This window comes from Lontra canadensis, unplaced genomic scaffold (genome assembly GCF_010015895.1).
Source record: "Lontra canadensis isolate GAN:19392208 unplaced genomic scaffold, GSC_riverotter_1.0 scaffold88, whole genome shotgun sequence".
In the NCBI taxonomy this organism is placed as follows: domain Eukaryota; kingdom Metazoa; phylum Chordata; class Mammalia; order Carnivora; family Mustelidae; genus Lontra; species Lontra canadensis.
In genome coordinates, this window is record NW_022631082.1 from 6,044,833 (window position 1) to 6,148,644 (window position 103,812).

General features: G+C 53.8%; 10 protein-coding genes across 28 annotated transcripts; 5 read left to right on the top strand and 5 right to left on the bottom strand.

The window, feature by feature from the left end:
• The first annotated feature begins 5,775 nt into the window (after positions 1–5,775).
• Positions 5,776–16,348, top strand: TSPAN16 (tetraspanin 16). The gene is given in 7 exon segments (XM_032883507.1): positions 5,776–5,924; positions 5,926–5,974; positions 9,003–9,204; positions 13,442–13,542; positions 14,627–14,689; positions 14,691–14,783; positions 16,174–16,348. Coding segments are annotated over 7 exon segments (639 nt in total). The 5' UTR covers positions 5,776–5,907; the 3' UTR covers positions 16,288–16,348.
• A 7,788-nt stretch (positions 16,349–24,136) lies between these two features.
• RAB3D (RAB3D, member RAS oncogene family) lies at positions 24,137–33,411 on the bottom strand. The gene is made up of 5 exons (XM_032884054.1): positions 33,292–33,411; positions 31,722–31,964; positions 30,937–31,055; positions 30,723–30,847; positions 24,137–26,159 (listed from the first exon to the last, which is right to left on the bottom strand). The coding sequence occupies exons 2-5, from the start codon at positions 31,947–31,949 to the stop codon at positions 25,972–25,974; spliced, it is 660 nt and encodes a 219-aa protein (XP_032739945.1). The 5' UTR covers positions 31,950–31,964; positions 33,292–33,411; the 3' UTR covers positions 24,137–25,971.
• Positions 33,412–34,868: 1,457 nt separating this feature from the next.
• Positions 34,869–37,375, bottom strand: TMEM205 (transmembrane protein 205). 3 transcript variants are annotated; one of them, XM_032884058.1, is made up of 4 exons: positions 37,089–37,375; positions 36,486–36,594; positions 36,218–36,381; positions 34,869–35,234 (listed from the first exon to the last, which is right to left on the bottom strand). In XM_032884058.1, the coding sequence occupies exons 2-4, from the start codon at positions 36,583–36,585 to the stop codon at positions 34,929–34,931; spliced, it is 570 nt and encodes a 189-aa protein (XP_032739949.1). In that variant the 5' UTR covers positions 36,586–36,594; positions 37,089–37,375; the 3' UTR covers positions 34,869–34,928. The 3 variants fall into 3 exon arrangements, with proteins under 3 accessions (XP_032739949.1, XP_032739947.1, XP_032739948.1); XM_032884056.1 differs by having other exon boundaries at positions 37,153–37,373; XM_032884057.1 differs by having other exon boundaries at positions 37,055–37,165.
• Positions 37,376–37,455: 80 nt separating this feature from the next.
• Positions 37,456–43,352, top strand: CCDC159 (coiled-coil domain containing 159). 8 transcript variants are annotated; one of them, XM_032884062.1, is made up of 13 exons: positions 37,456–37,563; positions 38,836–38,954; positions 39,068–39,294; positions 39,941–39,974; positions 40,256–40,344; positions 40,433–40,514; positions 40,718–40,913; positions 41,526–41,611; positions 41,688–41,764; positions 42,085–42,206; positions 42,425–42,504; positions 42,843–42,956; positions 43,118–43,352. In XM_032884062.1, the coding sequence occupies exons 1-13, from the start codon at positions 37,553–37,555 to the stop codon at positions 43,120–43,122; spliced, it is 1,242 nt and encodes a 413-aa protein (XP_032739953.1). In that variant the 5' UTR covers positions 37,456–37,552; the 3' UTR covers positions 43,123–43,352. The 8 variants fall into 8 exon arrangements, with proteins under 8 accessions (XP_032739953.1, XP_032739955.1, XP_032739951.1 ...); XM_032884064.1 differs by lacking the exon at positions 43,118–43,352 and having other exon boundaries at positions 37,456–37,571; positions 39,229–39,294; positions 42,843–43,069; XM_032884060.1 differs by lacking the exon at positions 43,118–43,352 and having other exon boundaries at positions 37,456–37,571; positions 38,836–38,946; positions 42,843–43,069.
• A 104-nt stretch (positions 43,353–43,456) lies between these two features.
• PLPPR2 (phospholipid phosphatase related 2) lies at positions 43,457–52,189 on the top strand. Of its 4 annotated transcripts, none has more exons than XM_032884069.1 (10): positions 43,457–43,809; positions 45,084–45,258; positions 45,995–46,114; positions 46,829–47,017; positions 47,129–47,264; positions 48,102–48,373; positions 49,299–49,475; positions 50,272–50,394; positions 50,691–50,742; positions 50,876–52,189. In XM_032884069.1, the coding sequence occupies exons 3-10, from the start codon at positions 46,049–46,051 to the stop codon at positions 51,217–51,219; spliced, it is 1,359 nt and encodes a 452-aa protein (XP_032739960.1). In that variant the 5' UTR covers positions 43,457–43,809; positions 45,084–45,258; positions 45,995–46,048; the 3' UTR covers positions 51,220–52,189. The 4 variants fall into 4 exon arrangements, with proteins under 4 accessions (XP_032739960.1, XP_032739962.1, XP_032739961.1 ...); XM_032884071.1 differs by having other exon boundaries at positions 46,035–46,114; positions 50,272–50,378; positions 50,876–51,031; XM_032884068.1 differs by having other exon boundaries at positions 43,458–43,809; positions 46,035–46,114.
• Positions 52,190–57,082: 4,893 nt separating this feature from the next.
• SWSAP1 (SWIM-type zinc finger 7 associated protein 1) lies at positions 57,083–58,805 on the top strand. Its single transcript, XM_032884072.1, has 2 exons — positions 57,083–57,340; positions 58,098–58,805. Exons 1-2 carry the CDS (start codon positions 57,083–57,085, stop codon positions 58,599–58,601), a joined length of 762 nt encoding a protein of 253 aa, XP_032739963.1. The 3' UTR covers positions 58,602–58,805.
• A 1,718-nt stretch (positions 58,806–60,523) lies between these two features.
• Positions 60,524–65,330, bottom strand: EPOR (erythropoietin receptor). The gene is made up of 8 exons (XM_032884074.1): positions 65,216–65,330; positions 64,271–64,406; positions 63,714–63,892; positions 63,478–63,635; positions 62,833–62,986; positions 62,661–62,748; positions 61,341–61,428; positions 60,524–61,247 (listed from the first exon to the last, which is right to left on the bottom strand). The coding sequence occupies exons 1-8, from the start codon at positions 65,328–65,330 to the stop codon at positions 60,636–60,638; spliced, it is 1,530 nt and encodes a 509-aa protein (XP_032739965.1). The 3' UTR covers positions 60,524–60,635.
• Positions 65,331–67,240: 1,910 nt separating this feature from the next.
• Positions 67,241–80,586, bottom strand: RGL3 (ral guanine nucleotide dissociation stimulator like 3). The gene is made up of 19 exons (XM_032884073.1): positions 80,397–80,586; positions 79,835–79,948; positions 79,028–79,251; positions 78,845–78,898; positions 78,510–78,727; positions 73,880–74,022; positions 73,560–73,775; positions 72,747–72,850; positions 72,517–72,601; positions 71,605–71,661; positions 71,420–71,506; positions 71,183–71,215; positions 70,975–71,096; positions 70,171–70,266; positions 70,002–70,070; positions 69,824–69,917; positions 69,027–69,179; positions 68,822–68,936; positions 67,241–67,803 (listed from the first exon to the last, which is right to left on the bottom strand). The coding sequence occupies exons 1-19, from the start codon at positions 80,427–80,429 to the stop codon at positions 67,685–67,687; spliced, it is 2,136 nt and encodes a 711-aa protein (XP_032739964.1). The 5' UTR covers positions 80,430–80,586; the 3' UTR covers positions 67,241–67,684.
• A 390-nt stretch (positions 80,587–80,976) lies between these two features.
• Positions 80,977–89,760, bottom strand: CCDC151 (coiled-coil domain containing 151). Its single transcript, XM_032884083.1, has 13 exons — positions 89,263–89,760; positions 87,916–88,037; positions 87,717–87,794; positions 85,549–85,719; positions 85,364–85,465; positions 85,138–85,263; positions 84,823–84,945; positions 84,135–84,287; positions 83,032–83,192; positions 82,788–82,944; positions 82,019–82,174; positions 81,520–81,604; positions 80,977–81,338 (listed from the first exon to the last, which is right to left on the bottom strand). The coding sequence occupies exons 1-13, from the start codon at positions 89,501–89,503 to the stop codon at positions 81,220–81,222; spliced, it is 1,794 nt and encodes a 597-aa protein (XP_032739974.1). The 5' UTR covers positions 89,504–89,760; the 3' UTR covers positions 80,977–81,219.
• Positions 89,761–90,179: 419 nt separating this feature from the next.
• PRKCSH (protein kinase C substrate 80K-H) lies at positions 90,180–100,781 on the top strand. 7 transcript variants are annotated; one of them, XM_032884076.1, is made up of 17 exons: positions 90,360–90,465; positions 90,854–91,006; positions 91,199–91,315; positions 91,891–91,986; positions 92,085–92,142; positions 93,047–93,164; positions 94,610–94,739; positions 97,037–97,121; positions 97,726–97,804; positions 98,460–98,546; positions 98,828–99,016; positions 99,088–99,187; positions 99,661–99,730; positions 99,998–100,087; positions 100,284–100,358; positions 100,451–100,550; positions 100,633–100,781. In XM_032884076.1, the coding sequence occupies exons 2-17, from the start codon at positions 90,931–90,933 to the stop codon at positions 100,777–100,779; spliced, it is 1,617 nt and encodes a 538-aa protein (XP_032739967.1). In that variant the 5' UTR covers positions 90,360–90,465; positions 90,854–90,930; the 3' UTR covers positions 100,780–100,781. The 7 variants fall into 7 exon arrangements, with proteins under 7 accessions (XP_032739972.1, XP_032739967.1, XP_032739969.1 ...); XM_032884078.1 differs by having other exon boundaries at positions 98,828–98,995; XM_032884080.1 differs by having other exon boundaries at positions 98,828–98,973; positions 99,081–99,187.
• Positions 100,782–103,812: the final 3,031 nt, after the last annotated feature.

The window sequence follows — 103,812 nt, forward strand, 5'->3', positions numbered from 1 at the left end:
CGTGCCCCCAGATTATTGACAGTAAAATGGAAGAAAGAGAGCACCTACCTCCAGAGACAGAAGAGTAAGGGCTCCAAGAATCAGACACACCAACTCCTCGGTTCTTTAAAGAGACAACGACAGAAAAATAGTTGGCGTGCGGCCCGCAGAGGGAATTCCAGTGCTGGGTTGGATTGTTTTCCAGGATCCTTGAGATCATAGTAGTTTTGGGCCAGAGCTGTTTTTTGTTTCTGCAAATTCTCTCTTACTTCTGTGGTCAAAGATTAGGTCGTGGTTTTCCGATATCACAAAACTCCCACCAGACAGCAAGGAGCATCCGCTGAGATGGCGAGAAAACCCTTCCAAGAATACAGTGGTCCTGGTTGAAGACAGCACCTGTCTTTCAGCCTGGGCACCTGTCCTTGGGTCCCCTGGGGTCTCCTTTTAAATCACAGCATTCTTCCATTTTCTTAAAAACAGTTTTTTCCTGGGACGCCTGGGTGGCATGGTCGGTAAGCGACCAGGTCTGTTTTGGCTCAGGACCTGACCTCAGGGAGGTGAGATTAAGCCTCCTGTCAGCTCCCCACTCAGCGTGGAGTCTGCTTGGGATTCTCTCCCTCCCTCCCTCTGGCCCTCCTCCCTGGCGTTCTTTATCTCTCTCAAATAAATAAACAAATCTTAAAAAAAAAAAAACACGATTTTTTCCTGTACACCAAAGGAATACATACTCATCATAGGCAATTTGAGAACATTTTCAGAAAAGACCACGTAAGAACAAAAAAAGTTGTTATTCAACCACTCACCAACGCTGATGCTTTTGTGGCTTTCATTCTGGTCGTTTTTCTCTACAGAACAGGTATCTGCTCTGCTCTTTTCAAAAGTTATGATTGGGGGGGGTGCCTGGGTGGCTCAGTGGGTTAAGCCTCTGCCTTCTGCTCGGGTCATGTTCTCAGGGTCCTGGGATTGGGCCCTGCATCGGGCTCTCTGCTCAGCGGGAAGCCTGCTTCCCCCTCTCTCTCTGCCTGCCTCTCATCTTACTTGTGATCTCTCTATCAAATAAATAAATAAAATTTTAAAAAATTTTTTAAAAAGTTATGATTGTTCTGAAAACCCAACTTTGGAATCTGCTGTGTTGGGATAGTTTTTCCACACCATTGAACTTCCAAGCTATGATAGATTCTACATTTTAACGTAAGAAAGAATGTGTATATCCTCATGGGCAGAGAGCTGGACAGGGGTCCTGCAACCACCAAAAGGTCTATGTCGTGGTTAAGATTGAGACCCTGGGATCAAAATCTGACTTTCACCACTTTCTATATGTGACAAAACCAAGGTGTTTAGACTTTCATACCTCAGTTTATCCATCTGTAAAATGGGGATTTATGATTTCATTTATCTCAAAACAACCCTGGGCCCCCAGTGAATAACTAGCAGAGAAGAGATTTCCATGTTCTTTCTTAGAGATTTTATTTATTTATTTGAGGGAGAGCGTTGAGCACCAGTGAGGGGAGGGGCAGAGGAAGAGGGAGAAGCAGACTCCCTGCTGAGCGTAGAGCCCCACATGGGGCTGGATCCCAGGACCCTGAGATCATGATGGGGGAGAGCGGAAGGAGAGGATCTCACGCAGACTCGACTGAGCACGGAGCCCAACACGGGGCTCCAACTCATGACCCTGATACCTGATCTGAGCTGAAATCAAGAGTCAGATGCTTAACCGACTGAGTCATTCAGGTGCCCCAAGATTTCCATTTTCTTTCTTTTTTTTTTTTAAGATTTTATTTGTTTATTTGACAGACAGAGATCACAAGTAGGCAGAGAGGCAGGTAGAGGGAGAGGGGGAAGCAGGCTCCCCACAGAGCAGAGGAACATACCACACTGCCTTCCCAGCAAGTTATAAAAAATCATTCCTACTGTACTATATTTTTTACACAAAGTTACAAAACATGCTTGCAATGTTGTCTGCTTTGTCATGATTCACTTGTCCCATTTAGAAGGCATATGTGTTTTATGGAGTTTTCTGCATTTGTGTTCCATTTCCTCATTTTAAAAAAGACTTTTAAAAAAAGTCAAATTACGCAAATGAGTTTGGAGCAAAAAACAAATGCCACCACCAGTGTTTTCTTTAAAAAAAAATTATTTATTTGTCGGGGGAGGAGCAGAGGGAGAAGGAGAGAAAGAATCCCAGTCAGACCCCCTGCTGAACACGCAACCAGGCACAGGGCTCGATCTCACGACCCATGAGATCATGAATGGAGCCAAAATCACAAGTGAGATGCTTGACTGAGCTACGCAGGCACCCCTTCTTCTTCTTTTTTTAATTAATAGAGTTTACTTTTTTAAAGTTTTAGGCTTGAATACTAATTGAATGTAAAGCACAGAGAGTTACTACGTGTCTCCCCTCTCCCCAACCTGCAGCTTGCCCTGTTATTAAAGTCTTGCATTAGTGATCAGTTACTTACAACCGATGGACCAGTATTGATAAATGAAGGTAAAACGATGTTCCTATGGATGGAACCTGATCCAATATGACTGGTGTCCTCATAGGAAGGATTAAGAGGCTGCCTGGGTGGCTCAGGCTATTAGGTGTCTGACTTTGGTACAGGTCATAATCTCAGAGTCCTGAGGTGTCCAAGCCCCAAGTCCTGTTCTCCGCTCAGCGGGGAGTTTGCTGGTCCCTCTGCTCCTCCCCCTGCCTATGTTCTCCCTCAAATAAATAAATAAAATTTTTTTTTCTTTTTTAAAAAATTTTTTATTAACATATAATGTATTATTAGGCCCAGGGGTACAGGTCTGTGAATCGCCAGGTTTACACACTTCACAGCACTCACCATAGCATATAACCTCCAAGTCTTTTTTTTTTTTTTTTTTAAAGACGAATATTAAGAGACAGATTCTCCCGGAGGGAAGACCACGTGAAGACCATAGAAAAGATGTCCATCAGCAAGCCAAGGAGAGAGACCTCAGAAAAAACCGACTTTTCTTTCCTGCTTTCTTTCCAGACTTTTCTGCTGGGTAGTATTTTCTGACTTCTCACCTCTGCCCCCAGTGATTATGACTAAAATAACTTAAGCCATAAAATGGCCCCTTGTGAGGGTCGGATCCAGGTTTTGTAGGACCTAAATGCACAAATATATCAATGCTGTTGATTTTACATGAACAATCAACCAGGTGAACCTATCCCCGGAGGCTCCTGTTGGTGGGCTCAACATAATGGCAGCATTTCCCATTATGGAAATGGGAGGGAGGGAGGGCAGGGCACCAACGTGTGTGTATTGTGTATTTAAGATGCTTGACTTTCTTGGTTACGGTGTTTTTGAAAAACATTTCCTAGGGACACCTTAGGTGGCTCAGTTGGTTAAGCATCTGCCTTTGGCTCAGGTCATCATCTCAGGGACTTGCGATGGAGCTCTGCATTGGGCTCCCTGCTCAGTGGGGAGTCAACTTTTCCCTCTCCCTCTGCCACTCCCCCAACTCATGCTCTTGCCCTCTCCCTCAAATAAATACATAAAATCTTTTTTTTTTTAAAAGATTTTATTTATTTATTTCACAGAGAGAGAGATCACAAGTAGACAGAGAGGCAGGCAGAGAGAGATAGAGGAGGAAGCAGGTTCTCTGCTGAGCAGAGAGCCCGATGCGGGACTCGATCCCAGGACCCTGAGATCATGACCTGAGCTGAAGGCAGAGGCTTAACCCACTGAGCCACCCAGGCGCCCCTAAATACATAAAATCTTAAAAAAAAAAAATCTCCTAAAATATAACGAAGGAGACCAGGTGGGGGAGAAACGAATTAGGACTATCTTAACACACCTTAAGCTCTATTATTAAGCAAATATTGGAGTAGTTCTATTTCTACAATAATGTTTAAATGTTTTCCTAAAGGCTCTGTAGCTTCCCTTCAAGAGAAGCTTTTCACGGTTTTCTAGAACCTCTGAACTATCACTGATAGATTGCACTAATTTTCTCTGTTTTTTTTTTTTGCCAAGCATCTGACATTTTACAATTCGCCAGATGCTTGCACAATTTGTAATTCGCCAGATGCCTGCACAATTCCGTTTCTTCGCACCAATTCAGTTGGTGTGGGTTAGGGGGACTTGCAGGGTGCGTCACAGACACACTCCATTTCATCCCGCTGACCCGGGTGGGTCTGGGGCACCAAGGCGCACTTAGCGGTGGCTTGGCTGGGAGACTCTAGTAGGGGCCCATGTACGGCCGCGCTTTCCGCTGATGGCCGCCAGGGGGCGCGAGAGGCCGAGACGCAGGCCTGTTCTTTGCTCGTAAGCCGAGGAGGGGCGGGGCGGGGGCGGGGCTTCCACGTGGGGCTGCCGCGGGGGCGGGGCTTGGGGGAGGTACCTCACTCCTCCATCTAAGGGTCCTGTATTCCTCTGGCCTTGGCAGGGTCAGCTCTCCTTCAGCCTCCAGTGGGCCTCCCATCCTCCCCGTCCTTTTTTTTTTTTTTTTTTTTTTTAATTATTACTTTTATTTATTTATTTATTTGTCAGACAGAGATCACAAGTAGGCAGAGAGGCAGGCAGAGAGAGAGGAGGAAGCAGGCTCCCTGCCAAGCAGAGAACCCGATGTGGGGCTCGATCCTAGTACCCTGGGATCAGGACCTGAGCCGAAGGCAGAGGCTTTAGCCCACTAAGCCACCCAGGTGCCCCCTCCCCGCCCTTATTTATCCTTCATTTTCCCGCCCTCTTTGAGCACCAACCCTTTCCTGTCCACTTTTGCCCACATTTTCAAGCCCTCATTTGCATCCCTGCATTTTCCCATACTCCCTTGCGCCTCCATTTTTCTCACCCTCCTGTGCATCCTCATTTTCGGGCCCTCTGCACCTGGCTCTTGGGCTCTTTATTTCAGTGACCTTTTAGAGAAAGTCGTGAAAGGACACCCTCCTAGATGGGAACGTGACCCGCAGTCGGGGAGTAGATGGTCACTCCTACGTGCAAATTTTTAGTTCCACATATTCCAAGAAGCAGATAATTTGACAAACATTCGTTAAATTAATTCAAATGTGTGTGCGGGGGGGGGTGTCTCGATGCCTACATGCACAATTTTTCCTCTGAAATGCCTGCTACGCACGTCTCATCAGGGCCCGCTGATCAATGGCACTTGGGCTCAAGGAAATTTTCTTCACCTGCTGTGGCTGAGCAGAGGGAGAAAGAAAAGGTTTTGGCGGGGAGTGGGGAGAGGGGCTGGAGTGGGGAGGGTGGAGCGCTGTCAGATGTTCCCACCTTCATGTCTCTCTTGGAGTTTCAAAGCCCAGCCTTGACCTTGATCCCTGGGTCGCCCTGAGCAGTTACCTTGTCCTCTGAGCCCCGTGAGAAGGGTGAGGATGAGTCAGGTGAGCGAATGCGGAGGCAGAAGCTTGGGGGACCTGATGGCTTTTAGCCAGATTCTGCTTCCTGGAGCTCCTTCATTCATTCATTCCATATTGGTTTCTCGAGCAACTACTGTGTGCCAAGCTTTGGGAACACAACCGTGACTAGGGCAGAGCTCAGGACCCTGTCCACTTGGAGCCCCCAGTCTAGTGGGGGCATTACCCACAAGAGTGGTCAGTGCTGAACGCTATGCCCACAGGGCCCAAGTGGCATCTAGGGGGTACCAGGGCAGCCCATCATGCCTTTTCTCCACCCCTGGTGCAGCCTGTTTGGAGGATGAGGAACCGGCAGGGGTAACTCAGGGTACCTGCTTCCTGGGCACTGGGAGCCTCACTCTGGCATCCAATTGTGACGTGATAGAGGCTTATGACTGCAGAGGGGTGGCTGCTGGGGCGCCTCGCTGGCAGACGATCGGACAGCCAGAAGAGAGAGGGACAAGTCAGCCTTGGTGCCCCTGGTCCTAGACCTATACCATCAGGGGAAACAGGAGCCCTGAGATTTATTCAGGAAGATGCTGACGTGAACGTCCGGAACCCCCAGTCTGGCCAACATGGATGAAATGCACACTCTATTCTACCCTGAAGAGACTGTTATCTTTCTTCAATGGCTTCAGAGTTGTAAGTATGTCACCACCCAGGCCCTGGGGCTTTGCAGCCCTTCCTCCGTAACTGGCTCCCTCAAAGACAGAAATAAGTTGATCCAAATTCACTGGCATCCAGATCGGTGGTCCCCGGGGAAGCAGGAAAGATGTAGGGCAGACTGACGAGGAGCAGGACACACTGGGAACAGGTGTAGGCTCTGTTTACCCAGAGTCAGTGAAATCAAGCACAGAGGCGTGTGATGGGGTTGGGGGGCTGGGCAGAAGGGGGGGGTTGGAGCTGGAATTGGTGACTCTAGGTCAAATCCTGTAGAACACTAAGTTGTTTGGGAAGGACAAGATGGGGTGACTGTTAGGCACTTGGATGGCTCAGTTGTTAAGTGTCTGCCCTCGGCTCAGGTCATGATTCCAGGGTCCTAGGATCAAGTTCCGCCATCAGGCTCCCTGCTTGGTGGGAAGCCTTCTTCTCCCTCTCCCACTCCCCTTGCTTGTGTTCTCTCTCTGTCAAATAAGTAAATAAAACCTTAAAAAAAAAAAAAAAGAGGTAATGGTTATTTTGGGCGGTCCTTTAAATTTTTCAAAACACTTTTTTTTCTTACTATAAAAGCAACTCAAAATGTTCATCGTTAACAAGGATTTGTTTTGGGGTGCCTGGGTGTCACAGTCAGTTAAGCAGCCAACTCTGGATTTTGGCTCAGGTCGTGATCTCCAGGTGGTGAGATCGAGCCCGACCCCGGACCATGGGCTCAGCACAGAGCCTGGTTGGAATTCTCTCTGTCTCCCCCTCTGGCCCTCCCCCACTCATATGTGCTTTCTCTCTCTTTCTCAAATAAATAAATAAATCATTAAAAGAAAAAAAAAAGACTCTCGGGTGCCTGGGTGGCTCAGTTGGTAAACGTCTGCCTTCCGCTCGGGGTGTGATCCCAAGGTTCTGAGATCTAGTCCCTTATTAGATCAATGGGGAGTCTGCTTCTCCCTCTGCCCTTCCCCCTGCTCATGCCCCCTCTTTCTCTCAAATAAGTAAATAAAATCTTTAACAAAAAACAAATCTCTTCCTCTGCCCCTCCCCTCTCGCAAAATAAATCTTTTTTCTTTTTTTAATTTTATTTGTTTATTAGATTTTTATTTTATTTGTTTGTTATTATTTGTTTATTAGAGCACTGGAGCAGAGTGGGGGAGGGGCCGAGGGAGAGGGAGAAGCAGGCTCCCCACTGAGCCAGGAGTCGTGGAGCTCAATTCCAGGACTGTGAGACCGTGACCTGAGCCAAGGGCAGATGCTGAACCAACTAAGCCACCCAGGCTCCCCTAAAATAAATCTTAAAAAAAAAAAAAAAGGCAATTGTTTTGATAGCAGAATGGCATTAAGGAAAGGTCACCAGGAAAAAGGAGGCTATTAAATATCACTCCTCATCTCGTTACTGGTGCTGTAACATTTTCATGGGAATTAAATGAGATAGAACATTTAAAGAGCTTATGCCTATCATGGGAACAGTGCTGAATAAATACCATCACCACTTTCACACCCTTCCAGATTTTTTTCTATATACCTTTTAAAAACAGTAAAATGAACACGGGAAAGCTATTGCTTTACAATCCACTTTTTCCCTTTAAAAAAATTTAACTTCCCCTCCTTTTGGATAGATTTCATTTTTAGGGCAGTTTTAGGGTCACAGCACAATTGAGCAGAAGGTACTGAGATTTCCCATATACCCCTGTTCCACACATGCACAGCCTCCCCCATCAGCAACACTCCCCCCGGAGCAGTAAATTTGCTACAAGTCAATCAATGAACTTCCATGGGCATTATCATCACCCAGAATGCATAATTTTCATTAGGGTTCACTCTTAGTGTTGTACATTCTATGGCTTTTGACAACGAATCCACCATTTTAGTATTTATGGAGTAGTTCACCATATAATGGTGCTCTGTGCTCCACCCGTCTTCCCTACCTCCCCACTCACCCCTGGTGACCACTGGTCCTCTACTGTCTCCATAGTTCTGCCTTTTCCAGAATGACCTATACTTGGGATCGTACACCGCGTAAGCTTTTCAGATGGGCTTCTCTCATTCAGCAATATGGTTGTGAGTTTCCTTCATATATTTTCATGGCTTGATGGCTCATTTCTTTTTAGTGCTAATAGTCCCTTGAATGTACCACAGTTTATCCATTCACCTGCTGAAGGCTGTCTTGGTTGCTTTCCAGTTTTGGCAATGATGAATAAAGCTTCTGGAAACTTCCATGCGAGGCTTTTGTGTAAACATTAGTTTTCAGCTCAGTTGCATAAATACCAAAGAGCATGACTGCCATATTGGTAAACATTCTCCTCCGACAATAAGGGTCAGACAACTACCTTGTAAATAGAGAGATAAATGGATAGATGGATATTATTTATTTGTAAATGAAATGTATTTGTTTATGAATTGTGCATGGCTGTCTTTAAGCTACACTGTCAGAGCTGAGTTGTTTCAACAGAGGCCTTATGGCATCCAAAACTCACAATATCTGGGGCTTTGCGCGCACCCGTGCGTACACACACACACACACACACACACACACACAGATTGCCAACCCTTGTCCTAGAGCATTGTTTGAAATAACTGTCTAGAGTCCCATTGCATGGTTGTGCCATGATTTACCTACCCAATCTGTATTATTGATTGCTTCAGGTAGTTTCCTCCCTGAGCATTCTAATGCTGAGGTATGTATGCATGTGTCTATGAGGATATCAGATATTATGCTGAATATCTACAAATGTAAATTCTAGGTAAAGAGTTTTATTGTAAAATCTTTAAGATTTTAAATATGAATTGCAAAGTGTCCTCCCGCATGCCCTCCCCCTTTAAAAAGCTTGTTTTCTGGCAACAGTATATAAGAATGTCTCTCCACATCCTCACTAGCTCTGGGTATTAATATTTTTTAATGTTTTTGCTGATTTTATTGGCCTTTGCTCTTCCCCTCCCACCCCAACCCCCTGCACACCCTGGGAGAGTTCTATTTGTATACAACTAACAGACTATCTTTTCCTGTCTGATTTCTGTCCTAAAGATGTCTGGTGTGATCCTCATTGGCCTGGGCATCTATGTCAAATTCAGAGAGGCTGTCCTGGCAAGGGTCCTTGGGCTATCCTCTACATATCTCCTTAACACTGGCTGTCTGTGCCCGGCAGTGGGCTGCCTCACGGTGCTGCTTGGCTTTGTTGGGTGGTATGGAGCAGCCAGATAAAATAGAGGCACTTTCTTGTTTATAAGTTGGATCTGCACCCATCCCCCCAAACTCCCACCCCACCCCCAGGTGAATCCTTCCTTGCACTAATTACAAACCCCTGCCATCAGCATCCCCTATTTTTCAGTGCTTGTGGCGTCTCATAGGATGGCATCAGATCCATCCATCTTTTCCTTCATAATATATCTTGCTTAGAACTCCTCCCCTACTCCAGGCCATAACATTATAGTCTCCCAGGTTTTCTTCCCATAATTGGAAGTCTTGATTTCTCACTTTGAGCTCTTTTGCTTTTGGGAGTTTCCTTATGTGTGTGTGGTGTGAGGTAGGGGTCAGTCCTCTCCTGCCTACACTAATTTCCATTATCCTTGGGTCTTTCCTGGGCACACTGCTCTGTTCAATTGGCTCATGTGTATGTGTTCCCACTAACACAACACTGTTGCTATCATCGTGTCTGCATTAGCACATGTTCAAGTACATGAGATATGAAAGTTTGGAGCATGAACAAGCAGACAGCATGTTGCCGATTTTATGCATCTTGCTTATTCTCACATATAGCCATGGCTAACTCCCCAAAGGCCAGCTCCCAACTTCCCCATTCCCATTTCCCTTAGAATTTTGTCTGAGTGGATTATCCCACTTTAGGTAAAATTTGTCTCCAGCATTTTTTGTTTTCCTTTCTTATTGTGTTACTGTAAAACTCTGGTTATTTCAATTTGAGGTTTCAGGGAGATCCTTAGTGGGGTCACCTTTCAGAGCATAAACAACCTTCACTGTTAAAAGCACCCTGCCCCCACCCTCCTTCTCCCTGAAGCTTTATCATCTCGTTTTCTTTCTTAATTACTCCACTCAGCAAATATTTATTGGACAGGTCCTGTGCCTGAAAAATTCCATTTCATTTTCAATAAGATGTGGAAGCTATTTTATCCATAGTTTAGCTTGGAGGAATCAAAGAGTCCTCACCCCCTACGTCCAGCCCACCAGAGAATCTGATCGATTTTACCCTTTACATCTGTCCCTCCAAAGTCTCTGAGAACTCATTCAGAAAAGCAAAATTGTTTTTTATGGTTTTGGGAGCCACAGAGGATTCTGAGCACAGGAGGTTCGCGCGGGGACTCAGGGGCTCACAAGCGCCCTCTGGTGGTCATTGGGGGGAACAGAGTGTGGGGGACGAGGGCCCGACTGAGAGACCAGGGTGGAGGGACTGTGCTGGTCTAGGTGGAAGACAGTGGGGGCTGGGCCGAGTGAGGCTGTGAAGCCGGGAAGAAGTGGGCAGGTTAGGGACAGATTCTGAAGACGAGACCTGTAGGCCATATGGACTCCTGGATATCTATCCAGCCATTTTGGTCACCTAGAGGCAGGGAGGTAGTAATATTAATATTAATCCCCACAATCTATTACATGAACCACTTGTCGGGGGTCCCACAACTGCTAAGCCCTGCACCCATGTTTGTCCTTGTGGGCCCTGGCGTCGCCAGGTGTGTATCCACGGCGTGTTCCTGCCTTTCCATATCAGGACTAGATAAGCCCAGCCATGGGATGGTCTGGCAACTCAGAGCCTCAATTAGCAAAGAGATTTTTTTTTTAAGAGTTTATTTTTATTTATTTGACAGAGAGATCACAAGTAGTCAGGGAGGCAGACAGAGGGCGGGGGGAAACAGGCTCTCTGCTCAGCAGAGAGCCCGATGCGGGGCTCGATCCCAGGACCCTGGGATCATGACCCGAGCCAAAGGCAGAGGCTTTAACCCACTGAGCCACCCAGGTGACCCAGCAAAGAGATTTTAATAATCATAATCAACTAGATGAAAGGAGAGCCAGGAGCTGACCTGCTTTGCCCCCATCTGGCCTCCAGACAATCTCCAGAACTTACTGATGCCCCTTGAGCTGGTCCCATGCTCACATTGTATCTACGGGGAAACTGAGGCCCAGACTGAGCAGCAGGTTCTTGATGGGTGACTTCAAGACATCCCCTCTGCTGGCTGTCTTTCTCATCGTTTACCATGGGGCTTGTGAATTTTGTCTGAAACATAGGTCAGCAAACGTAAGTTCCTTCTGCCTCCCCACCAACCCTGCAGCCACCGACCTCTCACCCAGCATCTTCCCTCCAGCACCTCCCCCCATTTGCAAGAGTTCTCACCTGCTTCTCCTCCTCTCCTCCTGTCTCCATTCTGTCCTTTCCACCGACCCTCCTGTATCACCACGGGTGCCGGCTGTCAATGCGCAGAGCCTTTACTGACCTGGAGGTCCCCTCCTAGGGTCTCCCTGGTGCCCAGAAAATGCAGGACATGAAATGGAGCTCCAGCTAGTGGCTCCAAGAACACCTCGGTGCCAGCATCCTGCACGACATGCAGGAAAACGCCCCATGAAAGAAAGCAGCTCCACATCACACTGGGGGCTGAATTCTTACAAACAGAAGAGGCCCAAGGCCTGGGGTTGGGGGAGGGACAGTCCCCACCCCTGCAGGGACACTGGCTGAGCAGGTTTCCAGCCTCCTCCAGCCCCTCTGTGTCTTCCAGTGTCTCCTGTCCACGGTTACCATTCTCATTGTTGACATCATAGTTGTCGCTGTGGTCCTTGCCCTATTCCACATTGTTCCACATTGGCCGCTGTTCCCACCCCACCATTAGAAAGAAATCCAATTGATAGAAGCACTTCACCTCCCCCCAGGAGCCATCCATGGGGTGATACCTGGCCCATGGGTCCCTGGGGCTGGAGATTGGGTCTCCAGACATGGGGCGAAGAACCAAAACACTCCGCCGTCCCCTCAAGAGGTCCAGGAAACGGGCCGAGTTAATTTCATTCACCATCTCCCTGGCGCTTGGTGGCGAAGCACTGGGCAAAGCTGTGAAAGCTGCTGGGGTTTTGAAAGGTGTCAGAAGCAGAGGGCTGTTGAGCCAAACCCGCCAAAATGACAAAGCACGGATGCTTTGACCCAGCTATCCCATCCCTAGAAATCATCCAAGGATTTGCTCGCTGGGGCCCAGAAGGAGGTATATACCAGGATAGGCAGAAGATTGTAAGCATCAGTAGAAGGGTGGTTCATTTATACTGATGTTCTTGGATTAGTTGAGAGGGGATCCCAAGAGGGACCTGGAGGGACGGGGGAAGTGAGGCAGGGAAGGGAACGCTGCCCATAAAGGACGACCCTGCAGGCAGTTGGGCTCAGCCCTGTGGGGGGAGGGGGGCATCTGGGAGCAGCACTGAACAGGGGGCTGTTTTCCCACTCGACTGGCGAGTGAGCTGCAGTACTGATTCATGGCCCATCAGTGTTGCTTGAGGGCACACGTGGGCTGAGAGGCCACAGGGAGCCCTTGGCTGCTGGCAGCGGGAAGCCAGACCCATGTGCCCAGAAATGACAAATCCCACTGGCACCAGGAGCCACTGCTAGTCTTGCTAACAATAGCCAGACGCGGAACCACGAGAATAGGATAAAGCAGGGAGAAGAATAATGAGACTACGCTTTGCTTTGACACACATCAAATATCTCTTTGGGGACACAGGAAACAGTCACCATCCCCGTAGTGGAGTGGGAGGAACTCGTTGGCTGGGAGAAAAAGGTGGGAGGGAGACTTTCCGCCGTCTACCCCTCTGTGCTTTGTGGATTTGGAACCCATGTGACTATTTACCTCATCCAGAAAACTTTTTAATTTAGACCTTGATTTAAAAAATAGAACATGAAATTTGCCCCTTTTGTGCAGTGATTGATTCAGTTGCTAAAGATGATCTGCAAATCTTTAATTGCGTTCCAGCCAAATGGGGGGGGCGGAGCAGGCATGTGGGTGATTCAGAAGAGCAGATGATTCAAGTTTGTGGTGGGTACGACCAGATGCACGGAGCTCGAGACCCACGCTCTTCCCCATGTCCCTCTCTCGGGGGTGATGGCAGCCAGAATTTGTCCTCCTCCAGTGCAGACTCATAGCTGGGGGCGGGAGAGGGGGATTGTGAAAGAAGTAAAAGAAAGCAGAAGGGAGGGCACCTGGGTGCTTCACTTGGTTAAGTGGTTAAGCATCTGCCTTGGGCTCAGGTCAGGATCTCAGGCTCCCGAGTTCGAGCCCCACATTGGGGAGTCTGCTGATCCTTCTCGCTCTGCCCCTCCCCCGACCCATTCTCTCTCTTTCTCTCTCTCTGATATAAATAAAGTCTTAAAAGAAAGAAAGCAGAAGGGGAACCCCACCCACCTGCTCTGTCCCCAGGAAACCTCCCCACAGGGGGCACCTTGCTGTTTTGTGGGACCATCACTTCCAGTTTCATCTATGAGGTTCAAGAAATGGCCTTGGAGCACATCTTCGCGACCCTGAGGAAGAATTACAGAGGTTACGATGAGCCAGATGACTGCTCCACAGAATGGGACTTGGTCACGGAGAAGGTGAGCTCCATCCACATCCCGGGTGTGTTATCATGATACAAGACCCCTCACATAAACTGGCATTCTTTTTTTTTTTTTTTAAGATTATTTATTTATTTGGGGCACCTGGGTGGCTCAGTGGGTTAAAGCCTCTGCCTTCGGCTCAGGTCATGATCTCAGGGTCCTGGGATCGAGCCCCGCGTCGGGCTCTCTGCTCAGCAGGGAGCCTGCTTCCTCCTCTCTCTCTGCCTGCCTCTCTGCCTGCTTGTGATCTCTGCCTGTCAAATAAACAAATAAAATCTTTTTAAAAAAAAGATTTATTCATTCATTTATTTGACAGAGAGGCAGAGGCTTAACCCACTGAGTCATGCAGGTGCCCCCCACTCTCTCTTTTTTTTTTAATAACCATCCCCCGGGGATGGAAGGCGGCAGCGTTTACTTCTTGAGTCTTGGTGTTTAAGGAGCAGGACCTGCCTGCCTATGTCATCGGAAGCTCCTGAGGCAGGTAGTTTAGAAGGGGCTCCTGGAGCCAGGGAGAGTTTGGAAGGAAAAAGCATTGTCTGTCTCTAGGATTGTTTCACCTCTGAGTTTTGGGTGCAGGAATGCTGCGGGGTCATGGGCAGGCTTGGGAGGCAGCCCACGATGGGTAGGGGGCTTCTGGCATCCCAGTTTTGGCCGCTGAGGCTTGAGATGGTGGAGAACATGTTTCATTCATTCTTACAGCCTTTCTGCTAATCTTTAGTGAGCACCTACTGTGTGCTGGGCACTATTCAGGGCTCTGGGGACAGAGTGAGGGAACCAGTGTGACTGGAGCTGAGTGAGTAAGAGGGAGGGTGGGGGCAGATGAAGGCCTAGGGGCGACTGGGCAGGCCGATCGTGCCGGGCCTTGGAGGCCATGGTGAGGCATTCTGCTTTTACCCCAAGTAAGATGACAGCCATGAAGGGTTCTGAGCCATGATGGGCTCGAGTAAGGGAGGCTTTCGGCACAAGCCCCAGAATAGCATGATTGCTCTAGACAGTAGCCATGGTGACCGTGATTTCTATTGTTTTTTATTATTTTGATATTTGAAAGGGAGTTTTCAAGTGATTATTCTCCTCTCTGCAGTGGAAGTGCCGTGGGGAGAAGAACTACACAGATCTTTCCGTCTTCTCCTTTGAAATGACAACTGGTTGGTTACTCCTGCCCCAGGAGCCGTGGTAAATCCATCAGGACCATAGCCTGTGACGGGCACAACGTGTCCACAGACATCACCCACGAGGAGGTAACTCGAGACTTTGTTGGGTATCATCTAGGTAGACCCCAAGGGCTGGTGACTTTTAGAAAAATTGCGTATTTGCCGGAACCCCAGCGAGAGGGGTCAAGAGCTAAAGAGAACAACCGTCATTGGGTGTTCACTTCATTCTGACTACACAGCCTTGGGGGCTCAGTGTTCCCGTCTTCATGTCTCCTAAGGGGAAACTGAGGTTCAGGGAGGGGACAGTTCAATGTCGGTTTAGGTGGCTTTGGCCTGAGTCTGTTCCCTGGGCTACACTGCCTGCCTTACAGAGGGCTTAAAATATAGTAATAATGATGAACAATGATCATTTTGGGAGAGTAATAGCTCCCACAGGGCCAGACGTTCACTTGGTGAATCCCGTCCCCTTTGCATATCATGAGGTGGGGAGTGCTTTTCTCCCATTTTATAGATGAGGAGACTGAGGCACAGAAAGTTTCCCAGCGCTTACTCACCACCTGACAGTGCTATTATCGCTGTTTTATTACCTGTGCTCACCACTCAAATGGTAGCCCCACCAAGGCAGGAATTGTATCTATTTTGTACATTGCTGGGTTCCTAGTGCTTAGCTCACAGGAGACACTTAATCAATGCATATTAAGTAAAGGGGGCATTGAACCCCGTCAAGCTCAAGGCAACTCAAGCTTCCAGAACCAAGAATTGCCAGGGGCCTAGAAAGGGGAGCATGTTTGTGACTGCAGGGGGGGAAGTGGAGGCCCCATCGCCCCACCCACTGTGTCTGGTCTCTTAATTTCTCTGAAACTGACTCTTCACCCACAAAACAGAAAAAGGAATAGTACCCACCTCATGAGGTTAGAGTGATAAATAAGTGAGAAAACACATGTAAATAGCTGAGAAGGTGCTAGATACATGTTAGCCTTTCTGTTCATATGTAAAGAGCACCCAGAAATAACTAACAGCCACTGAATACTGGCTCTCAGACCACTGTTATGTACTTCATGTAGATTTTTTTCTATTGATCCTCTCAAAAATCTTGGGTGGGAGATCCAGTGGGTCCCGTTTACAGTTGGGGAAACTGAGGCACAGAGTGATGTGTGACTTCTCCAGGGTCACATAGCTAGCAATAACTTGGGGCATCTGGTCATACTCTTATTCACCACACTTGGAGGTCACAACAGATAGATACTGGGGAGTAAGTGTATGTTCTGGGTGAGGCGAGGGAACAAGGAGGCCAGGGAAGATGCTGGGATAGGGGAAGCAGTCAAGTGAGAAGGAGCCAAGATCCTTGTGGCTTTGTCCCCTTCTCCTGCCTGAATCTGAGAGGAATTTCATTGGCCCAAGGGGTGGGGCTGATGGGAACTTGGGAGTCCAGAAGCCCTTAGCCAGGTCCTGCCTGCTTTGATATTTGTACCCTCAGGGCTGTTCCCTCAAGGTCTAGACAATAACCAAGACTCTGAGCTTCAGCTTGAGTGGGGGCTCACTGGAGGCAGCAGTGATACAGGTAAGGTCTAGGACCTTTGGAACACACTGAGCTCTTTTACTGAGCACCTACTATGTGCCAAGCACTGTTCTGGCCCCTGGGGATTTCTGCCATTCAAGTGGGCATGGGGGATGGATGATCGTTTCAGTTAAAGATTCCTTCTGGGAAGGGAGTAAAGCAGGGTGACACGATCGGGAAGGGAATCAGGGAGGACTTCCTTGAGGAGGTGACATTTGACCACTGACCTGAGGAGATGAAGGATAACCATGTGCATATCTGGGAGAACCTGGAGGAAACAGCTAGTGCAAAGGCCATGAGGTAGCAATACACTTGGCTTATTTTGGACCAGGGGGGAGGCCCCTGTAGCTGGGGCAGGGTAAGTGAGAAGAGGGGTAGGGGGAGATGAGGGCAGAGAACTGATAAGGTAGATCATAAAAGACCTTGTAGGGTGCAGAGAGGGGTTTGACATTTATTCTGAGTAGGATGGAAAACCATTAGAAGAGTTTTAACATTCACTTTTTCACTCCACAAACCTTACTGAGCACCTCCTTTCACAGGTGTTGTTGTAGGCAGAGCAGATACAACAATGAACTCCACAGGCAAAAATCTCTGCCCTCATGGGCATTCTAATCAGCAGCGAAAGGCAAGAAACATGATTTTTTCAATTGGGCAATTTACTGTATGGTAGTGATAAGTGGTTTTTGTTTTTTGGGTTTTTTTTTTTTTTTAACTTTTGAGAGAGTTAGAGAGCATGAGCAGGGGAAGGGGCAGAGGGAGAGGAAGAACCCCAAGAATCCACACTGAGCTCCGGAGCTCCATCCCAGGACTGAATTTCCTTTTCCTACTTCATTTAAAGATTTTTTTTTTATTTATTTGACAGAGAAAGAGATCACAAGTAGGCAGAGAGACAGGCAGAGAGAGGAAGAGGAGTAGGCTCCCTGCCCAGCAGATAGCCCGATGTGGGGCTCCATCCCAGGACCCTGGGATCATGACCTGAGCTGAAGGCGGAGGCTTTAACCCACTGAGCCACCCAGGTGCCCCTGATCTGTTATTTTAAAAATGGGTATTTTTTTTTTCACCGTACAAATTTATACTGAATATATGTTTGCAAACTATACCACACTCTCTTCCTCAAGGAGATCATAATAGTCAAGATCCCAGCAAGAAACAGAATGCAGCCCCCAGGTGGTCCTTTTAAGTTTTCAGGGGTTTCCTTGCCGAACTGTGAGGTGCCCAGAGGCTAGCAACACAGGGAGATTTTACTTCTCCTGGGCCTGAAGGTGGGGAAAGCAAGAGCCAAGGAAGAGAGGTCATATGCCCGCAGCTGCCCTCTCGAAGAGCTCTGGACGGACAGTAGAGAGAGGAAGCAGCCGGGAAGAAATACTCCAACTTTTCCTCCAATCTCATCTCCTGCAGGTGTTTACTATTGGGAAAACCTAACCGGAAGTGAATCGCAGGGGTTTCTGGGAAATGTAGTTCTCAGGACCCATGGTAGGGCCGAAGAGGGTGTTGATAAGATCTGTGGGAAACAAAGGGAAAATGAAAAAAGTCTGCTCACGACTGAGATTGATTGGGGAAACAGGTTCAAAGTGACTCTAGCCTGACTATGGGGGTGGGGGGAGTTTTGGCTCTCGGTAAAACCCTGCCTTTCACTTTCTGGAGAAGATGCTCCAGTCCCCCTCTCAGTCTATCCAAATTGCTTTGGGTTCGGGAGGTCCTTTGGGTTGGTTCAATATTTCTTTCTTCCATTTCAGCTGCCAGGAATTCTTGCCACGTCGATGCTATTTATCAAACAAGGCTGCCAGAGCTGGGGGGATGACGGGACACCTGACTTACCTGACTGCTAGAGATTCTGTCTCATTATTATTTCTCTGTGTCCCTCACTGCTTTTGGAAGGAAGATTGGTAATAAAAGATTCTGGAAAGCCCTGTTATCCGGACTCCTTTTTTTTTTTTTTTTTTTAGATTTTATTTATTTATTTGACAGAGATCACAAGTAGGCAGAGAGGCAGGCAGAGAGAGAGGGGGGAAGCAGGCTCCTCGCTGAGCAGAGAGCCCGATGTGGGGCTCGATCCCAGGACCCTGGGATCATGACCTGAGCCGAAGGCAGAGGCTTAACCCACTGAGCCACCCGGGTGCCCCTCCTGACTCCTTTTCCCTTCATTTTATTTTTTACGCCCCTAGTAATGGTTTTAGTCCTAAGTACCCAAATGGGATGATACGGCCTCCTTTCTCATGCAATTGTCTTGTTTTTGTAAATTTGTGGGGGAAAACACCCCAAAGCATTCACACCACAAAACAAAAACAAAAGAACTTGCCAAAGAAACTCCTATATACCCATCACCCAGATTCAACAATCACATAGCATCTGACATGTTTGTTTCATGATTGCCTTTTTCCCCTTGATGAAGTATTTACAGACCAATCCCAGACAATGTCATTTTGCCCCTCATACTTCAGTACACAGAGATCTCTAAAAATGTATACAACTGTGTCAACCCCAATACTATCATCACACCTTGACTATATGTTTGTGTCCCCCTGCCCCAAATTCCTATGTTGAAAACGAATCCCCAGTGTGATAGTCTTGGGAGGTGGGGCCTCTGGGAGGTGACTGGGTCATGAAGGCTGAGCCCTCACCAGTGGTTAGTATCTTATAAAAGAGACACCAGAGAGAGCTTCTTTGCTGCTGAGGACACTGCAGAAAAACCCAGCCATCTGTGACCCAGGACACTGGTCTTCACCAGACACTGAATTTGCTGGCGCCTTGATCTTGAACTTCCCAGCCTATGGAACTGAAAGAAGTGTCTGTTGTTTGTAAGTCACACAAATGAACCAAGGCAACACCTTAGAGAATTAACAACCGTTCCTTATTACCACGAAACACACATGCCACCATCAAGTTTTCCTGATGAGCTCAAAAATGTCTTTTTCCATTGATTACTTGGTATTTTGTTTGTTTATATCGAGACAGAATTGACATGAACATATTTGTTTCAGGTGTCCAACATGATCTGAACCACAGCCATTGCCCAACGATTGCACAATAAGTCTAATGAACATCACCATACATAGTTAATTTTTTTTCTTTTTCTGTTTTTTTTTTTAAAAGATTTTATTTATTTAACACACAGAGAGAGATCACAAGTAGGCAGAGGCAGGCAGAGAGAGAGGGGGAAGCAAGCTCCCCGCTGAGCAGAGAGCCTGATGCGGGGCTCGATCCCAGGGTCCTGGGATCATGACCTGAGCCAAAGGCAGAGGTTTAACTCACTGAGCCACCCAGGCACCCCTAAATTTCTTTTCTTTTGATGAGAACTTTTTTTTTTTTTATTTTTTTTATTTTTTTTAAAAAAAATTTTTTTTTTAAAGATTTTATTTATTTATTTGATAGAGAGATCACAAGCAGGCAGAGAGGCAGGCAGAGAGAGAGGAGGAAGCAGGCTCCCTGCTGAGCAGAGAGCCCGATGCGGGGCTCGATCCCAGGACTCCGAGATCATGACCCGAGCCGAAGGCAGCGGCTTAACCCACTGAGCCACCCAGGCGCCCCTGATGAGAACTTTTAATATCTGCTCTCTTGGTAACTTTCAAATATGTAATACAGTATTATTAACTATAGTCACCATGTTGTACGTTACATTCCCAGGACTTAACACATTTGGTTTCTTTGCATTGGATCCAAATAAAGTCCACAAATCATGTTTGCTTGTCATGTCTCCTAAATCCCTTTTATTCTAATCCAGTAGTTCTCAAATTAGAGCATGCATTAGAATCCTCTGAATGTTCTGTGAAAGCACAGATGCTGGGGGGGCTGCACCCCCAGGGCTTCTGACTGGAGATCTGGAGTGGGGCCTGGGAATCTGAATTCCAAATGACTGCTCAGGCAATGCTGCCAGAACTTGCTCAGAAAAACACTGCTCTGGGTTCTTCCTCTTCTCCAAGCCCACCAACCTTTGTTACAGAAGGAGACCCGCGCGCGCCTGGGTGGCTCAGTGGGTTAAAGCCTCTGCCTTGGCTCAGGTCATGGTCCCAGGATTGAGTCCCACATCAGGCTCCCGCTCAGCGGGGGGCCCGCTTCTCCTTCCTCTGCTGCTCCTCCTTTTTGTCCTCTCATTCTCTCTCAAATAAATAAATAAAACCTTAAAACAACAACAACAACAAAAGAGTGTGGATTTACTCCTTGCTTCTACTGTGAATCCTTTATCTTCTTCCTCCTTTCCCCATATTTCTTGTAAGTCACTGGTTCTCAGCCCTCTGGGAACTTTCACAAAATGGGTCTGGGGACTCTGACATTCACCCAGAAGATTCTAAGGGCGGGACGTGGCCGCTGCTGAGAAACAATCCAAGGGCTTCATCCAATGACCACAACCACCTGAATCAGTTCTTTCATTGGAGATTGCAAAATGGTGGTTTATCTAATCTATCCATCATTCTTAGGGGGGGCAGGGGGGATTTTGAGGAAGCTAAACTGAGCAGGGGCTGTGTTTGCTATTGCTGCAATCACCTCCCATTGCAGGAAAGAACACACAAATTTCCTCTGGAGCCAGCCCACCTCTCAGATTTCTGTCCCGAAACCAGATTCTGTCACGTGGTCTCAGCCAGCCAATCAGCACGTTCCATCACTTTGGCCCCGGGCAGGCCATGGATACTCGGTTTGGGGATTTGGGATGAAATGAACAGCTCCCTTGACGCTCACCTCACCTCGAGAGGGCAAGGCCACAGAGCAAAGGCACAGAGAACAGTTGAGAAGACTGGGACAGTATTGTGAGTCCGTGGGTCTAGCTCCCCTTTGAGCTCTGCAGTGCATACATTCACTCAACAAACATCAATTTCCATCATCAACTTCCAATCAATAGAGCGCCTGATCTAAGTCACGAATGAACTCTTTTTACTCAGATCACTTAAAAAAAAAAAAAAAGATTTTATTTAACAGACAGAGATCACTAGGCAGAGAGGCAGGCAGAGAGAGAGGAGGAAGCAGGCCCCTGCCGAGCAGAGAGCCCCATGTGGGGCTTGATTCCAGAACTCTGGGATCCTGACTTGAGCCGAAGGCAGAGGCTTTAACCCACTGAGCCACCCAGGCGCCACTCTCAGAACACTTCTGACACCAAATGTGTGTGCGTGTGGAGGGGTTTCACACCAAACCACTCTCTCGGGGCACCAATGGGATGTCCTAGAGTTCAGTTCTTACATTAACTACCCAGTATCTGAGGCAGATACACAAACTTTAGGGCTCAGTCTGATTAGACTGCCCCCTCTTCAGATGCGGTTTCAAGTATTGGGTCTCCGGGTGACCCATACTTCTGTCTGACTCGGCTCCAAAATCAGGGAGCTCCAACAATCCCCCCCTTCCCTGTCAGTCTCAGTAATTAAAATCTCACAGTGCTCCCTAAACACTTTAGTTACAATTTTTAGTTAATTATGAAAGGATGTAAATCAGGAACAGCCAAACGCATAGGGTACGGTATGGAGAAGGGGCGCAGAGCTTCCCTGTCCTCTCCCAGCATGCCTCCTTTCTAGCACCTTGATGGGTTTCTAATCTAGAAACTCTCTGAATCAAGCAGGGGGTGGGGGAGGGAAAGGGAAGGAGTTGGGGGAGAAGCAGGGCTGAAGAGGGAGCCAACCTGTGGCTCCGTCCCAGGACTCTGAGATCATGACCTGAGCCGAAAGCACTTAATGGACTGAGCCAGGCAGGCCCCTCGTTTTTAGGCTTTTTATGGAAATTTCATCATTTAGGTATGATGGATAAAATCACTGGCCATTGGTGATTAACTCAATCTGCAGCTTGTCTTCCCTCCATTTCCCAGTCAGGTGGCTGGGCTCATAGCTCCCACCCTCTAGTCTTGGCTTTGTTTTTGTTTTTGAATTTTTAAAATTTATTTGTCAGGGAGAGAGCTAGTGAGCTAGAGAGAGCACAAGCAAGGGTAGCAACAGACTCCCTGCCAGGGTGGGAGACCTATACCGGGCTCGATCTCAAAACCCTGGGATCATGACCTGAACTGAAAGCAGACGCTTAACCAACTGAGCCACCCAGGGGTCCCATGGCTTGGTCTTTCTGGAGAGCAGTCCCCATCCTGAAGCCACCTAGAGACTCCAGGCCTCTCATTAGCATACAAAAGACACTCTTATAGCTTGAGAAATTCCAAGGATCTAGGAGCCCTGTGCAAGGCCAGGGACAAAAACCAAGTTTTGTTTTTTTCTTTTTTAATTGTATCAAACAGGAACTGAGCTGGGTGTGGTAGTGAAAAATACACTTGAGGAACTGATATTATATTGAAAGACATACTTGTTAAGTTAAACAAGTAAATTATATAGTAGTTTCCATTCTAGAAACTATGGGGAGGAGGGCACAGGAAAAGGACACCAGAAATGCTGCAGAGAGGCTGCAGTATGAAACAGGGAGGGGACAGAGGGAAAGGGAGGGGGCAATGGGAGAGTAAGATTTGCACAAAGGCCTGAAAGAGGGGGTGAGTGAGAGGAGCCATTTGACTTCAGGCAGACAGAACAGTCGGTGCAAAGGCCCTGAGGCAGGGGCCTGGTGTGTTCAAATAGCAACAAGGCCAATGTGACTGCAGCAGAGCAAATGTGGGGGGCAAGTGGGAAGAACTGAGGGAAGTAACAGGTCAGATCATGCAGGACCTTGTGAGCTGAAGGGATAACCAAGGCTTTTACTCTGAGTGGAGGAGCAATGGACAGTTCTGGTATGGACAGGATCCCACCAGCTGCTAGGGGCGGGGGGCACAGATCATCTTACTAGAACTAGTTGGGGCAACATCACCCTCCCTACCACACAGTAAACTTTCCAGGGCCAAGCTGGTGGGCATGAGGCCTGGCCCCCGAAGCCCCAGACCTGAGCCTCCTCCCTAGCCTGATCCAGACTCTGCTGCGTTTCGCCTGCCCCTTGACCCAGCATCTCCTTGGCTGTAAGTCAACTACCCTCTTCCTGAAAACCACTTCTCACTAATGGAAATAAAAGAACAATTGTACAGGGACAGACGGCTTTATTTCCTCTTGTGGATAAACGTGCTTGTCTTTCCGAGTGGACATCAAAGAACTGCTTCCACGGGAGAACCATTCTGGTACAGAAATGACCCAAGTTGGGAGCTCACTCCGTAGTGTTTGGGGATGATAGGGGAGAAGCCAGTTCGTGGAATTACTGCTTCAACACCGAGTCCAAATTTTACCCCTTACTTGCCTTTTGGAATGGGTAGGAGAGAAAGACCCAAGAGGGTGATCTCTGGGAAGGCCAAAGAAAGAAAGAAAACGAAAAAGTAGAACCCTAAACCCCCAACTGTGGTCATGGCCATGGAAAAATGAGCTGCTTACAGCAAATGCTGAGAATGTAGGACCCAGTCTTGCATTCCCTCTCCAGACCCCAGTCCCCTTGGAGTTAAAAAGTGGTTTTCCTGCAGCCTCTGGCTTCATTTTTGTTTGTAAACTCAACAAATATCCATCCCTCCGACCAGCCACCGCTGCCACCCCTGTGCCCGTGGGATCTCCCAGGACAGTGGTTTTCATTCCCCAGAGACTGTCGTGAGTGAAGCCTCCCACCCAAAATTATAAAATAAAAACTTATATTTTTAGAAGAAACAAACAAAAAAACCCCTTTCCTACATTATTCCCAATTTTGAGAAGACCCAGGGGCAGCTAGCTGTCTCAGTTACTACTTAAAGCTCAACTGTCCAAAAATCATGTGTAAACATGAGGCTTATTTCACGTCAAGGGCAAGGCACAACCAGAGCTTTTTTTTTTTTTTTTTCTTATCATGCAGGCTATGACAAGTTGGCTTGTCCCTTTAGATAATGGCACTTTGGTCCACCATTTTTTTTTTTTTCTGGCAAGCAGCTTAAGGAAAATGGACTAGCCCACAGAATCTTGACAGCCCACAGTGCATCTTAACAGGCTTTTTTTTTTTTTTAATAGCTGCTTTAATTTCTCTTTTATGTTAAAGTAACCAACATTTTTGACTCCTGCCCCCAAACATCCCCCAAACTCACTGTATGTGTTTCCAGGAACTTGACCATTTCACCTGTCTTCTGGATTGTTGACTTACAGAGATGCCCTCACTTTGAAGATCTAAGGGCAGCCCTTGGTAAGGGACAAATGGGGCCCTCTAGAAATAAATTCAAAGCAGAGCTTCTAGAAAGAGCCAAGTTCCACTTGAACTAGATCTTCCTCGCTTGCAGGAGGAGGAGGCTGAGATTTTTAAGGCTGTATAGCAAGTGGTATTGGTGGCAGGGCCTGGGGGTGGAACTCAAACCATCTGTTTAGACCATCCTCCCAGGGTCTGTCAAATTCTGGGATGTTAACTGGTGTTCCGGGCCATAAACAGGAGCCAGGCCACTGGAGTCTGGACTTGGGTGGGCAGGAAGGCCACTGAGCTGGGGTGGAGGGGTTTGGAGATCAAGATGGAGATCCCCAGACTGCACATAAGCTCCCAGCAGGAGCCCTTGCCAGCTGGGGACCCCTGATCATGTGTCAACCAGGGACACTGATTCCCAGCCCATTGCCATCAGCCTGCCACTCCCAAGCGCATCTGTGAAGAGTGTGTAGCAACAGTAATTACCCAATCTTGCCTTCTCGCCCCTTCAGCCCAACCCTACAGCTTCCCTTAGGGGGAAACATCCTCCATTCCTCCATTAGTAGGAAACATCACCTCTCTGGTCCCCACCGATGATGTGGCTCAGGAAACAGGGCTCTGGGTCTTCAAGGGTCCTTGAGGGGGAGGAGCCCAAGTCCTTCCATCGGCAGGTCGCCAGCAAGGGCAGGCGATGGGAACATTGCTCAATTTCCTTCTCTAGCAGGATGTAAGATGTGGAAAGACCTTGCTTAAAACATCACCAGACAAACGGGGCCCGGGAGAGGCAGGTATGGGTGGGAGGGCCCAGGCTCCTGGCTCTGAGGTTAACTTCCGGCAAAAAGTCCCAAGTGGGAACTCCACGGGTTGGGCCATTCTCTGCCCAGCCTGATGGGGCCCAGAATTCCAGAATTCAATCCAGGGATTGGAGATGCTACAGTAGATAAGCCAAAACAGTGGCGGGAGTGTGGGTGACGCACAATCCTGGGGAAGCTCAGAAGGCACTTCTGGGGTCCCTGAAGCTGGGGTAAGGGGGCTCTGACTTCCTGTCCCTTTACAATGGGAAAGCTGCTCTAATTCAGCTTGCACAGGCAGAGGGTCTGCGGGCCAGCAGGGAAGGGTCTGCGAGGGCTAAAATCACCTCCCTGCCTTGGAAGCTTGAGGTCTGAGGAGTTTCACAGGCAGGCCTAGGACCACACCAGGGGCCCCCGAGAAAGGCATCGCCTTCCACGTCCCCAGGGATGAACTCCGAGGCCCCACCCTGCAGGAGGAAGACGATGAAGCATCTTCGACCGGCTGGTGAACACCAGGCAATGCCCCACACAGAGTGGATGAGGATGAGAGCTCTAACCCCAGAAGGCACTGTGGAGGCCCTCCCACCAGACGGGGTGGGACACACTGCCCACCCTCCCTCTGTTAGGATTCCTGAAAGGCAGCAAGCTCGTGCATGTCAGTGCCCCCAGACTCTGCCCGCCATGCGGAATCCCCAGGGCCTGGAGCTTGTGTTAAGGCTGCTCAGGCAAGTCGGAGGTCATGCGGGAGCCAGGGCAGCTGGCGGGAGGGAAGGGGGCACCCTGAGCTTGGAAACAGCCCTTGTGGCTCATGCCTCAGTCACAGTCCCTGCCAAGGCCGGAAGGGGTAGGCAGGGATTGGGGACCATCTCTAGCAGCTACAGCTGCTGGGCTCAGGGGGTGTGGTGTCCCCCAAGGCCGGGCCTTTCCCATTGCTCCCCGGGCTGGAGCTGGGGTCTAGGGACTCATTCATCTTCTCACAGATGACGTCCACCAGGCGCTCAAAGACCTGCTTCACATTGATGTTCTCCTTGGCGCTGGCCTCGAAGAACTCAAAACCTGGAAGGACACAACGTGGGAATAGCAGTGAGACCCCCGGAAGGCAGAGCCGGGGCTGTGACATCACCCAAACCTGGTCTCCAAGCCCAGGTCTGCCCTTCATGCGGTTGTGAGACCATGACCGAGTGCTTCGGTCTCTCGAAGCCTCAGTTGGCTCATCTGTAAAAAGGGAACAATGCTGATGCTGATAAAAGTCTGGTGGCAGCCCCTGCTGGGGCTGTGCCAACAATCTCTTTGTCACAAAGCAATGGCTAAGAGTCTAGCTAGTAATGTTCCAGGACCCAGCAGGCATGTAACAAATGGTGGGTTTCCCAGCATCCGCAGGGCGTCTGTCTTGACCCACAGAACATATTAAAAGTGGCAATAATGAGGAGCACCTGGGTGGCTCAGTCAGCTAAGCATCTGCCTTTGGCTCAGGTGATGATCCTGGAGCCTTGGGTTCAAGTCCTTGGGATGAATCCTGCTTCTTCCTTTTCCTCTGCCCCTCCCCTGCTTGTGCCCATGCTCAAGTGTGCTCTCACTCTCTCAAATAAATCAATAAAATCTTTTTTTTAAAAAAAGAAGTAGCAGGGCGCCTGGGTGGCTCAGTGGGTTAAAGCCTCTGTCTTCAGCTCAGGTTATGATTCTGGGGTTCTGGAATCGAGCCCCGCATTGGGCTCTCAGCTCAGCAGGGAGCCTGCTTCCTCTTCTCTCTCTGCCTACTTGTGATCTCTGTCTGTCAAATAAATAAATAAAATCTTTTTAAAAAATTAAAAAAAAAAGTGGTAGCAATAACGATAATAAATAAGCAGCAGCAGCAGCAAACACCTAGGCACACCTAACTTGTCTTTCATTTAAAAACAAAAAGCTGGGACGCCTGGGTGGCTCAGTTGGTTAAACGGCTGCCTTCAGCTCAGGTCATGATCCCAGCGTCCTGGGATCGAGTCCCACATCGGGCTCCTTGCTCAGCAGGGAGCCTGCTTCTCCCTCTGCCTCTGCCTACCACTCTGTCTGCCTGTGCTCTCTCTCTCCTCTCTCTAACAAATTAAAAAAAAAAAAAATTTAAAAAAAAAAAACAACTTGTCCTGGGTGCCTGGGTGGCTCAGTGGGTTAAGCATTGAATGATCAATTTTGCCTCATCTAAAGGCCTGGGATGGAACCCAGCTCCTTCTCCCTCTGCCTCTCCCCCACCACACACACTCTCTCTCTGTATCAAAAATAAAAAATAAACTTTTTTTTTGAATTTAAAAAAGTTTGTCCTCCAAAAGCTAGAAGGTAGTACAAAGGCTCTGGGGACTCGCCCATGGTCCCTCAGCTACAAAAAGTGGGCTGCGGACCTAACAATAAAGGTGTACATGACAATCCTTCTTGTACCCCTAAAAGCCTGGCTCAGGCTCTGCCTACAGGGGGTTACCGCCCGGATTGGCCTGAGATAACATCCACACCCACAACACCCACCCAGCTGGGCCAGAAATTCAAACACCTACCACATTACACAATGCAGGGTAAACACAGCCCTCTCCCAGCACTTGTCATGCTGTACTATAAAAATGCAATTACAATTAAAGAATTATGTGTGTGTAATTATCCATTTACTAGCCGTCTCTGTCACTAGAATGCCAGCTTGGGGAGGGCAGGAGCCTTGTCTTGTGCCTGGCACAGAGCAGGTGCTTGGAAACTATTCGCTGAATGATGGATTGAATGACGGAGGCAGACCATGAACTCAAATCTTTTACCCCTAGCCTAGTGATCATCACTGTCACGCCACTGTCTTCCTAAGCAAGCCTGGCATTTCCTTTTTTTTTTTTTTTTTAAGATTTTATTTAATTATTTATCAGAGAGAGAGAGAGAGAGAGAGAGTGTACAAGCATGGTGAGCGGCAGGCAGAGGGAGAAGCAGGGTCCCTGCCCAGCAGAGAGCCCAATGTGGGACTCGATCCCAGGACCCCAGGATCATGACCCAAGCCAAAGGCAGGTGCCCAACCGACTGAGCCACCCAGGCGTCCCATGCTTGGCATTTCCTTATCTGTGCATGGTTCTGCCTCAAACAATCTGAGTTCTTTTTGTAATGCTATTTTTTTTCTGATTATAAGTAGTGAAGAAATTAATTAAAGTTAGAAACTACCAAAAAATATCAAGATGAGTAGAAAAGCTATTTATCATCTCATGATCCAGAAACAATTACTACTGGTGTTTTGATTTTTGCTTTCCACTTTTTAAAAAAAATACAAGTACAGAATTATTGGGGTTGGGTTTGTAGGGGGTATTGCATGTACATGCGTGCATCAAATTCTGTCTCCTGCTCCGTACGCCAGTATTTTAAACTTTATGATGGAGTAGGGAGCCCCCTCACCCCTAGTCACTAGATGTTCTCTGCAAGGTGGGGGCAACATCTGTAAGTATCCAGCCCATGGATGGGAATTGTAGCTGATTTCACCAGCTCTATGGCAGACTGGGGATCTAGGCCCCAACTGTACAGGTTGACTCTCCATCATAGCTGGAAATGAGACCCAAGTTGGAGTGCCCAGAAAACCCACGGAAGAGGGGAGCAAGTTCAATCACACCACAAGGGAGCAGACAGCCAGATCTCAAGTGGGAGATATTCCCTCGAACAAAGACCCAGTCTGTCCAATACATAGTTGGTAAGAAAAAAAGAAGACTATGTATAGTCCAGGGTCCCTGAACTTTCTCCGTAAAGGGCCAGATAGTAAATATTTGAGGATCTGTGGGCCGTTATGGGGTGCCTAGAGCTTTGTGTGCAAGCATCAACAAGAGTTCACCATCATGGTGCCTGGGTGGCTCAGTGGGTTAAGCCTCTGCCTTCAGCTCAGGTCATGATCCCAGGGTCCTGGGATCGAGCCCTGCATTGGGCTCTCTGTTCAGCAGGGAGCCTGCTTCCCCCTCTCTCTCTGCCTGCTTCTCTGCCTACTTGTGATCTCTCTCTGTCAAATAAATAAATAAAATCTTAAAAAAATAAAATAAAATAAAATAATTAAAAAAAGAAGGAAGTCATCTGTTCTTCCATCAAAAAAAAAAAAAAATAGTTTACAATCATGCTAGCTAACACTCAGATACAACTGCCTGTGTGCCAGACAGACTGTGACACTGGCCTCATGTCATATTCGTTTTTGTCCCCACAACAGCTTGATGAACTGGGGCTCTCGTAACCTCCATTTCACACAAGTGGAAGCACAGGCCCAGACAGATGAAATTACCAAAAGCAAGATCACAAGGTGATGGAGAACGAATACGAGTTAATGTTCAATCAGGGCCCGTGTTGGCTTATTTCATCTTTCTAACAGCGCCCTGAAGGAAACGCGGTTTTCACTGTTTTCCAGATGGGGAAATGGAAGCACAGAGAGGGGAGGCGATGTGCCCAAGGTCGTACAGCTACTGGGTTGCAGAATGGGATTCAAGCTCCTGAGTCCAGGTTCTTACCAGCCCTCCCCTGTGGTGGTTACACTGCCTCCTGCAACAAAAGTTCTATGGAGGGCTTTGAATTCTAGAATACTCCAGGAAAGATTTCCTTTTAGCTTAGGGCCGCCTGGGTGGCTCAGTCCAGCATCTGCCTTCAGCTCAGGTCATGATCCTGAGGTCCTGGATGGAGCCCTGCTTCAGGCTCCCCGCTCAGTGGGGAGTCTGCTTCTCCCTCTGCCCCTCCTCCCAACTCACGCAATCTCTCTCTTAAATAAATAAAACCTTAAAAAAAAAGATTTCCTTTTAGCCTAAATTTCCATTTATGTACTTCAAAAAGGTAGCCTGAAATCTCCTCCTCCCATCCCAGTGCTCTGGTTCCCAGTTCTTGGATGCACACGGGCCGCCCCTGTTACTAGATGTTTCCATATCCTTCTGGAGTTTCTTTGGGCAAACCTAAGTGTATATTCTTATTCATATATATTTTTATACATTCCTGCAGGGGCCAGCAAACTCTGAGTCACAGGCCAGATCTGGCCCATCACCTACTTTTGTCAGCCAGGTCTTAATGACGGTCACATTCATCCCCGTAAGCTCGCTGGCTGCTTCCAGGTGGAGCTCAGGGCGCTGACAGTGACTCTGTGCCTGCAGATTACTTCCTGTCTGGCCCTTCAAGAAAACATTTGCTGAGCTTCGAACTACAGGAAGCAGCCAAGCCCACTTCTCTGCCATTCACTCTTCCCCCCCGGGCCCCGTATCCCAGAGATGTTGCCCCAGCAGAGCGTAAGGAACGCGTCCGTCCCTTCTCACAGCTGCACAGTGCTCTGCCACATGACTGTGCTCTGTTTCGAGACGTCCCCACCGTGAGATTTTCGGGTGGTTGCTAACAGTTCTTGTCCCTCCTGCCAACAGTGCTGTGATCTGAGATACTCGCCACTTCCCACATGAGTGGGATGTTTGGAGGATACATTTCCAGCAATGTTTTTGCCCACTCTGGGTTCCCAGGACAGTGGGGAATATCTGTCCCTGAATTCCCTGAAATTAAATGCAGAAGGTGGCATACCTGTGAGTATTTTTCTGAGCAGAGCCTCAAAGGGCGACCCTGTGGTTGGACCCGGGCCCGAAAGGTGGGGATTGGGGTTTGGTTCTGGGGCCCAGGTTGGGCACTAACCAAGGTCATCAGCAAGCCTCCGGCCATCCTCAGTAGGCACGACCCGCTCATCTTCCAGGTCACACTTGTTCCCCACCAGGATCACCTGAGCGTTGTCCCAGGAATAGGTCTTGATCTGCGTGGCCCTGTGGAGTTTGAGGGCCATGAGGCTAGAAATGGGAGAGTCAGGGGGATAGGGTGAAGGTCAGGGTGTCAATGGTCCGCAAGCACTCACCAGTCCTGCACGGCGGCGAAGGACTCCTGGTTGGCCACGTCATACATGAGCAGGAAGCCCATGGCTCCACGGTAGTAGGCTGTGGTGATGGTGCGGTAGCGCTCCTGGCCCGCCGTGTCCTAGACACACAGCAGGGTCAGGCCACCAGCAGCTACCCTGTTCCCCACGCCACCCCTGCAGGGCCCTAAGCGGGCCACCACCCTGTGCTCACAGCCCCAGCCTGACGGGAGGCATGGCCCTGCCTCTGTGGAGTTCCCAGTCTGAGGGGTCAGTGGCCTCTCACAGACTTGGACCTCATCTCGAACAGACTCCATGACCCCATACAAGCGCCACCTGGGCCAGAGAGTACGGTCTCCATGCTGACACCCCGGTGCGCAATACCATGCTCATCATCATCGGCGGCCATGTTGGGAGCAAGAGCATGTCTCTGAGGAGCACACAGGTCTGTGGGGGATCCTGCGATGGGACCCACACCTCTTCCCCACTGGTCACCAGGACTTCTAACCCGCCTTGGGTTAGCAGCTGTCTGCCCCTCAGACCCTATAGGGCAGAGCACAGTCTCCTCATCCTGATGAAGTCACCTCATAGATAATCCGCCCCTCCGCCACTCTTCACACCTACCCCAATCCCCCTCCCTGACTTTGGGCCACTCTCACTCCCCCAGGACCCCTCCCCACAGCCCTCCACCCTGTCAGGGATGTCTCTGGAAGAACCCCAGCCCCTCCTGGACCAGCACAAAGACCCCTGTCCCTTTGCCCCAGATCCACAACGGCCGCCTGGCCCACCCAGATCTGCAGCTTGATCCTCTTGTCATGGCGATAGACCGTCTTGACCTTGAAGTCGATGCCCACAGTGCTGACAAAGGCAGGTGTGAAGGAGTCGTCCGCGTAGCGGAACAGGAAGGACGTCTTGCCCACGCTGCTGTTGCCGATAAGCAGTAGCTTGAACATGTAGTCGAAGTTCTGGTCAGCTGCATCCCGCGGGCCTGTCGGGGGGTCTCCGGCTGATGCCATCTTGGCAGAGAGCCTTTGGAGGGGAGGGCGGGCAGGGCTGGAGCCCTGAAGAAAAATAAAACACGAGCGTACACGCCAGACCTGGATTCAAATCCTGACTCTGCTCCTTGGAAGCCAAGTGACCTCAGAACATCCCTTGATCTCTCTGGTCTTCAGGGTCCTCCTCTGGAAAATGGGGACGCTTATCCAATGCCAGGACCCAGGCTGTGGGGGGCACATGGGGTGCCTCCTCTGGCCACTGAGGAGCCAGACCCTGCAGAAGGTACAGGTGTGGACTTTGTCCTAGAGTGAGCAGCTGGCTTGGCCCAGGTGTGGGCTGGGGGGAGGGGGACCTGCCAGCTGGCTAGAGCCCCCCCCCAACGGCCTGGATGTTGACTTTGGCAGGGACACCTGCCCTGACCACCCCCCCACCGCAATGCTGAGTTTAACCCCATCCCTGGCCTCCATAGGGAAGGGGGTTTTAGCGGATAATGCCCGGGTTTAAAGCCCAGCTCTAGCCCCAAATGGGTCCTGCCACCTTCTATTTGTCAAAGGGGTGGGCCCCATCTCCCTCAGGGCAGGGCTGACTCACCCCAGCCCCAACCCACAGAGGCTGCAGTGACAGTCCTTAACTCTAAGGAAGCCGCACTCCCCTCTACCCCTGATCTTCCTTTCCTGTTAATCTGAAGAAGCTGGGCTGCTTCATCTGGGTCCTTAGCCCTCACCGCCTCCCTAGGCCTCAGTTTCCCCAGCTGTCTATGGCAACGCCTTGAGCTGCACAGGGAGCGTCCAGGAGGCCTGGGTGAACTGAGGGCACAGTGGCAGAGGAACCCTTAGCAAAGCTATTTCTCAACAGCCTGTGGGGCTTTTTTCCATTTTAAAAGAGGACCGAACCTGCCCGCTTTCCTGCCCAGCCCTCAGCCCCACCCGGTGTTCCGGGAGAACGAGTTCGAGGAGGGGAAGACAAGAGGCAGGAAACCTTTCCCCATGCTGGGCAGGGCTGCCAGACTGGGGCCCTTTCCCCAGACCCAGACCCAGCCCACCTGTCAGCCGGTCCCACCTCTTCCTGACCATCTGGCCACCGTCCCTCACGCCTGGCACTAGATAAGGGTCCCCGGAGGGCTCGGCCCTGTCCCCCTGCTGGATGTGGGGCGCCCCCGCAGTGCAGGGGGGCTCAGGAGCTTCCTCCCATCGCCATATGGTCCCATCTCCTGTTCCCAGCTGGGCTCTCTGCCCCGCCCGCGCCCCATTAACGCTCCCCGAGCAGCCCAGCTGGGTGGGGGCGAGGAAAGGAGGCGTTCCCCCACCGCCCGCCTTTGTTCCCCGGGCCCCGGGCCCACCCTCTAGCCCCCGGACCCCAGAACTGCTGGGACGCGGAGGTGCGGGGCGGGATGCGGTCCCTCGGAAGGGGTTACCTCGCGTCGGGGGGGCTCTGCCCGCGGGCGTTCCTTCTTCGAATTCGCTGCGGTCTGGTCCCAGCCGCGACGCCGACCCCGCAGCCGCCGCCGCCACCGCCGCCGCCCGCAGCCAGCCGGATCCCGCGCGGGTTCCGCCCAGGCCGGGGAGGAGGGGCGGCTCCCCGGAGAGGGCGGGGTGGGGCGGGGCCGGCCCGGGGCGGGGCTCGCGAACGCGGGTCGGGGGGATGGGGGAGGGGCTGGACGCTGCTCGGAGCTGGGAGCAGCCTAGGGCCCGGCCCCCAACAATAAACTTTTCACTTTTCCTAACTATGTGTAGAGCTCCTACTCTTTGCACTCAAATGAAGAGCGTGGATTCTGGAGTCAGGTTCGAATCCCAGCTCCCCCACTTTCTAGCGCGGTTTAACTTTGGACGTGCTATTTAACCTCGTGGGGCCTATTGCCCCCATCCCTCCAGCAGTCCCTAACAAGAATCCCTACCTCACAGGCCTGTGCGAGCTAGGCCCCTGCGGGCTAGGTCCCTAAAGCGGACTAGGTCCCTGCGAAATACTCCGCAGGTCCCTTAGAATTGAACCTTTTCCAGATAAGGAAATGGAGCCTCAGGGAAAGGCACCTCTTTGCCTGAGACCAGACAAACGAGGAAATTTGGCATCCGGCCTTACGTGAGGCCCCAGAATTTTCTTCAAGGCATGAGAAGATCGGCAGGCTTTGCTGGAGTCAAATCCCAATGACTACATCTGAAACCACTTGCTGAGCTTCTCTGGGTCCCCGTTGCTTCGTGGGAACAATAGTAGCTCCCCACAAGAGCCACACAGATGTATGGAGATGACATGCATCTGGAAGGGCCAGCATATGATCAGTAACAGGCAGCCCCACAGTCTCCATGGCACTCAACGGCAGAGGTGTGCTTCTCACTCACACCGGTCATCGTGGGGAAGGAAAAATGTAGCTCATCACACTCTGCCTTGCACACTTCTCTTTGAAAGTGACTCTTCAGGGGCACCTGGGTGGCTCAGTGGGTTAAAGCCTCTGCCTTCGGCTCAGGTCGTGATTCCAGAGTCCTAGGATTGAGACCCGCATCGGTCTCTCTGCTCAGCGGGGCGCCTGCTTCCCTTCCTCTCTCTCTGCCTGCCTCTCTGCCTACTTGTGATCTCTGTCTGTCAAAAAACTAAATAAAAAAAACAAAACAAAACAAAACAAAAAAACAAGTGACTCTTCACAATTCCTTGGCCACAGCGAGTCCTGTGGCCATCCCCAGTGTTGATGGGGTGGAAAACAGGATTGTCCTCTGGGGCTCAGAACTGGCTATTGTTACTGTAATATAGTAATGTGTCATGGTTAGTGCCCTGCCTGGCACACAGCAGGTGCTCAATAAAGGCGCACCGTTCGTTACAGGAAGAGCTTGGGGTGTGCAACAGCTAACACCCCAGATCATGCCGCATGTTTGTGGTAATGAAGGCCCTCAGCTCTACCTTTGCCCGCCCCTCTTGCCCACTTTCCAGCTGGAGAAAAATGACAGCAGCCCTTTCCAAACAAGTGTTTATTCACATCTGGGGCCTCAGCAGGGCCCGAGAGGAAGTGGGCATTAGAGGCTCCCAAGGCCCAGGGCAAGGCTTGCAAGGCAGAGCCCATTGCTCAGGAGACAGCCCAGATTGCAAATGGAGGACAGGCCATGGTAGCGGAAAAAGGTCTGGCGGAGGACACTGTACTTGGGGTCCTTCTCCCGCAGCTGGCGGTAGGGGTCGGGGCCCTGGTGGCTTCCAGGTACCTCCCCGCCCAGACCCCGCTCCTTCTCCACCCTGTGCAGGGCCCACATGGCAGCTGTGGTGCGGGGCTCCAGCCAGCGGGCGTTGATGGCGGCCAGTGAGAGGCTCAGGAGCATCAGGCAGAGCTGGCAGGGTGGTAGGAGGAGAACAGGGTGAGTCAGGCTGGGGAGGCAGGAAGGAAGGGTCCCAGGGAGGGTCCTCCCGCATCGTCAAAGCCCAGAGGGGGATGAGACAGCATTAGATTAGATTAAAGCTAGGCCTCCCTGTGCTTCCCCGACCCACTCTAGAGGCCCCAAACAGAGCTCCAGCTTTCAAACCAGCAGCTCCCAAGGAAAGGTTCCATCACCATCTCCTCTATTCACCCCCTCACCCAAAACCTTCTGAGCCTTTCCTCCTCTGATACCCAGACTGGAAGTTTCCAAACACAGCCTTGTCTCCACCCTGGGCGTATCTCTCTGGCCAGAACCTCTCTTCCCCAGATTGAGACAGAGCACCATAACTCTTTCCCCCCAAAAGAGCCTAAGACAGGGCCCATCTCCTCAATGGTCCCCGCCAGACTCCAGAAGCTGAGATTGGGCCCACAGGGAGTGAACAGAAAGTCCTCCAAGTTCTAGTTACCCCAAATCCTCTCTGTCTCTTTGGGATTATTCTTGAAACCCTTGTCAAGCCTTTCCTGCCCGCATCTGAGGAACATAATGAGGGTAGGGGAAAAGCAGGATAGAGAAATATGAGATGCAGAGATGGTTCCCTTCCTTGTGGCTGGGGAAATGTGTGGGGGACTGTAAATTCCCAGTCAGGCTGGTTTTTAAACAATGAGCTGGGGTCACTGCCCCAACCTAGCTGAGTCACCACAACTTGGCAGCAGGCCCAGCCAGGGGAAAGAGAGGGAGCAGCAGCCAGCAGGGAGACACTGGGGAATAGATAGGGCTGCTAGGGATAGTTGTGCAGGCTGTGCACTGCTCAAGGGTATCCAGAGCCCAGCTTTGTTTCCACCAGGAAGGTGAAGTTGCTTGTTTGTTTTTTAATTCTCACAAAGGTGTAGCCATAGGTACTCAGTGGGGTCCTGGGAACGGATGTCCAGAAGACAGTGGAGCCCAAGCCCGCATACCTGGCTGGCCTCCCAGAATGTGAGCTGAGTCCAGGCATGTTGTGAAGCCAAGATGCAGAGGTTGATGAAAGCACAGCCCATGGAGATGTTAAAGTAGAAAGGGAAGAGTTTGCTCTGCACAAGGCCAAAGGTATGTCGGGGAAGGCTTCGGAAAAGCAGGAAGCCTGTAGGGTATAGGGAACCACATGCCTGTTAGGACACTTCCAGGTCTCCTTTCATTCTTGTCTACACCCTGGGTACCCATGATGTTCAGGTGGAGGGTCCCTACCTGAGATGAAGGTCACCCACATTTGCATGCCCCAGGCCCCCGACAAGACTAGTAGATGGACCATCTTAGTCAGGCTTCCTGGATTCCCACCTTCCTCCATCTTGCAGGCCTGGAAAAGAGGCATCAGGTCTTTCAGAGTTTTACCTTTGCCCCATGGTCTTCAGCCTGTGACCCTGCTTAAGGGCAGGGTCACAGCTAACCCAGCAGAGATAAAGGGCTACCAGCCCGGGAATGCGGGTGGGGGAAGACCCAGAACAATCCTGAGACAACCTCCAACCCCACCTCTCCAAATGTTAGCCCTCAAGATCTCAGCCTCTCTGGACCCCAGCATCCACGCCGTCTCTGAGACCCTAAAATTTCAGTTAGCCCCAGCAGCTCAAACTCGCAGCTCTGGGTATTCAGATATCCCCCCATTGACTCCCAAAAACCAGCCCAGTGACCTAATTCTAACAGTAAAGACCCCTGGTCACATTTTAGGGTCCCAAATATCACCAGAAATATCCTCAAAACACCTCCGGACACCCCATCTAATCCCGGGAAACCCCAAATCTCATTCCGAGGACACCGACCCTGTCACTGCACCCAGACCTCAACCCTCAGCACCCTGGAGTCCGAGAACAGAAGTGCTGGGCCAGATCTCGGGGGCCGGGCGGGCTAGGCTCGCTACCTCACTCCTGTGCTCGAAGATGGGCCGCGGACTTCTTCAGTCCTCTCCCAAGCATTCATCCCGCCTCCCACTGAGCCCGAAGCCAATTGGATCGTAGAACTGCGGGCTCCCGTACCACCCTCTTAGATATTGACTAATCGATTAGCGGAAAACAGCCTGGAATCCCGCCCCCTAGCCTGACTTTTATCCAATTACGCCGCGGCTCCTAAGACCTGCGGAAGCAGGAAGGCGCCAATAAGGCCTTTGGCTGCATCGGCGGGGGCGGAGCTAAAGTGTCAGCCCCACCCCTCTCTGTGACTCTACCTTCAGTCTTCGCGCGTTTTAATGCGATGGTGTCCCCACGGGATCAAATTTCAGCGTCACAGCTGGGGACTGGCTTCGCGGTCCTTGAGGGGAGAGCATGAGCAGGTGGGTATGTGGTAGGTGGGGGTGGAAGGGGGTCTGGAGCCCGGCGGGCGCAGGATTCTCGCCCCGGGGGGCGGGGCTCAGATTAATGACCCCGCCCCCTTCCCTCCAATAATTCTCTTGGAGACAGCGGGAGAAAACACCTGACGCGGGAGGGGAAAGGGGAAGAGAAGGGGGCTCGACTGGGGACCTGCCTGCAGTTGGCGCTCAGAAATGCATCTTCTCTTTTCCCTTTCAAGCCTCCCAGGGCTCCTCTGGTCCCATTTCCCAGGTTCTCAGTGTGACGTTAGAGGACACTTTCCCACCACTGTATGTCAGGCGCTGGCATAGGTTAATTTACTTAATCACAACAACCCAGTAAAGTGGCTGGTGTGGCATTCCATTTATACAGCTGGGGACACTGAGGCATGGATAGGTTCGGTAAAATGCCGACATCACACAGACAGGAAGGGGCAGAGCAAAGATTCGAACCCAGGCCACTCAGCTGGAGAGTCCCCTGGCTTAATCATCATGTTGTACTGCCTCTGGAAGTGCAGGCTTCCTGAGACAGTGATTCTGGAAGGGGTAGCCCAGAACATTACGGGCAGAAGAAAGGCTCCCAAATCATAAGACGAGTGTGAAGTGAGTGCTTGGGATAATGCCCAGCACTCAGTGAGGTGCTCAGAAAATAAAAGCTTAAAAAATTGATTAAGGAAGATTTTATAGAGCTGAGTTTCCTCCGGTTCCCAGCCTCAGCTAGCACAGGGCTTAGACTCCAGTTCTCCTGACATTTACTAAATAGATATGCCTTGCCTCTCCTGCTCATACTCCATGGCTCCCACTTTACCTGGGGAGGCAGATCTAAATTCCCCAGTTTGGTTTTCAAGGCCTTGCTTGAGTTGACCTGCTAACCTCCTCCTGCTTCCTCTTGGACCCTACTACCTACCTTCGGCCATCCTGAATTTACCAGCACACAGCATGTGGTTCCACACCTCCAAGCTTTTGTCCATGCTGTTTCCTGCCAGGAATGCCTTTCCATTAGTGCCCAGTGTTAAGATCCTTTTTTGCTTTTAGGCTGTTCTGAGGCCTCACTTTCTCCTGTGGGGGTCTTCTGGATCCTTCTCACTACCCAGCCCAGTGCCTGGGGCTGGGATCATCTTTCATCCAGCTCCTGCTCCTGCCATAACTGGGAGGTCCTGTGTTCAGGGCTGAGGCCTCTCTGGGGTATTAGGGAAGGTCTGGGAGTGTCAGGACTTGGGGGCTGGTCTCAGTGCAGCCCCCTGTTTCCCCCTGTTGAAGCGACCCTCTTCTGGCTGGCCTACCCCAGGACCCTGACTACTCTGTGCCCTGCTACTGCTCATCTCCCTTGCCCTCCAACGGGTGTTTGCCTGCTAACGGGAAGTGTGACAAGTACTGGGGTTTGTTGAGCGGCTTCCCTGGGGCTGGGGAGCTGGGAGGGGCTGGAGTGGCTCTGGGTTGGTCCTCAGAAAGCCCTCACCCCTTCATTCCCCCAACCACCCACCCTGTTCAGGCTCTTCCTCAGACAAGACCTTGAATTATACAATTCACTGGTCCAGGACCCCAGAGCCAGAGATCGTGGGGCCAGCTTCTTCTGAGAACACAGTGCCAAGTATAGACTGGAGGCTAGAGAGGGACTTGGAGCCTCAGTTGTATGGGTCTCGCATCTTCCAGAACCCAGACTCGCGGGAGCAGTGTAATGATCAGGACCTTCTGAAGAGGCATCACAACACCACTAAGGTCACCCCCCACCCGGGAAACACCTCCCAGCCACATTCTACCGCTGTGGGGCTTAGGGAGGGGACCCCGGGGGGGGTCTTTCTCAGGAACCCTTATGATGTGTGACTTCAGCACCCAGAAGAGCACCCAACGCTCAGCCAGCCCACACTGAAAATGTCTTAAATGAATGGATGAAGGGATGAATGGAGCGGATGTGTGATTGTGTTTCTTAGTGAGTGATACTACCTGTGACAGTTTCTGGACATGACTGCCTGTGGGTCTGTGGTTATGGCTGTGTCTCTGAGTTGAGTGTGAGTGGATCCTCTGAGGTTCTTAACCACCTGGCGTGCATGGCTGTGTCTGAGCTTGCCTGGCCGTAGTTGTGTTTCAATGCTTATGTGCCGTTGTGCTTTACCTGAGCCCAGTCCAGACACAGGGCTCTGCAGATGTGTTTTGGGGGCAGCCTCCACGTCTGCACACACAGGGGACAAACCACAAGAGTATACTTCTGACCATGTGTGGGCTAGTGGGGGAGGGGTGCACTCGGGGTCTGGGACACCCAGGACTCAGCAGACCCAGCTCACACCCAACCCCACACAGTGGGTTGGGGTGTGCGAGGAGAAGCACAGGGATGAATTTCTACTACCCACATGTCCTCCTTTCCTAGAAGCCCTTGGAGACCAACTCTTCCAAAGTCAAAGGTGAGAACCTTCTCTCCCGACAAGACTATGTTTGGAAGACCCGCTGGTTTTACCCCCACCCTCTGTCCCAGCCTGGGAGGAGCCACACCACCATGCCCACTTAGCCCTCCCCCAGCCTCAGCTGAGTCTTGCCCCTGACCTTGGCCCGCACTCCTGTCTCTCCCTCAACCTCAACAGACCCCAACCCCTCACCCTCCCCTGAGCTTCTGCTGGTCTCTGACCTGAACTTGCCCCTGCCCCCACTCCTCCTAGCCTCAGCTGACCCTTACCTCTGCTCATAGTTAAGTCCACCATGATGATTCCTGACTCCCAGAAGCTCCTGCGCTGCGAACTGGAGTCACTCAAGGCCCAGCTACAGGCCCAGACCAAGGTGAGGCTCCTCTGCCCTGCCCTGGGCGACCTCTGGCCCTGTTCCCCCACACCTGCTCCTGCCCCCAAGCTTGACCTCTTCCCCACAGGCTTTTGAGTTTCTGAACCACTCAGTGACCATGCTGGAGAAGGAGAGCTGCCTGCAGCAAATCAAGATCCAACAGCTTGAAGGCGAGGACCGGCCAGGGATTAAAGTCAGGCTGGAGGCTGGTCCTGCTGGTGTCAGCTGGGTTAGCCCAAAGTGAAAGAAGTTGGGTGGGTCTCGGGTCAGGGTCAGGGTCAGGGTCAGGTTCTGGTCAGGGTTAGGGCCAGCTGCATTCAAAGGTGGGCTCATGTGTGGTTGGGGCTCAGTCATGATCCCATCTAATTTGCAGAGGTTCTGAGTCCTATGAGCCGCCAGACAGAGAAGGAGGGACACAAGTGGGGTGTGGAGCAGGGACGCCAGGAGCTGTATGGGGCCCTGGCTCAAGGCCTGCAGGGGCTACAGAAGACCCTGCGTGACAGCGAGGAGGTGCAGAGGACCCGCACCACTCACTGCCTGCAGCTGCTAGCTCAGGAGATCCGGGACAGGTGGGCGTCACCAGGAGGGCAGCCTGGAAGCTGTGGGAGAGAAGAGAGGCCAAGGAGAGGGAGCCAAAGGGGGGATGTGGGATGAGACAAATGGGAGAGGCCTGAGTAAGGAGACCTGGGGGCCATGGAAGGTTTGAGGGACAAGATGGGGGGATGAGGAGGCAGTGGGGAAGTGTGGGAAGCTGGGAGGCCAGATGGCAGGAGGAAGGGAGAGGGAGACTGGAAGCTGGAGATGAGGTGGGGAAGGAGGCCAGGAGATCAGGAAACTGGACGTGATATGGGAAGCTGGAGGGAGGAGAGACTGAGGTTGGCAGAGGCTGGGGAGTTTGGGAGGTCAGAGGGGCAAAAGGTGGGGAGACAGAGGCCAGACAATGAGAGGCTGAGAGAATGGGAGGCTGGAGGTCAGGAGGAGAGGACAAGGGGCTGGGAGATTGGAGGTGGGGAAGTAGAGGCAGGAGGGGCAAGGTAGACAGGCAGGTTGGGGGAGGGGACAGATCCTAGGGGGATGGGAACATGACAGTTGGAGGAGGCTTGAGGAGGCAGGTGGGCAAAAGGGAGACCAGAAGACCAGGAAATAGAAGGCCAAAGGCTGAGCAGGGAATGTGGGTCTAGGCTGCCCTGTCCCCTCAGCAAGAAGTTCCTGTGGGAGGAGCTGGAGCTGGTGCGGGAGGAGGTGACCTTCATCTATCAGAAGCTCCGTGAGTGCCTGGAGCCCACGGTCAGGAGGGGGGTCCTTCTGCTGCTCTGGCCCCCCTGAGTCCCCTCCCCCTACAGAGGCTCAGGAGGACGAGATCACAGAGAACCTGGTGAACATCCAGAAGATGCAAAAGACACAGGTGAAGTGCCGCAAGGTGAGTGGAGAGGGCGGGGACCCTATGTGGGTTGGGGACATGGGACTCTCTGCTGGCCTCCACTGTCATACTGGAGCCAGAAGGACTGGGTTCAAATCTCGGCTCTGCCACTTAGCAGCTGCGGGACTGTGGTCAAGTCACTTCACCTCTCTGGGCCTCAGTTTCCTCATCCGTATAGTGGGTATGAGCAGCTGCATGGACTCCGTGCAAAACACTTTGAGGGCCGCCTGACATATCATCAGTGCTAAATAAGGGTCGCTTTTCACCATTCTGGTTCTTACCACTGTTGTCTCACACACACTTCCCACCCCCGGCCTTAGGTCCTGACCAAGATGAAGCAGCAGGGGTATGAGACCTCCAACTGGCCAGAGACCGAGGAGGTGCCATCAGGAGGCAGTGGCTCCTGGAGGGATGACCTCCAAAAGGAGCTGAGTGACATATGGTGATGCCCCGCCCCCACTCTAACCTCTGACTCCTGACCTTCAACTGCCTTGCCTTCCCACCAATCAGATCCAGCGGTGACTACCAGAACTGGAACCCACCCAGTCCAGGCCTCCCTCTCCCCCTGGGACTCACCTCCACCACCACCACGCCCCCGCCCCTGGTCCCCGTCATGCCCCTCCCCCTGCCCAGGACCCCCAGCTCCCTGTCTCCCTGCAGGTCCGCTGTGCACATGCTGCAGAACTCCTTTGATGGCCTCATGTCCTCTGGGGGCTGCCCCAGGGCCTCGAACCTCAAGGGTGAGGGGGGATGAGGTGCACTCTGGGCTGTAGGGGGGTCATTCTCCAGTTTCACACATGGCGGTCATGTTCAGAGGCTATATTTGGGGGTCACATCTGTTGGGGTGTTTTGGGTCCCATTAAGATTTCCATCCCGGGGTAACTCAAGATCACTGGGATCTTTTTAAAGGATCTGTGCAGTAAAATGCAAGGGTCCCTTGAGGTCGTCATACTTTGGTATCACCTTGGGTCACATTCAAGTGATGTAAGGGACACAGGCCCCTGATCACGATGCCACTCAAGGGTCACATTCAGGGTCTGTGGGTGAAAGGCCAGAATTGCACCTGTTGCTCCCGCAGGCTACAGGGGGCACCAAGGCCTGAGCCCTCTGTTCCCCTCGTGGGACTCAGACTCAGACTCAGACCAGGACCATTCCCAGCCACTCTTCATCAAAAGCCACTCCTTCCCATCTGGTACGGAACCTCCCCTGCCCTCCCCCACCCTTTCTCTCCTGGCTTGCCCTCCAGTGCCACAGAAGGACACTTGAAGCTCCCAACCTGGGCATCTGCTCCCTGATTTCCAGCCCTCGGGTCCTCAGGACTAAGCTGGGCCCTGACCCACTCTCTCTCCACAGCCTGAGCAGCCGGGACTGCTCTCCCTGAAGACCCCTCCAGAGAGAAAATAAACTAGCCAAGACCCTCTTCCACCTGTGGACTGTTGCTCCTGCTGCTTCCTGTGCCTAAGAATGACCACCCTCACACCCAGTTTCCTTTCCAGTGTTGGGGAGGGTGTGGGGACCCCAGATGCTGTTCAGAATGTGTAGGCTTAGGGGACAGTGTGAGGCCAGATTTAATAATAACAAGGTCAGGGGTCAGATATGAGGATCCAGAGGGCCCTGGCGCTCTAGTCTACTGCCCCAAAGGGGAAACTGAGGCATAAGGAGGGGGGGTCGAGGTCCAGGGTCATGCTCGCACCCTGCCCTGATCCTCCCCTCTGCGCCCCCCACCGCCTAGTTCTCCCTCAACCTGCATCCTTCATTCCCTCCCAAATTTGTCCTAACACTTTTCGGCCCCACCAAGAGCAACAGAGGCCCCGCCCCGGACCATGCTAATGAGACACCGCGAGTCCCCGCCCGACTGGGTTATGCAAATGAAGAGCCAGGAGGCCCCGCCCCTCGCCCCTTCGCTGAGTCTGCGCGGCGCTGCCGGGCCGACGGCGTCTCCCATCACCGTGTCCGCCCGCGGGGCCTGCCGTCCGTCAGTTCGTCCTGTCGCCCGGGTGACGTCTAAGCGGAGCGGGGGCTCAGACTGTGACAGCCTCGACCCGGTGAGGGAGAGGGGCTTGGGGCGCTCCCGGCATCCCCTCTCGCGGGCTACCGACCCTCGGTCTGTATGGTTCGGCCAGGGTTCGGCTCCTGCGGGTCGGGTCCCTTGTGGGTCCGGCGCAGGGAGGGGGAAGGGAGGCAGTGAGCTGGGGCTTGAGAACCGGCCCGGGGAGGGGAGCGTGGAGATGGGGACCCCGGGCCGGTGAAGCCAAGCGGCAGGTGGTGAGGGTGACTGTGATTGTGTGCTTGTCATTTTGTGTCAGTGTGTGGTTGTGTAACTGTGATTGTGTGGCTCTGGGGATGCCTGTGTGGTAGATGGTCTGTGTGGTGGATGTGTGACTCTCCTGTGGCTGTGATTGTGTGGCTGTCATCACGGGTGTCACTCTGAGGGTGTGTGTGGCTGTGTTGTTGTGACTGCTATCCCTGTGAGTGTGTGAGGCTGTCTCTGTGTCTGTACAGTTGTGTGCATATGACTGCCATTGTGTGTTCCTTCTGATGGTGTGTGGGGGCCCATTTCTATGTCTCAGTGTGTGGCTGTGATCATGCGCCTTTCTTGTGTGGCTCGGTGTGCAAATCCGTGTCGCGGTCCACGTATGTGCCCTTGTGGTGGCCATGTGGCTGAGCTCGTGGATGACATCGTCTCTCCTGTGAGTGTCAGTGTGGCTGAGACACTGTGAATATGTGTGGCTGTCGCTGAGTGCCTGGTTGTTGGGGGTGTGACACCGTGACCGGTTTATGACCCCCATTGTGTGTGGTGACTCTTTTTGATGTAACTCTTCCGTGTGTTGGCAGCCCTGAGGCTCTGTCCCTGGTGACAGGGGGGTGAGCGCTGGTGTGGGGCTGTATGCGGGGCTGTGAAGTGTTTGAAGGACCTCCCCTTGTGTCCCTGTGACTGTGTGTGTGTGGGGGGGGTTGTTTGATCTGTGTGGGTGTCTGTGACAGGCCGTGTGCACATTGTGCCATGTGTGTGAGTGTACAGTTGTGTGTTGTGGGTGTTGGGCACCTGTCTGAATGAACAGGCCTGTCTTGTTCACCACCAGCAAAGTGCCTGTAACCCAGCAGGCACTGGCTCCTTGTTGGTGGGATGGACAAATTCTGTACTCTGTGTGTGTGTGTGTGTGTGTGTGTGTGGTGGTGGTTGGGATGGAGGCCGTGGCTGAGTTGTATACTCTAGGGATGCCGGCATGTGTGATTGTGTCTCTGGAAGGGTGAGGGGCCGTGGCCACGTGGGCGTCTGAGATCTCTGGTGACCCTCGCCCCGCATGTCACACTGCAGAGCAAGCTGCGTGGATGGGGCACTGGACCCAGAGTGCCTACCCTCACCTTCCTGGGCCTCAGTTTCCACATCTGTGCAATGGGGTTGACCATCCCTGCCCTGCTGGCCGCCAGGAGCGGCTGTGAGTCTGTGGGTGTGGCGGAGGCCTGTGGGAAGCCATAGGGCCCTTTCACAGGTGAGGTCAGCCTGGGAGAAGGGGTCGAGCAGGTGTGGCTCTGTTGGCCCCTCAGTGCTGGGGACTGAGGTTCGATTGCGGGAAGAGGAGGCTCGTGGGAAGATAGTCCCCTTGTGAGACGGCAAGGCCGACAGTCTGGGAGGAGGGGACGTAGGGGAGGCATCTGGGATAGGAGGGCCTGGCCATCAGCCCGAACCAGTCAGGCACAGCTCATGGGGACAGGAAAGAGAGGCCCCTGTGGGCCATGGGGAAAGGGACTCAGAGGAGGAATTTGGTGGGGGTGGGGGACACAGAGCATGGGGTCCCTTATAAAGTATTTGAGGAAAGAGGATGGGGTCCCCTAAAAACCCTTGGGGGTGGGAACCCTTCTAAGTGGGCCCTTCTCTGTGGGGGAGGGGTTCTGTTTAGCTGGAGAAGTCTCTTCCAAGGGCTGAGGGGAGGTGACCTGTGTGGTAAGGAGAGACCCTCCTAAAAGGCATGAGGTCTGAATCTCCTATGTGGGCTGTTGGGGGAGAAAACCACTGTAGAGCCTCTGGGATCTGGGCTGGGGCTGGGCTGAGCTGCTCGTGTCGGGAGGCCTCCAAAGGGCAGGATCCTAGACATTCAGAGTCATGGCCAGAAGGCGCAGTGGGCGGAACCAGGGCTCCTTTGTAGTAGTTCTGGGGCGGGGGTGGGGATGGGGATCATGATGTGTCCAGAGGACTCTACTCAGGCAGGTGACCGGAGCCTCCCCCAGGCCCCGCCCTGGCGGTCCCATTCCCTTCCCACGTCCACAGGCCCAGCCTTCACCATGGCAGGAGGGAGAACTCAATCGAAGAGGAGTTTCTCCATCATTCCCTGCTTTGTCTTCGTGGAGGTGAGGAACCCAGTAACTCTCTCCCCTCCCCCCCCGCCCATCTGCACCCCAGACTCGCTCCCAGACCCTCAGCGGGGAGGAGGCACGTTCACAAGTGACACTCCCAGGGTTCCAAGCCTGCTCTGTCCACCCTTAGCGCAGAACTCTGGGTACCTCCCATCCCCTCTTGAGTTCAGCTTCCTTGGCTGTCAAAAAGGTGTCATCAGAGTCCCTTTCTCCTAAGGCAGTTATGAAGGTAAGATGTATTAATTCATGGAAGGGGTTTAGTATGATGTCCTGCCCCCAGTAAGGATTGTACTTCTGGGAGCTGCCAGCACTTCTGCCAGTAGTAGTATCTTTTCCTCTGTTGGTCTGTGTTCTCCTCCCTACCCACTAGCCCCTCTCTTTGGTCTGAGCCCTGGCCCAGTCCCCACTCACTCTCCCCCATCCTATTTCCTCTCTCCTTTCCATTCTACTAGTCCCTTCTCTTTCTCTCCTCCTCCTTGCCCCTCCCCTGCCTTTTCTTTCTGTTCCTTTCTCTTTGTGTCTCCCAGGTCCAGACAACTCCCAGCTTCTCTCTGTCTCTCCCACCCTTTGTATCTCCCCCAGTCTTGATCTCTCTGTCTCTCCTCCCCATCTTGGTCTCTCTCCATCTCTGTGTCTATCGCCATGGCCCCAGCCTGGACCTGACCTTGTCTCTTCTCTCTCTGTCCCCCTGCCATGACTGGGTGGCAGTCAGTGCTTCTGGGCATCGTGGTCCTGCTTGCTTACCGCCTGGAGTTCACGGACACCTTCCCCGTACACACCCAGGGGTTCTTCTGCTATGACAGTACCTATGCCAAGCCTTACCCGGGGCCTGAGGCTGCAAGCCGAGTACCTCCTGCACTCATCTATGCCCTGGTCACTGCTGGGCCCACCCTCACGGTGAGACTGGGGGTAGCCTTGGTCAGACCCAGATGGCAGGAGGGCCAGGTGGAGGTGGGTGGAGGGTTGGCTTTGAAGGCCAGGAAGACCCCGCCTTGATCTTGCCCACAGATCCTGCTGGGGGAGCTGGCGCGTGCCTTTTTCCCCGCGCCACCCTCAGCCATCCCCATCATCGGGGAGAGCACCATCGTGTCGGGGGCCTGCTGCCGCTTCAGCCCCCCACTGCGGAGGCTGGTCCGCTTCCTGGGTGAGTGATGCAGCCAGGGGGTCAGCTATGCAAAAGAGGTGTGGGCTAGGTTCAGCCATAATAAGAATTTTACGGGGAAGAGGGCCTAGAACAGCCATGATGATGACCTCATGAGGCAAAGAGGGATGTCGGTAAGGCCAGGCACAATGGAGGTTCTAGGCACAATGGTAGGCCTAAGCCAACCATGGTGGCAAATGCCAGGGCCCCAGATTGCTACAAGGAGAGTATCAAGGCAGAAAATGGGGACACAGGCCCAGGCCAAAGACCAGCCCAACCTCTATCCCACCCCAAGCAGGAGAATGAGAACCCGGTGTGGGGTCCCAGCCACAATGAGTGGCCATGGTGTAGGAGAAGGGCAGAGCTCATCCAAAATGGTGGTCCCTGTGACAGAGGACTGGAGCTCTAGCTCTGGCTGATTGTTGATCCAGGGAAAAAGTGATCAATTCAATAACAGTGAGCCCAGGGCAGGTGTATAAAGAGGCCTAGAAATACCCACAGGATGGTCTTCAGAGATTTCAGGCATGAGCCCAGTCCTGATGTCATGCTGCTGAGGGGTCCTAGCCCAACTATATTGGGGCTCCAGGGGAGGACCCACTCCTGAGATGGTAGTAATCTAAGGCGGACAGAAGCAAGAGGCTCAGGGTGCCATCATGTTCGTCCCAAGGGGGGAGGACCTTGGCCCAGGGATAATGGGATATGGCTTTAGGGGGATTTGCGGCTGTGCTTTAATGATGGTCATAGGAACAAGGCGCCTGGATGAGCCATAGGGGCTCACAGGAGGAGGGCCCTGGGGTATCAGGGGCCCAGCACGAACTCCCTCTCCCACTTCACCCCCAGGGGTCTACTCCTTCGGCCTCTTCACCACGACCATCTTCGCCAACGCGGGGCAGGTGGTGACCGGCAACCCTACACCGCACTTCCTGTCGGTGTGCCGCCCCAACTACACGGCCCTGGGCTGCCCACCGCCCTCGCCGGACAGGCCAGGGCCTGACCGCTTTGTCACCGACCAGGGTGCCTGTGCCGGCAGCCCCAGCCTGGTGGCCGCTGCGCGCCGTGCCTTCCCCTGCAAGGATGCCGCCCTTTGCGCCTATGCAGTCACCTACACAGCGGTGAGCCCCAGAATAGGGGCACAAAAGTGGGAGGGGGGCGGCCAATGGGCAGGAGGCCACTCTGGACTGGAAACTCTGATTCCTTCCCAGGGTAAAGTCACACCTCAGTGCTGTGACACTGCCCTGAGGGTGGTCCCACTCTTGGGCAGGAAGGTCCCTCAGACTACCTCTTTTGAGTCTGGCCACGCCCCCTGGCCCGGAATGCCACACCCAAGGGAGGTTGTTGGCTCCGCCCGTGGGACCAAAACACTGTTCTGGAGCCCTGTACTCCATTCCCTGGAGCCTAGCCATACCCCTGATGCGACAGGTCCCTAAATTTTGGCTGGGAGACTGGGCAGTTGGGCTTTTAATTCGGTCCCCTGGAGCCTGGGAGGGAGGACCCTCCCCCAACCTCCCCATCCCGCTTCGTCCTTGCCCTTTCTAGATCTGGCCACGCCCCCGACTTGACCGACTGGGACTTCCTCTGTCCCCAGCCTTTCCTTGGTTCGCACCTCCTGTTGCTTTGCCTCCTTTTTCTGGTGTCCAGGACTAACTAGTTTCTATTCTTGTCAGTGGATCCCTGGGGCTTGGGGGTTCCACCTCCTGGAGTTCCTGGACCTGCCCCCCTGGGCCTTTACTCCACGCTCTGGTTCTGAAGCAGTGGGCTGACCTAGCAAGCATCTTTCTCCATCTGTGGCTGGTCCTGGGCAGTCCTGGGCCCCAGACTCTGTCCGCTGCTCTTTGGTGTCCAGACCACACCCCTATCCCTGAAAGGGCCCGCTGGGAGTTCACGTCTCCATCCACAAACTCCAGTCCCGCTGGCTCCGTAGCTCCTGGCCACAGCCTCCAGCCCCAGCGCCATTCCCAGGGATTCTGGCCACGCCCTCCAGCCCGGAAGGCGGTAGCCACCTGCCATGCGTCCCCCTGACTGGTCTGGCTCCCACAGATGTACGTGACCCTTGTGTTCCGCGTGAAGGGCTCCCGCCTGGTCAAACCCTCGCTCTGCCTGGCCCTGCTGTGCCCCGCCTTCCTGGTGGGCGTGGTCCGCGTGGCCGAGTACCGCAACCACTGGTCCGACGTGCTGGCCGGCTTCCTGACAGGCGCTGCCATCGCAACATTTCTGGTGAGCCACCTTGCCATCCCATCCATTCCAGTATGGGAGACCCTCTATGAGCTCTCTGACCCAAGAAGTTGGACCGAACGATAGTGAAGGGTGTGGACTCTGTGTGACCTTGGGCGAGACCCTTTATCTTACCCTGCCTGGATGTTTTCATCTGTGAAATGGGATGACAGGACCAGGGTATGTAGAGTGAGGTCCTTGCTTTGAGTGCAGAATTTGAAGGCCCACTGAAACACTGAGTAATCAAGATAAATAAGGTTTTAATGACATACTTTTAAAAAAACCAAAATAGGGACGCCTGGGTGGCTCAGTCGGCTAAGTCGCTGCCTTCAGCGCAGGTCATGATCCCAGAGTCCTGGGATCGAGTCCCACATCCGGCTCCTTGCTCAGCGTGGAGCCTGCTTCTCTCTTTGCCTCTGCCTGCCAGTGTGCGTGCACTCTCTCTCTCTGACAAATAAATAAATAAAATAAAATCTTAAAAGAAAACAAAACAAAAACCGAAATTAATGCAATAACACGTGATGTCCAAAATATCAAAAACTTAAAAGACAGAACCAGATCCTGCCTTTGCACCACTTGGCCTTACTTGCCTCACCCTGTCATGACCTGTGGAATAGATAATAATAGTACCTACCTCTTAGTAAGGTGGAAAGAACAGTGCTTGGCACATAAATGTATTGGAAAATGTTAACTGAAAACCTGAGCCTCGGTTTCCTTATCTGAAAAATGGGGATGATATTTATGCCACTCCTACATTATTGGCTTCAGGCCTCAACATGCCCCTCTCACTCTGTCCCAGGTCACATGTGTCGTACACAACTTCCAGAGCCGGCGGCCCTCTGGCCGAAGGCTCTCCCCCTGGGAGGACCTGGGCCAAGCCCCCACCATGGACAGCCCCCTCGAAAAGTTAAGTGTGGCCCAGGTAAGGGGGGCCGGGGTCTGATCCCGGCTGGAGAGGGTGGTAGGTGGAAGGGGACCAAGGAGGCAGGAAGTCAGGCAAGAGGTGGGGGTCTCCAGGCCTTGGGGAGGTAGAGGGATTACTCGTCTTTGTGAACCTTGGTCCTGGGGGACAGTCACACAAAATAGAAGGGTGTGTCTTGATTAATCCGGAAAACTCTAGGTCTTTTCCACAAGCTCTCTGTCTGATGAGCCCCTCATGGCTGTGGCCAGTGGGGCCCAGGGGGCCACTAGCCCCTTCCCTCTGCCTCTTTGTCTCAGGAACCCGAAGCCTGCAGGCCGCATTCGACACCGGCACGGCTCACCCCATCCAGTGAGTGTCGAGGGAGTGGGGGGATAACCGGGGGGACTTCCAGGTCGCAGTCACTGCCACAGAGGTCTCGCCTATGCTCTCGTGGCCCCCTCCCAAGTTTTCTGATCCCCTGACCTCTGACCCTGACCCCCAGAGTCGCAGAACTGTGCCCGCCGTGGCCACCTGATCCCCAGCTGCGTGTCCTCCAGGGCTCCAGCCATGTGTTCGTCGCCCCGTGTGCCCCGCCCTCGATTGAGGTCTGAGCCAACGCCCCTGCCCCTGCCCCTGCCCCTGCCAGCACCAACCCCCAGCCAGGGCCCCTCACCCTCCTCCCCCGGGCCTGGGGGGCCGGGTGGGGGTGGCGGACGTGGTCGGAAGTTGCTGCTGCCCACGCCCCTGCTTCGGGACCTGTACACCCTTAGCGGACTCTATCCCTCCCCCTTCCACCGGGACAACTTCAGCCCTTACCTGTTTGCCAGCCGTGACCACCTGTTGTGAGGCCCTGATGCCCTCCCAGAATCTTCCAGGCCCCCTTTCCTTCCCCGCCACACGTGTGGGTGCGTGTGCCATGTGAGTGCCAAAGCCCTCTGTGCACAAACCAGCCTGGTCGAGGCATTAGAGGCAGGCTGGAAGGACATTTGGGGGGCCCCCTGCCTCTCTTGCCCTCTGGGACACCCAAGAGGGCATTACTGGGAGGTGGGCCCTTGCCCCTAGAATTACTCTTTTAAGGGCCAAAACCTGACCCCATTGGCCATTGCTGAGCCAATGGGAGCCCCTGGTTCTAAAATTTCTACTTAAAAGTAGTTTACTCCAGCCAGTGGGAGCCTCCCCTCATGTCGTAGAATCCTCAGGCAAGAGGGTAACTCCAGTTAGTGTTCAGCGTCTGAACAACCAATAGGAGTCCTTGGTTTTCAGAATTTCTAGGATGGGTGGGTATGATTCCAGTCAATGGGGGACCGCCAATGTCTAAGGACAAGCAAAGAAGAGGGAGATGGGGTCATCCTTTGTCATCGGGTCCTCTCTCAGATTCAGAAGAGTCCAGCTGGAGCATGGGGGCAGGCTCCCCCATGGCAGGGTCCTTGGGGCACCCCTTCCTCTCTTAGCCTCTCCCCCATGTGCAAACTCTCACTCAGTCCCTCCTAACTCCCAACTTATGCAGGGCTTGCCCCAGTTCAGAGGTTTTGGGGTTCAGGGTGCTGTCTCCCCTTGTCTGTGCCCAGATCACCCCAAACCTTTCTGTTATTAGGGCTATGGGAGGAGACTTTTTTTGCCTTGGAATCTGCCCTTGTTCTTTCCACTGCCCCCCATCCCGGGCCCCAGCCTCCTGCAGATGTGCCATCATAGGGGGTATGGGTGGAGCATAGAGGGCTCCCCTGCCCCAGGCAGCCAAAGGCAGTGGGCAGAGGAGACACTGCCCCCCTTTCCTGCCCCCCTCCTTATCTTTAATAAAGACCTGTTTGTAACAGAAGTTTGGCCACCTGCCTTCCTCCTCCCCCAGGTGTTGGGGCATAGAAGAATTTAATCATTGGTATGTAGCCAAGGTGAGACTGGGAGTGTGTTTATTGTCACAGTGGATCTGAGAGTGATTATGGAAAAGCAGTGTGGGGTCATTGAGCCAGCGACTTTAAATCGTGGCTCAGCATTTCCTGGTTGCATGTTGCATGACCTCGGGAAAAGTTAATTAACCTCTCTGTTCTATTGTTTCCTTATCTGTCAAATGCAGACAGCACCACAAGCTACATATAAGGCACAAAAACACCTAGTGAGGGGCCTCACATGACTGTCTCCTCCAGGCACCTAGCCTGTTTCTGACTATGGCCTGGGTGCTGAGGACACGTGGAATAGGGTGAAGGCACTAGGAGCCCCCATGCCAACCCCCTAGCTGCATGGATGGGAGCAAGGGTTCTACTTGTGACATTGTGCTGAGACACAAGCCTTGAGGACCCAGTGGAAACCAGGAGTCATGAAGGCACAGACCTCCTCACAACTCCACCATGGCTCTGAAGGGCTTCCAACAGGCCATTTGGGGCATGGAGTCATTCAGGAACTGGGAAAGTGTTCTCTGCTTCCCTCCCCTCCATTCTATTCATTCATTCATTCATTCATTCATTCAGCAAACACTATGGATCACCTACTGTGTGCCAGGTGCTGCGTTGTTGGCACAGGGGCTGTAGCAATGAACAGAACGGACACAAATTTCTGCATCAGGGGCTAACACTAATACATGAGACAGACAACAAGATAAATAAACTAGATACAGAGTCACAATTCCAAATTCCAAAAACGTCTGAAAAGCAAAATTGTTTCATAACCCATTTGTGGCAAAACCTGGCCTCTACTGATATAAGGTTATTATAGCTTTTATTTATTGAAACTGATGTGAGTATTCTTATGTTTCATTCCAGATAAAGGAAAGTGTTTGATTTTGAGATGTTATCCCAGGCCCCACTAGTGATGCAATACAGATTATTATACCATAGTACCTTTTTAAAAAATCTGAAAAATTCTGAATTCCAAGCTCTAGGACCAGGGGTTTAGGTCAAGGTTTGGGATCTCTGATATATTAGATATTGATAAGTGATAGGAGAAAATTCAAGCTAGAGAAGACAATGGGACAACTTCGGGATGGGGGCACAGTTTGCAATTTAAAGAGGCATGAAGGAGGGAAGAAAGAGCCATGTAAATATGGCGGGGGAAGGAAAGTTTGAGGCAGAGGGAACAGCAAGCACAAAATCGCTGAGGTGGGAACCAGCCCTCTGTGTTCAGTGAAGAGGCCTAGGGAAGAGACAGGTAGAGGGAGAGGAGATGGGGTAGGTGTTGGGACTGATTGTTGGGCATGGGAAAGGAGATGGGAGCATGAGAGGGCTTAAGGCAGAGGAGGATAGAATCACAGAACTCCCTTCTTCACAAGACAGATCTCCTAATTTCAGGGATCCTACCCCTGAGGGCCATGTTTCCTTCTGTCCCACAGCTACCTCCCCGAGGGCAGGAAAGAAGCAAAACTTCAGCACAGCGGACAGCACTCCAGCCAACCCCCAGCTAGCGCTGTCCGCGGTCCTGAAATCAAGGGCTGGCCAAGAAAGGGTAAAGTGGGGACTGCCAGACACAAAGAAGCGTTCAGGTCTGCTAAAGAAGGTGGAGACAGCCGGCCTTGCCTTGTCCACACCCCCATCCCAGGATGGATAATTTTAGGTAGAAAGTCCAGACTAAGGTAGACGCACTTATTCAAAACAATTCTTTTTTTTTTTAAAGATTTTATTTATTTGAAACAGAGAGAGAGAGAGAGATCACAAGTATGCAGAGAGGCAGGCATAGAGAGAGAGGAGAAAGCAGGCTCCCCGCTGAGCAGAGAGCCCGATGCGGGCCTCGATCCCAGGACCCTGAGATCATGACCTGAGCCGAAGGCAGAGGCTTAACCCACTGAGCCACCCAGGGCCCTCAAAACACTTCTTGACATGCCCCTGTAGGTTCCATGGAATCTCTAACTCAATGCAACCAAAACCGAGTTCTGGTTTATAATGTAAGTCAGACCACAACCCTCCTCTGCTCAAACCCTCTTGTGGCTGGCTCCCCATGCATTCTGGTAAAAGCCAAAGTTCTCCCAGTGCCTCAGGGCCTTTGTGCTTAGAGGTGCTACCACTTGGAATGTTCTTCCCCCTCACATCGACATGGTTTGCTCCCTCAGCTCCTTCAAGCCTTTTCTCAAATGTCACCTTCTCAGTGAGGCCTGCCCCTACCACTCTATTCCAAATTGCAAAAACCAAACAACTGGTCCTTCCCGCTCTTTTTTACCCTGTACAAAATTTGTTTTGCATACACTTGTCATCCACTCCCAGACTATTTAAACTCCTCATTATGCTTAGTGGCCATTAGCTTCTCCCTCACTAGGATGTCAGCTCTACAAGAACAGAGACTTAGTTGTCTTCTTTTAAAAAAAAAAATATTTTTATTTATTTATTTATTTGAAAGAGCATGAGTGGGGGGAAGGGGCAGAGAGGGAGGGAGAAGCAGACTCCCTGCTGAGTAGGGAGCCTGATGCAGGGCTTGATCCCAAGACCCCAAGATCACAACCTGAGCCAAAGGCAGATGCTCAACAGACTGAGCCACCCAGGCGCCCTCTTAGTTGTCTTTTCAGTCCTGAAGCCCTGGTGCTTAGAACAGTGCCTGGCACACAGTAGGTGCTCAATAAAATTTTATTAAATGAATGAATTAGTCACTTGATGCTGAAAAACGAGGGAGAAACACAGACTGATTCTGAGCTGTTTACTCTCCCGTCCCCCCACACTTTGGCCCTCCATTCTCCTGGGAGCTTCTCTACAGCAAGGGTCCTTTCATAAGGACATGAAGACAGGCATCTGAGAAGGGAGAGAAAGAAGTGCTATGTGTACAAGAAATATGCCAAACATCTGCATCTCTGCCAACTTAGTCTACATTTATGAGCACCTGTCGTGTGCTGGGTGCTGTTCTAGGAGCTGGGGGTGGGGGGCTCAGCAATGAGCAAAAGAGAGAAATTCCCTGGTGGAGCTGGCATTCTAGTGATGAGAGAGGCAATAAGGACATAATATTGGAAATAAGTTGTTTGAAAAGAAATAAGGATGGATAAGAAGCTAAAGTGTGTAGGGCATGCACTTTTACACAGGTGATCAGGAGAAGGCTCTCCGAATAGGCTGTATTTGACCAAGACCTGAATGGAGTGGGAAAGTGAGCCACAGGGGTATTTGGGAGCTGAGTGTTCTCCGCAAGGGAATACCGAGTGCAGTGGGGCTGTGTTGGCCATGCTCCCGTGTATGTAACTGCACGACTATGTGATACTGGTGTCACTACTGGGTGCTTGTGCATTTGGAGTGTTGCAAAGTGGGGTGAATCATGGTTTGTGCATCTTTTGGGGGGGTTGAGATGGTGAGTTTGACAAGGAGTGTAACTGTGCTTCGTGTGTGTGCGTGTGTGTAGAGAGCGCTGCAGGAACATTAGCTGAAAGGAAAGGTATCTATGTGCGTGCGTGTGTGTGTGTGTGTGTAATAGCAATGGTATGGCTGTATCAGAGTGTGTTTTAATGTGTGTGCAATGGAAAGGGTGTGGGGACGTAAATGTGGGAGAAAGTGTGCATGGGATGCTTTGTGTCAAGGTAGGATAGGGCTGTGACCATGTGGGTTCTGGAAGTAGAATATATGCAGAGATGCCATGGTGTGTGCGTGTGTGTGTGTGCGCGCGCGCGCGCATGAGCGCGCACGTGTGCGTGTGTGGAGAGGGTTGTGGAGGCGCCTGGCTGTGTGGGTGGGTGTATTGGGGGATGCTGTGGAACTGTTTTCTGGCCCCAGAGAGAGAAAGACCAGGAAATATCAGTTCCGCCCCGCCCCCCCCCCGGGTCTCCTGGCAACAGCACCACTTTGAAGTTACCAGGAGACAGAGTTGCCAGGGCAACAGGGGTGAGTGGCAGCTCTGGAGCGAAGTCTGGGTGAGGAGACCCAGCCAGCCAGCCATCATTTAATCACTCACCTTGTTCCTCCTCCTTTCCCAGTTTCTCATCAATCCTACCTTCTTTTCTTCATTCATTCGTTTAACAAGCATATATTAAGAATGTACAATGATCTAGTCACTGTTCCGGGAGCTGGAGGCACCTAAGTGAACAAGACAAACAAGGTCTCTGCTTTGGCTGTCCCTTAGTCTTCCACCCTCTATGTGTGTCTTTGTCTCTCCTGGCACCTTTGGTCTATGGTCATGCCTGTTCCCCTCACTCCAAGTAAAACCCCGGGAGCCCCAGGCCAAAGAGGAAGCCAGCTGAGACTCCTCTTCTCACAGACCCTCAGAGGTTGCTCACGAATATTTCTGAGCCTGCAGCCTCCAACACAAGCTGTGCCAATACTAAGGTGCAGAGAAAGAAACACACAAGCTTCTCCATCACTCACTTTCTTAGTTGTCATTGGGTGACATCAGCAGAAACACACACAGACACATTCATCGCAGTATTTCTCTGAGATATCATGAGCTCCATTTTACAGGTGAGCAGACAGACTGAAGCTAGGAGACTTTAAGTAATGTGTCAGTGATTAGGGCCTGTTTCCTTCAACTCTTGACCCTTATATTTGTCTGATTAGCTGATTAGTTCACAATAATAATATTCGTGCTGCTTCCTCAGCCGACTTAGGCAAAGAAGGACCTTTTCTCCCTGAAACGCCTCCATTCCTGCTCCCTCAAACTAAGTTATTTGCCCCTTCATCGGGGGAGGAGCTAGTAAAGGCCAATCTAACTTTGACGGCAGACCCACGAACCAATGCAGAAGCTAAATTCATTGTAACCAATGAGACCTCGGTTTGGGCGGGATTAGGGGGGGGCAGGAACGGGCCGCTGATTGGGCGGAAGTATGTTGCGAATGGCGGAGGCGCTGAGGCGCGTGCTAAACCTTGGAAGCTCAGCAGACTCCGAGTCGGAGTACACAGCAGAGGCTGGATCGCCTTTGCTGCTGCTCGGCGGTCCAGGGTCTGGAAAGACGGCGCTGCTATTCGCGGCGGCCCTGGAAGCGGCAGGAGAGGGCCGAGGCCCGGTCCTCTTCCTGACCCGGAGGCCTCTTCAAAGCCTGCCCCGCGGGAGAGGAGCGGCGCTCGACCCCCTGCGGCTACAGGTAGCGGAGGGGTGGGGCCAAAGGCGGACTAGTTAGTACCTGAGCGTATTGAGTGTTGAATGACAGGTAGACAGACCAATGGAGGGGACGAAGGAAGAGCGAGCCGGAGCGGCCATTGTGGGGCGGAGTCATGAAATAACGGGGGAGTGGGGAGGATGGGGGCGGGACCACAGCTGCAATCTTTGTTAAGATTGGGAAACTGTCCCGTGAGGGGACGGAGTTACCGAAAGGAGACGCCCAAAAGGTAGAGTCAAGGGGGTGGGTAAGAGGTGCGGCTAAACCAGTGTCTTTTTTGGATGTGGGGTTTTCTTTCGGGGCCAATCTGGAGGTTCCACTAAGAACCTACCAGCGGGTTTTCCCTGGAAAGATTGCCTTAGTGACCTGGCAAAAAACCTTACCAGTTCTCAACTATTAGGGGTAATGGTAAATGCAGGATAAAAAAAGGGGGTGGGGGTGCCTGGCTGGCTCAGTTGGTAGGGCATGAGACTTTTGATCCCAGGTTTTTAAGTTCCATACTCACCCACCTTTGGTGTAGAGATTACTTAAAAATAAAATCTTTTTATATAAAAAAAAGGGGGGGAGGTGGGGGTGGGTACGAATAGAGTATTCAACCAGTCGGAGCTGCTTCACTCTAGAAACAGCTATCTGGGACCTGAGAGCTTAGCGCAGGAAAGTATACAGGGCAGTAGAGCAGCTATAGCTGGGAGCCTGGCTTCCTGGGCTGAATCTGGTCTTTTCCTTTGTTTCCTCCCTTTAGAAGATCCGCTTCCAGTACCCACCGTCAACCCATGAACTCCTTCAGCTTCTGTGCTCTGCCCATGAGGCCCGAGGCCCAGCCCCCTCCCTCCTGCTGCTGGATGGTCTGGAGGAGTACCTAGTGGAAGACTTGGGGCCCCAGGAAGCGGCCTACTTGGCTGCCCTGCTTCTAGACACAGCTGCCCACTTTAGCCACCGGATTGGGGCTGGCCAGGGCTGTGGGCTCATTGTGGCCCTCCAGATCCAGGAAGAGGGAGACAGTGGGGAAGCCCTGCAGCTGTCGCTGGTCCAGCGGTATTTCCCTGCCCAGTGCTGGCTGCATGTGGATGCCTCAGGGCCGGGACAGCGCTGCCTCCGAGCCTGCATGGATCCAGGCGGGCAGGGGCCCAGAGCAGAGTGGTGGTTGGCTTTCCGACCAGATGGAGAGATGACAGTCACCCCATGGCCTGGCCAGGCTGGTAAGCCCAGCTCAGACAAAGGTTCAAGTTCTGAAGGCCAGCCTTGAGTTTTGGTATGTGCCCAACCTCTCTATGCCTCAGTTTCCCATGGCGGGAATACTTAACTTCAGGGACATGTGCAGATTCAAAGACCTAAAGAATATAAAGTGCTTTTTCTCTTTTGAAAAATAGCATTATCATGTACTTATTTTGCCCAGTCAGCATATTGCTTTGCTTTTTGAATTTTATAAAAAGTTTCATGATTAATGTAATATTCTGAGACTTCCTTCTTCTCCCACTCAGCATTGTTATTAAGATCAGGCCAGGGGCACCTGGGAGGCTAAGTGGGTTAATGAAGTCTTTTTTTTTTTAAGACGTTATTTATTTATTTGACAGAGATCACAAGTAGGCAGAGAGGCAGGCAGGGGTGGGACTGGTTGGGGGGGGGAGCAGGCTCCCTGCTGAGCAGAGAGCCCAATGCGGGGCTTGATCCCAGAACCCTGGGATCATGACCTGAGCCAAAGGCAGAGGCTTTAACCCACTGAGCCACCCAGGCACCCCGGGTTAATGAAGTCTTGACTTCAACTCATGTCATGATCTCCAGGTCCTGGGATCAAGGCCCGAGTCAGGCTCCTGTGCTGAGTGGGAAGTCTGCTTGTCTGTCTCCCTCTGCCCACCCCCAACCCACGCCCTGGATCATGCTCTTTCTCTCAAATAACTAAATAAAATCTTAAAAAAAAAAAAAAAAGATTAGGCCATATTTTTTAGTTCAGTCCTTTTTCTGTACTGCATATAATGTCCTGGGTGACTGTACCCCATTTTGTTTCATCAGATTGACTTATTTACTGCTTATGAACATTCTTTTTTTTTTTTTTTAAAGATTTTATTCATTTATTTGAAAGAGAGAGATCACAAGTAGGCAGAGCAGCAGGCAGAGAGAGGGGGGGAAGCAGGCTCCCCGCTGAGCAGAGAGCCCGATGCGGGGCTCGATCCCAGGACCCTGAGACCATGACCCGAGCCAAAGGCAGAGGCTTAACCCACTGAGCCACCCAGGCACCCCACTTATGAACATTCTTGCACACATATACTGGCTCATGTCCATGAGGGCTTTTAAGGTATATACTAGAAGTGGAATTGGTAGAGTAGGTCTGCATATGTTCATCTTTCCTTGGTTATGTCAGACTTCTAAAAAGTGGTTGAACAGAACTCCCAGTGAGCCACCTGATAACATGGGTCCCATCAGAGCACTTTCTTAGAACAGGGCCTAATTCAAAATAAAACCTTATAAAATAGTGTCATTATTATTAGTGGCAGAGACTAGCTGGAGGCTCATTCAACAACCTTCCTCTCCTTGGGAGTACAGCTAAACTGTATTTTTCCCAGCTGTCTGTGGGATCATGTGATCCCACAGGGATCCTGTGAGATCCTGTGATCCCACAGGGATCCTGTGACTGTTTCTGGCCAATGGAATTTGTGAAGAAGAGATGATCACTACTTCTTAGGCTAACTCCCTAGAATGGCCCACCAAATCTTCTGCTCTTTGTTCTGCTTGTTGGTTGGCAAGACGCAGAGGACCCATCTAAAGAACCTCAGGGTGGCCCTGGGGGGATGGTGAAGCCAGAGATCAGAAGAGTCTGGGCTTCTCACTCATCCCAGATATGGCTGCCCATCTACAGGTTTGCACTGAAATAGGAGAGAGAAAGCATTCGATGTGTTAAGTCACTCATATGTAGGAGTTGTTTGTTATGGCAGCTAGTATAACATATACTGACTAATTCATTTTATTATAATTATTATTCAGGTTGCCAGATCCAAAATTTGAGTTGGAGCTCGAGGCCTTTTACTGCTGCCCCTATCGCCTGGGCCCAGGGAAAGATGGGGCTTACAGGATGTTTGTAGAATTCATGATAGAAAAGAAAAAAAAAAAAATACACACACATACATGCATACACACACACACAACTCTATACAATTTTAAAATACTGCAAGGATGGACTGGGCAGAAACCCAAGGGCGGCCTCACCAACCCTGCTCAATAAGTCTTAGGCCTGGACTAGCACTTGAGGTCATGCTGGGTCTCCAAGCATCTGAGGGCTGGAGTCCTAGGAGCAGGCCACGTAGCTGGGAGGTGAAGGCTCCAGGGCTGGGGAGAGGCTGTTCTCATAAGGATTTGAGAAGGGGCCATTCGATGAGTCACCCTGGGCTCCCTGGGAGCCCCCTGAGCTGTAGTCAGTTGAGATGCCAGAGTCGGACACCATGAGGTACAGGTACTTTATGTGGGGTGGGGTCGGGGGCAGCTCAGGGGGCAGTGCCCTTGGGCGCAAGAGCTGGGAGCTGGGATCCAGGATGGTATACTCAAAGCTGGTACCCAAGGCCCCCTCTGGCCCAGGCTTCAGGGACAAAGCAGATGAGTAGGAGGATGCTTCTGAGCCTTTATCCATGGCTACCATGTCCAAACCACCATCAGGCCGTGGCAGATCTTTAATGTGGGGGTTCCGGGGCAGCAACCACTTGTCCAGCACCAGGTAGGTGTCCTGGGTATGTTCACTGCCCACTGGCTCCAGCAGGGGTCCCTCATCCTCTGTCCCTGGCTCCACAGCCTGTGTTGCCCCCCAGCAGCGTTCAGAGAGGACTTCCAGGGGAGCGGGTGGGTCCTCTGCAAAGGGAGTGCAGGGGCTCCACCAAAGGCAGCCCTCATTCTGGTACAACCACAGCTGGGGAAACAGCACCAGCCTGCTCAGAGACCTGTGGTTCAGCCCTGGGAGCAGGGAAACTGCAGGCCCCAAGGGAACAACCCCGCCACCTACCTGGAAGTTACCCTTGTGGGTGGTGAAGAGGCCCTCAAACTCACTCTCAGGGCTTGGAATGCCAGGCCAGATCTTCTGTTTCAAAGCTCTGATGAAGCAAAAAGGACCAAGTGCATTGGTATGTGTCACTGAATACCCACCGGTACCCCCCTTAGGACCAGCCACAGGGGCACAGACAGTTCTAGCCCCTTGTGATCACAGTGGAGGTAGAGGAGTGCACAGGGGAGGAAGAACAGAGGCTCAAGCTTGTGCATGCAAGCCCTACAGGTGGGTGACTAGAACAGGGTTTTGAAGGATGCATAGGAGTTCAATATGCACTGATGTTACTTCCCTTCTCACTTCTTTCCATAATATCCCCCAGTGTACTTAGAATAAAATTCAAACTTCCTCCCCACAGCCCTGCAGATGGCCTAGCATGTTCTGTCCCCTGTTAACCTCCCTCACCTCCTCATTCAGCAATCTTTCCTAACGCATTCTGCTCTAGCCACAGAGCGCTTCTTGGTAGCTGCTTCAATGTTCTAAGCTCATTCCCACCTTAGGGCCTCTGCACTTGCTGTTTCTTTTCCATTTTCATGTGGCTGCCTTCTTCTAACCTTCAGGTTTCCATTCTGATATCACTTCCCAGAAGCCTTTTCTGATCAACCTGTCATGTCCCCATGCCCCATTTGTTGTGATATCACTTATCACAATGCATAATCAAATATCTGTTGGTTCCTTTGTTCTCAACCATGAGATCCACAAGGTGAGGACATATTTGTTTTCCACTTTCTCCACAGTGCCTAGCACACAGTTGGCTCTCATTAGGTATTTTCCAACCAAGTAAATAAACAAGGCCTTGAAAGACACCTAGGAGACCACCTGGCAGACAAAGCAGGAAGGGCATTCTGGGCAGAAGGAACAGCATAGGCTTGAGGGTGTGAAACCACCTGTTATGCTCTGGGAATTCCAAAAACCTCAGGATATCTGGTCCTACCATAAAGAATCTAAGGAGCTTGACAACAGGGCAGGAGGCACTCAGGGTGTTAAATCTTTCCATTAAGCCCATCCCGGGATTTTACAAAAGTTGACAAACTTGGGAAAAGGAAAAAGCAAAGGAATTCAAGAAGGAGCAGCCACTGAAGTCGAAGGAAAACCAGGTGAATGTTCCCAGGGAATTTTAACTAAGGGTCTGGGTCCGATCTGGCTCACACCCCAGCCCTGCCACTGACCCCTCACTGTGTCTCTCTGGGCAAATGTCTGCCTGTCTCTGAGCCTTCCTTTACACAGCAAAAGAATGGGGTGGGGAGGAGTCTGGGCTAGGTGCCTGAATGGGGCGCTCACCTGCGGTGGGAGAGCAGGGCGAGCACGGCCAGCAGCAGCAGGATGAGCACGAGGATGAGGGAGAGCGTCAGGATGAGGGGGTCCAAGTCTGGGGAGCACGAAGGAAGTCACGGTGGTGGGAATGCCCCATATTCCGCCCCTGCCCCTCCTACGCCCCCACCTGGGGCCTCACCACTAACTGTCAGCAGCGACGCAGGCTCGGACCAGGCGCTCCAGAAGCCACCGAAGCTCGGCTCGGCCATCCGCGCGCGTACCATGAAGGTGTAACGCGTTCCACCCCGAAGGTTGCTCAGCACACACTCAGTGCGACCATCCAGAATCTCCACCTGGGGGCGGGGCCTGGGTGAGAGGCGTGGCCAGTGGGGCGGGGCTAGCAGAGAAGCATGGGGGGCGGCACTGAGCCAATCAGAGAAAGGAAGGAGAGCTCCCCAGCGCAGCCGTGAGGGGGAAGGGCGAGGAAAGCAGGACGCCGCTTCCAGGAAGGCTTGGGGCCAAACAGGACGGGCCCCAGGGAGCAGAGGGCGGACTATTGAGGGGCAGGGCCAGAGCCTAGAGGGTCGGGACCTTGAAAGGGTCTAGTGTTTGGGACACTGGGGTAAGTGGGATTGGGTCCAGGTGCGCTGGTGGGGCACTGGGAAAGAAGACCTGTCACTGGGCGTGGAGGTGTCTCGGGCAAGGAGATGACAGGGGTCAGAGGCTGGGCCTGGAGGGGCGAGGCCAGGGGGCGGGGCCGTGGGGACCATCTGGGCGAGAGGGAGGGAGGAGGCGGGGCTGTCCACCTTGGAGCCTTTGGGGCTGGCGTTAGAGGAGGCCTCACCTTCTGTGCGCCGGCTGCGATGTTGCCGGAGGAGATGTTCACTTCGTAGCGGATGAGGCTGGCCACCGGGGCCCCAGGAGGCGGGAGCCAACGCAGTACCACGTGGCCGCCCTCGTCGGCCCGCCGCGCCAGCAGCCCCGTGGGGGGATCCAGGAGCACTGAGGAGACGGGTTGATCAGGTGGGCGGAGGGCGAGACTCCCTCACCAGACAAAGTCCCCATTCCCTGCTAACTTACCCACTTCGTTGATGTGGATGATACGGCGATAGCGTGGAGCGCCCGAGGATACCGCTGTGACTCGCAGCTCTAAGGGCACGAAGCTCGACGTGTCGGCCGTAGGCAGCGAGCACCAAAAACGCACCGCGCCGCGAGCCGTGGGCGCCTGGTGCAGGCTGCATGGCTTCCATGGCTCACCCCTGTGCGCCAAGGGGCCAGAGAGGGAAGGGAGCAAGTTGGAGCTAGGGGTGCGACAATTTGCCTGGACCGTGGGCGCATTTTGGGCAGGACCACCAAAGGGCATACAACCAGCCCCGACGCACGCGACACCTTAGTCCCATCGGAGGGGTGCTGTCCCCGGAATTGCTCTCCAACAGAGATCGCGGGAGTGTTCCAACCCCAGCCACTAGGGGCGCGTGTCAGTCCCGACCCCTCGGGCTTCCCACCCACTGGGAGGTGCCACCCCGCCCCGGACACCAGCAGATATCCCAAAGCGTGAGCTCCGGGGCGCGCTCAGTCCTGCCCACACGCCCCCTCCTCAGAGCGTGGGGGCGCTCTTCTTGCCCTGCTGCACTCACTCGAGCTGGTAGAAGAAACTGTAGTTGTCGGGGCCGACCCCGGCGCTTGCCGCTTCCTCCCAGAAACACACCAAGTCCTCCAACCGTTCGGTGAAGCACAGAAGCTCTTCGGGCTCGCGGGCAGCCAGCAGGGCCGCTGCGGGTGGGAACAAGGGGAGGGGGTCGGGGGAACCCAGTCTTTGGGTCTCCGCGTCCTCCCCCTCCCTCCTGCCGCCTGTGCGAACCGATAAGAAAAAGCCCCGCCTCGCTCTCTACCCCAAGCGGGGCCCCTCGAAGGGTCCCCAGAGGTGGTGCCCCCCGAACTCCCAGGCACAGGTTGCTTGCCTTACTTACCCACCCCACAACGCACTGAACCTGCCCGGCCTCCGCCTCCCGCTGCCGGCCCCGCCCCAGGCCAGGCGGATCCCTGGACGTGTGCGGAGGTGGCGGGCTCCCCTATCGGCCCCGGCAGGCTGCCGGGGACCAGATAACGCCAACCGTGACCCCCTCCCCCGCCCCTTCCCTCGACCCGGCAGGCCCGGGGATCTGGCGCCCGCATACAAACCATGTTTACAGTCGCCAGCGGCCCGGCCCCTCTGCCTCGATCCGGGCTTTGTCCTCATTCCCTCAGTGCAGGGTGGGCTAGGTCCCCTCTCCTCAGGGACTCTGGACGTCGAGACCTAGACCCAGCACCACCCCTGCCCCTTTAGGATATATCCTGTCCCAGGGCCCCCTGAAAAGATAAAATGGGAACTTAATGTCCCCCTCCAGACCCAGTCTGGAGTCTTAGACCCCGGCATGGTACACCGGGTCCTAGTCTAAGAGGCTCAAAGACCAGTTTGGCCCCCAGGATCTAAACTGGAGGTTCAGAACCCGATATGATCCCCAGGAGCCATGCTGGAAGTTCAGGCCTGAGCAATGCCCTCCGGGACCTAGGGCGGGGGTCCCACACCGATCTACCCTTACCTTTACTTTCAAACTTGGGGTCCAGGGATTTGGGTGGGGAAGCCCAGGCGGCCCCAGCGAGCAAGAAACAGAGAGAGCCGACACTGGGCCAGAGGTGGGCCCGAAGGTGATCCATGATGCAGTCCCTGGCGATGGGGGGCCCAGGGCCTCTGCCCCCTACCCCCCTTCCGCCCCTGGCACAATCCACAGCTGGGTCAGCAGCTGCCTCCGCCGGACACAGCTGACCAGGCCCTTCCCGGCCAGGCGCCTCCAAGTGGCAGCTCCCCCGAGGGGGCGGGACCACACGCAGCCTGGGCTGAGATAAGCGGGAGGAGGCTGCCCTGCTGGTCCCGCAGGAGGCGGCAGGGGCCCTGGGGGGCCCCCCCGCGGCCACTTGGGGGTCAGGAACAGTGCCGGTTTCTGGGTTTCTGAGGCAGGCAGACTTTCTTACTCTATGACCCTGGACAGGTGACTGATCTGAGCTTCAGCCTTCTCATCTGTAAAACCCGGCTTGGCACATAGCAAACATTCAAAAAATGTAAGATACTGTTATTATCGTGCTAATCAACATCTCTTCCCAGGCTGGGTAGGAATAAATAATCCTAATAGTGACCGGCGGTTGAATGCACGGTGTTAAGCAGTGTGGCCAAACAGTACGTACCATATGATCCTGTAATAAAATAACATATATTCTAGATTTGTGACTTTTTTTGGAAAACAGTTTTTTTTTAACTCTTGGGTGGGTTTTTTTTTTTTTTCCCCTGTTGGGGTCTTATTTTATTTTTAAAGATTTTATTTATTTATTTGAGAGAGAGGGTGAGAGAGCATGAGAGGGGAGAAGTTCAGAGGGAAAAGCAGACTGCCCACGGAGCCTGGAGCTCAATGACGGACTTGATTCCAGGACTCCAGGACCAAGACCCTGAGCTGAAGGTAGTCGCCCAACCAACCGAGTCTGGGGATTTTTATTTTATAAGGAATGTGCTGTTCTTTTAATAATCTGGAAAGTAATTATAGTTACACATGGTGAAAGCTATTTGCTTGAGCTGAGCTTCTCAAACTAGGGTAAATATCACCACGGTGGTACCTGCCTGGAGCAGGGCTTGATATTGGTGCCTGCCCTCCCTAGACTAGCCAGTCAGAACACTCCATTTCCTGGAGAACCGTGATTGGCTGGGGATGGGCATGTGACCCAAACGGATCCAATCAGCCTCTGTCCTGGGATTTTACCCAAAGTTACTGTGAGAAAAAGAATTTGCCTACATCCCATTGGTCAAGACTTAGTCACATGACTACATTTTGCCGCAAGGGAGACTGGAAACGTGTTTTCTACTTTGGATGACCAGCTAAAAATCAGGTTGTTCTGTTGCCACAGAGGGTGATTGGATTTGGTGGAGTACAGGGTGGGGGGTGGAGGGTGGACACAGTCTCATTCTCAGAGCAAATCAGGGCCCAGAGACAGCAACAAAATCCCCATAATAATTTTTGCCTCCCTGAATCCAATTGTGATTGAAGCTGGACCCACCGAACTTCTCATTTACACGAGCCATTAGTTTCCTTTTTTGCACATCTACTTGGACTGGATTTTTGAACACTTGAAGCACAAAGAACCCAAAGCCCCTAGTTGACGTTCGGCACAGAGGAGAAGTTCCTCAGTGAACACATTATTGTTAGGATGGTGGTTGTTGACAGTTACGACTGTGTCGCAGTTGACCCTATGGCTCCCTTTGTCTCTGCCTTCTCCGTTTCCTCTCCTTCCCCCAGTACAGGGAGACGGTGTACCGCTCTCCTTTCGTCCCCACATCCTGTTGGATGATGGGTGATGATGGTATTTGTCTCCGATCCCAATGGATTTTCATTTCTCCACTCATCCATACCCATATCTGCCGAAAAAAGGATAGTGGCCCCCAAATGCTGGGGAGTCCCAACCCCTGTGTGTGATAGGCAACCTCTGCGTGTGATAGCACCCCCCCCCACCCCCTCGCATCTGGTCGTGTCTCACCCAAACCCTTTCACAAGGCTCTTAGATTTTTTTGTTTTTGTTTTTGTTTTTTTAATTTCTGTCATGATAGAGAACACAAGGCCTAGGCTCAGAGCAAACAAGACAGACCTGTTTCATAACTTTGGTTACTATTTTCATCTACTTCTGTCAGTTCTGATGTGTCTCTGCCAGTTACAAGATTTCTCTAGGGAAGGGTCTGCCCCCCACCCCCAGCACCCTACCAGCCTTCTATGTTTATGGGATGAAACTTCTCACAGCCCACCTGTGAGCTGATGGCTCTGGAATAAGGATCTGGTGCCAAGAGTGTCAGAGAGAGGGTGTCCAAAGGGCTAAAATTGGAGGTGGGGGGTCATGGGGTACAGAACACAATGGGCTTTACTGGAGAATGGGACTTCTCTAGGAGAGGAACCCTCTCCCCACTTCCATGGTGAGGGAAGCTAATCCCCAACCTGCCCCTGGGGCCTGTGACCTAGAGGGAGAAGGGGGCCCCCTCAGGCTGAGGAGATTGTGGTTGTGGGCTGGGCCCCCTCCTTTCGCCGCAGCACAAAGTCTCCAGGGGCGGCTGGACTCATTGCATAGAAGACATTGGCATTGTCAGGAATCAGGAGCTCTGGCCAGGGCAGACATGATGGTCAAAAGCGGGCACAATCTCATACTTTCCCCACAAAAGACCTAGGTAATCTTCTGCCATTCACCAGTCTGCTCTGCAGAACAACCTTGGGTCCCTTCAGCCAGCACTAAGCCAACCTCATTCTCCTCTCATTCAGAACCTGGACAACCTCCCACACAAAGCCTGCACAACCTCATGTCTCTCCCTCCTCACGCCTGGGCAACCTCCTGCTATTTCCCTCTGGAGTCTAGACAAGCACACTGCAAGGTGGGACAAACTCGGGTCACTCATCCCAAATGACTTCCTGCTCATTCACCCTTCCCCCCACCAAATTCATGCTGCTCTCACCATGAACTTGGACAACTTGACTTTCTACATCCCCCTTGTAAAATCTGTGGCCCTCACTCTTGATAGCCAAAGCCAAGAGCCTTCTATGTTCCTTCCTAAAATCCAACCAACCCCATGTCATGTCCTTTAGCATGTCACTCTCTTGTCTCTCCTTCTTGAGAACTGGGCGACCTTCTACCTGTGTCTGTATTGAACAACGTGCTCCCCTACCCTGAATTTCAATACCATGTGGCCCTCCCCCGTGCCAAGTTCAGATAACTTCAGGATCCCCTTGCTGAGCTGGAGCAAGCTCATTTCCTCACAAATTCAAGCCTAGACCCTCTTTAGACTCCTACCCCACCAGGCTGAGCCTGAACCACCTCATGATCCTACAAATTGAAGCCAAGACAACCTCCTTTCCTCCCTCTCCCATTTGACCTTGAACAACTTCATTTCCCCACAAATCCTAAGAAGACACCTTTAGTGCTTCTCTCACTCACACAGCAAAGGCAACCTCAGGACCCTGCAAAATCGAGGCACCAATAACACTTCCTCTTACCCCCACCCTGTTTCATCTTACCCCTACTCTGTCAGAGCCACCTCCTGGCCCTGTTAGGCCAGGCTTGATTCTAGTCAGTCTGCTGCCCTTGGAGCTAACCCCCAGCCCAGCCTGCATGCAGTCGCTGCTCACCCCTGTCCCCAGGAAGGACTTGGAAGAGCTGGTAGTCCCGGGCCCAGGGCTGAGCCACATTGTGCTTTTCCAGGGCTCGCTGCACCACACTGGGGGCCTTGTCCTGACTAGTGAGCTGGGAAAAGATGGTGGGTGGTGAGGTGTGACAGCCAAGCCCCAGGGGGCAGGGCTGCCCAGCATGTTCCTGTCCCCATCCCTCCCTCACCAAGATGCTCCGATAGAGGTTCCCATGGTCATTGTCAATGCTGACGCGGATGACTCGAGCCTCCGATCCTGGCTGCCCCGGTACAGAGATGTGAGAGCTGCTCAGGGGCAAAGCCAAGAGCCGCAGGGCCGGCAGGTCCAGGCTCAAGGGCAGCTGTAGGCAGTGGGGGGGGGGTGAGTGGGGGAGAGTTTTATGTCCCCCTTCACAAGCGGAGCCTGGGGACAGGCAGTGAGGGTGCACTCACAAGCCCATATCCATGCAATCACATATGTGGTCTGTATGTGATCCATGCATCACATACAGACCTTTGTGCCCTGTGACGAAAACAAATTTACACGTGACCCATACACATGGCACAAAGCTGCGTTTATGCACAAGAAATCCCGCGTGCACAGACAGCAGCGAGTACACACACGCTTGTAATTGCTGTGCCTCCACAAGTCCGTGAACAACCCCATTCAGGGTCCCGTGGACACTGTGGATATTTATGCCCATGTGTCCCTTTAGACATGCCAATTCTTGGGGACACGCATATCCTTGCTGAAGTATAATCACACCCTGGAGTGCCTTGTGGGCGAGCTGAATTATCCAGATCAGAGCATAAGCCAGACTGAGGGATGGTCCCTCAGACAGAGCCATAAGATACACGTGGTCTCCTGGGCAGATACCCAGAGTGCTCAGCCAGACGTGTTCTTATGTAAATGCCTGGCTGTGACATCCCATGTACACACACAGACACACAAACACACACAGACAGATACACACAGCCCCGCAATGCACACAGGTAGGCCTAATACCTTGGTGTTGGGGCCCTGGGGCCCTGGAGAGGCCGGGGGACTGCCAGGAGGGTCTCTGGTTCTAGGACTAGATGGGGGGGACCCTGGGGACAGACTGCAGGAGACACAGAGTCTGAGGTCAAGTGGCTGCCCTGACCTCTGACCTTGCCATGTCTAGTCCCTTCACTGGGAGGCTCACCTAGAGGTGGGGGATGACGGGTCCCCAGGACTCCCAGCAGGGGATGACCGCCTCTCTCGGGACAGCTTTCTAAAGACAGACACAAGGGATGAGGATGAGCCTGGACTCGCGCCAGGAGCAGTCTCCCATCTCTGCCCACATCACTCCCCAGGTGCACCCCAAGACTCACACGCTGAGGCGCTTGGTGGGACTGATTCGCCGCCGGACATGTGGGGAGCTGGGACAGGAGGCAGCAGGTGGCTCAATGACACGGGAGACCCGATAGCTGAGGAGTCAAGGTTGGGGTGGGTTGGGGCCAGGAAGCAGCAAGGAATGAGGTGAAAGCTAGAAGCAGTTGGGAGCTGCATTATGGGTGTGTGTGTGTGGGGGAGCATCGGGGGTTGGGCACTGAATACTGGGGTCAGGATAGCAAATGGGGACATATTATGGCATCAGGGTCTTATTAGGGATGAGACATGATGGCTTGGTTGGCAGGTCATACAGGGATTTTCAGAGTGGGATTGAGGAGTAAGATTTGGTCATAGATAGAGTTCAAGGTCAAGTAATCACTGGGGGTCAATGATTAGGGTAATGGATTCAACAGAATGAAGAGAAACAAATGGGATAGTTGAGTTGGATGGTTGGTTATTCCAAACTGGGGGAAAATGATCAGGCTCAGAGATTCAGACTGGGGTTACCAGTGGGGTCATAGGTCAAAGAGGGTCAGAAGGTGGGGAAGAGAACAGATGGGACGGGGGAATGGAATGGCCCCTGTACATTAAAGACTGAAGTCAGAAAGTCAGATGGGGTCAGAATTTGAGGTCAGAGGTGAACTGGGGGCCTCCCTGGGCTGGAAAAAATGCAAGGTCATAGGATGGGAGTCAGGCTCAGGAGAGGGTCTAGGGAGTTGGAGAGGTACATGGGGTAAGTGGGTCAAGCATGCCGTCCAGAATCAGCCAGGGTGGGGGCTGGGCCAGGCCAGGGGTGGGGTCACCTCTGCTCCTCGCTGAGCTGGCACTGGGCACGCAGGGCGGCCAGGACTGGGGCGCGGGGACTCAGGCAGTAGCTCCCACACCGTTTCTGCAGCTGCTGGATGTGGGCCAGGATCTCCCACTCCTGAGGGGGTGGCTTCTCAGAACCAGCCCCTCCCCACCCCCAGCCTGTCCCCCACCCCCAGCCATACCCATCCCAGTGTCACTCACTTTCCTCCTCTTCTCAAAGTTGATGAGATCCCCCTGGGGGCAAACTTTGTCTGAACTGGAGCCTCCTGAATCAAGACCCTTGAGGGTCACGGTCAGGGGCTGGGATGTCAGGAGCCCCACTGCACTAAGGGGGCTGGGGTAGGGAACGTGGGCAGGGTCAAGGGTGGGTTATCAGGAGGCCCACTGTGCTGAGGGTAGGTGGTGCTAGGGTCAGGAGTCAAGGGTCAGGGGTCAGACCTCCAGCATGTCCGGCAGGGCTGTGTCCAGCATAACCAGGTCCGTGAGAAAGGTGCCAAGGTAGGGGACAGGGCCCGGGGGCAGTTTCTGTGGTCCCCAGAATTTCAGTCACTCTCAGCCCCATCACGTACCACCCCCTTCTGTGAGGATCCTGCTTGGCCCCCATCCCAAACCACCTCACTCACTGGGGGCAGGTTTCCTGGGAGGGTATCCTCCTCTTGGGGGCCCTCGGTGGCCTCCTCCTGGGGGAGAGGGAAGAACTGAGCAGTCCCGGGTTCTCTCCGACCCTGTCCTCAGGGAAGATGCCTCAAGACCCACCATATACGCCTATTTTGCTTTCAGCTACCACAGGCACAGCGCCTGGCACCCAGTAGCTGCTGAATTCAGAGCTTCCTGTTCCTTGACCTCTTATCCTAATCTGAGACATCAATTCACTCGCCGGTATATAACTGAGCAGCTACTCTGGGCCTGGCGCTGTTCCGAGTGCTGGGGAGGCAGCAGCGAGCAAGGGACAAAAATCCTGGCCTCCCAGAGCTGACTATTAGCCAGGGAGAGACAGCAACAACCAAGCTCCGCGTGTAACAGGTACAGGTAAGGGTAATCAAGGAGCAAGCAGGGCGAGACCTGCGGAAGGCAAATGTGAAGAATGTTCTGGGCCGAAGGAACAGGCTTCACATTCCACCTGTTGTGGATTCACCCTAACAACCAGCATTAATTGCGATTCAAATCTCAATCTTGCCTACAGCAAGTCAGACTTGTTGGCAGACAATTCTGTTTTGCTTATCAAAGTCAAGTCCTAGTGTGATTTTTTTTTTTGTTTGTTTGTTTTGTTTTTTTACGCTTTACTCTTTGCTGTGACTCTGGCCTCAAGTGACCTTTTCCGTGTAACTTCTGGTATTTGATGAATGAATAAATAAGGCAGTCACTGAGCGTGAGCCATATTGAGGGCAGCAGAGGCAGTAAAACAAGGGGAAGGTCATTGCTGAACAGTAGTGAAAGGACATTGAATTTTTGACAATGGCAAGTGGTGCCCGGCCCCAGGTCTCGGTTTTCCCTTTCTGGGCCTGGGATCCTCCTGGGTCCACACCCATCATTACCTGGGAAAGAATCTCTCTACTACTGAGGTGGTTGTTCTCATCGGAGAAAATCTGCGAAAGTTTTCTGAAAGTGGATAACCTTTCCCTGGGGGGTCAGGAGAGGGGTCAGGAGTCAGCGGCTGGGAAGGTCAGAGCTGCGCTGGGGAGGACATTCCGCCTCAGCGACAAGCCCCCTCCCCCACTCAACTGCTTACTGCGCCCGGGCTCCCCCCTGCCCCCCACCGCTTTACCTGCTGACGGCGCCCCAGCTGCGCTTGAGCCGGTATATGGGGTTAGACTGCAGGGCCGACAGTATAGCACGCAGCGAGGAGAAGTTCCGCAGTTCCCGGCAGCGCTGCGGGTGGGCGGGGAGCCGGTGACACCCCACGCCTGACCCCCAGCTATGATTCGCTTTTGATCCGAGACTTCTGACCCCAGGTCAGACCCCTAGGGACTGCCCAACAAGCTACCAGGGGTCAGCCTCTCCCCTCAGGACGCTCCCCCCTCCCCTACCTGCAGCCCCAGCCCCTCCCCCAGCTGCCCCCCCCATTCCCTACCTCCCACCTTGGCTTCCTTTGTCCCCGCTCCTTACTTCTCCTGGGCCCTAGACGTGCCCAAAGTATCTCTCCTAGACCCAGACCTCTCCTCCCCCGACCTATATTTCACCCTGGGTATCAGCCATCTACCCCCTTCCCTTCCTCCCTTGCCACTCCCCCACTCTCCTGGGCCCCCATTTCTTTCTCTTCGGCCTTGAGGCTGTTGACCTGCCCCCATCCAGTCTCTTTCTCGGACCCGCTGTCCCCTTCTCTGGGCATTGGGTCCTCCTCCAACCCAACCCCTCCTCCTTAACCCCCCCACCATCCCATCCTCTTATCCCTAGAACCACCCAGTGTCCCTCAGTAGCTCTGGCCCCCCGTTAGGTTTTCTGTTAGGGGCACCTCCTAACCCTAACCCTCCCCTCATTCCCAGACCCTGGTCTTCTGCCTCCTGTCCCCTGTCTCTCACCAGGCCTGGTCCCTACCTCCATATCCTTCCCCCCATGTCCCCTTTCCTCGGAGGCGCACCTGGGCCACACGGATCCACTTCTCCAGCCGCTGCGCCCTCTGTGGGGCGGCCAGGCCCTGCTCTCCCAGCACGGAGCCCAGCACGCAACCGATCACCATGTTGAACTGGGTCACAGTGGCGCGCACAGTGGGGGCGGTGCTCGCGGCCCCTGGACGGTCCCGCTGTGACCACACGGAGCCCAGGCACTCGCAGGCACGCACGCGTGAAAACAGCTTCTGAGTGGAGGTGGGGAGGGTGGGAGGGTGCGTGTGTGGGTAGGTATGTAGGATCTGTGCTCAACCGAATCTGCCCCACAACCGCGGCCCGCCTTGGTGCTCACCACGTCCAAGAGCGTGAGCTGTTCGGCCAATTCCTCTACACTAAAGTCTAGGAGCTCAGGGCCTTCCCGCGCCGGTCCTGCCTCCTCTACAGAGCAGTCATCGGGGGAGTCTGGGCGGGGGGTGTGGACAGCTCCAGGAGGTCCTGAGGGAGTATTAGAGAGGGTTAAAAACTCTCAGGTTTGAATCCAGGACTGGCTGTGTGATCTTGGACTAGTTCCTTAGTGTCTCTGAGTCTCACTTTCCTAATCTGCAGAAGGGAAACCTCTCTAGGTATTTTTAGGGGTGTCAGAGCAATGGTATTGTTCATTTAGCGCCTACGGTGGTAATCCACCCTAGGTAACTGGTAACTGAGTTACTCAGTTACCAGTTACTCAGTTACCCTAGGTAACTTAGCACACTAACCCAGTGAGGGAGGTACTATTATCCACCTCCCATGGAAGGGGAAACTGAGGCAGAAACAGTTTGCCCTAAGGTACACCTACAGGAAATAACAGGATGGGGATTTGAAGCCAGGTTCTTAAAGGCTAGAGTAGGAAAGAGTGGTGTTTTGGGTTTTGAACCTATACTATAGTTAAGATCTGTCTGCCCTATTCTTGTGGTGAGAGGTGGTATATAACTTTGTAGTTAAGGGAAGGCTATGGTATCAGTCCCAAGGTCAAATCCAAACTTGTCCCCCGGGGCTTGCTATGTGAACTAAAGCAAACTCTTTAACCAGTGTGTGCCTTGATTTCTTCATCTGGATTTTAAAAAATCAGAGATCATACATACTAGACAGCTATAAAGTACCCAATAAATAGAGATGATTTTTCTGTAGTGGGATTCTATATTGGTGTCCCCTAGGAGATATTTTGACGTGGAAATCTGCCACAAGGGGGCCGACCTGCACAGTGAATTTGTGTGCTCAGCCTCCAAGCGTCCCTCCGAGACGTTTGTGTCCTTGGAAAACCTGTTTATAATAATCTGCACCTAGAACAAAGCTGTCTTTCTCATAAACACCCATTAGTTTGGCTCCAGGAATGCAAAGACTGCCAGAGTCTGGGCTTTGTTTTATTTGGAATATATGAGTGTTATTCACCATTCTAGAAAGTGAGGTCACCAGTGTTTATGTTGCTACACCTGTGTGGCTGGTCCTCTCCCCTGCATTAGCTGGTGTTTGTGGCTGTTACACTGACCGTGATGCTGTAAGAGACAAAGGCTCTGGACGACTTCACCATGTATCCTAGTAAGACATGGCGACAAGTATAGTTTATTACTGTGTAAACTGCTTTTGCTTTATTTCTCCTTCATATTATAGTTACAGCACTATAGTATTATTTTTAAATTGTCCTTGTAAGACCACTTAATTATCTGTCTTTCATTTCAAATTAGGACAGATGGCGTTACAAAATACTAGCTTGAAAAAGTTGGCATTGGAAAAAAATCGCACTTAAGCTAATTGAATCTGCAGATCTTATGGCAAATAGGGGGATAGAAGAACATGCTTCATGTCACCATGAGACAGCAAACAGGTAAATGGAGAAGGTGAGACACTCCTCAGGACAAATGACCCATTTTTCCCCCCTTATGACATTAAACAAAAGGTAAAGGGAGATTGTCATAGAATAAAACAGACTTAAGAAATGAAAGATCAAGTGCCTACAATAGATGTTTGCATTTCAAAGAAATAACTGTAAAAAAAAAAAAAGAAGACAATTTAGGGCACCTGGGTGGCTCAGTTGTTAAGTGTCTGCCTTGGGCTTGGGTCATGATCCCGGGGTCCTGGGGTCAAGCCCCGCATTGGGCTCCCTGCTTGGCAGGGAGCCTGCTTCTCCTTCTCCCTCTGCCTGCTACTCCCCCTCTCACTGTGCCAAGTAAATAAATAAATAAATAAATAATCTTAAAAAAAAAAAGACAATTTAGGGACAATGGAGGGATTTGAATCTGGACTGGGTTTTTTGTTGTTGTTTGTTTGGTTTTGTTTGTTTTGTTTTTGAGAAATAGTAAGAAGGAGGGGGCAGAGAGAGAGATAATCTTTTTTTTTTAAAGATTTCATTTTCTTGAGAGAGAGAGAGAGAACATAAGAAGGGGGACGGTCAGAGGGAGAGGCCGACTCCCTGCCAAGCAGGGAGCCTGATGCAGGACTCCATCCCAGGACTCCAGGATCATGACCTGAGCTGAAGGCAGTCGCTTAACCATCTGAGCCACCCAGGGCCCGAGAGAGAGAGAGAGAGAGAGAGAGAGAGAGAGAGAGAGAATGAATGAATCTTAAGCAGGCTCCACACCCAGTGTGTGGAGCCTGACTCGGGACTCCGATCTCATTACCCTGAGATCATGACCTGAGCCAAAATCAAGAGTTGGACGCTTTAACTGACTGAGCCACCCAGGCCCTCCAGGACTGGGTAACTTTTGATATTAAGTAATTATTGCTGATTTTGTTAGAAATGATTGTACGCACGAGGTTATATTACAAAAAGAAAAGTCCTTCTCAGTTAAGGTGTATAACGAAATATTTACATGTGAAGTGACGTAAGTCAGGGATTTGTTTTCAAATCATCCTAAAAACACATTTTTGTGTCAGATTCATTGGTGTCTGAGTATTCTTTATATTATTCTCTCTACTTTTCTCTATGTCTGCAGTTTTTCATAGTAAAAAGTAATCCCAAAATAAAGATGTTAAAATAAAGTATATCCAGGGCACCTGGGTGAATCAGTGGGTTAAAGAACACTGCCTTTGGCTCAGGTCGTGATCCCAGGGTTCTGGGATCACGAGCCCCGAATCGGGCTCTCTGCTCAGTTGGGAGCCTGCTTCCCCCTCTCTCTCTGCCTGCCTCTCTGCCTGCTTGTGATCTCTGTCTGTCAAATAAATAAAATCTTAAAAAAATAAAAATAAAAAATAAAGTATATCCCAGCAGGGCACACAGTCGGTGTGAACACTAGAAATGTGGCTAGTGTGACCAAAGAACTGAAATTTTTATTTAAAATTCAATCTCAATAACGACATGTGGTGAGCAGCTACCCCCACTGGACTGTGTAGCTCTAGTGACTTGGAATCAGCTGGTGAAATCCCATAGGCAGAGGAAGATGACACTTAAAAACCAAGGGGGAAGACAGAGGGATAAAATATATATAAATAACGGATTTTGTCACCAGGGAAAAAGAAGTGGCTGCTACTTTGTAAAGCAGAGATGAATGCGGCCACTTTAATCTGAGGATTAAAGGATGGGGATTAGGGATTTAGATGCTTTTGAGATCGCAATCAGGTCCAACACAGATGGATGAAAGATGATACCTTATAAGCAGGATGCAATTATTCAATCAACAAATCTTGGTTGTTTCTGCCCCTGGGGACAGAGCCAGGGAAAAGGCCAGTGAGGGCTATGCATAAAAATAAGGCAGGCAGGGCGCCTGGGTGGCTCAGTGGGTTAAAGCCTCTGCCTTCAGCTCAGGTCATGATTCCAGGGTCCTGGGATCGAGCCCTGCATTGGGCTCTCTGCTTGGGGGGGGGGGGAGCCTGCTTCCTCCTCTCTCTCTGCCTGCCTCTCTGCCTACTTGTGATCTCTGTCTGTCAAATAAATAAATAAATAAAAATTAAAAAAAAATAAGGCAGGCAAGGAGGCAGAGTGGGAGGATATATTTGCTTGGAGATCAGAGAAAGGGACAAGTTGAACAAAGACCTGAATGAAGTATGTAGATCTTTTTTCCTCTCCCCAAAAGCTCTCTGCAACAGAGGTTGGCAAACTCTATGAAGGACTATATAGGGTGCCTGGGTGGTTCAGTTGTTAAGTGTCTGCCTTTGGCTCAGGTCATGATCCCTGTGGGATCCCATGTGGGATTGAGCCCCACATGGGGTTCCCCGCTCGGTTGGGAAGCCTGCTTCTCCCTCTCTCTCTCCCACTCCTCCTGCTTGTGTTCCCTTTCTCCCTGTCTCTCTCTCTCTGTCAAATAAAAAAAATTTAAAAATCCTGAAAAAAAAAAAAAAAAAGGACCAGATAGTTTGCTGATACCTTACTCTACAAGAAAATATCAGTATGGGTTCTTATGTCTTTTCACCTTAAGTGGTAGATTCTAATAAGTAACAATCAGTGATAACAACAATGATGAAAATAACACTATTGCCAAGCCCTCAATGTTTATTTATTTACTGGTTTACTGTTGCCTTCCCTAGGAACTGGGAACCCCCGTCCATTTATATGCCAAGAGCAAGTAGCTAACTATTTGTTGAATGAATAAAGAGGTCAATGAGGGAAATACTATTATCTCCCCCATTTCACAGATATGGAAACAGAGGCTCAGAGAGAGAAGGGACCTATCCAAGGTCACACAGTCAGCAACTGGCAGAACTGGGATTTGAACCCAGGTCTCTTGGCTCCTAAGGTAAGCAGCAATGGAATAAGTTGTAGCGAAAAACAAAGGGCACCGTGACCCAATGGCAGAGTATTTTTGTAGTTAGGATGGAGGTGTAGGGGGAAGTGTTAGACAAATGCTATTATGTTCCACAAAGGGTCAATACTCCCATTATACAGGTGGGGAAACTAAGGCTCAGACACGGTCAAGAATTTTGCCCAAGACTTGTCACTCTGTGAGGGCAGAAGGCCACTGGGGAGCAGGTGATGCAGGAAAAAGCCTGCTCGGGGACCCTATACCCCTCACCTGTCCATGCCTCAGGCTTCTTCTCCTCCTCTTCCTGCTTTTGCTCAGCCTCCTCCAGGAAATCTCCCAGCAGCTTCTCTGCCTCCTGGGCCTCGGGCCCTGCTGGGGCCGCCCAGCCCAGAAAGGTGCAGACACTGCCTAGGTCCGAGTGGTCAGGGGGATCCCGGAAATCCTGAGGGTGATCCCGAAGCCAGGAGCCCAGCACCGACACAACAGCCCTGGCCAGAGTGGGGGGCCTCAGAGAGGAGCCCGGAACTCTGGCTCTCGGAAGCTACTACGCTTCAGACATGACCTTGGACCTCTAGGACCCCCACCCTCACCTATGGGAGACCAACCTTAAATTCTTGTTGACACGCAGACCTCCTCCCTCTGTCTTCTTGATCTCTATCCTGGGAAAAGCAACTCCCCCATCAGGTGAAGAGGGAGGCTAGGGGGCGCTTAGGGGTAGGGAATGCCGGATCGAGTACCCTGGTGAGAGTCTGGGGGTGGGAACACTGAGGTTTCCCCTTGGTACTGACCCTGGAGGCAGGGGCGGTGGAGGTGGTGGCAGGAGAAGGCCCAGCACGCGGGCGGTGGACACAAAGGCTCTGTGGGTGGCCAAGAAGGTAGGCACGAAGCCCGGGTCCTGCTCGCGGTCCCCAGACACCAATTCCTGCACCAGCCGCTCCAACCTCGCCGCCCTCAGTGCCCGCACCTTGCTCGTACGGTAATGGAGGAAGGCATCCGCAGTGGGGTTGGAGGCCTGCGGGACAAGGGGGCGGCAAAGAGACACAAGGAGTGGCCCCCAGAGCACCCCTTTTTCCAATCACAACCATCGCTAAGTAGAGCTCTTGCATCTGACCTTGACCATTTCTCTGAACCCCGCCTCCTGGATTCACGATTCTGCTCCATATCCAAACGACCCTCGAAATCCGCGCGGCACACGGCTCTCCCCCCAGCCGCGCCCGGTGCCCTCACTCACTCTGCCTTCCTATGCTGTTCCCAGCTCTCCAGCCGCGCTTCGCTAGTCGCTCCCGGGACCGGGTCCCAGCCCTCCACCCCAGCCGGCTCTCACCCGGCTGCTTCTAAAGACCACCCCCCCACTCCAGCTCCGCCCCACTAAACCTGGCCCACCTAGGCCCTACGGTCGGGTTTAGTCCCAGGTCCCACACTCATCAACCCCATTCACCTGGCCGCCCGCAGGCCTTTTCCACCCTTACCTGGGCGCTTGTAAGCCCCGCCTTTCCCACCGGCCTCAGCTCCGCCCCGCGGCTGTGCCCTCGGGCGTCTTTACTTCCAGGCCCCTCCACACCGCCCGGCGCTCCACCCTCCAACCCCTGCCTCACCTGGCTGCCCCCGGGCCCTGCCCTCGGGCTCAAGCGCTGACTGAGCTGCCGACGCAGGGAGACGCTGTACACCGCTCCGTCCTCCGTCTCCTCGCCCCAGTCTTGCAGCGGCGCCTGCACGCGGAGTCGGGCTCAGGGCGCCGCGGGGGGACGGGCCCCGAGACCACGGCCCCCGCTCTCCCGCGCAGACTCAAGACGGGCCTTCTAGCACCATTCCCCCTTCCCGATCAGACTCAGCGAGGCTCGGGGCGGGATCCCGGGGCCGCAGGCAGCCTCCTCCCCGGCCCTGCATGGAATGGGATCTGGGGACGTCCCAGGGTCCAGCCTCACGGAGTCTGTCTCTGTCCCCACCCGTAGATGAGCTCAGAGACGCCAACCCCCCAACCTTAAGAGGTACCAGCCACTGCACTGGGACAGGGGCCGGGAGGCCCAAGGTTGGGATTCCTGGGCCGGTACGAAGGGTCCGATTTGCGGGGAGATAAGGTCCAAAAAGCAGGGACCTGGCGTTCCTGGACCTCAGGGTCGCCAGGGATGTGGGGTCCGAGACCCCTGGTCCCCTTACCAGGGCGAGCTCCTTGCCTGCTGTCCGATCCATGACCTGTGGCCGTCCGGCTCCGCGGCGCGGCTGAGTGAGGCGGAAAGGCCGATGGGCGTCGGGCAGTGGCTGGGCATTGGGGCCCGTGGGGCAGGGCGGGGCGACCCGGCGGTGCAGGGGCGGGGCTGGACCCGTGGCTCTCGGTTGCCCCCAGCTGGACCCCAGCGTCCAGCCCAGACCCACGGAGGTGAGGTCCCAGCTCTCCCTATAGGTGTGTATCAATCTGTGCCCAGGAGAAAGGACCCCTCTCTCTCCCAGGGAAGGAGAGCTGTGTCTCCAGGTGTGGGTGAGCTAGTGTGTGTAGCTAAGTAAGTTGGGGAGCTAGCCTGCTCCCCTGGGGAGAAGAGTACCCTGTCAAATGCGGAGGGCTGTTTCACTCCAGGTGTGAGAGTAGCTCCTACTATCCTGGAAGTGGGGTTGTTCAATCTGTGTCCCCAGCTGATGGGGAGTCCGTAGTCCCCAGGTCAGAGAAGGTGGAGTCTGGGTTCTGGATTTTAAGGGCAGCAGTCTTTGCAGCGGTGCAGGGTCAAGGAGAGGCAAATACCCAGGGGGTTGATTGGTGACCTTTATTGAGAGACTATGAGGCCAGCACAGGCTCGCCTAGTAGATTTACTGTGGGAACATCCGGTGGCCCGGCCCCCTTCTCTACTCCTGGGCGCCACCGGCCTGTTCTGCTCCCTTGCCTCAGCTGCGTTTAGCCCTTGAAGGGGCCCATGCGCCGGAGGCTGGACCCAGAGGGGTTGGGAGCTCCGCAGGGGCCCGGAAGCGCCAGGTGGACGCAAGGGTGAGTCTAGGTCTTCTTCGAGCGATTGCGTTTCTTGCTGCGGGATTCAATTAGTTTCTGGGAACGAATCTTGAGCTCCGCGCGGCTCACCACGTCGTTGTCCTCCTCCTCACTTTCCTCTTCGTCTGCGCAGGGCAGTGAGGGGATCCGGGTTCCCATTCTTGGCTCAGATTTCCCTTCCCAGCCTTTACCACCCTTTCCCAACTCGGCCCCGCCCCCCAACTTGGCCCCCCGCCAGGCCTCGCTCGGCTTTCCCTGGGTCGGCTTGGGCCCCCAGCCCCGCCTCTTTTCCCTGACCGTACTGACCGAAGAACTTGTCCTTGAGACTGGCAAGGGGCAGGGTGATGCGGGTGTTGTACATGGGCAGCTTTCCCTCTAGGGTGGAGTAGAACTGGGGGAGGAAGGGAGCGGGAGACGAGAGTGGGTGCGGTAGAGGCTGCAGGGGCGTTCTGTATCCCCCCCTCCTCACCCCATTCTAAGATATACCCTGATTCCACATGACACCTCTACCCACTCCTCCTCGAGTTTTTCTCGAGCCCAACCGACTGACTCGTTCTTCGAGCTCTCCGGATACCCAATCCCGCCCCTTTGACCGCCCCTGATCTCAGGGTTTTCGCCCCTTGATTCCCCCCTTCCCCGCGCACGTGCACACACTCCCCAGCCCTGCCCACTGGCCTCGCGGGCCCTCTGGAAGTTCTCCTGTCTCCTCAAACCTCACAGGTTGTCCCTAAAGGTCCTTTCCCACCCACAGGCTCCCCGGTTTTCTGCCCCTGCATCCTCAGCCCCGCTCTGGCTGTACTCGGACCTCCTGGTCGGTGAGATGGCGCAGCATCTCGGGCACGTCATGGCTCTCGAGCTGTGCCTGCAGCTTCAGAAGCTTTTCTTCCACGACGCCCAGCAGATCTGGCAGATAGTCACCCGCCTGGGGATCCAGCTCCTTTCCTGCGAAGGGGCCCTCCACCTGCGGCGGGGGCGGAGCCGACTCAGCCCAGAGGGGGCGGGCCTCGGGGGCGTGTTCCGCCATTTACCCCCCTAGAACTAGGCTTTCGAAGGCGAGGGACGACCAACAGGGGTGGGGCTAGCGCCTGTGGGGCTGGGCCTCTGAACTCCGGAGACCAACGACAATGGGTGAACGAAGTGTTTGAGTGGAGGAAGGGGGTAATAACGCACCAGAAGTCATTTCGGGGATGACTTTAGGGGGGAAAAATGGGCCTCTGCTGCGGGCAGTGTGGGGCGCCCCCCGTCGCAGGCTGCCCAAGTGTTGTAGTGGGCGTCTCTGAGGTATGGCGTGGGGAGGCAAAATGGGACCTTCCCGTGAAGATGCAACAGGCTCTGAAGTCCTGTGCCTCTTGAGAAGTAAGGCGGTTTCCCCGCAGGAACCGCAGGTGGGGTCTCTGAGGAGTGGGGCTGGGTGTCCCCTTTCGGCGGGCTTCTGACATCCTGGACAGGGCCCAGGGTCGGTCCCCTTTGAGTAGGGGCAGAAACCCCACCGTCTTGGGCTGCGGAAGGTTCTGCGCTGAGCTTCCTAGGCGAGGGGTAGGGGCTGGGGGAGGTGGGAGGGTGCGCAGGCCTACCAATGTGATGTGGTTCATCTTGCCCACCAGGTGTTCGAGGCCCTCCTTGATCATCTGTACCGCCCACATGGCGCGCTCCAGCTCATCCTGTGCCTCAGTGCGCCGCTGCTCTTCCGCCTTGAGGCGCTCCTGCAACTCAGCCTGCAGCTTCTGCTGACTACAGGCAGTGGGGAGGTCACCTCTGGAGAGTGCCTCCGAGCCTGGGGGGGCCCCCCAGACTCTCCCTTGGGCACCGGGGCCTCACCTCACAATCGTGGTCTCCCCGGAGTACTTGAGGTCTTCCAGCTCTCGCTGCAACCTCTGCTTCTCTTGCTTCAGCCTCACCAGGGACTGCTCGTTCTCGCTCTTGAGCGTCTCCAAATGTGTGAAGGTGTCGCCCTGTGCCAGGAACCGCCTCACCACCGCCTGTTGGCCACACACCCCCAGGTCAGAGGGAGGCCTGGGCAGGCCTGAGTACACCCCCTCTTCCTTTCCCCTGGGCACGCAGGACAGATGGCCTAAGCTGGTGGCTTCTGCACAGCGATGTTTAGGGACTCTGTGATTCAGACTCAGCGCTGCCTCAAGGATGTGCAGCCCCCCAACACATAATTTTTGCCGGGCCCTTGTCTATGTAAGGAATTTGAATCAGCCCAGATCGGTGTGTGGTGCCAGGTAGCAGTGAGCATCATTGCTTTCCAAAATCAACCCGCCATCCACACTGTGACTGCGAATCTTGCCCAATCCACCGAGGAAATAAGGCCAATCTCGGGAGCTAGCTGCCCACCAGGCCAATTTCTGGTAAGGTGCCAGGCCACACTGCCCCACATGACCCCACAGCCCAGATTCCGCAGAACTCATCAGGGGTTAGTTACCCTATGGGAGAAGTAGCAGTGGGAGAGTGCGCAAAGGGTAGAAACTGGACGGGGCCCAGTGGGATCAGCATCTGCCCACAGAAAACATAAGGGTCTTAGCAAATAGCAAGGAAAATGCTGCAAACCTCAGGGCCTAGCGCAGGGGCCTGGCTTGCCAGGGTCTGAAAGTGGCACCAGGCAGTCTACTGTGCCCCAGACCCTGTCACAGGGACTGGAGACACAGGAGAGACCAAAGTCGCAGTTCTCACAGAGCTGACATGCCCAAGAAGTTAGCACCCGCATAAGAGCAAGCAGGTAAGAGACTGATGGCCAGGGTAGATGGCTCCTGTGGGTTTTGCTGGGAGGAGCAGCAGCAAAACGGGGCAAAGGCTGGAGGAGGGAGGAGTGTCTTTGAGGCTGCACAAACGGGAGGCTGCGCTTGTTGGTCTCACGGGCCTGGGCTCAGTCTGAGCAGAACTAGAGGGTGGGGAGGTTGCCGGCCGCGGGCAGAACTCACGTGGGTTTCGGCCACGCCGGTGGCGTCCTTGACCTTGCCAAAAAGCATCTCTGTCTGATACATGCTCCAGCGCTGCCTCAGCTCCTCCTCTTGGGCGCGCAGGCTGTCCTGGGTTGAATCCTCGGACTGCAGCAGCACGTGCTCACGGTGGGTCTGCTCACAGGGCGGGAGTCAGCTTTCAGGCAAGGATTTGGGGTAGAGACTAGAGAGAGGGAGCCGGGAGAGGGCGGGGCCCAACTGGGGAGCCAGGGTAAAGGCTCGGGGCCAGGTCAGGGCACCCAGCCTGGGGTCAGGAGTGCAGTAAAGGGTTGGTCAGCGATGGGCAGCCTCAGAGGCAGGGCAAGGAGGCGGGGTCAAGGGAGCGGGGGCGGGACCTCGAGTCAGGGGCGGGCTAGAGGCGGGACCAGATTTAGGAGGGGGGCGCAGTGTAATCAGGTGGGGATGGATGGGAATGATCGGTGACTGAGGGGCGATGTGAAAGCTCCTCCAAACTGGGCAATCGGATGGAGGGAGGGCGGGGTCAGGGAAGTGGTAGGAGCCCTAGTCATCCGGTGGAGATGAGGGCGGAGTCCGGAGAAATGTTAAGAGCCCTGAAGGTCTAGGGATTGGCTCGACATAGAGGTGTGGCGGTACCCGCGGAGTCAGGTCCAGGCTGGGGCTGCACCCCGGGACCTATGGACACGCCCACCTTGCGCTCCATGCGTTCGTTCTGCAGCTTCCTGTCCTCCGCGCGCTTCTTGCACTCGGTTATGTAGCGCTCCCGCTTCTTGCGCTCCCGGAACACGGTCTCCTCCAGATACTGCAACTGGTTCTGGAGGCAGGGCCGGGGGACAGCAGGACCAGCTGGTACCTACCGAGGCTCAGGGCTGGGGGACACAGCTGGGCCAGGGTGCGGGGTCCTGGGAGATAGGCGGGAGGAGCTCGGGGACAGCTGGGATTCAGATTCTGGGGCCAAAAGACCAAGGCGTCTGGGCGGGAACCCCAGGGCCTGGCAGGCTGGCACCTTGGCGATGTCCCGGGCGTTGATCGCCTCCTGGTTCACCACTTGCAGCTCCTCTAGCTCGCGTTTTGCCCTCACCACCTCCGTCTCCATGAGGTCCAGCCGGTTTTCCAAGTGAAGGCTCTCCTCCTGGGGGTGGGGGTGGGGACAGGCCCGTGACCGCTGTCCCTCTGCAGTCTGGCCCTCCTACTTGCCTCCACCCCACCTCCCAAGTCGCCCTGGTCCCTACTTGGAGATAGGCCTTGAGCTGCAGGTACACATTGGTAATGTGTTCGGCTTCTTCCGCTTTCATCCGGGCCTTCTCCAGGCGGTTCTCCAGGTTCCGCATGGTCTAGATGGGAAGCAAGGCTGGGCGGAGTCCCCTCCCCTCTGCAGTTCTCCTCAGGATCTCCACCCCTCCTCAACGGGCCTCACCTTGGCCACCTCTGTGTTGCCATTTTGCGCTTCGGCCATCTCCAGCTGGCGGAGGCTGTGCCGCAGCTGGAGCTCTTCCAGCCACTTCTGCCGCACGCCCAGCTGGTGCCGCAGCGCGTTCAGCTGTTTCACCTTCTCGCTCAGCCGGTGGTCCAGGTGCTCCAGGGCCTGCTGGAGAGAGGCCAGCCCAAGCGGCAGCCTGAACCCTCCCACCTAAGCCTTCCTCCCAGCCTTCCTCCCTCCTTCTTTTCCCAGATCTTGTTTCTCCTCTCCCCGGGCTCAGCGGCATCAGACTCCAGACCCAGCTGACCCCATGCTCCTGCAGATCGTCTCCCCACTCCCCAGTTTGCCACCCTGGCTGCCCTTTTCCCCTTACTTAGCCCAAGGAGAGACAGCCTCTGAGGATTCTCACCTCTGTTCACACCCAGCCCCTCCATGGACCTATCCAGGCTCAGGGTCTGAAAACTCACCATAGCTGAGAACATCCACATTTAAGCACCCCTTCCCCACACCGGGAACTGCAGGCTCATATACCCATATCTACACTGCCATCCAGGCACCTCAAAACCATTGTGTCCAAAATTGAGTACATGATCTTTCCCCAAGTCCTTCCTGGACTCTTCTTCTCCATGTCAGCTCATGGCAGTTTCATCCTTCCAGGTATGCAAGTCCCCCAAACCCGATGTCCTCACCTTCTCTTCTTCCATCCCACCTACAGCCAGCTTGTTAGCAATGCTTTGTTCTATTTCAAAGGTTTTCCCAGAGCTACCTCGTTCTTCCTATTTCCACCACTTTTGTCGAAGTGCAGCCAACACCGTCTTCACCTGGAGGACCTCCCCGCAGCTTCCCTCTTCTTCCTCACACTCTACGTCATAAAATCTAAACTCTTAAGCCTGCTGGAAGGTTCAGCCCCTGCTGACCTTCTTTTTCTTTTCTTTTCTTTTTAATCTTTTTTTTTTAAGATTTATTTATATTTATTTGACAGAAATCACAAGGAGGCAGAGAGGCAGGCAGAGAGAAAGGAGGAAGCAGGCTCCCCGCTGAGCAGAGAGCCAGATGTGGGGCTTGATCCCAGGACCCTGAGATCATGACCTGAGCTGAAGGCAGAGGCTTTAACCCACTGAGCCATCCAGGCGCCCCATTCTTTTTTTTTTTTTTTAATTAAAGATTTTATTTATTACTTTGAGGAGAGAAAGAGCCTGAGCAGGAGGGACAGAGGGACAAGTGGACTCCAGGGCTTGATATGGAGCTCAGCTCCAGGACACTGAGAGCATGACCTGAGCTATAGTCAGAGGCTTAACGCACTGAGCCACCCAGCTGCCCCCTGACCCTCTTGACCTCATCTCCTACAGAGCCCTGCTCAAGCGCTCCCATCCAGCCACACTGGCCAGGCCTGTGTCTCCAATGCTCTACTCCCTTGCTTCTACTTCAGGGACTTTGCACTTGCTGTTCCCTCTGCCTGGATTGCTTTTCCCCAAATCATTTCCTGCCTGTCTCATTCTCAGCTCAGATATCAATGTCTTAGAGAGAGGTGGCTTTCCTGACCTCCCCAACCCAATCTAAAGTGCAACCCCCTTGGGGTGCCTGGGTGGCTCAGCTGGTTGTCCACCTTTGGCTCAGGTCATGATCTTGGGGTCCTGGGATCTAGTCCCGTGTTGGGTTCTGCGCTCAGCAGAGTGTCTGCTTCCCCTCTCCCTTTGCCCGTCCCACCCCCTGCTCATGCTTGTGCTAAGTTAATAAATCTTAAAAAAAAAAAAAAAAGGTGCAAATCTCTGCCCCTATCTATTTCTGTTTAGTTCATTTCTGGTCACTCCTGGAAATTACTTTATTTCTGCATTTGTTCTTGGTGTTTTTGTTTTGTTCTTGTTTTTATTTTGTTTTGTTTTCCTCCACTCTCTTTTCCCCACTAGGATATGAAGGTTTGGGAAGTGGAGATTGGTCTGGTGTTTTGTTTTGTTTTTTTTTACTGCATAGTCCCCAATACCGAATACCATGCCTACACGTGGTCGGTGTGTGATAAAGATTAATTGAGTGAATACATTAGCGCCAGCTAATGTGGAGAAAGGATTGGAGAAGGTGAGATGAGTCAGGGAGTCCAGTGGGGAGGAGACACAAGTTGGAAACGAAGGGAGAAGGGAGAGGGTCAGTGGAGTGGGGATGGCGCAAACCTGTCCTGTCCTGTTCTTCAAATACGGCTTCTCTGACTTGCACTCCCGAATCACCGCCTGGACCAATTTCTCATCTCCCTGCAAGGAGAGGAGCCCAGTCACTACTCACGCAGACCACCCCAACCTGAAGCAGTGCCCTGCCCCCCTGGGGACACTGCCCTCACTCTTCAGGACCCTTCGCCCATTTCAGCATCCTCACCTGCAGCAGGTCTGTCAGCTGAACTTGCAGGACCCTGGTCTCCTCCTGGAGCTGGTTGATGGTCTCCTGATTCTTCTTGATGTTCCACTGGGTGCTCTCATAGAAGGCCTTCCGGTCACCCTCTGAGGTCATACGAGGTACACAAGCGAAGTGTGTCATAGGGGGTCGGGGACTTCCCAGAGGAAAGCTGTTTTTGTTATCGTTGACTTAATATCACAACGATACTTCAGTGGGAACACTTGTCCTATACTCGATGCTGGACAAAGAACCTTCCAGCTGTCAAATACCATATGCCAACAGGTACATATCCATATCATACCCCTTTATAGATAAGAAGAATGAGGCTCAGGCTTATTAGATTGTTCAAGATCCCAAGAAGTCTGATTCCCGAGCCTGTACCTTCAACTACTGTGCAAGATTATACTTTCTAATAATAACAAAACAGTTACCATAATGGTTTACATCAGAATTCTCCAACCTTGGCATGACTGATATTTGAGGTGGATAATTATTTGTTTTGATCTGTCCCATGAGTTGTCAGATGTGGAGCAGAGTCCCTGGCCTCTGGCCACTGGATGACCCCCACCCCCAACAATGTGACCGCCAAAAATGTGTCCAGGCATTGTCAAGGACCCACTGCGGAGCAAAATAGCCCTCTTCCATTGAGAAACATCGGTTTACGCTTTATAGTGTTTTACCATGTGCCAGTCACTGTTCTCAGCACTTTATACATTTCAACCCCTTATGGGGTTGTACTCTTACTATCCCCATTTTTTTTTTTAAAGATTTTATTTATGTATTTGACAGACAGAGATCACAAGCAGGCAAAGAGGCAGGCAGACAGAGGGGGAAGCAGGCTCCCTGCTGAGCAGAGAGCCCGATGCGGGGATTGATCCCAGGATCCTGGGATCATGACCTGAGTGGAAGGCAGAGGCTTTAACCCACTGAGCCACCCAGGCTCTCCTTACTATCCCCATTTTACAAATAGAGAAATTGATAGTAATTAGGCTGCTCATCGTCCCCTAAGATCAAACACTCTTTGCAGAGCAGAGCCAAGATTTGAACCCAGAAAATCTGCCTTTAGAATGTGTTTTTTACCAACCCCCTCCCCTCAAAGTGCGTGGTAGAAGAAATTACACGAAACTATGAAACACAGTCTAGTTGGTTCTGAGCCTAGGAAAGATTTCATAAGAGATAAGGAAAACCATGAACAAGTATGAGTTTTTGCCTCCAATTTTTGCCACCTGGATGAAGACCGGTGGAAGGCCCTGTCACACAGTGCCTGGTCGCAGGGCTGGGAGGGCACTGTTAACTCCTGATTCTTTGTGCCCTTTCGAGCGGTCTTACCTAACAGTTGTATCTTCCTTTGTAACTCTGCCACCTGCGTGTGCACAGCTGACTTGCCCCGGAGGACATGGAGGGGTCCCGCCTTGGAATGCAGTGGAAGCCAGGCCTGGGGCACACCCTTCACTTGGGAGTGACTGTGCTGGGCCTTAGTCTGACTGTCCTGGACCTTGCGGGAGGTCGAAACCTGGTCCTGAGAAGGCGGGATGTTGGTGGAAGCCCCCCAGCACAGGGGAGACGTCATGACTGGGCTGGGGCCTAGGGTCCCTGGGGATTAGGGTGGCAAATAGCAATTGCCCCGGTCCTGGATCCGTCAGCACGGGTTCCCCGGGCTCTGGGAGAATGCACTTTCCGACCGCTTGGCGGGGCCTCTCAGCATTTCCCGGTTGCTGGGTAACTTCTGCCCCGCCCACTCCTTCCAACGCTCCCATGGAAACCGTCCGCGTTCCACACCACCGCTTTCATTGGCTAACGCTGTGCAGAGGGGCGGTCCAGTTGCGGACTGGCTAAGCCTCTCGGCTAGGTTATTAGGAGGGGAGTACTTTGGGGCCACCTGCTCATCTTTTTTTTTTTTTTTTTTTTTTTTTTTTGCGTTTTATTTTTGAGTAATCTCTACACCCAATGTGGGGCTGGAACCTGCAACCCTGAGATCAAGAGTCACACGGTCTATGTCGGAACCAGCCAGACAGCCCCTACTTTAAAAAAAAATTTTTTTTTTTTTTTAATTTTTGAGTAATCTCTACACCTAATATGGGGCTGGAACCCACATCCTCAAGATCAACAGTGGCGCTCCCGGACTGAGCCAGCCAGGAACCCCCTACTTTTTTTTTTTAAGCACCCCCCCCTACCCCCGCAACACCACTACCACCCCGCTGGGTTTCCAGGGCATTTTTCAGGAACCTTCTTTTCCCGGGGCAGAACCTGCCACTCCCAAGATGGAGGAACGGAACGCCGCCATTAAGCGCGAACCGTCAGAACGATCCCCTCTAGAGCTTCACAGTCCTATCCAAGATGGCCGTCTGGGTTCCAGCCCACCCCTCCCCCATTTGACACTCCCAACATGGCCCCCTTGGGTCGCCGCTCCGCACGAGCGGCTTGACGCCGGAAGTGACGCGTCCCACATATTTCCGCTTTCTTTTTTCTGGAGGGACAGTTGGCTGCTGGGCTGGGGGGCGCGGTGGATATTGACCTTTGCCCCGGCCTCGTGTAGGTGGTGAATTAACGCGCGGGGAGGGGTGGTGGGGGTCTCCCCAATTTCTTATTGGGGGCAGCTCGAGGGTGTTCGTCGGTAGAGTGGGAGACTGTTAACCCCTTTGGCCAATTAGCGGGAATTGGATAGCTCACCAACCCTACCCACCCGCGACCCTCCCCGGGCAGGGAGTGGAGGTTTTGAGCCTTCCCCCTTGATAAGAAAAAAATGAGACTCCCTCTGGGCAAGACTAGGGAGAGCCCCCCACGCCGCCCATATCGGAAGCAGAGTGAGCCCCCATTGCCCGGAAGCGATGGGGGAGTCCAGCTGGCTGGAGGAAGAGGAGACTTCCTTCGGCTGGAAGTAGCCCTCTTCCACTGACCGGCGGTCCCTTTCTTGCCGCAGCGTGGGTGCACAGCACATCTCCCCGCGGCCGGCTTCCTCCCCCCAGAACCTCTTTTCGGCCTGCGAGCTTCTGCGAGATGTTACTGTTCCTGTTGCTGCTGCCCCTGTGCTGGGCCGTGGAGGTCAAGAGGCCCCGGGGCGTCTCCCTCACCAGTGAGTCCGCCACTGGAGGTGGCTGGAGGTGGGGGTAGGGTGTGGGAGGGGCCGACTTGGCCCCTGGGATAGACACTTTGAGCTTTCTGCCTCAGTTTCCTGGCCTCTGGGTAGGGAAGGTGGCAATACTCAGCGGCTGAGGGGGCCTCTTCGTGCCTTGGGTTGATGAGCCCCTTACCTCGTCCATCCCAGACCATCATTTCTATGACGAGTCCAAGCCTTTCACTTGCCTGGACGGCTCTGCCACTATCCCTTTTGATCAGGTCAATGATGACTACTGTGACTGCAAGGATGGCTCAGATGAGCCAGGTGAGTCTTTCTCTGTTCATTCATTCATTCATTCGAGGTTTTCTGAGTGCCTGGGAAATGCCAACCCCTGCAGTACGGTAGTGACCAAGACAGACCCAGTCCTGCCCTCCCATGGCTCCCTGCTGAGTGGGGGAAAGCAGGCATAGAAGTGACTGGTTTGGTGAGGAGGGTCATAGCTGCTGGGGGAGCCCAGAGCCCCTCCATCCCCACCCCTCGCCCAGCCTGGGGGGTCGGGAAGTGAGGTCTCCACCGAACCCTGAAGTGTGCGGAAAATGGAGGTGCCAGCAGGTGCAAATACCTAGAGACAGGAGAGAAGGTGGGACTGAAGGGCAGACAAAGACAGAAGTGGAGGCAAGGGATAGAGCAGTGGGCTGGGCCCGTTCTGAGGGCCTTGGTGAGAGGCAGAGGAGAACATGGGAGAGTTTGATTTCAGTCCCTGAGGCCCTTCCTTCCCTTTCTGTGCAGCGGTGGTCCTCACGTGCCGTGTGTGTGCACGTGTGTCCGGGGGATCGGTCTGTGGGTGGATGTGATGAGTTAGCCCTGAGGTCACCTGGAAAACTACCTTCCTCCCACAGGTACAGCCGCCTGTCCTAACGGCAGCTTCCACTGCACCAACACTGGCTACAAAGCCCTGTACATCTCCTCCCGATGGGTCAACGATGGAGTTTGCGGTGAGTGAGATCACACCGGGGTTGGGGAAATTGGCGGTGGCGGGGAAGTAGGGAGGAGCCACTGCCGGGTCTGATCCCATCCCTGCTTCTGCTCTCAGACTGCTGTGACGGGACCGATGAGTACAACAGCGGGATCGTCTGTGAAAACACCTGCAAGTATGTGGCTGGCAGCTGCTGCCCTCCCCCGCCCCCCCTCCCCTCCCCAGGGTCCTAGCCTTACCCCATCCAGTGAACCAAGCCCTTCTCTTTTCTGCTTTGGCCCATCAAGTGCTCACTCTGCCAGGGCCTTGTGAACGAACACCACGTCGCCTCTCCATCCCCGGCCCAGAAGCGGGCACAGTTGTTTCCCAATTTAGCAGATGAGGAAAGTCAAGCTCAGGGTAAAAAGGGACTTCCCCAAGGTTCCCACATCTAGGTCAGATCAGAGCTAGGACTTGAACCCAGGCCGGTCTGACTTGAGACTCCCATCTCTGAATCACTCCGCTCTTGTGGCAGACCCTGAAAACTGAAATGCCCGCGGCAGGTGGTAGAAACAGCAGAAGGCGGCTGAGTGTGAGGCAGTAGGGAGTGGTGGGCATTGTGGCATCTAAAGGAAATACTTGCCCCTTGACTTTGGTTGGTTGAAGGCAGGCGGCCAGGCTAGATTCGTTTTTCAGAGAAGCTGAAAATCCCAATACTTTTGTAAATTTGCCTTATGGAAGATCTTTTAGGTACAGGTTGGGTCAAGGGCAACCCAGTTACCCATCAGATGGCCTTCTCCTCCAGGAGTCTGATTTCTGTGCTTTTCTTTCTCTTTTGGGGGCCAACCTCTAGCCCCACACCTGAGCGTTCCCTAGCCCCTCTCCTAGGTCCCTACAGTGAGCAAACTCTGACCATTATCCCTTCTCTCGGGGACAGGGATGAAGAGCTCTGAGCCTGGGGAGGAGGGGGGAGGAGGGTTTGTTCTGTATGTTTTCCCCTGTGGGGCGGGCTGCAGGTGGGTTGAGCCCTTTTGGAAGAGGCCGAGCTGGTGAGCCCTAAGGGCCTCCCTGGGGGTGCTTGTGTGTTCCCTCCACCCCAGAGAGAAGGGCCGGAAGGAGAGAGAGACACTGCAGCAGATGGCAGAGGTCACGCGAGAGGGGTTCCGCCTGAAGAAGATCCTTATTGAGGAATGGAAGAAGGCTCGGGAGGAGAAGCAGGTGAGGGACCCTGCGGGGACAGCCCAGAACATTCTGGGCCCTGAGGCCTAGAGTCTTGGGCTGGTGAGGCTGGGTGGGATTGACACCCGCCCCTGACTAATGGGAGTTCCAGGGCCAGTTACGTCTGTGTGTGCCTTGGTTTACCCATTTGTCTGCTGGCTGTTCAGTCACTGGTTAAGCCGTTACCAGGTGGTGGTCAGCACGGGTGTTGTGCAGAGCCTTGAGGGGCTGAAGTGGGCTCAGAGGAGCTCTCTTCCTGCATCCCAGAATAGGAGAGGCGCCTAGCTGCATCCTGGTTCTGTGGTGCCCTCATCTGGAGGATGAGGCCAGTAACTATGTGACCTCCCTGTTCGAAGGGAGGAATCAAGACGTTGTCACAGCAGCCTGGGTAGTTCTATAGGTCAAGTGCTGCAAGGGCTGGAAGAAATCGTGGGCTGCTGGATAGGTCAGAGTCCTCGGCTCTGTCCCTGGACTTCTGCCAGGCTCTTCGCAGGAGGACTTCAGCTCTGTTTTTCTGCCCAGGGAAGGTTCCGGGTCTTTTTCCCCTCTATGCCCTGGCTGGTCAGGCCCCTCCTGAGGTTGGGGGTTGGGGGGGAAGCAGTGATGTCCCTTCTGGGTTCAGAGGATAGTGGGGGAGCCATGCAATGAGGTTGGCTTTGAGTGGCTTTTGCCCTCATGGGGGCAGTAGGAGGATCCTGGGAACAGCCCAGGCTGAGTTGTGGGGTGGGGTATTAGGACGAAAATGATCCCATGGTGAGGCTTAGGCTAAGACCCTTCAGCTTGGGGCCCCACAGCACACTCGTTCCTTCTCGAAATATCCACAGAGGCCCTGGATGTGCTGCGGTGTAGTGGGCGGAGACTGGAAACAGACCTGGCGCTGCCTCAGGGGCCCATTGTCCACTGAGAGGGACAGATGCCAAAGTGACACTCAGAGCCACTGGAAAAAGGGACATTTGGGTTGGGGCTTTGAGGCCTAGAGGAGACTTGTGCCTGGTCTCCCTCTCCCCCCCGCCTGTTGTGGTGGCAGGAAGCAGGGACGGCTTCTGGAGGAGAAGGCCTCTATCTAAACTGAAATCTGTGGGATAATTCAGAGTCAGCCATGCAGAGTGTTCTAGACAGAGGGAAAGCATGTGTGAAGAACGGGAGGCAGGGGGCCTGTGGGGGATCTAAATGCTGTCAGGGAAGTTGGACCCTGTGGGGTAAGAAAGCGTTGGGGCAGTTGGGACTGGAGCGGTGGGCCTGGTTTGGCCGGCCCTCCGGGGCTGCCTCGAGGTGTTCAGGGTTCTCTGCAGGGAGCTCGGGGGAACCACAGGAAGGGGGAGACCTGGGGAGGCGTGCGCTTCGGGAAGGTCACCCGTGGCCGCCCTGTGGAGTGGAGGCAGGGAGGTGGCACTCGGGAAGAAGGCAGAACAGGAGACATGGCATCTTGCCTTTCGCCTGCCCAGGAAAAGCTCGCTGAGCTACAGGCTGGAAAGAAGTCCCTGGAGGACCAGGTGGAGATGCTGCGCCTGGTGAAGGAGGAGGCCGAGAAGCCAGAGAAGGAGGCCAAAGACCAGCACCAGAAGCGGTGGGAAGGTATGGCCAGGGCTGGCCAGGGCTGGCCCTTGTCTCTGGCTGGGAGGCGCCTAGGCCCGGGAGTGCCGCTCATTACCTGCTGGCTTGCGTGTCTGCTGACTGTCGATCATGGTGCCTCGGTCCCCCACGTGCCCCCTTGGCTTTGCCTGTGCGTTGGTCATTGCATTCGAAAGTCATTTGTAGGAATAATCTGCCACCTAGCAGAAGGGATTTTTTTCCCGAGAGGAGATGCTCTTCTTTCTGCCAGCCACCTGGGAACACTGCCATTGGGGGACCTCCCGAATCCAAAGCAAAGGCCTGAGGCCCCTCCAACCTGTCAGGCAGAGTGAGCTGAGGCGGGAGCACAGGCTGGGGATTTCTGGCCCAGCCTCTCCTTGAGGGGACAACCCTGGGGTGAGGTCACAGCTTAGTTATGGGACGGGGGGAGGCTTTGATTCCCTCTCCCTTGCCTCACAAATTCTCATCAGCACAGATCTCCAGATTTGCTGGGAGCTTCCATGTTCTTTAACCTTCCTGAACGGCTTATTGCCCTGGCAATTTATGTCACTTCGGTGGGTTGAAGATGGTTTTTTACACTTTGCCCAGCATTTTCTTGATTTTGGCAGGTTGTGCTGCCATTCTGGTAAATCGGGAGCCTTGGCCCTCGTCCTCAGTCTGTCCAGTGGGGGTCACCCTGTGGAAGCAGGCCAGATGGGAGAGGTGGGCCAGAAACCCCCTCCAGACTAGTCAGAGGACTAGGCATTGCAGGAAGGATTTGAAAGTGTGGCCCTGGCTATTCCCCCGGCTGGTAACCAGGAGCTGGGCAGCTCGTCTCTGAGTCCACACTGCTGATCTCCATCTCCTGGGCATCTGCTGCATTCTTTGTCCCTTCCTCTCTCTGCCTTGGTTCCTCACAGTCGGTGATGCAGCAGTTCACCCAGTGTTCATGGGGTACCTGCTGCGTGCCAGGCACACCCCAGGTGCCAGTAGTTTAGCACTGAACGAGATGGAGCTAGCCCCTGCCTGCTGAGAAGAGTGAGCCAGGCAGAGGGCACAGGTGCAAAGGTCCTGAGGCAGCCTCATGTCTGGTTTTTAAGGGACAGCAAGGAGGCCATGTGGCAGGAGGGAGGGAGGGAGGGAAGAGAATCAGAGGGGGAGGGGGAGAGACCAGGGAAGGGCCTTGGGGACTGTGGGGAGGACTTGGGCTTTTACCCCAAGTGTGGTGGGAGCCATGGCCCAGGGGCAAGTGAGCCAGGGGGGGCCTCTGGGCCAGAGCCCCAGTGGCATCTGCAGCCTCCCCTTCTTACCTCAGCAAAGGCTATTTCTGCCTCCAGACCCTGGCTCCCACCCCCGCTGCTCTTGGGAGACCCTGGACTTTGTTATGTCCCCTCTTTCCTGGGCCGTGTCCAGCAGGTACCTCCCCTCTGCTGAGAAGCACACTCAGGCCCCGCCACTCAGACAGCTGTCCCCAGCCTCTGCCTTCCTGGCCAGTGCTGGGAAGTCAGGGAGTCTCCTCTCTCTGTTCGTCTCGGTGGAAGCTGACTTCCTAACCCATCCTGTGTCTCTGCACCTGGCCCTGCCCTTTGCCAGCCGGGTGACCGTGGACAGGTCCCTTCAGCCAGCCAGCCTCACACCCTCATCTGGGAGAGGGACAGTTGCCAGCCTGGTCTGCTGGGGTGTGGCGGGCCCTCTGGGGATGAGGGCACAGGGTGGCCAAGGGAACCCCGCTGGGCCCGTTGTAGATGGCTGAGCGGAGGCCCGGAGTGTGCTCCATCCCTGGAGCGGCATGGTGGCCGCTTTCCTGTCCAGCTCGTCTGGTGGGGGTCAGGCCAGCAGAGGGGGCACCGTCCATCCAGGTGGAGGTCCATCTGTGGCCCTGTGGCTACTGGCTACAGCCCAGTTCCCTTGCATTCCTGGGACACTCCTGGGACCCCCCAGGAAGCCTTCCTGTCTTGGCCACACCCCGCCCCAGTCTCCATCTTGACCTTCAGTGTTGGAGAGTGGGCCTGGGGTGCATGGGCTGCTTCTCCTGGGGGCTCCCAGACATGGCCGATGCGTGATCTCCCCCCCCCAGGCTTGCAGAGTCTAGCCCCTGCTTATTCAAACCTAAGGTCCCAGGGTGCCTTCAAGCCCCACCCCCCCATGTCTGCAAATCCTCCCCAACTCCCCACTTCAGAGTCTCTCTGCTATTGGCACTTCTTGCCTCTTCCTTGGCCTGACTCGGGACCAGTGCGGGGCCAGGGGCACAGTGAGACATGTGGGGTGTTGGGGCGGGGCAGGCCTCGGGGCGGTGGGTGACAGAGCTGGCCCCTCCACAGAGCAGCAGGCTGCCTCCAAGGCCCAGCGGGAACGGGAGCTGGCGGCCAGTGCCTTCCAGGAGCTGGATGACGATCTGGATGGGGCGTGAGTCTCCCTCTCCTGCCCTGGGCCTGGGGTCCCTCCTCCCACCTCCCCCTCTCCTGCGCCTGAGCCCCCCTCCTCAGCACGGGCCTCTAGTGAGTCCCAAACCATAGCTGACCAAGCCCTTGTTACTCAAGTATAAAGCAGATGCAGAAAAACACTGAGGGTAGATGAAGGACCCTCCCCACCCCACCCTAGGAGCCAGGTCAGGTAGCTGGGGGGTCCTGTTACTTTTCCCAAGCACATTCTGTGGCCTGGATCGCTTTGACGAAAGCCAGACCCCTTCTAATCTCACCGTGCCCCTGAACTTGCTGGGTGACTCAGGCTAATGGCTGAGTGAAGGGGGCTGTCGGGAACAGGGAGTCTCTGTCTCTCCTTTGAGCCCCTTGGAGGCTGTGGAGTTCTCAGGACAGGGCAGGAGACGGGGCTGGGCCCACCTCCGACCCCAGCCCCAGAGCTCACCACCTCCCAACTTCTGCCCACCCCCCCAACTTTGAGGTCCTAAAATAAGTTCTAGGAGAAGGGCCCTGACAAGAGGGGAAGCAGGTAGCGGTGCCTGGAGCCAGTGCTCTCACCGCTCTGCCTGCCTCTCCGTGCACGCCTGCAGGGTCTCGGTCACCGAGCTGCAGACCCATCCGGAGCTGGACACTGACGGTGACGGGGCACTCTCAGAAGGGGAAGCTCAGGTACCCCATCCTTCTCCCTGCCCTGGGTCTTGTAGAGGTCTCGTCCCAGGGTGACCTTAGGGCCAGGGGGCGGGGGCCAGGCTGGCCTGGGGCTGCTCCCAGGGCTGCTGGGGTGCCTGGCATGGCCAGTGCCACTTGGCCTTGCCTGGGGTCGGGGGCAGAAGGCTGGAAGCCCAGCTCTCCTCCCTGCGCTTTGGGACCAGGTTAGGAACACGCCAGATTCCCCGCCCACCTGGCCCCACGTGCTCCCCCGAGTGTGTGGCTCCACTCCGCCCTCCTCCCGTGCAGGCCTTGGCTCTCTGTCCTAACTGGGGCTGGATCTCTGCTGCTGGCTCCTTCCCTGTCCCGCCCTGGCCTCTGCCTCTTCCCTGGGGCCCAGCAACCTCTGCTGCTGGTGCTCTGGAGCTCCCTCTCCCTCTCTGTCTGTTTCTCTCCCCCCACCCCACATGCTCCTCTCCTCTGGGGCCGCCCTCTTTCCCACGGGCCTGTGCTGCCCCCTTCGGGCTGCTCGGCTTCAGCGCCCAGGCCTAACCCTGGGTGGTCAGAGCACAGCCGTGCCTGGCACCGTAGCCTGAGGCCCCCCCTCGAGAGTGCCTGGGGCACAGGGGCGCTCATGGAGGCCCCGATCTTGACGCTGCCCCCACCACGCACACAGGCCCTGCTGGGTGGAGACATGCAAACTGACGCTTCTGCCTTCTATGACCGCGTCTGGGCTGCCATCAGGGACAAGTACAGGTCTGAGGTCAGTGGGGGTAGGGGAGGAGATGCAGTACCCCCTCCAGGCCCCCCAAATGCCTCACAAAGGAACTGCCTCTGCTTCTGGCACAGGGCCACCCTGGCCAGCTGGGTCATCCAGGCACCCTCCGTGGAGGGCCCCCCCATCAGCTGTCTGTCCCTCCCTCCAGGCCCCTAGGAAGGGGTGGAGACACAGAGGCTGCCCATGGGGTGATGGTGTGAGCTTGGACTTGAGCCGGGAGGCAGGCAGACCACTGAGCCCGTAGCGCCCATTACCCACACACCCAGCAGGTGCTCCCCACCAGCCCCCCGCCTGCACCTTCTGAGCCTGACCTGACAGAGCCCAAGGAGGAGCAGCCCGCAGTGCCCTCGCCGCCCGTGGAAGAGGAAGAGGAGGACGAGGACGAAGAGGAGACGGAAGAGGAGGAGGAAGAGGAAGAGGAAGAAGATTCCCAAGTGCAGGGGGAGCAGCCCCAGGTGTGTGTTTGGGGGAGAAGGGGGTGACGGGGTGGGGGCTGGGTTGCCGGCTGACTCTGCCCCTCCCCCAGGAGGCCCCACCCCCACTGGTTCCCCCGCAGCCTGCTGCCAGCCCCGCGGAAGAGGACAAAATGCCCCCCTACGATGAGCAGACTCAGGCCTTCATTGACGGTGAGGACCAGGTGGGGCAGGGAGGGGACCCTGCCCAATTTCATGCTCCCGGTGATCTACACCTTCAGGCACCCTCCACGTGGGCTTCACTGGCTTCCCAAGATGGGCTTGCATTGGTCCTGAGCAAGCCTAGGGAGGGGCATTCGGGGCCTGGAGAAGCCATCCTTGCCCCAATGGGCCCCAAGGGCCCTCCCGCCTTCTCTGGCTGCTGCTTGTTTGTGCCTCCCGGGCAGGTTGGCTGGGAGCCAGCGAGGTCCCAGGAGTCCTGGCCCTCCTTCCGCAGGAGTGGAGAGCCTGTGCTGCAGGGCGGGGTCGGCCCTGAGCCTGTGGAGGCCTGGGTGGTGGGGCGGGTGGCCTAGCAGGCCTGGGAGCTGGGGGATGCAAGTGTATCCAAAGCACCCCCTCCCTCTTCTTCCGGGATGGGGGCGGTTGGGGCCCCTCAGACCTCTTCCCACACTGCCCACCCCTTCCAGCCGCCCAGGAGGCCCGCAGCAAGTTTGAGGAGGCTGAGCGGTCCTTGAGGGACATGGAGGAGTCCATCAGGTAAGGGGCTGGCTCGGGCAAGGCCATGTCTCCACCTGCCAGGCAGCCTCCCCCTGCTGAGCTCCACAGAGGAGGTGGTAATGGGGAGTTGCCCTGGCTACGTGTGCTAAGACAGGGGTGGCTCCCCTGGGGAGGGTCCCCAGATGGTGGGGAGCCTGAGCCCAGCCTCCGAGTGGCCCTCCACTGCTGGTGTGGGACAAACACATTGGGCCTCCCTGTGTTGTCCTGAATGACGCTGCCCCTTAGTGGCTTGGCCTCCCCTTCCAGGAACTTGGAGCAGGAGATTTCCTTCGACTTCGGCCCCAGCGGAGAGTTTGCCTACCTGTACAGCCAGTGCTATGAGCTCACCACCAACGAGTGCGCCCCCAACTGGCCAGCGGGGCGGGTGGAGAGGGGACATCGGGGCCCTGCGCCAGCCTGAGCGAGGAAGGGGGATGGGGGGGTGGGCTCAAGGGCGGTGGGCGGAGTTTGAGGTTCCCCTGTGACCTGGGTGTGGGCGCACGAAGGAGGTTAGGGCCCTGTGTCACCGCCCACCATCCCTGTCCTGTGACAGGTACATCTACAGGCTCTGTCCCTTCAAGCTTGTCTCTCAGAAACCCAAGCTCGGAGGGTCCCCCACCAGCCTCGGGTGAGTGGGCGTCGAATGGATCCCCTTCCCCAGCATCCATGCCCCGGTCACCGTCCTCCCCCAACCCCCTCACCACCCCCGCTCTCCCACAGCACCTGGGGCTCATGGGCCGGCCCTGACCACGACAAGTTCAGCGCCATGAAGTACGAGCAGGGAACGGGCTGCTGGCAGGGCCCCAACCGCTCCACCACCGTGAGTGCCGGGGGCCCGGGGTTGTGGGGGGGCGGGTGTTGGGGGGGCCAGGCCCACCTGAGCCCTTACCTGCGCATCCCAGGTGCGCCTGCTGTGTGGGAAGGAGACCGTGGTGACCAGCACCACAGAGCCCAGCCGCTGCGAGTACCTCATGGAGCTGATGACGCCGGCGGCCTGCGCGGAGCCGCCGCCGGAGCCGCCGGCTGATGGCGACCACGACGAGCTCTAGCCGCCCCCCCGCCCCGGGCGCCAAGGTGGGCAGGAAGCTGCGGTGCTGCCTCCGCCTGGGGTTGCGCCGGGGTCTGAGCAAAACTTCTCTCCTCGTCTCCGTCTCCCATCTTTCTCACGTGGTCTTTCTCTGGCCCCAGAACCTCAAGGCACGGAAATAGCCCCAGCGGTGTCGCCCACCCACCCCGCTGTCTGTGGACCAAGGCCCCGCTCCGATCCCCTCACCCACCCAGCGGGGGTCGGAACCAAGTGGAGCTCCGGGCCCAGCTCTCCGCCCTGCTCTCGGGGGGCCGGGCAGGGCCCAGCCGCGTTCCCAGGCCCTGGCGGCTTCCAAAGGTGGAATAAAGGAGTTCACCCACTCTGGGCACCCCAAGCCCCCCCCTGCCCAGGGTGTCTGCCTCCGTCCCAGGTGGGGATCAGTGACTTGACCTGTGACCTCAAAACAATAAACACGATCCCCCCACCCAACCGGCCTGTGTCTGCCTTTCTTTGCTCAGGTGTAAAGGGGCCAGGGATGGGCGGAGGGAGGAACTGGGGAGAAGTGACTTTCCGGGGATGGTGCCCAGACCTTCTCTCCCATCGGGCTGATGCCACACCTGGGGTCTCAATCAGAGCCTGATTGACATCTGAGATGCTCCATGGGCCATGGAGCAAAGCCCAGCACCACAGGGCAGACGGACCCCGGGCCACTGACATCTGGGTTTTTGCCTGCACCCATTTCCCACCCACCCTGAGTCCCAGGTGTGTCCTTGGGGAGCCCCAGGGCTCCGCGTGACAGCCAGGCCCAGCAGCCTAGGTGGGGTTGCACAGCTCCAGCCGATGACACACTCACAGTGCTCCCCACCTGCCAGCACACAGACAGCCAACGCCGTAAGATTCTGAACTTTTATTTTCTGGCATGAAAAGTACAAATAATTAAACAATTCCATGTAAAAGTCTGTTACCGCGGCCAGGCCTGTAATCCCGGTAATAAATAGTCTAAACGCAACGCAAAGTGTTCTTGTTGGGTTTTGGGTTTTTGTGATTTTTTTTTCTTTTTCTTTCTTTTTTTCTTTTTTTCTTTCTTTTTTCTTTTTTTTTTTTTTACAGTTCTTTATCACCTCCAACATGGACTCTGTCGTGATTTGAAACCTTCTGAATAAATAACAAGATGAAGGGAGGGCTGGAGGGGCTGAGCCCCCATCCTACAGGCCCTGCCCCTGACCCCCAGGGATGTGGAAGACCCCAGGCCCCCCCAACCCCTGGGGTGAGGGGCTGGCCTCTGGGGAGGGGGCCTGGCTGGGCTGAGTTCTGTGTTTTAGAAAAAGAAGTCCCCTCCCAGACTCGGGGGTGTCAGGGGCCTAGGCCTCATGTGTGTGGGGGGGTGTGGGGAGGTGCCCCCTCTGCAGAGCCCGGCTGCCCCAGGGAAGGGGACAAACCCAGCCCTTATTGCTCACAGACGCCTCCTGCACGCTGCCCACGTGTGCACACGTGTCCCTGCGCTTGGAGGGCGGAGGGGAGAGAGCCCCAAGAAACAGCAGAGGGAGAGGGGTGGACCCGCTGGGGGGTGCGTGCCCTGCTGGAGGGGAGCTGGGAGGTTGGGAAGGACTTAAAAACCACAAGAATAAATAGGTTCGTGTATCAAGAACAAGCTAGGGTTTTCACCAGCTAAATAGGACTGAAAAAATTCTCAAGACGAGCAAAAATAATCCCATTAAGACCCCGGACGTCGCTGGCCGCGGGGACCGCCCCACAGAGCACACGCCCCCCGGGGGCCGCTCGGCTACCATTACTGTTATTAATAATTATTATTACTTTAATGATTCCACTTCCCCTTTTATAAATAAATTAGGCATAACCACGTCTCAGCAAAACTTAAAGAAACAAAGAGAACATCGTGGTTCCTTTAAACTTGCAAACTGGATGAAGGAACAGAAATATACACAAATGTCCTTACAGGGCAACGAGGAGAATAAATAGTTAACATAGCAATAAGTTAAAACTACAAGAAGCTAAATTCGGCAAAAAAGTACAAGAAAGTTAACTGGTGCCAGTTTATGTCTTTTTTTTTTCCTTTTTTTTTTTAAATCTCTTCTGTGTGTTTTTTTTTTCTTCCTTTTTTTGTCGCTTTTTTCCTCTTCTGTTTGTGTTTTTTGTTTTTTTGTCGCTTTTTTGATTTTTTTTTTTTTCTTTTTGTTCCTTGCAGCAGAAGCTCCACAGACGTTTACTAACAAACACCGGGAGGGGTCGGGGAGAGAGAGCTGGGCAGTCAGATGGGGCCATGGCCAGACACCAAACGCAGGGACACCGGAGAAAGGGCGACTGAACTCGGGGTTTGCAATTCTCAGTTCCGACTGGGCCCGCTGCGGGGGGGTGGGGGGCTGCGAGGGCTCCCAGGGGCTCCGGCCTTCGGCTTCTGTTGGAATTTTTTCTTTCTTTTTCTTTCTTTTTTTCTTCTTTTTTTTTTCTTTTTTTCTTTTTTTAATAAAGAATGAAAACTAGGGGAATGGAAAGTGTCTGGACTTTCCAGACAGAAGCCGGGGCTGGGGCTTGGGATGGGCGCTGCATCCCCGGCCCTCAGGAGTTTGGAAAGACGGAAAACCCAACAAACTGAAAGGGGGTGACAAGTGGTGGGGGGGAAGGGAATTTGGGGCTGGGCCCCTGGGCCTGGCCACCCCAGGGTGGAGGTGGGGGCCTGGAGGGAACAGCGGGTACTTCCTGCTGGGGAGGCCTTGGGGAGGGGGAAGGCTCAGGGCCCAGCCTCCCCCCTCAGCCTCTGGGCCAGGGCCTCGGCCCAGGGAGGTTCAGCCCCGGGGACAGGGGGTCCTTTGGCCTCAAGTGTTTGGGGGGGGGCTGCCTCCAGCCCACCATGACGCCAAAAGTGAAACGAGGTATCGTGTGTTTGGATGCATGGATGTTGTGTGTGCACGCCTGTGTTCATGGGTGGCAGGGACCACTATGAGCCAGGAGAGAGCTCTGAAGAGAACCTGGGGCCGGGCTGAGCGGAGCCGTGTGTCCAGAGGAGACCCAGGTGGCCTAGCTGGAGGAAGTGGAC

Excerpts from the sequence above, each read along its gene's own strand:
- RAB3D (XM_032884054.1), bottom strand. The coding sequence starts at position 31,949 with ATGGCATCAGCCGGAGACCCCCCGACAGGCCCGCGGGATGCAGCTGAC. Across the intron at positions 31,056-31,721 it reads GGATCAAGCTGCAGATCTGG|GACACGGCGGGCCAGGAGCG; the intron begins GTGGGCCAGGCG and ends CTGTGTGTCTAG. Across the intron at positions 26,160-30,722 it reads GAGGCTTGCTGATGACCTTG|GTTTTGAGTTCTTCGAGGCC; the intron begins GTTAGTGCCCAA and ends GTGTCCTTCCAG.
- SWSAP1 (XM_032884072.1), top strand. The coding sequence starts at position 57,083 with ATGTTGCGAATGGCGGAGGCGCTGAGGCGCGTGCTAAACCTTGGAAGC. Across the intron at positions 57,341-58,097 it reads TCGACCCCCTGCGGCTACAG|AAGATCCGCTTCCAGTACCC; the intron begins GTAGCGGAGGGG and ends TCCTCCCTTTAG.
- CCDC159 (XM_032884060.1), top strand. Across the intron at positions 40,345-40,432 it reads AGCTACAGGCCCAGACCAAG|GCTTTTGAGTTTCTGAACCA; the intron begins GTGAGGCTCCTC and ends TCTTCCCCACAG. Across the intron at positions 42,207-42,424 it reads AAGGAGCTGAGTGACATATG|GTCCGCTGTGCACATGCTGC; the intron begins GTGATGCCCCGC and ends GTCTCCCTGCAG.
- TMEM205 (XM_032884058.1), bottom strand. The coding sequence starts at position 36,585 with ATGGAGGAAGGTGGGAATCCAGGAAGCCTGACTAAGATGGTCCATCTA. Across the intron at positions 36,382-36,485 it reads GTGGGTGACCTTCATCTCAG|GCTTCCTGCTTTTCCGAAGC; the intron begins GTAGGGACCCTC and ends TATACCCTACAG. Across the intron at positions 35,235-36,217 it reads CATTCTGGGAGGCCAGCCAG|CTCTGCCTGATGCTCCTGAG; the intron begins GTATGCGGGCTT and ends CCACCCTGCCAG.
- EPOR (XM_032884074.1), bottom strand. The coding sequence starts at position 65,330 with ATGGATCACCTTCGGGCCCACCTCTGGCCCAGTGTCGGCTCTCTCTGT. Across the intron at positions 63,893-64,270 it reads AGTTTCTTCTACCAGCTCGA|GGGTGAGCCATGGAAGCCAT; the intron begins GTGAGTGCAGCA and ends CTTGGCGCACAG. Across the intron at positions 61,429-62,660 it reads GCCCTGCTCTCCCACCGCAG|AGCTTTGAAACAGAAGATCT; the intron begins GTGAGCGCCCCA and ends TTGCTTCATCAG.
- CCDC151 (XM_032884083.1), bottom strand. The coding sequence starts at position 89,503 with ATGACGTCTCCCCTGTGCTGGGGGGCTTCCACCAACATCCCGCCTTCT. Across the intron at positions 84,946-85,137 it reads ACGCCCGGGACATCGCCAAG|AACCAGTTGCAGTATCTGGA; the intron begins GTGCCAGCCTGC and ends CCCTGCCTCCAG. Across the intron at positions 81,605-82,018 it reads GCCATCTCACCGACCAGGAG|TTCTACTCCACCCTAGAGGG; the intron begins GTCCGAGTACAG and ends TTCCTCCCCCAG.
- PLPPR2 (XM_032884069.1), top strand. The coding sequence starts at position 46,049 with ATGGCAGGAGGGAGAACTCAATCGAAGAGGAGTTTCTCCATCATTCCC. Across the intron at positions 48,374-49,298 it reads ATGCAGTCACCTACACAGCG|ATGTACGTGACCCTTGTGTT; the intron begins GTGAGCCCCAGA and ends TGGCTCCCACAG. Across the intron at positions 50,395-50,690 it reads AAAAGTTAAGTGTGGCCCAG|GAACCCGAAGCCTGCAGGCC; the intron begins GTAAGGGGGGCC and ends TCTTTGTCTCAG.
- PRKCSH (XM_032884081.1), top strand. The coding sequence starts at position 90,195 with ATGGAGGAACGGAACGCCGCCATTAAGCGCGAACCGTCAGAACGATCC. Across the intron at positions 91,316-91,890 it reads GGATGGCTCAGATGAGCCAG|GTACAGCCGCCTGTCCTAAC; the intron begins GTGAGTCTTTCT and ends TTCCTCCCACAG. Across the intron at positions 94,740-97,036 it reads GCACCAGAAGCGGTGGGAAG|AGCAGCAGGCTGCCTCCAAG; the intron begins GTATGGCCAGGG and ends GCCCCTCCACAG.
- RGL3 (XM_032884073.1), bottom strand. The coding sequence starts at position 80,429 with ATGGATCGGACAGCAGGCAAGGAGCTCGCCCTG. Across the intron at positions 72,602-72,746 it reads AGCTGGGGCGCCGTCAGCAG|GGAAAGGTTATCCACTTTCA; the intron begins GTAAAGCGGTGG and ends CTGACCCCCCAG. Across the intron at positions 71,662-72,516 it reads GTAGAGAGATTCTTTCCCAG|GAGGAGGCCACCGAGGGCCC; the intron begins GTAATGATGGGT and ends CCTCTCCCCCAG.